The following is a 144,179-nucleotide window of genomic DNA, read 5'->3' as shown; positions in this document are numbered from 1 at the left end:
CCAAGAATATTCCAGTAGCCTGTCTGTTGGTAAATTAAAGATAGAATGGCATTTAGTTTAATTTTAGCAGAAGAAATAAAAAAGGTTTGCAATTTATAAAAGGGTCAAGCTTAATAATAGCTTGTAATATTAGAATATAGCCCTAGACTTATAAGCAAAGCCGATTTATGGTGAAGTGTATATAGTACACCAGTAATACAAACACAAATTGAAAAAATAATTTAAAGGAACTCCACTAAGGTTCAAAAGCCAAAAAATGTAAAATTTGAATTTTAAACTTAAATCAGCTGGGGCACTTAAAATAAAACAGAAATAGGAAAATAACATTCAAGCTGGGTTACCGTGCCTATATTGGGCCTACATGTCACAAAGAAATCAGAAAATTAGTTTTTTTTTATATTATTCTGTTAAATCACATTTATTAGTACCTTTTTGGCACAGAGAACTTTTTAATTTTTAAATGTGAACAATAATTAGGTAAAATACGGTATATGGTAATGATGATATAAGATTACATAACATTAAAGTTTGCATTATTACAGCATTTTATTCTATTTGTATAGCTGGAACATTACAGTTTTTGAGGATTAAGGGTTATTAAGATTTGTGTTTGTTTACAGATTAAAAAAAAAGATATATCAAGGTGTTATATTTGGGTGTTGTTTTTCTTTTTCAAATAAAATTAACCCGGTTTTCAATATCCGCACAATTTATTTTCATGATGACAATGGGTACATTGATTAGATAGGTAAAACAATAATGTTATTGCACCTTGTTGTTCTCAAGTCGGCTTATTTGTCCAAGATGCAATGTCATGATCTCAAATAATATTTTATTAAAGGCCCATTTATAGTGCCTCAGAAATGCTTTTATTTTCATTTCTCAAAAGCTTCTTAATTTATTAACTATATTCCTATCAAAGGTAATATATAATGGAACAAATTTTATGTTTGCTGCAGGTCTGCAACCGTTTGTCTTAAAAATAAAACATTAACACAACTTTTTTTTAACTTTTCTGTTGCATAAGGATTTATAAAGGCAATTTAGAAGGTCTTTCAAAATGCCATTATACTTCTACTTTATTATATTAAGAGGATATTTTTTCGTTTGCGTGAAATATGGAATATATTTTCACGAAACATGATAAAATGCTACATATTTTCACGAGCCGGTACGGCGAGTGAAAATATGTGGCATGTTATCATGTTGAGTGAAAATATATACCATATTTCACAAAAAAAACGAAAAAATAACCTTTTTATTTAATTTTATTATCAAAGAAAATGGTAACGAATCCCCTTGCTTGCTACCAACTGCAATTGTACAGCGCGCAGTAATTTATGCGTAAGCACGCGCTGTTTGGCGCTACATTGTGACGTCATGTAAACAACTCTTTAAACGTCTGTACAGCGTTAATTACTGAATTAAAGATATTGGTGTTCGGATTAATTTTCTTAGTTAGACCATTTTCTATCATGCTAGATAGTTTTCAAAACAATATTCAAGAAAAGTTGTTTTGTATTTATCAGATTTTTCAAACAAAACGGCGAAAGAAGTCCCTTAAAATAAATATGAGTTTTGACTCCGCCCACTTTCATATTTATATTTCATATTTATTTTTAAAAAATATGAAATATATTTGACTGATATAGCACCATATTTCATGGGTAAAATTAAATAAAATCTGATATTGTTTTAATTGTAATGTGTGGAACTTATCTTGAATGAGTTGTTGCTTAATCCCAAGAGCCCGACTTGAAGACATGCCCCAAATATAGGACAGGGGAACATTTGAGGGCATGTTATGCAAATAAAGCTGCATAGTGAAGGGATGGCCAAAGATAAAGACCGGATGGCCAAATTCAAAGGAGTGAAATAAAAAACAAGTTGACATCAAAAATTGTAAAATCGGGGAAATTATTTTTTATCAACTTTACAATGAATACCAACTTAAATTTATTATTTTGGATAAGAATCAACTGACCTTAGTAATAACTTTGCGTGAACAATTTTAATAATGCGTCCGAAATAATTACATACATTAAAAATGTGAAGTTTAAGTATCAATTAAAATTCGTAAGATTTCCGAGATTTTCAATTCATTGTCTTTAAGGCTTTTGTCCGGACTGAAATATTAGCCGTGTGACAGACTGACCGGCATCGTTTGTTTTAATCATAAGTAGAGATACAATTTATATTCCGCCATAAAGTGTCGATGTTGAATCAAATCAGATAATCTCCCGTTCAATAGAGTCTCCAATTTGAAGATTTTTAAGGTTTAAAATTGAGAGATTTTGAATAAAACTGAACCGAAATATGTTTACGTAAACTTTGCCCGATTTTTAGGTACAGGAACGCAATGAATTTTAATGAAGACGTATAAAAAACACTGTCTTACCCTAGTTTTTTTTTTATTTCGAGACATAGAAATATTTTCTTCATTGTGGATTTTTAGAGCGCAAAAATTTGTATGATATCCCAAAAAGCTTGTTTAAATATCTCAAATTTGAATTAAATTAGAATTTCACATTAACTTGACAAATGGCGAGAAAAATGTTTTGAAAACACCAATTTCTGATATTTACTTTGAACTATTATATCAATGAATATTTAATTTCGGAACTGTTTGAATATTATATTAAGAGTCATTATTTGAAAATTTTCTTTTAAACGTCGGAAAGTCAACACGCCAGAAAAGCGTTCCAGCTGACCAACTGATTTTCCCCGTTTTTAAAAGTGGACTATACTGATTAAATATCAACGTGGTGTAAAAGTGGCGTATAACGGACGGTCGCATTTTCTACAGGTAAGAAAAGTAAGATTACACTCGGCTATTGAAGTGCAGACGACCGTACATGGTCATTCATACAGTAATACTGGCGTGGGATTTTAGAGGCCTGTGTGTGTTTAAAATCAATCAGGGGAAAAAGGTAAACTTTGCGGTTTATTCGGATTTATGGCCGAGGTTGTGTTTTTTTCGAATTTTATAAACGGTACATGAGGGATTTATCATTTGTTTTTTTCATTTAAAGTAAGTTAATATTATATTTGGTAAAGTGGCATTATATACTTGTGGATTTAAACTTTTTGGTTGATTAGATTTATTATTTTAGTGTCTCATTATATATACATTTAAGAGAAAGAATAAGTAGAAAATGAGACTGAAATTGATATCCTGCCTTGAAAAAAACTGTTTTTCTGACTGAGATTTATTAATTTTATAGGTTAAACCAAAGTTTATTTTTTTAAAGGTTTATTTAAGCAAAGTATTTTTTTTTTTCAAAAATAAAGAAATTTAAGCAAAGTATTGAAAAAAAAATAAACAAAAAAGTTGGACAAATATTTAAAAACAGGTAAACTAAGTAGATTAAAATGAAAAAAAAAACTTAATTATAATAGCAAGCAAAGTTTAATAAGAAGCACAGTTTTAATAGCAGGTACAATTTAAATAGTAAGCACAGCTAGGTTAAATAGCAAACACTGTTTTAATAACAAGCATAGCTTTAATAGCAAGCTCTGTTTTAATAGTAAGCACAGGTTAAATAGCAAGTGCAGTGTTAATTACAAGCACAGTTTAAATAGCAAGCATTGTTTTAATAATAAGCACAGGTTAAATATTATGCACAGGTTAAATGGCAAATAATGTTTTAACATTAAGCACAGGTTAAATAGCAAGTACAAATTTAATAGTAAGCACAGGTTAAATAGCAAGTACAGTATTAATAGCAAGCATAGTTTAAATAGCAGGCATGGTGTTTATTACAAGCACACTTTAAATAGCAAGCACTGTTTTGATAGCAGGTACAATTTAAATAGTAAGCACAGCAAGGTTTAATAGCAAGCACTGTTTTAATATTAAGGAAGTACAGTTTTAATACCAGCACTATTTAAATAGCAAGTACAGTTTTAATAGCAGCAGTGTTAATAGCAAGCACAATTCAATAGAGAGTCAGCAAGCACAAATTTAATAGCAAGCCAAATACAGCAGCAAGTCAAATTTAATAGCAAGGTCAGTTTAAAAGCAAAGCAATCTCAGTTCAACTATTTCAACACAAGTATAGTTTAAAGCAAGAGATAACGAATAAGCTGAAGGTGTTGGGGTGTGTCACAGAAGCCTTGGTGTATGGCCCCTGAAGACAATTCAGAAGTAAATTTATTTTTTTAATCTTTTTATTTTTTAATTATTAAAAATTAGACCCAAATGTGTCTGGTATAAACTGTGGTACATGTATAAACTGTGCTACATGTATAAACTGTGGTACATGTATAAACTGTGCTACATGTATAAACTGTGCTACATGTATAAACTGTGCTACATGTATAAACTGTGCTACATGTATAAACTGTGCTACATGTATAAACTGTGCTACATGTATAAACTGTGCTACATGTATAAACTGTGCTACATGTATAAACTGTGCTACATGTATAAACTGTGCTACATGTATAAACTGTGGTACATGTATAAACTGTGGTACATGTATAAACTGTGCTACATGTATAAACTGTGCTACATGTATAAACTGTGCTACATGTATAAGCTGTGGTACATGACTGTATACACAATATTTTATGACATTTACAATTTTTGCAAGCTTTTATTGCTATGCATTTCTTATGTAAAATTAGAAAAGAACATTAGTGAGACATTTTTGGTCTTTACTAATTTTTGTTAATTACATTTCACATCAAAAAAGAAACTGATAATATTTCTTTCTTCTCTTTTTGTTTTAAAAAATTAATGTATGTTTACTAAAGATGAAAATGGTAATCACAGCCTATCTATTAAATTTATAATGGATTTGAACTTTGACTTGTCTATTGTTATTTTAATAATTGGTTTTAATTTATACATCAAAAACTAATTGTGAAATTAATGTACCTACACTTGATTTGTTCATGAATGTTCATGCAAAGTCCTTTAATTAAGTTAATATTAAAAGTTCAAGAAACATTTTTGGATATTAAAATTTTAAATTTGAGCATTTAAAATAAGAATCATGTGTATCAAATTATATGACAGACTCAGACCTGACTAAATTGTTACACTGATTGCAAACAAGCAAGATTTTCAAGTTTTAAAATTTATTCAAACATAACACCTAATAAGTGTTCAAACTTGACATAAAACTGTCTTTTCTTGTGGTTAAATAATGAGGCCTTAAAACATTAGGTATACTATAAACTAACCTAAATTAAATGTAAATATTGGTTAAAATAAACACTTAAATTACCATTTACTGTCACGGCATTTAAAGATGACATTTTAATGATATTTAAAACTAGCACAAACATGACAATTATCTATCTATCATGTTTGTTTGGTAATATAGCACAAACATGACAATTATCTATCTATCATGTTTGTTTGGTAATATTTTTATAATGCAGAAAATTATGATAACATTTTATGCATTATTATATAATTTTATGTCATATTTCTTTTTAATATGTTCTAGTATTTTTGTATAAGTTTTAATGTAATATTTCCTTGTCTTGCGTTTTTCATTTCAACTCTAAATTAGATAACATTTTACACATATTTTGCATTTATTTTAATCAAAGTATTTCGGCTTAGCAAAACAAACATCCTTAACCATCTTTGTTGAAGAAAACATGCTAAAATATTTTTCACACATTGAAGCCAAATTGTTTGTTTGCTACTGATAGCTAGTCAGACTTCAGCTTTTAGCACCTTTGACATTTCCTCTAACTTCAAAGACTTTGTCGCTCAGAAATCAAATTAAGCCCTTTGGCTTTGCCTAGCAGATTATTAATAACACATTTTTTGTTATAACTCCTTCTCGGTATTGTTTGGACTGTTTGGCAGATTGAGTAACTCTCCTGGAAGCCTTCCATAAAAAGGACTGTACTTGCAGTCAAAGTTACATTCGCTCACTGTAACTTTGACAAAGAAGTTTATTAATAAATTGTGATTCAACAGTTTTAAGTTTGTGGATTTATTATTCCAGGTATGTTGAGTTTCTCATTGTTTATTTTCTTTATTGTTATTCAATGTATTTTTATATGTCAAGTACAAAACATATTTTTTAGTCTAAGTATGTTGTAAAGATTTCTGCTATCATTCTAATAAAATTAATTAATTATTGTTAATCTTTTTGTGACAAAAAATTGATATAATTATATATCTCTAGTAGTTGAAAATATAAATGAGATATATGTTATAATTGCTTAAAATGAGTTATATGTATGAATAGATAATGGTTTACATCTTGCATTATGTTACTGTATATAAGTGTTTGATATGAGTAAAACATGATTGTATGTTCATAAGTATGAATAGGTTCATCTACCTTTCACAGCATAAGCGAGTTCTCTACATAAATAATTCTTATCTAATATTCCCCATAATTATTAAAGTCAATTCTTGTTTAACATCAGTAAAATGCAATTTCCATTATTTTTTATCTAAGATGTTAGTTATCAGTTATCATCCCTATTTGCAATGATGTTGTATTTCATGATTGTCTATTAATTGAAATTTGTATCATTGTATTATATATATGCTGATTAGACATTCGCTCACTGTAACTTTGACAAAGAACAATATTAATAAATTGTGATTCAACAGTCTTTTAAGTTTGTGGATTTATTATTCCAGGAATAATCCTAAGCCGTCCTTATTAGACGCACTATCCCAGTGTTATATTAATTGGTGGAGAATCCGGGTAAATTAATATAACACTGGGATAGTGCGTCTAATAAGGACGGCTTAGGATTATTCCTGGAATAATAAATCCACAAACTTAAAAGACTGTTGAATCACAATTTATTAATATTGTTCTTTGTCAAAGTTACAGTGAGCGAATGTATAATCAGCATATATATAATACAATGATACAAATTTCAATTAATAGACAATCATGAAATACAACATCATTGCAAATAGGGATGATAACTGATAACTAACATCTTAGATAAAAAATAATGGAAATTGCATTTTACTGATGTTAAAGAAGAATTGATTTTAATAATTATGGGGAATATTAGATAAGAATTATTTATGTAGAGAACTCGCTTATGCTGTGAAAGGTAGATGAACCTATTCATACTTATGAACATACAATCATGTTTTACTCATATCAAACACTTATATACAGTAACATAATGCAAGATGTAAACCATTATCTATTCATACATATAACTCATTTTAAGCAATTATAACATATATCTCATTTATATTTTCAACTTCTAGAGATATATAATTATATCAAATTTTTGTCATAAAAAGATTAACAATAATTAATTTTATTAGAATGATAGCAGAAATCTTTACAACATACTTAGACTAAAAAAATATGTTTTGTACTTGACATAGAAAAATACATTGAATAACAATAGAAAAATTAACAATGAGAAACTCAACATACCTGGAATAATAAATCCACAAACTTAAAAGACTGTTGAATCACAATTTATTAATATTGTTCTTTGTCAAAGTTACAGTGAGCGAATGTAACTTTGACTGCAAGTACAGTCCTTTTTATGGAAGGCTTCCAGGAGAGTTACTCAATCTGCCAAACAGTCCAAACAATACCGAGAAGGAGTTTTAACAAAAAATGTGTTATTAATAATCTGTTAAGCAAAGCCAAAGGGCTTAATTTGATTTCTGAGCGACAAAATCTTTGAAGTTAGAGGAAATGTCAAAGGTGCTAAAAGCTGAAGTCTGACTAGCTATCAGTAGCAAACAAACAATTTGGCTTCAATGTGTGAAAAATATTTTAGCATGTTTTCTTCAACAAAGATGGTTAAGGATGTTTGTTTTGCTAAGCCGAAATACTTTGATTAAAATAAATGCAAAATATGTGTAAAGTGTAATCTAATTTAGAGTTGAAATGAAAAACGCAAGACAAAGAAATATTACATTAAAACTTATACAAAAATACTAGAACATATGAAAAAGAAATATGACATAAAATTATATAATAATGCATAAAATGTTATCATAATTTTCTGCATTATAAAAATATTGTCACTTACTCACACATTAGTCTGACTGTTTATAGTCGGGGGGGGGTTAAATTTTTCTTACAGTTAATAGTATATCATACACTTATTATAAACAGGTTTTCTAGGAACTACTTTGTCACATTCTATATTGGACCTGTCCAGCTTTGAGGTTGGAACTGTCCATTATAAATTGTAGGGATATCATTATGTGTTTGGTAATATTGTACTTGATTTGCTTGCAAAATCTCTTACATTATGGATTTGCCATGATTTTAATTTTAAATTGTCCATTGTTAATTGAAGGAAATTAAAACATATATGTTTAATTAATAACATGGTACTTAACTTATTAGGTGTTATTTTAAGGTCTTAATTTTAGGTACATAATATTGGTGTTTGATAGTATTATTACATCGTTTATAAACAGAGCTTTCTAGGCACTACCATGCCATTACCATTACTGTTCTTTGAATTTTGAACTTTCCATTGTAATTTAAAGGGTTTTCAATCTGTAAATGTTTAGAAACTGCGTTTACTTTTCTGGTGATAAAAAATAATGTGTTTTTTCAGTTTATCAATCTTTTTATTAATGAGTATATTTGAATAATTAATTTCATTGATGAATTAGAATGAATATATTGTATTTAATCTAAGAATGATCCATTGTCTTTCAAATTAAACAGTACTATTGTTTAAGGTAAAAATTTAATCAATCATGTTAAATAGTATAATTTTGAGGGGAAAAAAAAGAAATTATGTAAACACCTTCTTAATTAATAATTCTATATAACTATATACATGTAAATGATGATTTTCAGTATTTTTTACCTCACTTAATTAACTTTTTATAATGGATTACACCTAGTATACTCCATTTTAAGATGTCAGCAAGTTTCTCACAATTTATTCTAGTAAAAATACCAATCTGCATTCTTCTTTATGTTCCATTTTCCTAAATGAGGGGCCTTTGTGCATCTTATCATGGGGCACATGTCCAGACTTTTGAAGGGCTTTTGTCCAGCCTTATAAGGGGTTTTTGTCCAGGTTTATAAGGGGTTTTGTTCAGCCTTGTTAGGGGCATTTGTCCAGTCTTATTTTCAGCCTTATGAGGGGCTTTAAATATGTTCAGCCTTATGAAGGGCTTTGGTCCAGCCTTTTAAGGTGCTCTTTTGGTCATTCTGTAAGTTTTACTGAGGGGCTTTTGTCCATCTGATGAGGGATTTTTTAATAGTTATGTTTCTTAAAAATCAACTGTGCACTATTTCAAACAAGAGACATCAGAAGAATCACTGCCCTTCTGTAAACTAGCTGGAAAGTTTAAAGAATCCAGAGGTCCGTGATCATGAAGCGAGAGGTGAGGGGCAAGGGTTTTTACCTCAAAATGGAAATGATGATTTTTTTTAGATGTTTAGGGACTCTTTTTTTTACCCAGTTATTTTATTTGAACCTGTCCATCCTTCATGAATTGTTCAATAAAACATGGATGACAGTGGTTTAATGGATATTAATTGATGTTAAAACACTTTGCACTATTGGTACACAAGATATTACAACCTACTTAAGTGGTCTGTAAAGTGGTTGTACACTAATGGTAATGTTAACATATTTTTTTCATTATTTTCTTTTATATTAAAGTTACACGCCTCCATATATTTTTTTTACCTTTTTTTTCTGAAATAAATCAAACTTGGAAAAAAGCTATATTAAAGGGACTCCACTGAAGTTTTTTAAATGACAGGACTAGAAAAAAATTTACGAAATTAATAAATGTATAATTAATTGATGTACTGGTAGGTATAATAGATCACAGTCAATGAATTTAAGATTTTGAATCTACTATTATATTTAACTAAATTTTCTTAAAATTTTCACTGGCCCGAACTAATTTTCGCAGGCCATGGGCAACCGGGCCAGTGCTAAATTTGATGACTGAGATCAATTTCTTGTGTGCAAAATTTCAGATCATTCCTAACACCTTTTTTCAAGTTAAATTTTTTTGATTGTGAAAAATGGCCCAAAATTGGTAAATTATGTGGATTGCAAGTGCTGTTTGCAATGTGTTAACTATTTTCTTTGTTCAGTTCACAATATTTTACTTTTAAATACATTTTTTAAAATTGAAATGAAAATTAGCATGAATATGGAGGCATGCTGCTTTAATTCTCATTTTCATGAATTTTCTTGAGAAGCAGTTGTCACTTTTAATTAGTATAAATGTCAAATTTTTTTTCTAGTTTTTAAATGAATAATTCTTTAATCCAATATAAAGATCAGATTATGTCTGTAATACACATAACAACTGGATTTATGTCTGACAGGAACAGTTAGACATAATCAACTTATGTCTGGTGCCATTTACTTCTTAAGTCCGGTGTATTTATAGGGTCTTGTCTTAAAAATACAATTTCCATTAGTTGAAATTGACCACTGAGTCACACTGGCCATATTCATTGTTACAATAATCTTAAAAAGCCCAGCTTTACGCAAAAAATGTTTTAACAAACTTTATCAAATTTTAAGATATTTTCACAAATTTTCAATATTTGTTTCATTACTTTTCATATAAATTGAGAATTATCAGAAAAAAATGACAGAAAATTCAAATTATTTTATTTCCATTTCAATAAACGAGGGTTGTCCAAAAAATTTGTGCACTGCAGTTATTGTCATGAGAGTTATTGATTGAAAAACATGAATTATATATCACTTGAAGGGGAAATCTGTCTCAAATAAAAAAAAAACAAAAGAAAAAGTCGTGTAACCAGCGTGTCGTGAAAAAGAATTGTCATTAAGTTACCTTAGTAACGTAATACCGGCGCACGACAATAAAAATGGGTAGGTTCATTACTGTGATTGTATTAATTTTTTGTCGCTTGTAAAGTGGCATTTGCTTTTTATGTCATAATTTCTTTTTACTGTCAATAGAGGAAGATTGATGCAAAGTATTATGTAGTTGTTTTTTATGCAATGTACATGTAACATCTTCCACCAGTGCACGAGTATATTGGACAACCCTCGTCACATGCGCCGGCATTACGAACGAACGTTTGCCTGACCGGTTATCATCATCTACCTCCTCTCGCCCCTCTACAGAGCATTTGTGCCATTCAAAAACCAGCCTTCGTTACACTGAACTTGTCACCTTGCCCTTGTAAATTCTTTGTAGGTATATGTCGGTGTTTTACCAATACTTGCCCATAATTTAATGATCGTCCGTATTTCCAGACGTTTAGCGGCTGAAATTTTCACGTAATAACAGTATTGTCACGACCTCACACGAATGTTTGTTTACGACCGTTATAATAGGGCAAATGACGTCATATTTTCTATTGACGTCAGGAGTACGTACACACACATTTCCCTGAATTTTGACATTTATATGCATTGTTTAAAGAATACTGGGATGCATCAAAGTCATGAACTAACCCAATTGTTTGTCGTGCGCCGGTATTACGTTACCAAGGTAACTGTAAGACGATTTGTTTTCACGACACTCCAGTTACACGGCTTTTTCTTTTGTTTTCATATTTGAGACAGATTTCCACTTCAAATGATATATAATTCATGTTTTTCTATCAATAACTCTCACGACAATAACTGCAGTGCACAAATTTTTTGGACAACCCTCGTATACATAGAAAAAGAATGAAAAAAAAATGTTGAACTTATATTTACAATTTCTACAATTTTTTCATAATGAAGAAAGTTTACAAATTGAGATTAATCAGGAAAAAGAATTGGTAGAAATGGAAATAATGACAATTGTTCAGTATAGGTCATATAGGGACTTTCCAGCTTTACTGGTGGAGAAAAGTTTGAATATACCACTGTCATTAGTAAACTAGCTTGATAGCTTCCTTACATGAGAGTCAGGATGAAATATCTTGAATAACATTTAACAGAGAAGTAATTTTCCTGACATTATTGTCACATTTGACATCATTTGTCTATAAGCTTTCCTATTTTTGTGTTGTGCATATATTAAATTGTGCAATTATTGCGTGCAACTGCTCTGTTTGTTAATAGAAGTATCACTGAAAAGCATAAGACAACATTGGAAACCATGTTGACATTATTTTTTTCTATATAATCATTGCTCTACTGAGTTATCTATGTTGTACAGAGTTGTCTTCCTTGTACATAGTTGTCTCCCTTGTAAAGAACAGAGTTATCGTCCTTGTACACAATTATCTCCCTTGTGTAGAGTTATCTCACTTGAACAAAGTTATTTGCCTTGTGCAGAGTAATCTCCCTTGTACAGAGTTGTCTCCCTTGTATAGAGTTATCTCCCTTGTACAAAGTTGTCTCCCTTGTACAGATTATCTCCTTTGTACATAGTTATCTCCCTTGTACAGAGTTGTCTCCTTTGTACAGAGTTATCTCCCTTGTACAAAGTTGTCTCCCTTGTACATATTATCTCCCTTGTATAGAGTTATCTCCTTTGTACAGAGTTGTCTCCCTTGTACAGAGTTATCTCCCTTGTACAGAGTTATCTCCCTTGTACAGAGTTATATCCCTTGTACAGAGTTGTCTCCCTTGTACAGAGTTATCTCCCTTGTACAGAGTTGTCTCCCTTGTATAGAGTTATTTCCCTTGTATAAAGTTATCTCCCTTGTACAGAGTTGTCTCCCTTGTACAGAGTTGTCTCCCTTGTATAGAGTTATCTCCCTTGTATAGAGTTGTCTCCCTTGTATAGAGTTGTCTCCCTAGTATAGAGTTGTCTCCCTTGTATAGAGTTGTCTTGCTCATAAAATAAATATATACGGACATGCTGTTGAAATTTACAATTATAATCAGTGAAAAAAAACTCTGAAGGTTTTGTCAAGAGATATATGATTTAAAATGATTTTCATTTAATTGCTTTTACAAGTTCAGACAGTGGGTGGGGAAAATTTAGTAACTATGTTTTCTTTGAGTTCAAGGATTAGGTGCCATATTGCATAAAATGATATGAAATGAATAGGTAAATATGATCCTGTGCACAAAGTTTTGGATTTCAGTTGTGAACATATGTTTTTATTTGCTAAGATATATCTGTTTTAAATTGCCAAAAAACAAGTTAGGCCTTATTGTAATGTTTTGGCACCAATAAATTTGACTAAAGTAAAACAACGCCTATTTTTTATCATTCTTTGAACTACATATTTTGGTTCAATGAAGTGCAATACCCTTATAGAAATAATATTGATATTTAGGTCAGGCAAGACTATTACACTGTATAAGAAATAGGAACCGTCGCTTTTAAAATATATAGAATATTACCCATCACAGGTCACCGTGCTTTGATAACCCTTTTGTAGAGTAATATATTTATCAGGGCGCAAATCTTATGTAAACACTTGAAATAACACATTGTACTTTGTCAGTTAAACATGGAGTTGTTTTTTTTTTCTCTTCATTTTTCTTCATATGTAAAAATATAGGGATCTTCTAAATCTAAACATTTTAAAATATTTCATATTCAGTCTGATTTTGACAAAAAAAGGTGTTAGTGAAAAAGGAACAATTTTAATTTGAAGGCCATCCAACCTGACAGAAAAAATAAAAATTTATAGTTTTATTATAAATGTGCTGGGCCTTATTCATGGATTAACTTGGTTGACCCAAGTAAGAAAAGCATATAAGCACTTTTAACTCAAATTAGGCTAAGAATTGCACTAAATATTGATTACATATCAATTTCTATGTTTGTTTTTGTTATCTTTTTCATGTCTTTTAGTTCTTTTTCCAAAGTTTTTGCTTTAGGCTTTTGGATTTCATTGTAGCCCCTCCCATGCCTCTCTAAGCACTGGCATAAGCAGAAGTCTTTAATAATTTTAAACATTATTTTGATGTGATTTTCTGTCAAGGACATTTGTTGAAAATCATTAAATTGATTTATCTTGACTTTTTAAATATATAAAGCTCTCAATATTTTCCAAAGCCCTACCCCTTTCTTTTCCAAACCCCTACACACTTTCTTTTCCAAACTTCTACCTTTTTCTTTTTCAAATTCCATTTCCTTTCTTTTCCAAAACCCTACCCCCTTTCCTTTCCAAACCCCTACTCCTTTCTTTTCCAAACCACTACCTCTTTCTTTTCCAAACCACTACCTCTTTCTTTTCCAAACCACTACATTTTTCTTTTCCAAACCACTACCTCTTTCTTTTCCAAACCACTACCTCTTTCTTTTCCAAACCCCTACTCCCTTTCTTTTCCTAACCCCTAACCCTTCTTTTCCAGACCACTTCCCCCTTTCTTTTCCAAACCACTGTCCCCTTTCTTTTCCAAACCACTACCTTTTTTCTTATCATTGCCACCTGTTTGATTTTCATTACCATTCCAGTCCTTGCTTTAAAAATCAATATATAATTTATTAACAAAGAAAAAAGTAATTTCTTTTAATGACCTGAAGGCGCCTTCAGAGCTTTGAATATGAAGAGCAGAATTGATGTAACTTATATATGTATTAAAGGAACTCCACTGAGATCTAAAAACATAAAAACATAAAATTTTGATATAATTCACATACCAGTGCCAATTTTGCGACTCAGTAAAAATGGCATTACACGGCCATGCATACATTTGATGTGATGTCATTTGCGGTTTACAAAATAGTGCAAATTGTTAGCGCTACACAATAGACGCATCAATGAAAAATTTTTCTTTTGCACTTTAAACAGTATTATATTTGTGTATGTTCAACACTAAATTTATTGAACTTGTTGAATAAAATAATATCATGCTTGCCAATAAATCAACTTGTTCAATAAATTTAGTATTGAACCTACACTTATCCTCTATTTCTTACATAGATCAGCTTGGGCACTTGAAACAGAAGATTTAGAATAATACTAGTACTCAGACATACATAGAAAATAGTATTTTCGTGCTATTCTCAATCCGATTTAGAGGGAAAGCCTTTTTCAATTTTCGGTCATTTTTGACAATTAGAATTATAATTCCTGGGGGGGAAACGAAACAGAATGAGCAAAATTAATGATCTGACATTTTGTACACAAGTTGTTGGTCTTAACCAACATCAAATGAAACAATATTCCCAAAAATTTATTAAATTATTTCCAGTCCTGTCATGAAAAAATATCAGAGGAGTCCCGTTAAGGCGTTTAAGCTTCTTAAATTGCTAAAGCAACTTGATTGGTAGAAATAAAGGTATATTGAAAATTTCATTAAGATTTTATTTTACACCTGAGAATACAGTCATTGAAATTTACTTGATTACTGAAATCATGAAAAATTCTTTGATGTTTATAATATTGCGGGTGGTATTGGGCAAAAAAAATATGACCTCCACGGACCGAAATAAACTTGCCTTACTACCGCATCATTGGAGATTTCATTATCTTGTTAGATTTTTAAATTGCGGGGATCGGACAGGATTAGCCAGATTTTAAAATCGGAGAACGGCCCATTAACCTTTATATCAATATCAGATTTCTCGTAAAAGTTTCACGAATGTCAAATAAGTAGCATTCGGCCAAAACGATACTGCGGTGTAAATTTCAGTTATTCTGCTGGACATCATGTCTTCCATTTTTTATATTGAAAAACAAATTGCAGGGTAATTTGAAAGTCATGAATGAATTTATCAGTTGAGGTATCAAAAAAGTGGTCGCAGTTTAGCCACAACCAGCGAAAATGGCATGGTTTCGGGTTTTTTATAGGCATTAATTTCAAATTAAATTTCCGATTTCAACAGCGATCTGGAAGACCGATCAAGGAGATTCTGTTGCGATAAAATAGGCGAGGAGCGCCCTCTGTATATAAAAAAATTAAAAAGTTTTAATGCATTTTCAAGATTTATTACACTATTAGCTTATTTGGTGTACAATTAAATTGAATTTTTGTAGTGTTAAATGGTTTTTTACGGGAATAATTATATTTATTTATTTTGTAATTATATAATTTGATTTTGGTTTTCAAAGATTTGAATGATATAAAGTGTCACAATTATTGAATTATAGAATAATTATTTCTGATTATCAACAGAGATTAAAAAAACTTTCAGTTCAAAGGTCATTTTCATGAAATTGTATTTAATGTATTGGAGATAAGTGATTCTATTTAAAGGCCCATTTATGCCCTAGAAATGTTTTTATTTCTTTTTCTAAAAACAATTTATTTTTGAAGTAATTTATAGTTTTCGAAAAATAACTGATTTACAAATTATAGAAGACATCATTTCCTTCGGTTGTTTTTTGGCAATTACTACAGTTATAGTGATTTATGAAAATCAAAATACTACTTTGTTTACATTTTGTTACTTTTATGACAAATAATTTCACATTTAGCACTACTTTCTTCATGTGACAAGCATCTAACTCCAATTTTTAAATATTTAAATATTTTAAAACTCAAGCTAGGTTGCCTTTTTATAAGAAGTAAATGTATTTGCTGTAAACCCACATGCCAAGTAAACAATAAATACTGGTCTGGGTGTAAATCCATTGTTACTCACCTCTTAATTTAAAAATTAACTGGGGGACCCTTACCATTATAGTCTCTGTCTAGGTTCTTTATCCAGAGGCAGTCATTTGACACAGGTATATTCAGGTCTTTTCTGTACTGAAAAAAAGTGCTATGCACTTGACTGTGTATGTACAACTTAAATATATATAAAATGACTATGCAAGATCTTTAAATATTTTCATTGATAACAATCTGACACTCAGCGAGTGTGGATAAATTTACACGCTGATAAATATCCTTTGATTTTCTTTATGATGATCTAGATTAAATTTCTGTCAAGGGAAGATTGTATCTCAATAGAAGATAATTCGTCAGTCAATTAGTTCCCCCAGTTTGTTGTAAGTAAACTGCAGCGGGTGGGGGGTTTGGGGCAGATTTTTTTTATTGCGTAACTATTCTTAAGCATGTAGTACAGTGGGTAAGGATTATTGTCAAATCTGTTTGCGAAGTGTACCTGGTAGGTGAGCTGTCCTGTTTACCAGATTACTGAAGAGACATCAACAACAGTGTTGGCATTAGCATCTGAGCATTGGTGTTGGTTTACACTAAATTTGTACAAGTTATACATTTTGTATGTGCAACTGCCTTTTATAGTCAATCAACCGCTTAAGATATTGGCTTGTATAACTAACTTGGCATCGAAAGAGGAGGTTTCTATCCAAGGTCCATAACTCTAGCATGGATTTTGACTGAATTATGGCCCTTTGTATCTCAGGTTTTATAAAACACAAATCTACAGACATGCTGCTTTAACAATGGGAATAAATTATTTAATAAGAAAAAAATATATTCTGTGATCACAAATCAAATATGATTAGATATAAAGAAAAGAAATAATTTAATTAGTTAAAACTTATTTATTTAAGCTTGAGTGCGAAACAAGTTCCTGCAATTTATATTCGTCACTTTCCAGTCAGATTCCTGGAACTTAAACCAGTACTGGTGTCATGTGCGTAAACAAAATCGTGACATCAGTAGGGCTCGAACCTATGATCCCTGGACAAGAGACAGAACCCTTCACCACTTATAAGGCCACCACTTGGTCTCCCCTTTCAATTGTCAGCATTTTGTTGTGAAATAAATAGTCTATGCCACATAGCCTGAATGTAGGTGATTCTCACGTTTGGTTAAGAAATTTCGGTCGATGTATGGCTTCACTTTAAGCCGATTTCCCAGACAGACTGTATCAAGAAAGTATTATAAGATTTTCAATTTTGTTAAATATTTGTAGATAAAGGTCACAACCCACCCTTAACAAATATGATTTCCATTTTTCTTAATATCGCATTAAATAATGTGTCGTATATAATAATGAAATTTTACGTATTTTAATATGACCAACATGATAGTGATTATGATAGGGGTATACATGTATGTACTAGTATTACATTAATATATGAGATATATTTTGCCCTTAAGTTTTAGGAGATTATGCCTATTTGATTTGACATGTCCCGTCACTTTTGGGATTAGTCTAGGCCATAGCCGAGACACGTTGACCATAAGAAAATAATGTTTACGAGGCAGGCATGTCATGCTAAAATCAGCTAGTCTTAAATATTTTAAGGGCTTATTCAAGTAGGTATTGACAGCAGTGTTTTATCTATCTATACAAGAAAAAACTTCGGGCTGGAAAAAATTAGAGATCTACATTATTTCTGACATCTTATAACAGAATGTTGTGTTATATTTAAAATTTTGGGCACAATTATCAAATATCTCACTAAACATCAAGGGAGGGAGAAAGCTAGGTTCCTGAATGTGCTGGTACTTTCAATTAGTTTATACAGAATTTATTTTAGTAAAACAATGTTTGTAGGAAGCTATTAGCTTTTAGACACACTCTTGAAGCTGTTCCTGGAAACAAACAGTACAGAGAAATGTGTGTAAAGTTTCTTGCTCAAAGGGACAATGGCTTGCCCCTGACGGGATTCGAACCCTGGACACGGCTTAAATTACTCGTCCGATGCCGGTAACTACTCATCCATGCAGTCACTCTAATTTAGTTAAAGAGGGAGCAGTGGACCAATAGCAGGAAATGCATTTTTGGGATTAAATGATTCCTTGTCTAAAACATAATGGAAGACATTAGTTATTTTCTTGTGAATGAAATTCATCATGCATTGCTTCTCTTGATTCAGGTATAAATGGGTACCTGAGAGGGAGGGGTGTGGTGGGGGGGTTGGTTTTGTCACATTATAAAGTGAAATAAATGTTCTACAGACAGATTGATGGATGGACACTATTAATCTTTATTATGAACAAGAATAAAACTGTGACCATGTCCATGGCGTGAAATCAAGGCTATGAAGCACCTTTACCATTAGCCCCAATACAACATGCAATGTCTTAAATGGACTAATCCAAGTAATTTAATAATATCTACTGACTGAATAGCTAGGAACGTAAACCATGATCAGACAGCACAGATATGTCGGCTGATCTTGGTGACGGTTGCGCTGGTCGCATGGGTAAAATATGTTGCCGTCGGCAAGGTTAAAACAGTAATCATTGGACGCAGTCCTGAAATGTCATAACTATGTAATTTTGACTACTGATCTATGTTACGGGATAGTTATAAATTGATATTTATGAATTGTTTAGTTACAAAACTATGTAATCTGGTCACTTGAGAATTTTTTATCAAGGTTTCAAATATTTTTGACAATAATCATACTTCAAACCGATGCCTTTGTTTACACTATTAGATAATTGTTGTATCGTCCTGACTTTTAATAACTGTGTCAACTCTCGGATCAAAGTTAGCGATAAGTTGTAAACCATTTATTGATATGTTTAACTTGTAGGTGAATATCTCTTTAAAACTGAATTGAGTTTTGTCGCAACGGTCTGTCATAACTCCCTGATATTTAATGGCATAAGTTACGACGATGTTGCAAAATCAAAAAAATTCAATGCAATAGAGTCGTAACTTGTCTGATGATTTTATGTTAAATTATGCCGAAACTTTGAAAAAAAATTTAGAAAAGTTCCGGTCATTTTTAGCGAGTTTTACTGTCAACCTTTCTAAACATGTTTCTTTTTTATGTTAAATGTTTAAGAGTTTTACTGCTCCACTTTAGAATGTTTGATTTAAAACATTTTCAGAATATTTGATCTGTATTTGAAACTTCATTAAAAACAGATTGATACTTGAAAGAACATTTTTTACATTTTTTCCCACCGAGGAACTTTTATGCATATTTTGTTTAACCCAAGTGTATCACCACCAATGTAAAAAGGGATTTATTTCATGGCCATGTGGTAAAAGACCTTGACTACAAAGCATTTTTACCCTCCAAATGCTGAATTCCTTGCCCTGTTTCAATTTTATCAATTTTTTTGATCTTTGGGGACTGAGCATTATTAATTTTTGGGATCTTTGGGGACTGGCCATTATCAAGTTTAGGGATATTTTCTCACTGGCCATTATCAGTTTTGGGTATGTAGGGGGACTGGCCATTATCAATTTTTGTGATCTTTGGGGACTAGTCATTATCAATTTTTGGATATTTGGGGACTGTCTTTTATCATTTTTTTGTAAAAAGTTTGTCCACAGTATGGAACCTGCAGTCAGAAACCATGAACATGCAGGCTGGCCTGGTTTTATACCGGTTGCAAAGGCTAATCTCTTGTTTCCAACACTGGTTAATAAGGATTATTAAATTGGCTACTATTTTAGGGTTTTTTGTAGGTTTATTTTGGCAAATATAGAACATTTTGCTTAAGACCAACAACTGTGACTTTTCAAGTACTTGATTTTTTAAAAATAAGAAAGAAGCAAGTCAGAGTTATACAATAAAAGGTTTTTAACTTTATCAAGAGTTGTGTACAATAAGGTCAATGGTTACAGAAATGTTTTTGTTACAATGATTCTTATACAGTAAGTGGGATCAGGTACGAATAGACATGATATTATACCTACTTCTACCTACTTCATACAGGTGCCGTGGGGGGCTTTCTACTTATTATATTATCTTTAAAGCTACAAGCCCACAATTGAGTAAGTTACATATGTAGTTTTAAAGAATGACTTTATACCACTGGGGAGGTTTTAAAATATTATTTTTAAAGTATCTTGCCTATAGTTTAAAAGGAAAATTTTAATATATATGTATAAAAAGTATCATACAATTTAAGAAAGTTTTAGTTAAAAAATGTATAAAAAAGGATGAATTTAGTGTCTTTGAAAACAGAAAGAAATAATCTTTGTCTCAAAGGTATTTAATTATTGAAAATATTTAATCAGCCGTTTCACAAAACTCTGAAATTTTAGCTTGAAATATTTTGAAAATACTAAAATTTACTCATTTCCAAGTTCAAAGGAGTACAAGTCCATCTTTTTGAAGTTAATAAGGATAGGATGAAGTTTAACTTGAATTATGATGTGATAATCCCTCCTGTTTCATTATACCAACCCAGTGTGACCACTGTGGGTTTGAATCCTAACAAAGTCTTTGGATTCTTTCATGTAAGGAAGTTATCCAGCTAGCTTACGAAACGCGGGTAGTTCTATTCAGGTACCAACCCCCTCGCCGCCATGGGTTCGAATCCTGACAGGGACTTTGGATTCTTTGATGTAAGGAAGCTATCCAACAATGGTCTGCTCAGGTGCCAGTTTGTGCCTGAAATAATGCATGGAGGGGCACCTGAGGTCTTCCTCCTCCAGTAAATCTAGAAAGTCACCATATGACCTAAACTGTGTTAATGCGATGTGTAAAACCAATATTAAAAAAAATAATTATACCAAACATGAGTTAACCTGGTCAGGGACTTTTTTCTCTGAATGCTTTAGGGTCTGATAATAATAATACCCTTTGATGTTGCCATGTCAAGGATTGAACCATGATCTATAAATCTTTAAGCTCCCCCCTACAAAACAAATTCATGATATCACAAGACCTTCGAAACAGGAAAACATTTAAAAATAATTTTTAGGACTTATTTTTATTTATTTGTGAAATAGAGAATAAAAAGATTTTACCACACAAGTCTGGTCAAGTTTCTTTAATCTAACCTTCATATTACTTTAATGATTTCAACATTTTCTTTGTGGCTTTATCAAAATGGAGACCGAGTCATTGAATATGACAAATTTTCGCTTCAATTTTGTCAACTTAAAACGCCATGTCTTGTCATTTGAATGAATTAAACAATTTTTTAAAATCAACAAGATATAATCAAAAGTTCATATGAAAAATATTGCATTCAAAATCACTTGTTGTAAAAAGAGTAATTTTGATTTTTTTGATGGACTAATAAGGCTTCCAGGTAGGTCTTCGTACTGTCTGAAAAATTATCTGTCTCTATCAACACAGCTTTGGTTGATTGAATTGAATTAAAAAAAGATAAAGCCTTTATTTGTATGCAAAATACAAATGTAATAAAAGATCTTGATGTTTTCTTAAATTTGACAGTAATGGGCTTCCATACCAAATGATAAAATCAAACTGGAGGAAAGTGTACAAGATTTGCTCATTTTCGCATTACTTTAAGCTAGAATAATTCTCAGATTGTACCTGTTATTTGCACATAATGAAGTTCACACAACCAAAGATTACCTCAAAGAGCATAAATTAGGAACCCTACTGACCAAATTAGGTAAATGAGCACATATTTACAGAAAAGGTGTGCTGGTATTTGTAAAGATGCCTAGAAACCTAGTGAGAATTAACATCAACATTTTACTGAAAATTAGCAACACTTTATAAACGTCACACATCTGTAAATCCCGCACAGTTTGAGCCCGTCAACGTTTCATTCAAAAGGGTTTTGATAACTTGTTGGTTTATTCAAGGGTACTACATGATGATTTACACTTATTGTGAATATTTTTATAACATTATTATACAGTGGAGATGATTGAGAAATAAGTACTTGTAATCAGTTAGTTCGCTTTAAGTTTTGCTTTAAGTATTATTGACATTGCAGTTGGTAGAATAACTTTCTCTATTGGTGCTTATAGCTTATAATTATACATGGGTGGAAAGGATAGATTCCTTGTAAAAAGGTCTGACATAAAAGGTAAAACTTAACAATAGTAAACTTCTTTATTTGTTTTTAATTGTCACTTATATGCAAAAAAGATCTACTTCTTCTTCTTCTTTCCTACTTCTTCTTCTTTTGTTCTTTGTTTTCTTTTCCTTTTTGTCTTCTCTTTTTTCTTCTTTTTTCTTCTTTCCTTTTTCTTCTTTATTTTCTTCTTTGTTTCTTCTTCTACTTATTCTTCTTCTTGACTTCTTCCATTTCTCCTCTTTGTTACCTGATCATCATAAACGTAATCATCATCTTCATCATCTTCATCATCATCTTCATCATCATCATCATCTTCATCATCATCAATACCACCGTCATCATTACCTTCTTTACCATGATCATTATTGAATTTCTTTCTCTGACAGAATATGATAAATGTTTTAATGTAATAAAAGGTCTTAGGTGTAATATTTTTAGAAAGTGAGCCTATTTCTGATTTTTTTTCTCATATTAAAATCAAACATAGTAATTTCATGGTTGTGAAGAAACTTTTTTAAATTGTTCAGTTAGTAAAGTCATCAATATTATCATCATCATCATCATCATCATCATTACATACATCATCATCATCATCATCATCCTCTTTACCTCCTCCACTTAATCATCATCAAAAATCTTTTAATCTTTTTCTTTTTTATCTACTACTTTAATATCGAAACATCACAAACTTTTGATTTGAATTATCGGTCAGCTTTTTGTTGTCGCAGATAATATATCTATATAGGATATACTGGTACACTGATTCATTCACTGAAATAATTGTGTTGATATAAATGTTTATTCAAATTAAGCTTGCACATATAGATGTGAAATCCTCGTGTTTGTACACCTTCGTAATCATAATGATAAGTCATAATTGTGAAAGTTTTTCGCTGAGATTATAAATTATGTAATAGGCTATAAAGCTATTTAGGGACTCTTTTGTTGGCGTAGGGATTTATAAGGATTTACTTCAATGATACACAACGCTGTCATCAAAAGGTGTCGGAATATTTAAGGGTGAAAACAAATATTTATCCACTGGATTACTTTTGGTTTCTTCTGTGTGGATGTTAAATAGTGTACGTTGACCGGAAATTTAGAAATATATACATACTAGGTATAATACATGTATTTAAGAGAAAAAATTAATAATATAATTTTTGATATTTCCATTAACTATTGAAAATTGAAAACACTGCATTGCAATAAAAATTGTTATACAATTTATTTATAAATAAATATAAATATTTTTTGATAACTGCATTTTTTGATAACTGCATTTATTCAACCATTAAATAATTACATTTGCATAAAACTTTTTAAAAATTCAGTAACAATGGACTGATAATTTAAAATTTAGTTTTTTATTTTTGTATTATTTTAAAATCATTTAAATGTTAGAAGAAATTAAAGAATTAATAAAAAATAGAGTCAGCCGGAAAACATTTTTTGCTACAGCAGCTGATGAATTAAGTTTAAGAAATTTTAAATTACCTTGATATTTTTTGGTTTGTTTTTTTGTCTTTAGTTTTTTTTTCTTTTGAATATTAATTTTAATGTTTTGCAGTGTACATGATTGTATACTTCCCAATATTTTTATATTATTTAGATATAAACATTGCAATACCATACATGTATATATGTATTTTTGGCATGATATATTGCACACCTTTACCAGAAATATTAAAAAAAAGTATTAACTGTAACAGTCTGTAAATGCATTTTTGATGTGATTTATTGAAAAAATTTACAAGAAATATTAACTGGTTATCTAATCAAGGGCATTTTCTGGTTTGATTTATTGCACACATTCATACCTGGAATATCATTTTTAATTGATTATTAGTTAAGTTCATTTGATGGTGAAAATTATTGCACAACTTTACTTAAGAACTATTAATTGATAATTAATTAAGTGCATTTTTTGTGTGATGTATTGCACACTTTATTAGAAATATTAGTTGATTATATTAATAAAATGCATTTTTTGTGTCATTTATTGCACACTTTTACTATCAATATTGATTGATTTAAGTAATTAATTAAATAAATCTTTTGTGTGATTTATTGCAAACTTAAATACCATGAATATTATTTGATTGAGCAAAGATTTAATTTGATCATCTTATAGATAAATTGGAAGTAAAATTTGTTCATTTTATTTTTCAGTTGGTAGATCAAGTTGAGACCTTCTATTCATGGCCAAAGCAAATTTTCGGATTTAAGTGTTTTTGAAAAGAAAAGTATTCAGTTACCATGGCAAAAGTGTTTATTTTCGAAAACGGATTCAATCAATCAGCCGGATTATCTCCCGCATGTCTGACATAAAATTAAGACAAAATGAGACGTACAGAAAGGCCTGCACCACCGACTCAAAGGGTATCCGCAGTGAACCGGACAATGTCAGCACCCAGGCCCGTACAACGATCCGGTATGGTCAGTCCGGTTACACGCCCCACAATTTCCTCAATGCAGAAAATCGGAGGCTCCTCAGCTAGCAGAGAATTGAAGGTAAAAGAAAGTATTATTGTTTTGTGTATTCTTTATTTGGTTTTACGGTGCACCAACAAAATTTATATCATATTGCGCAAAAACAGGAAAGATGATTTTAGCTTATAAGGTTTTGTGTTACAAACTTAAAGGCCCATTATGCCTCAGAAATGCTATCAGTTTATTTCTCAAAAACTTTAAATTTTGGTATCTTGTTACAGTTTTCAAAGTAATAACCATTTCCCATTTACATACTATCAAAAATTCTTTTGGAAAATTTTAAAAAATTTATAGTGTATTATAATTTTGCAAAAGTTTAAAAAAACTACATTTTTACTGTTTTATGAAACCCTTATCACAGTCATTTTCTACATTCTTAAGCTGAAACATCTGACATGCTCTAAATCCATTATTGAAACACTATTTAATGCATGTTTGACATTTCTTTAATGTGCCTTCAATACCACCTCACCTGCTGGAGCTTAGAGATGCATTGACTCAAGGAATTCGAACCCATTTAGTCACCTCTTACAATCACGCCCTGCAATTCTGATGCCTCAACCCTTTACGGCAACCCCTCAGCCATAAGGGGGAAGAAAGTATTATTATAGCATATAAGTTATTAAAAACATTTAGATTGAAAGATGGACAAGTCCATTTACGTGTAATAAGGGTTAATCTTCGGACAAAATTAGATTTTTTGTTCAATTTTCAGGCATCAAAATATATTTTTTGAGTCACTCATCCTGCAAGACATGTAGCTTCTAAATCCAATGTGAAGGGAACATTTTTCTTCTTGTCCTGCATTGCGTTCTTTTAAAATCTACTCGTAATTACAAATTCGGAATAAAGTAAAAATTTTTCAATCCCCTTGTTTTGGGAGAGTTAAACAAAATTCACTTTTTTTTGAAACCTCTTTGTATGGGGTTTAATTTTTAAAATTTCATCAAAATTTATTTTTTTTTAAAACTGAAAGGCCCTATCTTAGGCCTTCTTGCATTTTTTATTTTTTTATTCATATTCTTAAATCTTTATTTTAGAAATTAAAAAACTTCTATATAGAAAAAAGCAATGAGAGGATAGTTTTATTTAAAATAAAAAACATTTAACCTACCCTACAGCTGTTTTTGGCCCCTCTTTGAATAGAAAAGAAAAAAGAAATCGTGAACAAAAAAAATATTTGAGAACTATTTGCATGATTTCAAATTTTAATTCTTTACAATTAAAATTATGCTCATTGGCTCGGCTCTGATTTCTTGAAATAATTATATCCCTACAATTATCGTCTGTGACTGAACCTAGTAAGGTAAAATAATAATAGAACTCAATTGACTTGAAAAATGTGCATTCACTGCTTAAATGCATTTAGGTGCATTTTGTTTGGGTTTTTTTTGTTTTGTTTTTTTGTTCATTTTGTGCAAAGTCGGCAAATTTGTTAAGAGAAAGGCCTCAGTGCAGTATGATTTATAATGACCACCTTTGTGTGCAATAACTGTCACATAATGATAGGCCAATGCCAAAAGCATAGATCCGATTAGCCAATCCTTTCCTTATCCAGTGGTTGTTATGCTCAGGTGCCCGCTCGTGCCTGCATGAAATAATGCACAAAGGGGAACCAGAGGTGTACTTCCACCAGTAAAGCTGGAATGTTGCCATAATTATTACTTTTAAAGTGTAAGCATGACTAAAAAGTTATACAAACTTTCCCTATTTTAAGGACATGAATGGTGAAATGTCCGGAGTCCGTACTCTCAGTGCCTGAAAGAGCAGATGGGCCTTCATTTAGCCTAGAATAAGTACAATACATACATCCCTATATCATTAAGACTATGATACTGATCAACGAGTAAAGCATCGGATATCCTAACAAAAATCCTGCATTACGTTAATGGGCAATTCCAAACTCAAAGCAGGACTACATGATGTCCATTACTTAAATTCAGTGGGGGTTTTAATAGTTATAGACCTTTTTAAAATACATTTGTTCACAAGTGGTGACATTTTTTTCTGCTTGACAATGAGTAAGACAACATAAATGGTTGACATCGTCACCTTGTGATTATATCGCAATTATCTGAAGCGTGCCAAACCACCTTAACATTGTTTTATCAACCCCAAAAATTCTTAACATTGCGACAAAAACCAATAATTTTCATCTTAAATTGCAATCTCCGTCAACCGACAAACTTTTTGTTATGCCGGATAAAGATGTTTTATTTTGGTTCAATGAGTTTTTACACCTTACTAGCTGATCTTTTATTCGCTTCTTTTCATCGTTGTCCGCTAGAAGTTCAATACTCTTACACTGACATTCAAAATGTTAAATCATCTGAAATGATCATCAATATGGGTCACAAGGCTAATAACGTGGTCTTGATATTGTACATTTTTTACGCATATATTGGCTCCGAAATCCATAAAATTGTCGTACTTTATAAGTATGAAAATGCCTTTTTCTCTTGCTTATATCAACAAATTCTTTATAATCATGTTGAAAGCTTCACGAATATGCAGAAGTTAACTTTAAAAGCTTGACAAAGGCATTTGATTTGTTTTCTTTTTTGGGGTCTGGTTTAGGATAGTGGATGGGGAAGGGAGAGTACACCAACACTGTTAAGATCATAATTATGTTTCTTTATCATTAAGGTTTAAGTATTAAGCTGATGTACTTATGTACCGGGTATAATTCTAATAAAATGTGCTTCCAAATGTCCTGATAAAGGCATTGCAATGGACACCTGAGTAGAAAACCTTTTAACCTTTTTTTAAACCCTTTTATGGTTTTGTTTTAAAAATAAGCTGAGTACAAGGAAATTCCCTTTTTAAAAATCCTGTTTTCAGGTTTTTTATCCCAAGCCTTTGATAAAATTAAGTAATTCTATTTTTTTTTTATGATTTTAATTATTTAACCTGTGACTTACTTTTATTACGTGTGTCACCCCTATGACCCCTCAAAAAAAATAACAAAAACTATCAAAAAAAAGATTAAAAAAAGCAAAGCTTTGCCAAAAATTTTATCTGACATTTTTAATTTTTTATTAACCACTAAATTTGTCTTACTTCCTATGCAAAGTTTAAGGTTATTTTGATATAAATGATTGATATTAGGAAGTCCACAGTATAGATTGATATTACCTGGTTAGCCTGCTAGAGTCAAATTGTTCATTTAACAGCCTTTATTCTAAAGGTGTCTTTATCCCAGCTATAAGCATGGAAGGGAGGTAACCATGTTTTTGTTGGAAAATAAAAAAAAAATAAGTAACTCGGATATAATATTAAACCAAGCTTTAATTCCACAAACCGTAATCATACATTAGATCTTACAATCAAGCATTAACGGAAATACGACCCACAAATTATTACCGATATATCTGCAGTCCCGATATAAAGTTTTTTGTTAAAAGTTTTGATTTCAAAACAGTGATTTAAACATTTAAACGTACCTGATAATAAGTTTCGTACCTGATGACAACAATTAAGCATGATTGCAAGAATTAAATCTTTACTGTCAATAGTGGCGATTTAAATATCGTAATTTTGTTCGTTATGGTATCATATGACATATATTTGTCTACCCCATTCTATCCCACCCACCTTAATTTGAGGCGATCCTTTATGTATAATTTGATATGGTTTATTCTTTAACTTGGCTAATTGCAGTATAAAATTTTACTTTTATACGGATTTGGTTTTTATTTTGATGAAGGTTTTTTATGTAACATCGGGTTTGGTAAGGTCATTAGGTGACTTTCGCAAAAAGTATAACAGAGCAGTCTTAATTCTCACACCTTCAGTCTCAACTGAAAGTGACTCGGTAAGTCTTGACTGCCAGTTAAGAGCCAGGCCTGGTCTGCATACATGCAGTTTTAAGTTTGAGTTTTTTTGTTTTTTTATTAATTAAATTTATCTGAGGTTACGATTTTCAGTATAAGGTGAAAAACAACAACAAATGCGATTCTTTTCAGTATTTCATAGTACTATAGAATTATTATATCATATTTGAAATTAAATGTGATTTAAGTTAATGCATTACAGATTAGCTATAATATTAATTCTTTAATTCTTTGATTGTTCCTCAATTAATATTTATTGACATAAGTTTATGTAGCATTAAATAAAATGATTTAAAATGTTTAATTTACCTTCACCTATAAGCTTCTAAACAAGGATAAGTTAAATTAGTCCAGATTTTAAGATTTATATTTCATTAAGTACAATAGGGCATTTAACTAATTAACATTATTGTTATTTAGATAATGTTATTGGGTGCAAATTTGAAACCCTTTCCAAGCTTAAAGGGACCCCACTGAAGTTTATTGATTTGACTGGACTAAAAATATTTTTTGATTTGATTTAGGTCTAGACTAATAACTTGTATACAAAATATTATTGGATTATTAAATTTTGCTCACACAGTTTATTTACAGCATAGTTTTTAATTATCTTTTGCATATCTTTCTTGTGTTAAGTGTCCCAGCCGATGTATGTAAGAAATTTAAATGTTATGTTTTACGCTTTCGGGCCTCATTGGAGTTGACAATTATTTAATCTGGACTTAACCATTTATTGTTTAAAGAACATTTTCTGACGGAATATTAAACATTGCAGAAAGTGATCAGACGGCAAAGATGTGCTGACCGATCTAGCTTGCAATGGTCACACTTGTTTAGAGTTAAGGATAATAATTTAATCATATCATAAAAATTTAAAAATTTTCATGTTTTTTCCCCTCGATTAAATTGTAAAATAATGTAAAATTTCTTTGGGAATTTTTTTCATTTTTTGCATGTTTTAAAAGTTATAAAAATTTGGGCCACTTAAACCCCGACAGTGAAACAGCCACTAACCTGATAGATTTCCAAGTTATACAATTTATATATCTTGGCTTGTAAAAAATAAAAAATTCTTGCATTACAGAATAAAAATTTAGACTTGTAAATTGAAAGAAAATTTTTCAAAAAACCGTTTTAAGCAATATTACAAAAAATAAAAAATGAACAATGTGTAAATTATTTAGGGTTTGACTGGCATCAAAATTAATGGTTTTGGGCAAAACTTTTGGGGTAAAATTTTGGGCAACCTTCAACCGTCCCGCTTTGGGAACTTTAAAATTTTGGGATTTTTAAATTTGGGCCCTTAAAAACTGACAGATTTTCTAATTTTTTAGTAAAATATTGGAACAGGGGGTTCGGTTTGGGCGAATATGATATTTATATTTTGGGGATTTTTTTTAATATAAATATATTGGATCACAAGGATCTTATCAAGGGAGGATTCGGGTTTGTATTATTTCCCCTTGTATGAAGGTTTTAGGGGTGTAAAATTTTGACCTAAAAACAAACTTTTTTCGATGGAAAATGAAGAGAAATTTTTTAAATTTCCCCCTTTTATAAAAAAAACAGTAACGTAAACTTTAAAAGCTTTTCTGATTAAAGAGGCAACATAAAAGAAACATATCTTGAAAAAAGTATGCAACAAAAAAAATAAAGTTTATCAAGTGCCTGTCTTGTACGCCCTTTTTTGGTTCAATAAACAAATCAAAGAAGTTTGTCATAAATGGTATCTCGTTTTGTCATTTCATACGCGTTACAACATTTTTGCATCGAGTCCTCGATATTTAACATCAGCCATATCGGTTATATCAATTTAAACGTTTTTAAAAACTTAAAATTAAACAAAAACTGTCTTTCACAAAACAAGAATTTTCGTTTCAAAGAAAAAAGGGGTACACATTGGGAACAAAATTTTTAAAATAAAGAAAATTTTCACCAACCAACCCCCATGTTACGATTTAAACACTGAAATTTTTTTACCCGTATTCTCAGAGTACTAGTAGTTAATATTCATAGAATGTAATGTGTTTTAAGGCAGTCTTACTGTAATATGCTTTCCCGCCAAAAAAATTTCTAACATCGGCCAATATCGTAATAGATCAGTCCATTTCCGGAACGTTATTTTTCACAATCTTCAGTATTCAATAATTTTTAATCATTTATTACCGGAATTTAGTACATAGCGATAAAGGATGAGTGATTGTAAATTATCTAATGCCCAATATTTAAAAAAAAATAACATTCTTGAAATAGCCGAAATGCTACGATATTGGCAGACGTTAGAATTTTTGGGCAGGAAAGCATTACAGTAAGACTACCTTAAAAAAAACATTCACAAAAAATTTGAAAAATTTCAACTTTACATGATACTTTATTCATAATGTTTTCAATGACATGTGTAACATACAAAAAATTGTTATAACATAGATTTGAACATGTTTTAGGTATCGTTTGATGTGTATTTTTGGCTCTGAAAGCATGAATTAATAAATTATTCTAATATGTAAGGTTTTGACAGGTTGACATGTCGTTCCTTACAAGCCAATCAAGATATTTGTAACAGTTATTTAAGTTAAGACAGGTGCAATAAAAGAAAATATGGCAACCTTAAAAATTCTTTAATCTACTGTTGCTTTAAATTTTCTTTGGTTAAATTTTCTTGTCCCCATAATTTTACTGTATATTCTATTTAATTATAAACGCCCCTCCCAAACAGACTTACTGTTAATAATCATTTTCAATATTGTTTTTCAATTTAATTTTGATTAACGTTTTAAAAGTAAGATTTGCACATGTTAGTTTTTTAATCTTTTGGACAATGTTCAGGGGAGTTCCTTTAATGTTGAATTTTTAAATATTTGTTTATACTCATCCGTTGATATGTGGCTTTGTGATTTTGTTAGATTGCCAAATTTTGACACCTGTTCTTGGAAGCAATACTTATTAATTAATAAGGTAATTTTTCCTCATGTATCACAAACTGATATGTCTAGTCTGCCTGTTGTACAAGTTTTGCACTCACATGTCTATCATGAAATGATTGCCATATAATGCCACTGTGTGTAACCTTTAATTTTTTGCAAAGTACGACATCTTTTATTTCACAACCTTGACTTTTGGCAAAGTAGGATATCTGTTCCTTGCATGACAGTCATATTGACAAGGGTATACCAACTGTATGTGACCATATTGGCAGACATCCTCCTGTCATACAGTAGATTATTATATTTATGTCATAAAAATCAGACCGGTTATCTCAATTATACTTAAGTGCGTGGGTCTTCATTTCTTAGGTTCCTATCACGCACACATATTAGGTCATTCTCTAAATTTGCCTAATATGGTTTGTTTTTCAATGATGGATTAAGAGATCTATATGAAACTTTTTATTGATACTAACACAGCCAGGTAATGACTGTATTTGATACCTTTATAAAACACCAACATTTTGCAATGTCATGTTATCTATTGACCCTTGTCAAGATTGTAAGGTCATGGCTATATGATTGTGTCTTAGATTAACTATGCAAGGTCATGGATTATTTTGACCTTTCTCAACTCCCCAAGGTCATGTCCTTCTTTGGCCCTGATAGATACTATATGATCATGGCTGTATCCTGACTTCTTTATGTCAAGGCTATATGTGTACTTGACCTCTATAAGGACATCCAAAGGTCATGCCCTACTTTGACCTGATTAGACAATAGACACTGTAAGAAGTTACTAGGACTACACATCAAGGTCAAGGATTACTTTGACCTATATATAAATTATACTCTATAAGGTCATGACCCACTTTTAAGCATCATCAACACATCAGTTGAAGTTATGCCCTCTTTAACATCTATAAAATGTAACAGATTTAGACGGCTTTTTGTTACATGTAAATTTTTATGAATGAAATTTTGAATATTTCATGTCGTCGTGTCAAATTTGAAAATCGAGCTGACTCAAGTTGAAATTATTATGTTACGCATATTTTAGTAAAATTATTACATAGGATTAATTAGAAATCAATTGCTACTTTAATTTTACGATCATATTTCTTGGTTAGTCTGAATATGTTACATTAACGCAGTATTTTAAGTATTTTGTATCATTATTATCAAGGGAATTGAATATGCTGAAGAAATTAATAATGTTGATTTTACTACTTATTAAGGTTTTTAAATACGTATCGAATATCGCCAAGGCGAGTTCGCTAAAATGGGCCCGTGAAAGAGCCGTTTTGTTTTCGGAGATTTAAAAACATGGGATCAAATTATACTTCATGTTGAGTTAGAACTGAATGATTCAACTAGGCAAAATGTTAAATTAAGGTGTCAATTTTAAAGTTTTTACAGAAAGACAAATCTGTTAATTTTATTGGATTCGCTCCAGTTTATAGTTAAGCTTAAGTATCGAACGTTGCCTGTATTCTTTCAATATATTTAAAGTCAATGTTACTGACATGTTATACGGAGTTATCAATTCTATGGTCTTTTAAACAATACGTTTTTTCAATCAGCTGTTTGAAGTTTTGTCGATAAAAAAGTTGTTGAGTTTGTATACTTTGTACATTGTAAATTATGTCAATTGGTGATTGGAGTTAATAAAAATTGATCGACCTTTTTGATTGGGCAGTAGGTAGTATGAAAGTTACTTGACAGAGAAAAGTTGTTGGATTATAAATGAAATTAAAAGGGAAATATGAAAATGATATTTCTGAAAAAAAACTAAACAGGTAAAATTTAATAAGACTCCGAAAAATGAATTCAATAATGATTATAAAATTATATGTTGGATTTTCATTTAATTATAAAAAAAAATGAACAAAGTGAATAAAATAAAAATGAACAAAGTGTGAAAACAAAACAAATGAAAAAAGTGTGAATATAATAAAAAAGAGGAACAAAGTGTGAATAAATAAAATGATAAAAGTGTGAATAAATGAAAATGAACAAAGTGTGAATAAGTAAAAATGGACATAGGTTTAATTAATTAAAATGAACAAAATGTGAATAAATAAATACAAACAACTTAAAGTGCGAATAATATTTGTTTTGAAAAAAAGCGGATAAAATCAAGAATGGATGAACTGACGGTAAATATAATTTCCAAATTATTTGTAACAAAATTATTTGAATTATATATTGTTTACCTTATTCAAAGGCCAACTTTTGAATTTATAGATCAAACATTAAGCCTGACTGGGCTACTAACAGATTCCTATGAAATTGGAATCCCCTTTCCTTTTTTTAATGGTCAAAATTTAATGTAGAATAAATTGAATTAGCCCCCAACAACACCTTAGTCCAAAAAAAAGGGGGAATAAAAGTTACTCTTTAGAATTGGGAAATCACAGGGACAGCTTTATAGAAGAGTTTACATTTGCTTGCAATGAAGACTTGAAACTTATTTGATTTACTCCTTACTGCCCAGTCTTGCAGTCATATGGAGAAAAATAGTCTTGACTACAGAAGGGTTCAAACTCACTGTCCCTATGTTTGAAGGGAGACCGGCTACCTTTAATTAGATCATTGCTTTTATCTTATTTGGATATACTTGTTACTTTTTTACAAATAAAAATATTGGATAACTATGATTATTTCTGACAGCATAAACCTTAAAAGTCATTTGACTATCTTATACATAAGTGACAATTTTGACATCTTTGGCTTTTCATAGTTTTATCATTGTTCGAAGACATGACAATCATCCGGAAAGCAGCAAAATGGTCTGTTATTTTGTTAACTACTTCTTTATAAATATTATAATTTACCGAATATTTATAAAGTCTGTTTAATTTAATACATTAAAGGCTATGATGGAGTGAATACCTTAATTATTAATATGGTAGCAATCATATATGTACAGCATATAGAAAAGTAAGTCAAACACTAACTCTCTGTTTATTTATATACTACAATGTAACAGTTTATCTTGAAAGACAGATGACAAATTCTTCATTTTATTACTGTTTTATGAAAATCAGCTGTGTTTTGTGTTTGGAATGTAATATTTTACGACTGATTAAATACTTGGAATGTTTTCCTTTGTTTCGAGAAACCGTCTGTTGCCGTGGTAGCTGTGAGTTTTTGTTGCGTTCACAATTTTTTTGAGGTACGATTATGAATAAAAGGCAAGCTGTTGTAGACAACGGAAAATAGGGCTGTTTAATGGGGATTAAGGGATAAATTCATTCCTTTTTAAGGATTTTTCCGTCCTTTAATAAGCGACACAGAATTTCGGTTAATGCGATAATCATCTTTAGTTGTGTAACACAATTACCCAGTTATCAAGTCAACCCAATGATGTGCTCGTTGTTGAGAGCGAGAAATAAGAAGGACATATTTGATGTCATTGGCGTTATAGCTATGCAGTGAATGGTCCAGAGCTGTCAACAGCTTTTAGGTATTTTGACTTCTTCTGGTGAGATCTGAGTAACCAACAAAAAAAAGGCAGAAATGAAATATTTAAGCAACCAACAAACAAGGGTAATAATGATTCACAAAATGATGGAATGAGGGATGTTGTATCAAAGTAAAAATATGGCAAAAATTTCACAATAATATAAAACAAATCAAACTAAATGATCACTTTACAAGAAACATGGTATCTGAAAAGGAATGGGTGGGTGGATGAAGGGTATCTTTAACATCATTATTTCAAGGAAAAAAAAGTTATGTTATCTTAAGTTTGATTAAACATATTCATTTAAGCTGTTGTTTTGTTTGTTTGATTGGGTTTTATGTCACACAGACACAATATAGGTCATTTGGACACAATATAAGTCATTTGGCGATGTTTCAGCTTTACTGGTGGAGGAAGACCTCAGGTGCCCTTCCGTGCATTAAGCTGTTGTAATGAATGGTTTTAGCTAAATAATATTTAAATCTAACATTCTAGACTCACCTAGTACTGCTGACATTACGAGGAAAATATGGTTGTGACCCCAAAATTCAGATCCATAGTCCCTGGGTTGAGAGGCAGAAACCACTTGGCTGCATTTGTGTTAGTTAAATGATTTTTTGCTATGTATCATAACATTTTTATGGGCATCAACTTCAATACAAAATGATCTTACATTGAAACTTAATATGTGGATGCACCTTGATGAATTCTAACTGTCACATCCATCAATTTTTATTAGGTCAAAAGTCACTAAGTAGCTGAAATAGGTCATTAAATCAAAGTAAATTGACCAGGGAATTTCAAATTTTGTTAGTAAATACACCTTAATTGGTGAGTCCTACCAACCATACTCATTTTTAATAAAAAGGTCAAAGGTCAAGATAAAAAGGTCAAGGTCACTTTCACTTTTAATAGCAAAACTTAAAATTAGTCATTATATCAGAATGTTTTTATTCTATTTTACTCTTATTACTTTTTCCAGCATTGGAATAAGTTGAGTGTTTTAAAAACAGTTTTCTGGGGACAGGTCTTGTCTCCAATTATTTTGTTGTAGTTTGTTAAGTAGAAAGTAAAACCCATTCATATCTGACATTTTTTATTGTCTTGACTTTAAATCATGGTTATAACTACTAAGTATTTGAGTTTCATTACCTTTGTATTACCTTTGCTTCATTATATATACTAAAGCTAAATAAATTGGTTCATATTTTATTGAATTTATAAAACATCAATAAAAAGTATCATTTTTAAAATAATTTACGATACATTAATTACTGCCACTTGATACTTACTTAGTAACACTGTTATATTATATAACTTTGTTAAGTCATTATTTTACTAAAAGGAATGGTTGAAAAAATACAATTAACAATAAATTCATGAATATTTATAAAGCCATAATAATTTGACCTTAACATCAAAAGGTCATCCTTAAAAATTTCATGCTTTGATTGAATTACATGATTACATGGTTTTATTGAGGAGATTTTAATTAGCTTGAAATTTTATTACTTTGTGTGGGCAATTATATTTTATCACCCAAATGACTGCTGTATATTTTGGTTTAAGCGATTTAAATAGTTTAGAGATTTAATATTTTACAATATATTAACTTTAAAATGATTATTTTAAACACTGGGTGGTATGCAACAAGGTGGCAGGTTGCAACATACTTTATTTTATTAATTAAAACAGCTGTTTAATTGATTTAATTAAAAGGAAGTGTTTTGAGAAACATTGTTTTTAATACTTATTGATTGTAAAGCATATATTATGTTTTTTAATGACTGCTGTAAATGTACAAGAATAGAAAATGAAAATATGAAAAATAATAGTTTAAAGTGACATGTGCCCTGATTTTCCTGATATTTTCAAGATTTTCAGATTTTGACGAGAAAAATAATAATGAATCAAGTCAAACCTGGAACAAGGATTGAAAAATCAAAGTTTAAACTAATGCTGGGAACAAATCAATATTTGGATATGAATAATATAATGATGTCAACATACCTCTTCTAGTTATTTCATATCAATTTATTCAGGGAACTATAGTTACATACACACATAAAATATTCTCTCATTAGGTACATCAACATGCATATGCATATAAAACACACAAATATGCAACAAAAATAATTCTAAAATTAGGTAGTATGTTTTATGTTACCCTAGGATTGCCCATTTTTTGGTAAAACCTTAATATATTTCTTGTCCAAAATTGTTATATGACCTTATACAGCTGTGTTTTACTATACATAGAATTACCAATATTCAGATAGGAATATTTTACAGTGGTTTATAGTCCAAATATCAAAATATATGCATCTATTTATGTAATTTTATAATTTTTCAGGATGTACTGGAGAGAAAGATCGAAGATCTTAGTCGTCAGCTAGCGGAGGAAAGACAGGTCGCGCGCCAGAGTAAAATGGCAGTCTCTCGTCTGCAGCGGGAAATTACACGTTCCAAATCACATGACCGCCATCAAGGGGTAAGTTTTGTTATAAAAACTTCTTTGAATTCAATAGGTCCATACTCTCTGTGCCTGAAAGGGCGGATGGACCTCCATTAAACATAGACTGCCTGACCTGATAGCGTGTATGTCCATAGTGGTATGATTTGAAATTTGGTTGTTTTCTGTTTTGTTTTGCTCTTTCAGCTATTGTTTAATAAATTACCCATAATATTATGTGAGTTTATAGAGCTTTTAATGATTGAATGTTCAACTTTGGTTACAGTCCCTGTTTTCTATACCAAAGTGATGTTGAAAGTGAAAAATAAGAAAACATGTTCAATATGTGAGATGTCAGTGTTAAAGAGCTTGTATACCATTACATATAAATATACCCATGCAGATGAATATTTAATTACAACAAAAAAATATATTTTTTGTAACCCAGCTTATCTGTGTTTTGCAATAAATTTGTAGTGAAGGGATGATGCACAGCACATGTAGTTTCTTTGATTTTTTTTTATTCAATGGTCTTAAATAACATACAAAGTGCATTGTATATGGACTGAGATCATTGCTGTAACAGACTAACAGCCAAGGGAAAATACTCTTCATATACTATTTCAAGATTTGCAGTGTAAATTTGACTACATGGCTTACCTCCCTTGTCAGAATTTTTTCTTATGCTGGGATTGTAGAGAAATTTAATCTCAAGGATTAACTGCAACCGTTGTGTCACATGCATTGTTGTGCATTAACGAGTCTTACATGTGGTATGAGTCATGAGAATTTAAATAAAAATCAGATCGTTTCTTTGTTTTATGTACCATTACTGCAGAAATATTATCCACAAAAGGTTTTCTGTAATTATGGCGGCAACATATGGTATTAGATGTCAGACGTATTAAAATAACAGACGGTTGTAAAACTGATATTATTTCTTGTTGGTGAAAAGACGTGGAAATCTGTGTCACTGTAGAACAATTGATAGACAAATATATATGAAAGAGTAATAATTATTGTGACAATAATTATCAATTGGTAGGGAACATCAAAACTTTCAAATTGGTCATTAGTAAAAGGGTACATCTGTTTAGCCCTTAAATGTTCAATTAGATATTTATTACTGTACAGAGTACAAAGTCGTTAATAAATTCTTAAAAAAAGTACATTTAGATATTGATTAATTTGTACAGTACATCGAATCTTAAATTTATTAATACTGATATAGATACAAAATAAAGTTGTTTTTAAAACATACATGTGCCTGTTCGCATTTAGGATTTTTTTTAGATTTTAGAAAGATGAGGGTCACTAAACAATTTGAATAATTATATTGGTTTCATGTATTCATTCATGAACATTAAAGATAAAATGGAATAATAATAAGAATAATCTGAATGTTCGAAGATGGAGGTCACAAATTTAGAACTTGCGCTTCAAGGTTTGTTTAGAAAACAGCACTATCAACATTAAATCATGACAAACATTTCTTGACAAAGGAATGTCATTTAGTTACTTTTTTCCCAGAGTTAGATTTTAACAAAGATCTTTGAAATGTGATTTATTTTTCATTGTGTTACTCTTCAGAAGTTAAGGCTAAAAACTAATGAAGTTAACTATCATATTGATTCTGCGTTAGAAATGGACCAAAAGTTATAAATCTATAGTAATTTTCTCACAATTATAATTCATTTGTTGTTCATAGGGGTGAAAAAATCACACGCTTTTTTTTTAAACCAGATTTCCAGATTTTTTAAGTTTTCCCAATAATTGTAATTTTGTTCAATTAAGCGTGAATTTTAGTAAGAATGGAGAAATGAATGGGAGCGTACAAATGCACACTTGATGCTGGGATGACAGTCGGGACTCGCTGATGATGAAAACACGTGTCGTCATAAATGGACTGGTGTACTGTTCGAAGGACAAAGGATTTTAAGGAAATGAAAAATGAGACTGGTTCAGTTTAAAATAGAGACATGGGAGTTATTGAATTATTGGAGAATTGGGTTCGTTTATGAGTTTTAAGTGCTTTGGGTTTCTATTGGTGAACTGGATGTGAACCTTAATTAAGGGATTTTTTAAAGGAGCTTAGGGGAATTGCTGACTCGGAGTTAGTTGACAATTGTTGGAGTGTTGTCTTGAAGTGAAATCTAGTGGCGTTTTTTGTCTGGATTGTGTTTCCATAGCAATGTATACAAAGTTGTGATTGGAAAAAAAAGGTGGAAATTAAACAGTAAAAAGTGTTTTACATTAACTGCGAGACAGGAAATTTGGGGTAAATGGATTAATTGATGAAATCATTTAATATTAAAAAGTAATTAAGAGTTAGCTTTATGATAGAATGGTAAAAGTAATTGGAATTTAAAAAAAATGTGTTATGAGACTCAAGGATAATTATTTTGCTTCTTGTCTAGAATAAAAATGAACTTTCATCACAAGAATCAGCTATCAATATAATAAAGCATTAATGCATTTGCACACATCATTTTCGGTTTAAAGTGTGTGTAGTATAAAACGATAAAATTGATGTAGTGTTTTGTAACATAAAGAAATTACTGCTTATCTCTTCACTGCAATGATTATAATATATGAAAATTGTGTGTAATGAAAATTCAAATAATTTTTTATTGATAGAGCACTATAATAAAAAAAAGAATTTTGTCTGTTGGACAAATAATATTTCATCCATATATTAATGAATGATAGTTTTATAAGTTGTGAATCATTGTCTGCTCTGGTTGCTGTTAGTAAGTCAGTTATAACTTTTAAATGAAATTTTCTAGTAAAAATGATGAATGGTTTTGTCCATATTGAAAGATCTACATATCCATTTAAGATATTTAAGAATAGTATGGCAAGGGCTAAAACAAGATTCTGAAGATTTCAAATTAATGTTTGAAGAATATAAATTATGGTAAAAAACTGTAAAAATATTATTATTATATAATTATAAAGCAAGTGGATAATACCTACCGGTTTGCGCTTCCTGTATGTCAGTCGGGGAAACCAAAAGATAATCTGAGAGAATTTTAAAGTCTAATAAAACCAACAATAAATCATTGCATGATCTAAAATAAGATTTGTTACAAATTAAAGCAAAAATGTAATTTCCATGGTGAATAGTTGTTTGGCTTCTCCACGAGTTGCGTTACTGATTTATTTCATTACGGTCTAGACAAAACAGATAGGTTTTATATTCGCTTCCTTGGTTCACGCAATTTATCAATTCCTCAGAAAAAGTTCTTGTGTCTTTTAATTTACATATATTAATTGGTTAAATAATTCATTAATTCTGGAAAGCGTATTTTAATCATACCCTGCGAGCAATGACTGAATCTATCCATCATGCCGTGCAACCAGTGTAGACCAAAATTAGCCGTCAGTTTAGTACCTTCTGATCATGGTCTGCACTGTTTTGCTTTTCATTTATTACATATTTTGAATTTTCCCCTAAAAATGATGAATGGTTTGGTCAAGATTAAAAGATGGACAAGTCTATTTTAGATATTTTAGGGTGGTAAAGGTTAAAATAATGTACTCTGTGCACTGGTTACTTTCTTAATCATGGTATTAACATTATGATATTACGTGTAATTGACGGTAAATATTTTATATGATAAAATTATACATTCAAGATTACTTCATAATTCTAAGCACACTGCCAGTATGCCAAGAACTATTATTTTACTTTTTCTTAGATGATACATGACTTTCTGAGCTTTGGATTATTATCTTAATTTGAGTGAGACTTAAACCTTTTTAAGATAATATTTAAACTAATTTCTATGGAATAACAAAATTTTTATAATCTGTACATTGTATTTTTATAGTTTTGATTGTGGGTTACAAAGTGTGACACATTATGATAATATTATCATTTTGACAGTTTACATTATGTAACAAATTGAAAATTAATTTTCTAAACTTTCATTCAATCTGATCCCACTGAAGAATATAGAAAACTTATCTGAAATCTTTTTCATAGGAGCAAATTTTTTAAAAGATGTGCTAAGTATAATATTAAACTTGTCAATCGCCATATGAGGCCATTTTATACACTTAGTGACATATTAGCACTTGACGGGCACATGAAAATGAATATTCCGCAGATATTATTGGTTATTCTTAGAAAAAGGAGTGAATTTTTATCTATAGCAGAAATTTATATACATAGTTGAATATCTTGTCACATTGAGTATAGCATTTTATTTGATATTTCAGATGATTGAATACAAAAAACAAATATTATATTGTCAATGCATGTTAACTTGTGTGATAAGTAGTTATAAAATAATACACATTTAAAAAGTGATCTAAACTAGGATTTATTTGATATCGAAATTCTCTGTATTCAAGGCAAAGACTTGGAAAGTGACATCGGAATATATTATATAGGCACTTAGACAATGTGAAAAGTGACATTGTTTGAGAAAAGTGACACTGTTTTAGAAAAGTGACATTGTTTTAGGAATGTGACATAGTTTGGAGAAAGTGACATTGCTTGAGAAAAGTGACATTGTTTTACAAATTGACATTGTTTTAGACAAATTGCATTGTTTAAGGGAATACTTTTGTGACACTATCAATGTTATGTTATCCTTGACATATGTAAGAAAGTGTTCAAATGACATTACATAAAGCATTGACAATTAATGAAGTTTTTAAACAGTGACATACAATAGTGAAGTAGTCTTTTTAAACAAGATGAATTGATGTTGTTTGAAGTAAGGACATTGAAAGAAATTAAAGTGATATTAACTAGGACATGATGTGATAAAATGGACCTTAACTCAGACAAAGTGACATTATCATATTAATATGACATTTTTGGATTAAGTGACATTTACCGTACTATGGAAGTGACATTTTCTATGGAAGTGACATTGTTGAGGAATTGTGAAATGACATTTCCTAAGCATACAACATAAATGTTAGCAAAACAACATTTGTTAAGGGAAGTGACATGTTGTTTTGTTGCAGGAAATGACATTCAGTCTGAAAAAGGGAAAATTATGTAAGAAAATGAGTGAAATGCAAATAAAAAAGGAGGAGATTAATTAAACTAATTAATGAAATTAAGAAAATGTCAGTGCCCATGCCCATGGAAGTGACTTTATCTGATGAAATGGCATAGTTTAATAAAATGACATTTTCTTAAGTATCCGTATTTTGGATTTAAGAAAAAAAGGGAAGAATCATTAATGAAAAAGCTATAAGTTGTCAATCCAAGTGACATTTTGTTGAAACTGTGAAGGTCACATGTTTGAATTTAAGTGGAAGGATTGTGAAGTGATAATTTCTTATTTGATCGTTTTCTGATACAGAATCTTTATAATGGATGAAGCAGAGGACAGCAATTATTGTTTGAGATATCAAATGGTAAGATTTTTGTTTGTTAATAATTATATTTAGACAAAGAAAAAGATTGTATATCTGTTTATTTATCATGTTGAGAAATGGAGAGAAGTTTGTAAACTTGTTAAAAGAACAAAAATGGCCTTTAGATGTCAAAGCTTTTAAACAGTAACCAATATAAATAATTGGTGTCATGTACTTACATTTGTTTTAATAATTAATCATAACTCAATATTTAAGTATGACAATAATAGCGTTATATTGATCTGCTTCTGTAAAAAAGCTTTTTTTTCCCTCTTTGATTGACATTGCTAACACAGGAAAATACAGTTTAACCTGTGCATAAGGACCACTTCTGCTTTAACACAAAATAAGGATTGTGTGTCTTGGGCAATTAAGCCTTTGTTTTCTTGAGCCAATTTGAAACTATTTTGCATAGTACTTTAAGGTCGTTCCATAGGAATGGACTTTAATTATGCTTATAGATTTATACAGAACATCCATACCAAAATAAATTCTGTGCAACCTGAAACAAGCCAAAACAGTTGCTCAAAGTCAAACAATTGTTAAAGTCATGATAAAGTATAATATAAATATCAATGACTCCATAATTGATAAATGATTAATGTTTTGACAGTTAAATAACTCTAATGCTATTATATAGGAGAAACTTTTTAAATAATTAAACATCAGAAATTCTATCAGGGGTACTACAAAACACCAATCAATGGTTAGAGAGAAAAAAAATTCCATCAGAATAATAATAAAAAAAGCGGGCAATGAAATTGTGAGAATGATAGCGTAAATGGAAGTGTTGTATTGTGATGATTCATTTATCTCGGATGCCTGACAACGCATTCAAGCATTGGTATTAGATCGCCTCATGTCATCATGTGTCACATGATCTTTTAAGGGAATAACTATACACATTTACAATGTAACTTACAGCAATGGATACTTTTCGTTGCACTTGCATTACCCTAATTTAATTTGGAAACAAAAAATGGTATTATTATATTTTATTATCCCCCATAATTGGAGAGCATAATTATGTATAAATTCAATTCAAAACGATTGCAAATTAAGTTCCTTAATTAAATTGTGTGAAATATTTTATTACCAGATTTATAATATTTAAAATAATTATGATCTGCTATTGAGATATTAAATGTAGATTGCTTAAAACATATTGTAGTTTGCTACCAATTGACTGTCATTGGCTATCAAAATATTGCAGTCTGCTACCTTTTGACTGTCATTGGTTATCAAAATATTGTAGTCTGCTACCTATTGACTGTCATCAGCTATCAACATATTGTAGTCTGCTACCTTTTGACTGTCATTGGTTATCAAAATATTGTAATCTGCTACCTATTGACTGTCATTGGTTATCAAAATATTGTAGTCTGCTACCTTAATTGACTGTCTTTGGCTATCAAAATATTGTAGTCTGCTACCAATTGACTGTCATTGGTTATCAAAATATTGTAATCTGCTACCTATTGACTGTCATTGGTTATCAAAATATTGTAATCTGCTACCTTAATTGACTGTCATTGGCTATCAAAATATTGTAGTCTGCTACCAATTGACTGTCATCGGCTATCAAAATATTGTAATCTGCTACCTATTGACTGTCATTGGTTATAAAATATTGTAGTCTGCTACCTATTGACTGTCATTGGCTATCAAAAAATTGCAGTCTGCTACCTATTGACTGTCATCAGCTATCAACATATTGTAGTTTGCTACCTATTGACTGTCATTGGTTATCAAAATATTGTAGTCTGCTACCTATTGACTGTCACCGGCTATCAACATATTGTAGTTTGCTACCTTAATTGACTGTCATTGGCTATCAAAATATTGCAGTCTGCTACCTTTTGACTGTCATCGGCTATCAAAATATTGTAGTCTGCTACCTATTGACTGTCATCAGCTATCAACATATTGTAGTTTGCTACCTTAATTGACTGTCATTGGCTATCAAAATATTGTAATTTGCTACCTATTGACTGTCATAGGTTATCAAAATATTGTAGTCTGCTACCTATTGACTGTCATCGGCTATCAACATATTGTAGGCTAGTGCTACCTATTGGCTGTCATTGGCTATCAACATATTGTAGTCTTCTACCTATTGACTGTCATCGGCTATTAAAATATTGTAGTCTGCTGCAAAAGAACTGTCGTCTGCTTTCAAAGAATTGTCATTGTCACTATAGTGATATTTTACCCTTACAATACTGGTATTTAAATCAATTCTACAACTCTTCAGAATTTTAGAATTTCTATCATTAGCATTCCATGAACTTCGGTCAAAATCGAAAGACAGAAAAAATGAGCAATTATTGATTTTGACATATTTTCAACAGAAACATGGAAAAAAAATCTCATTTGAATGATTAATCAATAACAGTGTTTAGTTTTTGCATGCAATAGACGTCCCTGCGGGAAAAGGACCCATATGTTGCAGGAGCCGCTGGCATTGTATAATTATGCAAATGAGGTTATAATACTGATAGAGATCGGCGGTGTTGTAAAACTGCGTACAAGCCGTATTTAATTAATATTGTCAATATTTAACCAAGGCGACAGAAAAGGGGAATTTTTTTCTTTTTAGGTTTTTTAATAGTTTTTATTGATTTTATTATCAAATTGTTGAGCGAATCTTGTAAAAATTTGATTAAGTTGTTGATTTTGTTAATAACACTTGATGCGTTTTTTCTAGAAAACGTTTTATTTTATTGTGCGATACACGCTGATTGATAATAATTGTGTATTATATCTGTAATGTATCATTACAATAGGTTAATTTTCCCAGGTGTTTTTCAGTAAAATGTTCCGGAGGGTTTATCACCTACTGTTATACATATGTTTTCTGTCTATAATCACCTTTGTTTGTTTGATGGCAGAATTTATTCAAAAACTGCTGTTCCCTAGCTGACTCATTTCCATGACTTGAATGTTTTCAATTATTTATGAAAATCCTGCGACTCTATGTAAATCAATTTTAAAAATTATTCCAACATATAAGTGTGCTATAGTGGGAGTATGCCCAATTAATGCAAAAATTATTTTGTTCTGCTGTCTTAATGCTGCAAAATATTATAATGTATAACAGGCAATATCATGCAAAAAGTTATGTAATTATTTTTCACTCAGATCTTTACCCAGAACAGGCTTAAATATTTCCTCTTTTCATCATGCTCAAATATTTTTATCTCCTAAAAAATCCTGAAAAAAATGAGTATTAAAGGTAGGCAACTCTTGTCATATTATAGACAAAGGGAGGTAATTAGTCATTTCTTAATGCAATGAAATTAATTGTAACAGTGTTCAGGTGCGTAAAATGAAATATAAATACAGGTATGAAACTCACACAGAGCTAGGTGATTAACTTAAAGAGATTGTTAACTAAGAAAGCTAATTTGTTAAATCATCTATGTCCTGATCAAAGACCACATGGCGGAGCCTAACTACAACTTTTCTTACAGTTTTTTTGTGTGACTGTGGGAAAATGGAATGGGTCCAGAATATATTTAATATTTTTTGGGAAAATTTGTTGTAAGTCGATTAGGTTCGAATTACTCAAGAATTTACTCAACTTTTCTCCTATGTTTTGTAACAAAATATTGATTATTTTGTATTTTGTTTAGAGAAAGTTCTGATAAGCTGAAGTATTTACTATTATGAGAAATTACTGTTTTTCAGGGAAAAAAATCAATAATTAGTCATAATTTAAAATTGTCAGCTGCTTATTTAGTTACATGACTTTTTTCAACAAATTTATCAAATTTTGCAGCTGAAAAATTTCAAAATTAGTCCTCTATCAACAACTTCAAGTGTACAAAGTAAAGAGCAATAACTCTGTCATGTCTTGCCATTCCATACTATAATAAACTGCTGGAACCAAAAGTTATTCCCCTTTGTCACCAGTAAAGAGTAAGACTAACCAAAGTTTGATTATTAGTATGATTTTTAGAGTGGTTTGAGTGAAAATTGTTGCATTGTTTTTCTTTTTGCATACAAATTGTTAGCCCAGACCCACATCAAATTTTTCACAAGTCTTGAAAAAATATTTCAGTTTCCTTCATGTCTCAGCCAAGTCCCTTTAAACGTTGAATTGACTGCAGGACAAATCCATTACAAAACTGTACCAGGTTTAAATGGTAAAAGTATATTTTTTTAGGTAGACATAAAGTACATTTTATTATGAAAATAGTTTTGATAAGATTGTAACAATGTCCCTTTAAATTTTATAAGACGAGAAATCATTGAATGCAGTAATGTTAGTCTGTAGAATGATGTGCCACTTGATGTAGATAAATAACTGTGTTTGATTAAAAAAAAATTGAACATGTTCATTTCACTGTAATTTTCCTTTACTTTGTGATTGAACAAAAGCATGTTATGTTACCCAACGGTCTTAAAATCTAAGACGAAAATAATTGAAAATGCTGCGACGGAATTTGTCATATAATGGATTTTACAGACTAATTTTGCGTCTGCATTTTTTGTGAATCTCCGTGGACTTATTGTTAGCGCCTACAGCTTCTGTTTTATTTCCTCGTTTAAATGGATCTGACTTGCTTTAACAGGAGTAAATTATTTCATTTGACATTAATTCCCTGTTTGTTGTCGTGGAATATCTCCTCGGACAATAAATTAGTATGTAATGAATTATTGTGAACAATATTTTCCATATCTATTCGGAAGATTGATATATTTTCAAAAAATCAAAAGAATAGAATATAGATGCTCTCATGAGATAAACTGTACATAGGTTTTGAGGATTAATAAAAAAATTGATGAAAGTGTTTAAAAATGAGGGAAAAGTGATATTAAAGTAACCTTGAAATGAAATTAATTTCATTGTAATCTTTTCACCCTTAATGTTAACAAAATTTAATGTACTGTTCTTGCTTTGAATTTGAAACAGAATATTATCAATTTTTAGGGACTATCATAATATCACAATGGTAGATTTGCCCTTGCAGAAAAAAATATTTCAAATTTTGTGCAGCTCTAATCCTATACTGATTGTCATAGTGAGACATGTGGTTAGTCAAATCCCAAATGATGCCATTTAAAAAAAAAATGTTATTAAATTTGAGACCTCTTTTCTCAGTTTCTACTTAAGCTCATGCCGGGGGGTGGGGGTTAGATGTTTAATTCCACTTTCCAGAACCTTCCATGAACAGGCCCAATCGAACTAAAAAAATAGGAAGTTGGTCAGTCAATAGGAATAGGGTTATATTATAGATTGCATGGATATGCATGCTGGCCTGGCTCCAGACAGGTTTGCCAAGGACTGTGGCTGTGAAAAATTAATGTAAGGTTTCATGCCTCATAAAAGGTTAAGATTTTAACTAAAATGAACTTTTAATTGAAACAGTGTGCCTTTCCAGTCAAAGAAGTAAACTGTTCTGAAACAGAATTAAATACAATTCTAAGTATTTCAGATATATGACTTTGGTTTTGCCTGTACTGCGTGCTCTTAAGTTTGTAATTTTATCATTTTGCTCGGAGATTTATAGAATATTTCAGTGCCATCACATTAAATATGTAGATCAGTAAAAGTAAGAAGTGTTTATTTTATTAGCTGGATTGACAGGTTTTTTACGAGCCTACTTGATCAACCGATTATTGGTATCACCTTACGCGATCATTTGATTATTTACGTGACCAACCGCACTTTACAATGTCAATGAAACTTTATCGCAATCAGTTGGTGCGGAAACGAACATTTTTGTATGATTTTACACATGATGACATGCAAAGTTTGAACAACGTTCAACAGTTTTTACTGGCTACCTTCATGTAATCCAATTAGCCGCTGAGTTGTATTGTTTGCTGCGTTGATTTTGTGACATACGAAAATATGTTGTCCTCACCTTACAATACTCCATGGAATATTTACATCCATGAATTTCCATGGAATACCATGTGTATAGGGTAGACTAAATGTGATGAAATTTATTTTCATACTTAATTATGATCAAAGAATTTGAACCATTCTGAAGTTTGTGTTTGTGAAAAGGACATGGTATGTTTTGAATTTGTACCAGAACATTTGTATAGATCCTGGTTGGACTGCACAAACTTTCTTGCCTTGCTGCTCTCAAATGATGGCGAAGTGGGCAAGCTTTTGTAACTCTCTACTGACTGCCATAGGCTCTGGTGCCAAAGATACTGAAAATTTATCAATCTCAACTGAGGGTCATAGACTGTGGTGGCAAAGGCAAATCTTTATCAAGCTTGAAAGAGGTCCATAGACTCTTGTGGTATTATAGATCTTTCATAGATTCTCGGGTGACAAAGGCAAACCTTATCAATTTCTACAGATCATAGTCATAGGCTGTGGTGGCAAAGGCAAATCTTTTATCAATTGTAACTGATGGCTATAGGCTGTTGTGAAAAAGGCAAGTTTTTATGGATCGCTTCTGATGAACATAGACCCCTGAGGCAAAGGCAAATCTTTACTGAGGGCCATAGACTCTCAGGTGGCAAAAACAAATCTTGTTCAATCTATACAATTTTTACAATTTTACAACCATAGGTTGTGGTGACAATAATTAGGTAGGTCTCTTTAGATCTCTTCAGATGGTCATAAGGCTATGGTGAAATTATAAGGCAAGTCATAATAGATCTTTACTTAAGTCAATTATAAAGCTCTTGTGACATAGCCAAGTTTCTAGTCCTTTCTAAGTTTTGAGATTTGAAATACTTTTGGTCTTAGATTTCAGGAACAGACAGTGAGAATGAAAGTATATAAAATTCTTACGATTCAAGCAAGAGTATCCGATAGCTTTTTAATGCCTCATCAGTTAGTTATTGAACATTGGAAGAAATCTGATCTGCATGGAAATCACACGCAATATACCTAGTGCTAAAACCAGTGGTAACAAGTGTATTAATTAACTAACTACGTAATTAAATTCAATACAGGATGACAGTATCTCTTTTTCATGTTAAACAACATCCCAGATTTCAGCAAAATAAATGTTAACTCTTTTTCTTTTTAGGCAATTATATTTGTCGTCCATTTTGTTATGACATGCAGGGATACAGGAAAATCATATTTATTGGAGAGAATAAAGATAGTAATAAAATGATTTTAAAAATTAAAAACAAAATTAAATGGCTTTCTAAAATTAAAAGATAAATAAAATTGTGTCAGGATCTTAGGCTCTCATTGATAAAGAATCAGTGAGGGATGCCTGGGATCAGGGATGTTTTGGATAAGGGATTTTTTGGGTCTGGGATCAGTGATGCCTTGGATAAGGGATTTCTTTGGTCTGGGATCAGGCATAACAGGGATCAGAAATTTCTTGGGTGTGGGATCAGAAATGCCTGGGATCAGGAATGATCAGGGAATTGTCCAATCTGGGATGTGGGATGACCAGTCTGGGATCAGGGATGCCTAGGAATAGGAATATCTAGGATCAAGGATGCCTGGGATCAGGGCAAACTCCTCACACTGATTACTTCCCTTGGCAGAATTGTAATCACTGCCTTCACAGACGTCACATGATGATGAAAGTCACATGACGTAACGTCGAAATTCAAATGTAAATATCGACCGTTACATAGAAAATCTAACGTCATTTTTCTCTTTCTGTTTTTTTTTTTAACTTTTTGTACCTACGTCTGTTATATTTTCTTAAAACATTAGCAAAATCGTGTTTACTTTTTAAAATAAATGTAAAAATTGAAAAAATTAATATCGTCAAAAATCTTGACGAAAATGTTGTGATGGCAGAGATCTTATCCTGCTGTAAGGGGAGATCACTGCGTAGGAGATTGGGATCAGAGATGACAGGGATCATTGATGTCCAGTCTGGAATCAGGGATGTCCAGTCTGGAATCAGGGATGACTGAAATAAACACTTATTTTGTGAAAATTAAAGAAAAAATCTGAAATTAGAAATAAAAAAGAAACAAATGTGGAGGTTGCAAGGGCATTTAAGTTGTGTAATTTGCTACTTCAAACAGAAAATTCTAATGACCACAGAAAGGATGCATTTTGTTCAGTTTGTCTTTTTAGATTTCCTTTTCAATATTTGCTCTACATGTATTTCTCCAATTGTGAATGAATTTTTAAATTTAATTATACATGCACCTGCATTTTCACTTAATTAAAGATACTCATTTAATGATTGAAAATATTATTAATAAAACATTTTATGGAAATATCACGTTTAGAGTGGAGAATACAATTTAATAATTGTAAATGTTTTTGTTTGTTCAAGCTAGCATACTCGTTTTACTTTTATTCAACTTGTTTAACAAGACTCATGATTGATGAGGTTTTAATTGAGATATTCCCTGGACAAGTACCTTGTCAGTCAAACTGTAGTGGATGGAAATTATTCCTGATCCATAAATAATGACATGTTTGCATGATACAACATCTGGAGTACGAATATCATTTTTTTTTTAATAAAATCATTATTTCCTATAGTATAATTACAAAAAAAATGCTTTTTTTATTATTTCTATAATTGAGGCAAGTAAAACACACCTTTTATGGTTTCCCAAAGCACTGACCAATAATTTGTAATGTGAATATAATGTTGTTGGTGATTTATTTCAGTCTCAGTCAACCAGATGCTTGCTTTTATTTCAGTCTGACTGAAACGTTCCCTTCTTGAAGTTCAAGTTTTTTTTTTAATGAAAGACAACAAGATCTGAGTATGCTTTAAGCACTTTCTCCAGAATGAACCAGAATAATCAAATTCACTTTGCATTCAAGGCTTAAAAAATCTTGTTTTGGACAAAAATAAGATGTCAGCTGAGGAGTTGTCATATCGGTTCCTAGCTTTTGAAGATTGGTGGGTTGGAAACTGGAAATTTTCATATAATTTATTTAAAGTGAAATAAATCTTCAAAAAGATAAACTTGAGAAAAATATATTTATGGTTTTGGAAATGTATTATACTACATGTAGTAAATATTGAAATTTGGATTGTTAAGCAAAATATGACGTACGTGTCTTTTTATTACCAAAGTTTAACCCTGATACTAATAAAGGAAGAGTCTAATTTCTGCATAATCATAAAATGATTTTAGGTACTCAATACATTTGGATTGTACATGTAATTAGTGTTAAAACAGCTTATATTATACCCTTGACAACATTTTTATTAACTGGAACAATTTTTTTCATATAATCAACATGAATCTGGAGGCGTGCTGCTTTAAATTATCTCCCTTTAACAACAACTCAGATTTATTTATTGAAATTCTATTGGCCATTATTTTTTTGTTCTTTCTCTTTTATCAAGATGTTGTAATAAATCTGGCCTTGATTATGCTAAGAGACAAAATATCTGTCAATTATAATGATTCTGTCTAATTTAATGCGTTTTTGTTAGATCTATATCAGTACTAATTGTTTGGTTGAATGGATAAGTGATTTTTCTGAACAATAAATAAAATGCGATGACATATTTTACAGTTTTGTTTTAATGAGTTTTTAACTCATTTCCTATCTAAATATTTTGTGTTTTATGGACTTGTCAAAACTTCTGAATTGGAACTGCATGACCATAATTAATTTCAAAAATAATTAATCTAAAGATAATCTGGATGTGATTGGGAGATTTAAGCAGAAAATGGAGCTGAAAATTTAACATTTCAAGAAAAAATTCTTCTTCAAAGTTAGTTATTGTAGTATCAAAACTTTATGCTTATGTCAAAGAAAAATACCTTTTAAAATTTTCTTAAATTTAATTTTTCGACATTGTTAAAATCAGAAATAATGTAAAAACAAAAATATGTTTTAAAAGTTTCGTAATTTAAAATTTAAATTTTCAACAAAGTTAGATTTTTATATCACATGATCAGGGTAAAGGTCATATTTTTATATCACATGCTCAGGGTAAAGGTCATATTTTTATATCACATGATCAGGGTAAAGGTCATATTTTTATGTCACATGATCAGGGTAAAGGTCATATTTTTATGTCACATGATCAGGGTAAAGGTCATATTTTTATGTCACATGATCAGGGTAAAGGTCATATTTTTATGTCACATGACAAGGGTAAAGGTCATATTTTTATGTCACATGTTCAGGGTGAAGGTCATAATGATGACAGTATTAAAGTGAAGGAAGATCTTGTGTAACCTCTTTCATGCATTATTTCATGCAAAAAGAGAGCACCTGCATTGGGCACATACATTTACCTCATTCTGATGACTAATTGCATCATCCAGACTGGTTCGGTCTTACTAAAGGCCCATACTTGCATACATCTTACAGTGGCCTTATTTGAACCACTGCTGGCAGATATTTAAACACAATGACCAAAATGCTATTTTAACACAAAGAAGAAAAAAACAAACATTATAAACAAACATAAAATTGAAATAATTAAGGTGGATTCTGCTTCAGAGTCTGCTAATTGGTCAAATTGACTTTCCACTACAAGTAACGTTGAAAAAAGGCACCAAATGACCTCAAATAAGTGTCGATTTGACTTTAAATTGAACAAAAAAAAATGAAAATACCACTTGTGAACAAGCTGGCAGCTTTAAAATATCAAATTATGATTAATTGCATCTCTTCCTTAAACAATGATAGCCCCCTGAACATAAAAGACCATTTAAACTGATATCAGCTGTAATATAGTGTTTTCTAAAATGACAAAATGACTTGCTCCGAGTCAATCATTGTGTTAAAGCTAAAAGCAAATACATTTAATTTGGATCGTGCATTGCATTGCACGAGTGTATTCATTCGCCATCATTATTTTCATACTCCGATGGGAGAGTTATTATTGACTTATTGAATTGGTTTCTAGGGGATGAAATTCCCTTTTGACTGGTTCTTTCACAAAGAATATGGCTGTTGCCAGAGAGAGAAAAAAGAGAACTTTTTTTAATTTAACAATACCTGAAAATTGTTTGTTTTTGTAGGAAGGTTGTTTTTTTGTATTAAAATCAATTCAGAATTATTTTTTTTCACGTGCATCTCCATGTACTGAAAAACAGGTCACATGCTCCTCCATGCCTCAAAAATTAATCGCGTACCTAAAGTGTTAGTGCAACATAAAACCCAACAAAAACAAAACTTATTTCGGTCATAGCTTTGCATAGATTAGGTGTTACTTTGCATGATTCCTGCGATATTTTCACATTCCTCTGTTACCACACGTTCGGGGGACTTCCTGCGCCAGCAAAAATGGAATGTCACACAGTATGACCTTGACAGTGTCTGTGTAACATAAAATCGAACAAACAAACTCTTCAAAAGGAAGGAGAAATATAACAACCCTTTTGCATGTCATGTCAGTCGAACATTTAATAAAAGCCGGCAGAATTAAACAAAATCAAAACAGCATGACATTATTTCTTGTTGAAATGGAAATTATGATGTTATTTTAGATATTTCCCGTTTATTGTCAAAATGCATTATTTTAATGAATAAATTGAAAATCATGTTAAACCTAAAATTTTATCAATTGAATAAGATCGGTTAATGACAGTTCAGTGTAATTTTGCTTGTGGAATTATTTTATATTTTAGGATGATTAAAGGATAACACAAAATTGTCTTGAATTACAAATATCTTTTTGAAAGCCATTTTTGAAAGCATCATGAATACAGAGATTGGGTTATAATTGATATTGTATTATGTTTCAGTTTAGATCAAAACTGATTTTATTTTCATTTTAAAAACTGTTAAAATAGATTATAATTTTACCATGGGTACTACATGGTTGCAGGAAAAAGGTTGCCAATTTTAAACCACTGGCCCCTCACCTGACTCTCGGATTTGAATCCGACCACTGACTTTGTATACTTTCATGTGAGGAAGCTATCCGGCTAGTGTACGGAATGTTGGTAGTTGTGCTGGAAATAGTCTTCCTCGACCACCAGAAAAGCTTGAAAAAGAACACTTGGCTTTTTAAGTGTAAGTGCAGCTTAAAAATCCAACCAAAACCAAATAGATGTTAAAGAGAAAGTATTAAAAAAGCTAAACTATATAACTATGACATTCGGAGAAAAAAAACTTTGAAAAGGAAGGTAATAAAACTTTTTTGATTTTTTTGTAGACCTTAAAACCTTTCTTTTTAAAGAAATGACTTACAAGTTGGATTTACTTGCTTCTTATCAGGTTCTCCTTTAAACTCAAACAAATGATGAAAACAGGAACATTAATATGCTTGCAATTCAGTTCCGTGAGACAACGGAAAAATAAATTTGCACAAATATTACCAAGTCTACAGTAAAATATAGATTGTGAAACCCATAAAAAAGTTCTCTTTTAATTTGCATGCAGATTAAGAGTGTGTGAGTCATTTAGTGGCATGATACCTGGAATTACTAGGATCTACAAGTATCAGTTTACATGAAATATGAACACGTTGTTCAAGGGAGTTGTTGAATCATAAAGGGGTCTTTGACAGGCTGACAGCCATTTGATAATGTATTATTTTACCTCTTAAAAGGGGGCTGTGATAAATTTAAATTTTTTTTTGTTCTTAATGGGAGCAGTAGTGTTTGTGTAAAGGGTCTTTCATAAATTTTGATATTCTTAAAAGGGGCTATAATAACTTTTTTTTTTTTGTTCTTAATGGGAGCAGTGGGTTTTTTTTCAAGGGTCTTTAATAAATTATGACATTTTTCCTTCATTTTCGTTCCCCCTTTTTGTCAATTCAGGTGCTGTGGTACTTTTTATTGATACTTCAGGGCTTAAAGGGGTCTACTATAAATTCATGAATTTATTTTTCTTTATTATCTTTTCTTTTAGTTCAGATGTATTTGTTGCAGTACAGGTACCTTACATGCTTGGGAATGGATATATCATGTTACTGATTAATGCTTGTAAATACTGAAACTGAACACTGTTCCACTGTGATTCACTCATTGTTTAAACTAATACTAAGGTTTCTACCAGACTTCTTTGTTTTATTCAGGGGAATCTGAGTTTTTTTAGTCATTTAAAATCAGCTGATTTGATTTACTACATTTCAGGTACTTGAACTTGGAGTCTTTTCTTTGGGTCCATTCTTGGCATCTCTTTTTGAGGTCCATCCTTTATGTCAATCTTTTGAGTCCATCCTTGGGGTGCATCAGTCTGCTGTGCACATTTTTGGTGTAAATCGATAAGGTCTTGTCTTTTAAAATGTGTCCACCCAGCATGGCATCTAATCCTTTGGGGCAATATAACTGCATTTTATACATAGCAAGCACTATAAATTTAATATATATGAAAGTGTATATTGACATTGATATAAAATGCAAAATGACAAATAGATGAAAGAACAAATAAAATAACATTTGTTCTAGTAGTGATAGATGAAGACTATAATCCGTTACTACAATGTACCGTATTATTGATGTGCTGCAATAGACAATACGGTATACGGTATACGGTAGACAATACAGTTAGATATGATACAATCTTCTGTATCATGCCAGCAAGCTGCAGGGCAAAACCTGAGTCATAGGTTACAATAAACTCAATTAATAAACATTGTTAATTTATCATTTAATCTGTGAGTAATCCATTAGATCAATCAGTGTTTGAACTTGTAAAAGATGAGAATTATAATGATACTCTTGAAGAAGATTATGATATATATTATTAATATAGTTACAAATTAACTAGTTTATGGTTATAACTATGAGAAGCTATGAGTAGTGAGTCTTCAAAGCTTGAAGAACTTAGAGAAATGTTGTAGTGGTTAAGTTGTCTGCCTCACAATCCAGGGATTATGGGTTCGAGCCCTACTTGGGTAACAACCATGTTCCTTCATTATGGCACTGGCCAGTACTGGTTATTTCCACTATGTGCTAATACAAGACTTATTTCTCTAAGTGCTTTTGAGAGTGATTCAAACATTTCCCCTAGGCTTTCTTTACTATGGTGTAAAATGAATATGTTTGGGGTAGGGGATGTGATTTAGGGAGTTGAGATGGAGGCAGAAATGTGTTCTTTAGTCTTAATAATTTGTACAAAAGAAACAGGCTGCAAAGAAACTTTAACAATGGGCGTAAATACAATTGTACATGACACTGACAAATTAGACATTATTGCCCAAAATAAAGATGTCCACTTATTGAAACATGCATTACTTCACACGGCCATTTAGAAGGGATTGAGTTACTACATAGTGACAGTTTTGTACAAGGGTTTGGATTTGAGTGGTCAGTAATTGAGCAGGGAAGTAATTACTGGACAGTGTGTTACTTTGGTAGTAATGTCCAGATGTCACAGACAAGACAAATGATTGGACAATTGTTATTTGGTATTATTCTCTAAAGGCTCGTTTTGGAACCTTGAAGCGCAGAGGTGGGAGGGAGGAATAGAGACTGTAATCTTGGGATGGGGAGAGTTTGAGGGTAGTGTATTTCATCTGATGAGACCCCAAAAAATTAATCACATGATACAAATGATTTTTTTTGTATAGAAATTTATGGTTTAGGATATCCTGAACCTCCTGAATTTGTGAAATGAACTTGCCCATTGCTTTGAATTTGGAACAGTCCATTTAAAGTTTAAGGGATTTCAATACATGTAATGAAAATAGAAAAATTGAACTACTGCATTATAAGCAACAACAGATTAGAGCCTGGGCTGACAGTATTGACATGCCAACTGGCTTGGCTATATACTTTTCAGGTAAAGATAAATCACTGTCAGTCCCATCAGGTTAAAAGTTACTATATCTTAAATGACAATGACTCATTTTATTTTATATCATAATACGGGAAGTCAAAGGCCGTTGACCAGTTCTAGTTGGCACCATTTTCAAATTGTTACTCAATGATTCCTATAACGGAACAATCACAACTTTTCGGATTAATAATAATCATTGAGTGTTCTGAGTGAAAATGGAAGCAGTGCATGAAATACCGTATGAACACCTATAAAACAAAAAAATGAACAATATTTTTAACCGACTTCCCCCTTCATGGGCTTTGCCTAATGTCATATTAATGGTGTTTTATTGAAACATTACCATTAAGGAAATGAGCTGTAAAGATGTTAGGGAAAATATCATTTTTATTTTAAAAAAATGATCATACTTTACTATGATACAGGATCTAATGCCTTTTATGGTTGCAAGACATTAAATTACAAGTACATTTTGGTCATAATCATTTCCTACAATAACACTTTAAATTTCAAAAAATAGTTAAATTTATTTTAAATATTTCTAGTATTATTAAAATGGGGCATTCTTTAAGGTAGCACCTGTTTTTTTCTTTTAAATCACTAAAATTTTATAGCTCTTAATAGCAGTAAGTTTGAACCTGGACTAATTGGTAACCCAAATAGAGCTAATATGCCAGTTCTTTGGATTCCCAGAGCTTCTTTCTTCCTTTGCAATAATATTCTAATTGATTCCAATTATATTTCCTTTTCCCCAACTTTTTCTGAAAAAGAAGTGACATTATAATATAGATCATCAAAACCATAGTATGTTATTTTCAAATTTGGTAAATAAGTATTCACTAAGATTTCAAACCTTAAAGTTCATTGGCATATTGAAATGGGTTTTTACTAAAAGACTTATGTTAACCTTTCCACAATTTCTACTTTTCTGTCAGTTCAGAATCAATAACAAGATGTCAAAGATATTTAAGAAGATATTCATTTATCAACCTGTAAATTAGGCAACCTTGAAATGTTGGTCAATGTCTTCTTCTTGTGCTTGATTGGTCAAAAAAATTGGTTTCCTGTGCCAAGCAAAATGGACACATAATTATCCTTTCAATCCTCCAAATAGAAGAGTCATAAAAATCATTGTCACAGAAAAGTTTGACATTAATGAACAAAGCTTTTGTGGGATCATGATCAGAGACTAGCTTCAGGATGCAGAATAATTGCAGAAAAAAGTGTCCTAAAGCTGTTTTGATGCTTTTATTTGAAGAAATGGTTAATTTCTAGCCATCACTAACACCCATTGTAGTAAAATTAGCATCATCTGGAGAAAAAATAGTGAAGAAATTGCTCCGATGAAAAAAAAAACCTCATTAATGTTGGATTTACTATTTTCTCTCTGGAATAAAACTTTAAAAATATTACCATGATTTACAAAGGAAACAGTTTCTGGAATGAAATTCTTTTTTCCTAAGAGTACAGGGAAACTTTTGAATTAATAGGAAAGTAAAAGATTTTAGGCTGATTGTGCCTTAAGACCCTTGAATACAAACTTTTGGCTTATTTTTCTGTTAGCTTTTATATGAACTCGGGATGATTTACATAATAGATGTATTTTAATGTAAAGAAAATCAAATTTGATTCTTGTGATGTCCCTTCAAGGATTATTAGGCTGAAAGTAAATCAATGAAATTTGCATCGCAGGCTGGTGAAGGTCTTAATATGTTGGTATTTTTGAGAGATTTATTACAAAAATCTCAGAATTTCATGTGCCATGAACCACTTTTTATATGTTTTGGGTTAAAATTATATCTCTTTAATGACAATGATTTGTCAGATTTGACAATATATAACATATTTTGACAGCTATACAATTTAAACTATATGTACACCATTAATTAATCTTTCTGGAATACAATAGTTTTCAAAATTATCCCCCTTAAAAAATAACAGTACTAGTATTAAGTAATTTCCCTTTAAACAAAATAAGCTCTGTAGTTGCATCTCCCTTTATATGTGTATAATACAATTGAATATTTCTATAGAGTTATTAAGGCCCTTTAACTTGAACATTTAACATAGTGATGTCCCTTTCACCATTCTCTACTTAAAATGATTTTATCACCTTTCCAGGTCCAATGTTTTTGCCAATAAATTATGCTTAAAAGTTTTCTTGAACTTGAATAAAATTTTTATCGAGGTTATTTCCCTTTGTGTATGATTAATCTTAATAACTTGTCATCAAATTTTCAAAGTTTAGCCTCTAAGTGCGGTTCTTGGCCTTATTTACTTATCTTTCTCTTTCATCTCACTTTTTTTCTATTAATCAGGCCTCTCCCCTGTAATAACAATCAAAATATTTTCCCTATCAATATACCATCATTACAACCTTGGAAATGTATATCATGCCCTCCATTATACTGACAAATGATCCTAATGATGAAAGGATATCTCTGGAAAAACAGAAAACAAACAGTGTATATTGAATAAATGAATAAATAGCGACCCTTGGGTGGTAAAGTGTAGAAATATCTTTTTCCTCCGGGAGCAGTCATTGTGGTATTGGTTACTGTAGGGGAGAAGTCATTGAAGTATTGGTTACCAATTTTACTTTCGTTAGAAACAGTTTGTCTACTTTCACCTTATTTAGCATTTTAAATTATCCCTAAGGAGTTTCAGATTAAAGAAATATGTCCTTTTTACAATGAAATATTGCCATGTATGTGTTTCTGTAATTATACGATCAGGTTTCCTTTACATTGACTACATTTCATGCTCACTTTAACACTTGTAATAAATCAATTTTTTAGATCTGTTACAAATATAATCCAATATATTTTTTGAGGAAGAAAAGTTAATGGGTTATAAATATCTTTTCTATGAATGATGCGAAATTTTGGTTCATTATGATGTAATATTAACAGTGCTCTTCAATTCCTGAGAAAATGATCCTTTTGGTAATTGTCCCTGAAAATTAGAGGTCAATTATCATAAGTTGTCCCCCTTGTTTTTATTGTAGCCCTTTGCATAAACAAATAAACTGGACCCAGGTAAGTTTATATATTTAAGTATTTTAGTAAATTAAGTTCTTTGATATTTTTACAAGGGTTTGTCATATTATTAGTTGTCTCCCTTGTTTTTATTGTAGCCCTTTGCAAATACAAATTAACTGAACCCAGGTATGTTTTTGTGTTTTAGTAAAGTTCTTTCATATTTTCACAAGGCCTTGTTTTCATATTTTCACAAGGCCTTGTTATTTATGTACTCAGTGCTTTTGTGCATAATATTTATGATATTTAGAGAAAGTTTGTGAATGTTTCCAGTCATAGTCAGAATTGATTGTTCGGGAGTAACATGTAGATGTAGATGTTGTCAGTTGAATCTGCTTGAAGCTGACCATGTTGAGCGATGATTCTTCAAGGTTAAACCCTTAGCCTGCTGGCGGCAATTGGATGTACCCTTGCTACTTGTGCTGACCAGGTTAAGCCAGTATATCATCATGGCCTGCACTGTTGTCTATTCATTCATTATCAATTTTGAATTTTTTCCCCTAAAAGTGATAAATGGTCTGGTCCAGATTGAAAGATAGACAAGTTCATTTTAAGATATCTAGGGTGGTAGAATGTCATGTGAGCAGCTGATCATTAGTTATGACATCAGATTATGTATGTAACGGTGCTATAAAAACCTCAGGTACCATGAAATATGTTGTAACATTTGTGTTTATAATGGGGTTTGTGTTTATAAGCATGACAGATTCAGATAAAAATCTTATCATTGCCCCAATTTACAGGTCTCCAAGAATCTTGACTATTATAGTCCCTCCCAGTGCTAGGGATTGACTCACTTTTGATAATGTACTATAGATAGAATAGACTTTTAATATGTGTAGTTGCTTCCTGTGTTAAATGTTAGCAATTATTTTGATACAGTGAGTCCCTGATTGACAATTTAATGAGCTATACATACCTTTTATTGATGGCATTGTATTTTTTAGTAACCTCTGGGCAGCAATTGAGGTCCAAATATCAGCCTATTTGTAGACAGCTTTCCTAGAACTTTGGGTGTTTACCTTATGGAGACAGTAAGATTACAAGGCCAGAATTAAGTTAATTCATTAGAAGCCTCAGGTAATTAGGGGAGGAGACTTGTAACAGACACACAGGTGTGATATGGCTTTTCTAGAATCCCAGAATATTTTTGAAAGTGACACAAACCTCTGTAACGATATTCTAATTTATTTACTTTATTATTCTTACAGATGAATATAATATTATTCAATTTCATAACAACAGACTATAAGTCTCCAGGTTTAGTTAAGGATATCCAGCATGGTATTTGCAGTGACTGTACCTAAAAATTGGTTGCATCTAATAATCTTAATTACTAGAAATATTCACCTGTCTCTCCTGTTCATTAAAGGCCTTTAGCCACCATTAATTTCCATTTTTCATTTGGAGAGAAAAACAAAAAAATTCAAAGTCAAGTGTAGATAACTCAAAAATAAAATAAGTAACACCAAATTATTTCTTTATTAAAATGTTTCTGTTATCAAATTCTAAGATCAAGCAAAGTTTTTAATGAATTCTATTTTTGTAGTTTTCAAGCAGTTTAATATGTCTATGTGTAACCCTAACATTCCCCTTTAAAATGTTTTTATTAAATTTTTCATGATATATTGAGAATTTTGGAAGCAAGAATAGGGTTATACTTTGTAGCTTTTTATGTTTAGACAGACATCATTATTTGTTATAGAAAAGCTTGTTTTACATACCTTTACCTTTGTATTTATTTTTCCTCTGCCTGGGAGGGGAAAAAAAAGAAGAAAAAATTTATGTTAAACATCATTTTCACCTTTTGAAAATTTTTGACTCATTTCACAAAACTTTTCTTACCACCTGATGTTTTGTGTCAGAAGAAAGAATGAAAAGATACTTCAGTAACTTATTCCATGTATCAATATGAAATACCTTTGTACATTATCTACATGAAAGTGTCAGTTTTAAACCCTCCGTCTGCCAGAAATGACAGATGAATTATCATATATGAAGCCACCCAGAGACCTATAGGGAAACTTTATTTTCATTATATATTATGCCAAATTGTTTATGTGACTCATCGTTTCAAGATAGTTTTTGGCGTCCGCGCCGAAGCGCGGCGCTCTTATGGAATGAGATCAGATTTTGTGAAAGGGCGACAGCAACTTCTCGAGCCTTTTAGTCGGTCATAATAAAAGCCGAAAATTCCGATCGGTATGAGGGTGCTTGATTATTAAATAAGAATGAAATGTCGCGATATGTTACAATGAATTTTCGCAATGCAAACATTTACAAATGAAATAACCTTTTCCGTCAATAAATCGCGCTCTTCGGGGTTTTTTATTTATCATTTTGTAGTACACAGTCGGTTATCATGTCATGGTATGTTATTGTTGTACATGTATCCTAGAATGATCAGTAACTGTTGATGACCTAAATATTCCAAAAACCTATTTATAGATATATCTTTTTATCACTCCTATCGGTAAATGCCGGTCTCTCCCGGTCTATTTTGACCAGGATTTACTAGTGACCGGCGAATAGTACCACACGTTATATTGTCCGGTCTCTCCCGGTTTTGGAGTAGATGTTTGATATCGTTACAATTAGAAAAAAACAACAATAGCATGTTTCATTTTATCTATATGAGATAAAAGCAATAAATATGTACACGGATTTATATGTAATATAAATCCGTGATATGTACAATAATTGAGAAAAAGGTACATTTTTTATGGTATTAAAATGACATTATCAACTTTGAAACATTTTATTTAATTATTCAATTTGTTATCCGTGTTTAGTAAAGATGCCGAGGAATTATTCAAAGTTACAAATTAGATTTTATGAATTATTCAATTGATCGATAATTTAAAAAATGATAAAGAAAAATACAATGTACATGTACATGGTTTAAGAATAAACAATATTATATATTGAAAGATAAACCATAATTTACTGCCTTTTTTCAGTTAAGCTTTGACTTATAATCGTCGGTCAATATGACAATTGAATTCTTAAAATTTATTTTACAATTTTAATAAAAAGGAGTAGTAAAAACTCAGTATTAAAATAGCACATAAACACAAAAAAGAATAAAAGAAAACAATATTCATAAAATTTGTATTTTTTTAAATTAAAATTAATAGATATTACAATTATTGTATAATAAACAATTATGCTCAACATGATCAACATGGTAATATAACCAGTGTCATATTTTTACTAACTTAAAGTGTGAACAGATACCTTAAGGGGGTCTTCGCTAATAGCGATAACATGTACATAATCAGGGACAAATGTGTGGTACGTGTTGATCATGCGTTACACATATGGATTATAAATGATTGCATACATGTATATCCGTTGCTATTAATAACCACGATCATAAAGAAATAACAAGTAATATTCTAATCTCTAGCATGCCAATCAAAGTTCATAATGAACAATGTCTTTCGTCCGCTCATTCATAAGTGGTATACATTTCTGGTAGTTTATAAGAATATCTTGTCATCATATGTGTACTAGTTCATCTTCACTTGCTGCATTTCTTGCTTGGACGCCCTTTGATGCTTTGCATCAATGCTTTTCTTGTATCATACTATAATATTAATATCCCTAAGAAAAAACGTTGTTTTTTTTAAATAATACTGGGAATTGCCACTGGAATTCCAGTTAAATTCTTGGGATTTTAGTTGAAATTAGGAAAAACACGAGTTAAAATTAGGAAAAACACTGAAATTCCAGTGGAATACCATACCATAGGAAATTTAGTTGAAATTAGGAAAAATGCTGGAATTCCAGTGGAATACCATACCATTGGAATTATAGTTGAAATTAGGAAAACACTGGAATTCCTATTGAATATGATTAGAATATCATGGAAGTTAGGAAAGGGGATGAAATTTATTGGAATAACACTGCTATACTTAAGCAATACCAGAGATCTTCTGATTTCATGTAGTGGTGGTGTGGAAGAGTGGTTAAAGCATCAGACTAGTAATCAAAGGATTGCTGGCTGAGTGGGTGCAAACCCCATCAGGAGCAGCACATTGTTTCCATGAGCAAGAAACTTAACACTCATTGCTCAGTACTGGTTTGTTCCAGGAACAGGTTCGTGAGTGTTTCAATAAGATTATAGCTTCCAAAAACCAAAATTTGTATAAACTAAAATAAAAGATAAGTTACTCAATTAAACAGGCATTTCAGTTCATGATTCAAGGTCGTTGACCTTTTACATTATCTTATGAAAGAAAAACAATTACCCAATATTTGAAGAATTTGTTTGAACTAATCTTATTATGATGGTGTTTAAAAAAAGACAAAAGCTGTTCATTTTTTGCATTAAAATTCTCTTATTAATTACAACATACCCTGAACATTAATGTAAAAGGCCTTGAGGTTATGAGAAAAAATTGTTTTAACGGCATGCTCAGTCGTTTTCGTAATTATAACGTTATTATGTAACAATTTTTGTAATATTCTCTACACTTCCAGACCCCTCATTTATAACGCTTTAATTTTTTCTAATTAACATTTTTTGGAAGGTTATGGCATTTTACCATTTTCTAACCCCACCCACCCTATGAAATGATCATGGTGTCTTAGAGGCTTGCAGATTTTAGGATATAATATCGCCACGGTAACAGTGAGGTTTATTCTTCTGCTAATTACCGTTAATGAAAAATAGTGCCTCGTTAAGTAACCTTGTCTTTGAAGAAGGATTATAGTTAGTTACCTATTAATTAGCAAAGATATAAGTGTGTTAATATGTTATTTTCTGTTCAATAACAACTGTCAAAAGTTATCATAAGAATTTGTTCCAGAACAATGGCAGTCCTTTGTATGATAGAGTCGTAAAAAAGAAGAAAAAAAAATCAAGAAAATTTCTTAATTCCTAGAGAGGTAAATAAATATATAAGCTTGAATGAAAAAAATAAAACAAACAAGCAATGATGTCAGATGACTGGGGATAAGTTTTTCAGATAAAGGGGCAATAACTTAAAACCATTCAGTTGAATGACATTATGTGACCCGTAAACCTTTTTCAGATCACAGGAGTTGTGACCCTTGCCAGAAATTTTACTGCAGTAATTGATACTGTATTGTCGTAGAAAAATGAAGAAAATGTCTAAAAAGTGAAAAACAAACATGATACATGTATTGAAACTAAAGTATTCAATTACTAAGTAATTGATGGGGGTGTTTTTGTTGTTGTTGAAGGCCATGTTGTTTAATAATGTAAACTATACCATCTAATTTTGTTTAAATTGAATTCTTAGTTTGAAAGTAAGACATTGAAATATTGTGCACTTAGCGTCCCATTTCATTTTTCCTTCTTTAGTCCTCCTTTTGTGACATGATATTTATTAGTTTTTTTAGCTAAGTGCTTTCCGAGTCTGAGTTTTTGGGAGAAAAATGAATGAAAACGAACGAGGGTACTTAATCTAATGACAGTTCAAATGAAATTTACACAATTGAAAAATGTACTCACTACAGACAATAATATTGTTAGAGCAAGTCTGTTACTTGTCATTGGTACATTCCAGTTAACTTATTCTGACAGTTTTTTTTATCAGAAATACACATTTTTCAGAAAAGAAAAAGCAAAGCTACTGTGCGGGTGGGGTGAAGGAGGAAGGGGAAGTATTTTGTAGGCAGCTGCCTTACTTTATTCAAATAGCAATTCTCACATTTGTTTCTCTTAACTCTCATATTCGGAAAGCTACAGTATTTACTAATACCATCCCTTGAGGATGAGCAGTTGCCTTTAAAGGTTGAGGTATCAGAATTGCAGCCACTGTTTTCAGCTGCTTGATTGTAAAAGGTGACTGAATGGATGTGAGTTACTGGAATCTATGGATCTCTTAGACTTTGGATTCTTTCATGTGAGGAAGCTATCCAGCTAGCTTACGGAACATCTGTGGTTCTACTCAGGTGCCCATTCGTGCCTGAAATAATGCACAGAAGGGCACCTGAGGTCTTCCTCCACCAGTATTAAGCTGGAACGTTGCGATATGACCTATACTTTGTCGATTTGACGTAAAACCCAAAACAAACAAAAACAAAGCTCCAGCAGATGAGGTGGTTTTCACCACTGGTGTTGCTTTAAGATAGCCAAAATCATCTTTCTTGTTTCAGCACCATATGACCTAATTATTGATGGGGCGCCATAAAACTAAAAAAAACAAACAAACAAGGTACTTATATAGTATTAAATAAAAGCCAAGTACTTTAAGAACCTTTAGTCATTTTCTTTTTTAGGGAGACCAGAAAACAAACTCTATTTTGCCATAGTTTTATTGAAAATGTTTGATGTGCACTCAGATTAAATCTTATCCCTGAACTTATTTTATTTTTGTATTAAAGTGCAATAAGTGTTGTGTCTTTATTTCTTGGAATGTCAAAAATACAGTAAGAGTTGTGTCTTTATTTCTTGGAATGTCAAAAGTACAGTAAGTGTTGTGCCGTTATTTCTTGGATTGTCAAATGTGCAGTAAGTGTTATGGCCATTATTTCTTTGAAAGTCAAAAGTTCAGTAAGTGTTGTAGCCTTGTCAAAAGTGCAGTAAGTGTTGTTCTGTTATTTCTTTGAAGTCAAAAGTGCAGTAAGTGTTGTGCCATTTTGAATGTCAGAATTAAGTGCAGAAAGTGTTGTGCCATTATTTCTTGGAATGTCATGTGCTTGTTGGACACATGGTTAGAATCAGTCTCATTTCATCTTGGAATATTTATTTTATGGGCAATAATGCACATTCTCTCTTTGGCCTTCTATTATTTTATTGCCTGCATGGCTGTGAAGGGGAGAGACAGATGTCTGTGGAAGAGTTTTTAGTGTCCTGTGGAAATCATTTTTGACATTTTTCTTTCTTTTAACAGCTTTCCTTCTGATTGGTGAATTTTTTTGGTATTTTGTGTTATGCAATCATAGAATCTCAGCTTATTGAATGGAAGGGCTGTTGTTTTGTTTTAATGATGTTTTCATGAGTTAATCAATAATAACATCTTCTGGGTTCCTTTTTCTGCAAAAAAAGTTGTTATAATATTATAGTGTGCGTCCATGGCCTTCGGGACAAGGTAGTTGTTTGCTTCTAATATTGCTGTAGGTTTGAATCTTGTAGTTGACAATATGCAAGGAACATTATCCTTTTAGGTAATGGAAGTTTTATGGTTCTACTCTGAAGCCTGGATGAATTTTGTGTCAGAATTTATCCATAATTGGGACAAGATTATTAAGGGCACCTGAGGTATTTCTCCACCAGTAAAGCTGGAACGTCGCCATATGACCTATACTGTGTTGTTGTGACGTAAAACCCAATCAAACAAACAAACAAATGTTCATCATATATATTGCACAGAGGGTTATTTAAGGGGTTTCTTTACCTCAGTAAAGCTATTAAAAATTGAAGTATTGTTATTTTTAGTTAGAATTTTTATTGGATAAAAAAATTGATATAAAAATTTGGTGGTCATCAATTTTTTCGCTCATAAAACCTGTAAAATTGCAAATTTGAGCACTTTTTATTACAAAAATTTACAGACTGGGAAATAAGGTTGTCATAAGGTACAATGGTATTGATAGAGAATTAATGAGCCATGTGATTTAGTCCTACATCCCCATCACATATATAACAAAAGGCCGTTGATTGAAATATAGTCCCGGTTTTACACACGGGAAGAAAAAAATAGTTAGTAAAAAAATTGTATCATTGATAAAACTGGCAGTTTTATAGAAATAACGTGAATGATGAACTATAACTGTACTGATTTAGTAGAAACTAGATTATCCCAACGGGAAATGAAAATATCCATCAACCAACAAAGACCCTCGGTCTTCGAGGGTCCTCCGATAATACATAGAGCATTTACTGTATGTACATAAAGAATTGATTCTTTGAGTCATACCCTGCGATATATTAATAGCGTACTTGTGAACCGTTAACATTCATTATCCGTTAGGCTTTGTTGGATGCTTATTTTTGTTATCCCTGAAATTAAAAATGGACCATTTCTAATTTCAATACCCACCTATACAAAATTAGTTATATTAGACATAAATTATGTATAATTAATAAGGCATCATCATTTTAATCAGTATATTGGAAGTTTGAATTTGTATGTATAATTAGTTAACTGACAGCCATCTGCCAAAGTTGGTTTTATTATTGAAAAATGTAATGAGCTGTTTACACCTTAAGTTTAAGCAAGTAAATGTTTAAATACTTAAAACTAAGCTAGGCATGTAAATTCCAATTTTCTAAATTTCCAAATGTCAAGGGTACATTACAATGGCCATAATACCACTGAAGTACTGAAACAAAAACAAAAATACTGCATAATTATGTCAATGTGGAATATGAAGTAACTGAAATAGCCCCAAAAATGTCTTAAAACAATCCAGGCATGACAGCACATTGTATTTCTAAAAGATATAATGAAAAAAACAAACAAAAAACCTTTTAAACAAAACAGGAAAGAAAAAATGTTATTTGTTGACAGTTATTCTCTGTAATTACCATTGGATGGTTTAACATTTTCCCTAATCATAAGATTGATCTTAGACGTGAGATCGCAAACTCGTAACAAATCATCAGTCGTTGATCGGCTGAAATTCGATACCTTAAAAAATGACACAATCGCATGTAAGATAGCTTTAAGCTGTCTCTTTTCCCGTTAAAAAGTCGAGGTTTAATTAGTAGATAAGTAATGGGCATTAAATGTAAATATCTCGTTTTACGATCATTTTCCTTTTTTTGCGTGGCCACCAATATTTGTCCGTTAATGGATGAATCATTTAATGTGTTTATTTAACAGTTAACAGTGGAGTATTGCTGTTATATAAAAGGCTAAAGAAATTGATCTGACTTGTTTTATAAACATTCTTTAACCTGTGATTAAATTGATCCAGACAACTTCTGTTGTCAGGGGGGGGGGGGAAATAATTAAAAACTATATGAACAATTTATAAACAAAGTATTATTTTCTAAAGTATTAATTAAATTTCTATCTCATGACATTATTTGAACATTGTAGCAAGATCATCTTGACTTTAGTTTAAACTTTATTTATTCAATAAATAGAGGATATTGAATGAGTGTAAGTTCAATACTGAATTTATTGCACAAGTTGAATAAAATTATATTATGCAAGCCTCTGGCAAGCATAATATTATTTTATTCTTCAATGAGTGCAATAAATTTAGTAATGAACTTACACGAATTTAATATTCTATTTATCACATACCCAAAATAAAGACCGTTTAAAGTGAAATAAGAGTCATTTTTCATTGACGCGCCTATAGTATAACGCTAACATTTAGCGCGTCTTTACACTATGTTTGTATAACGCTAATGACGTCATGTCAAAATATATGCACGGCCGTGCAATTCCATATTTACGGAGTCGCAAAATTGGCACGGGTGTGTGATAAATTATACATAAAACAACATTTACGAACATTTCACAAGAAAATCAGACTGGATTGGAAAACAAGTAAAGAACACTTACTTCAGTAAAGGTAAATCTTCAAAATAAAGATACGAAAATGTTGTGGTTAGGTGTAAGAATGAAAACTAAGCAATTACATCAAGCAGGTACAATATTTTTGCATTTAATCAATGTGATACTGTTTTAATCTCCAAACATATCTTTTGGCGCATATTATAGTTCACAGTTTGTCCTTCTTCCCTTCCTTCTGTAAGTTCTTCCATTCTAATTTTATTCATCAAGTCACATTGCATTGCATATCAGAAATATGTTGATTTTATACCTTCCATTGCCTTCACCTTCAAAAAAGAGAAAATATCAAGGTCAAGGTCATCAAACCTAAAAATAAATTTTCCTGATATACTATTATCTTCATATAATGAGTTCTTTGTTTTAATCAAGTCCTAATGTGACATTTGGTACCATCTATTGATGTTTACTGTTAGTTCTATTTTATTCTGTAAAACATATCCTTTTGAATTACAGATTTGACGCTTATATATACTTTATACCTGTATTACCTGCAAGCATCGTAAACTTTTTAAAGTACATTTTATGTTATATTCATACAAAAAAATGACCCAGTTTTAATCAAATGTTGGCTTTAATGTAATTTTGGATTATCAAAAAGTCTTTTTGTTTGGTTCCTCGCTTATCATTTCCTGCGTATGATAAATGGTTGAGGATGTATTAGTGCATTACCTTTCATTATAATCCAATATCACGATGTCAGACAAATAAAAACTCCGTTAGCTAAAACTAGACTTTATTCTGCAGAAAATATTGGTTCAGTACACATTTGAATGAAAACTATTAGAGAGAGATGTACTTGGTTTATGGGACGTCCCGTTGTGTTACAAAAATGCTGCGCTAGGTGAAACCATTTAGCGAAAATGGCTTTTGCACACAAAAATGATATGAAAAATGTTTGAATTAACATAACATTGCCGTGATTCTATTTTGCAGTTAAAAAGTTGATAACATTTGCCATGTAGAAATATGCCAGTAACATAATTTAGTAATAATGTAAGCATGAGTAACGCTTCCATTACAAAATGGAATAAATTGGCTTTCTAAGTTTAAGAGGTTAATTTTCTTAGTAAAAGGTAACTTCCTTTCGACTAAGTTTCAGTGAAACAATTGAGAAAAAAAATCTTTGAAAGTGAGTTGAGCTTTTTGTTACGTTTGACCTTAAATCATTGACACACTCCCTTTCCTCCCACACCCTATTAAAATCATTATTATGTTCATTTTGTATATGAAATATTGTCGGAAGATATTATATGAATTATATTATACCAGATGTCCCCTATCCTTTAAGGTCATCGTTCAGCTAATGGGACATTTAATTTGCCGTAAGTAAAAATGTTCTGAATGACACCAATGTATCAAAATAACTGGTTTTTAATGGAGGTTTAAGGTGTTTGTGGGCACATTTGCCCATTCATAAACTCATGGCGATAGCAATATTTTGATATTTTATGAACGAAACTGATTGTCACCTCCTTTAAGGGTATTGTTACTTAAAGGCCACTCTAGGATATTAAAAAACACGCATAAATGAAAGATTCGGCAATAAAAATATCACGTAAATTATCTTTTATTGTCAACATCGTTGATGTAAAGTTGTTAACGCGTAAAATCTTCCCAGCATTCATGATGTTTTAATGATGTGATGGTAATACTTTTACGTTTGAAATGATGAAAAGGTACACACACAAAATGTTGACCGACAAATTTTCGTCGCAAGTGACAACTGAACTATTTTCTTCACCTATATATTACTGTATACTCCAATGTTAAGTGTATTATTTACTAGCTTAATGTATTATAGTATGTAATGAATTGTCGAAGGTGACCGATGTAATAAATTCTTTGATTTTCTTATTAACGGGTCAAAGAATGTAAACAAAAGATATTTGCATGTTGAAGGAGAAATCAGAAAAAATGTAAATAACGGTGTGTTATGATACTTAAAATTTGCCATTTTTTCGGATTTAAGAAAAAAATTGACTTTGGTACTATTTGCATATCAAATATGATATGTACACTTTTAAATTGTTTATATAAGTGTTCTATATGAAAAACTGAAGTGTTGATGTGGCCGGGATCGAAATATTCAAATTGGTTTTATGGCTGAAATATTCGGTTTGAGTGTCGTAAATTCTTAATAATCTTGCATATCATACTTTTGTGAATATATTGTACATGTATACATCTGTAAAAGTTTTTAAATGATGCATGTGCAACATATGGATTCTTATTGATAAATACATTGGATTACCGCTAATAGAAAGCCTTTGAAGCCATTGATACTGACATTGTATACCTGCATGTTCATAGTTTGAGATGACAGTTTTACGCAAAGTGCGTTTTAACCCGATTAAACATCACTAGTGCAAGTTTGAAGTTTTAAGGGTACGAGAACAAGAAAAAGAGAACTTATGAGTAAAGAAACATTAAGTTTCTTCTGTTACGCTGTTAACATGACATAATAATAGAATGTATAATACGGTAATAGATTATTCTTACAAAAGAAATCTTTATTTAAGGTGGAGTAAAGGGGTATCTGATATTAAGTTAAGAGGATTTTTTTTCTTACAACAAATAAATCATAATTTTTTGATATCATATAATATATACATTTTTTGGTATGTGTACCAATAAACAAGTATATTAATACCTGCAGAATTAGCTTATATACTTTGTGGTTAACTTAATATCACCACATAATATGACATAAATATATAAGGTGTGTTTATAATATTGCCACATACAGTTTTTAAATTCCCGCTCGGGCATTCCTTAATATATTTTTGTATTACTTGTAATATCTAATCGGGCTGAATTATAATTTTTATAATTTTTTCATTTACAGTTATTTCACATATTTGAAAGGTTCGACTTTTGGACATTTTTTAAATAACCAAACCATGTAATTAAGTACAGTATGTTAAAGGAGCACCAAACTTTAATTATATAGATTTCAATTTAAGGATGTGTTTATAACATGAACTTCTGACGGGGCAGACGGCCAAAATGCCATGTGTCGATCAAACGGCGTAATTGTTTATAGTTGTATTGGCTAACATACCTTAAACGTTTAATAACTGGTATCAGGTAATTTAAATTAGGAGGATTATTATATTGTAATGATATTTGGCATCGAAACAATGGATTAATTTATAATACGGAGATTGACATTATCGGAAGCAGACGGCATATAAATATTGGAAATTATCAATCATGTCACTAAGAATGTTCCGTTCAAATAAGGTAAGAGAAGAAATCTGTTCTGTTTGTTTTTAGGTATCTAACAAAACATCATTATTCTTTGATTTTATAATTTAAAATCTAGCATTTGCAAAACAGATATTTTGCGATTGCTGGGGTACCTTCATTTTCAAATTATATCAGTGGGAAGTTTGTCTGATTTTTAAGAAATTTAGTAAGATGGGCTAGGGAAAGAAAAATCCTGTTTTGTTTGGGTTTTTTTATCTAGCTTTAAGCATGATTATTCTTTTCTTTACTTTGATAATTAATCTAGTAAATTTAGTGTTAAAAAAATTACAAGTGCACAATAAAAAACTTTGTGATTGTTGTAACCTTAATTGTCAATATGCCTCTGGGAAGTTTGTCTGAAATTTAAGAACAGTGAATAGGATAATAATTCATGTATAATGCACTGAGTAATGTTCATTTTGAGAAGTTGCTATTGTATTCAACTGAATTTTGTCAATAATTGTAACTAAATTATTTACTGTTTCTATTTAGGGGCTTTAAAATTTTCCCTTGCACATAAAAGGATGTTGTTTTTTGTGTATATTAATAATAATTGGGCCAGTGGCCTTATAACTCAATAATTTTTTTGTCATTTGTCATTTGGCTTATAAGTTGTTTTTTTTTTCTACAAACTTCACTTAAGACAGCTCTCTCTCTAAGAGAGTTGAGACCGGTAAGTCATTGCGCTTGCAATCATTGAGAGATATAACAGTAACATTGAGATTTTGACCCCCACCCCCACCCCCCCACATACTCCCGTCACACCACCTGATTTATGCTGTAAATTATGTGCAAGCAAAAAACTTGCCCAAAGTTACAAGTTTTACCCTTTGTATTACCTTTGTTAATGGCTTTAACCTATTCAACAACTTGGTATGTCATTTCATATACATGTATTACATGAATTTTACAACAAAACACCGTGTTGACATAATTATATTGCATAGTATAGATGGTTTTTGTCTTATATATGACAAGATTCTTTTTGGCAGGAAAAAAAATGTGGCAAAACAATTGCTAGTGATGCTACCATTTTTTATTCAAAATTGAAACTTAGTTTGTTTTCATATCTTGCTTAGTATAATCCTTAAGTCTTTGAACTCTAAAAACAGTAAATACTTATTTGACCTGTAACAGATAAGTAAAGAAATACATTTTTCTTACAATTGATGAATGCCCCCACCTGTGCACTTTCTAATTAACAGAGTTAGAAATTTATAATTGTTCATTTGTAAAAAAAAATGTTGAATGGTTATTCATAGCATGGTTCAGCTTCTGTTAGACCTTAAACTTTGGAATGAAGCACTAACACATTACTGATATATAAAGCACATAATAGGGTCTTCTGGATCTAGATCTGGATGGTACATTGCAGGGTCTTAATAGAATTATTTGTAAATAATTTCTGTACTGGCAGTTTTGACAAATTGTTACAATTATTGGGAAATTGGTCAAGGGGCTATTAAACTGACCATGTCAATGTCTATTTACTCTATTTATCACTCTTCCCCTTAGTATTACAGATTACTCACTTCCTCTGGTCAGTCCCTTGACCACAAAAATCTTCAATCATTCTTTACTTTGTCTTCACTTCCTCTCCTTCAGCTGAGTCCCTTTATGTAAACAAGACCTGTATTGTCTTTCTTTTTGGTCTTTTACCGACTTTTGTTTCATTGAGTACAGTTGGAATGATTAATGTAATTAATGCTTTGTTTAATTGGTGACACTTTTCTTATTTTTCCCATCTCTCTCTGACCAGTTCTTGTATTTCATTAAGATATTTTGCATACTTTTTAGTCATTTACCGACTTTTGTTTCATTGGAGTGCAGTTGGAACAATTATTGTAATTAATGCTTTGTTTTATTGGTGACATTTTTCTCATTTTTCTCATCTCACTCTTTGACCAGTTTTTGTATACAAGATTTTTTGCATTCTTGTGGGTCATTTAATGGCTTTTGTTACATTTTGAGTGCAGTTGGGCCAGTTAATGTAATTAACGCATGATTTGATTGGTGACATGTTTTGTCAATGAAACAATGGGCGTACTTGTTAACACACAGGGCTTACAACTTTGTACCGCTGCTTTACATCTGTGTTTGGTCAATAATAATATAATCAAGACTTTTTTGTTTGTTTTTGCTAAGTTCGTTATTAATTAATAACCTGATCACACATGTATTTATTTCAGAATATTTTTTTACAGTGTCATTGGCAGTCATGGACAAAGAGCTTCTTGTTTTTTTTACCATAAAACATGATAAATTATTTCTATGATAAGTGTATTTTCATGTACAAAGTTTAATTACTTATTTGACCTATGGTCAAATACAAGGACGAATGCACTGAGCGAAATAAGTCACAATTTTAGTCTTAACGACTGCAACTCAATATACCCACACAAACCAGTGCAAACAAAAATCAGTCAGCACTTCTGTAAATTTTTTCCCTAAAAATGATGAATGGTTTTATTAACATTGAAAGATTGATAAGTTCTTTTAAGATATCTAGTATAGTATTATTTCTTTTCAAGTTGTGTGAATGGAAGAATGGAGTACCTTATAACTCCAATCACTTTCCCTGCTATGGGTTCAAAGCCTACCAGTGACTTTGGATTCATTCATGTGAGAACTTAAGCAGCTATTGAGTTCAGACGCCTGCTTCTACCAGAATTAATACACAGAGCTATTAACCCTGAGGTTTTTGTTTTTTTTTCGCCATGAAAAGTAAATAAAAAGTTCTTAAAATTCATAGGTTGTAAATCTAACTAATTTTGTCCCTCTGGAGGATATTTTCCTTCTGGTAATTTCATTAGCTATATTTTAGTACATTTGATTTTAAAGAAAATTTAAGGGTGCAGTGAAAACAAAACAAAAATCTTTAAGTTCATTTTCTTTTCATTTTCTATTGAAAAGTAAGCTGACTAAATCTTTTTATATTATGATAGTGAAAAGAGGAATCCCTAAAGAAAGTCCAAAACTGCAAAATTGAAAATGTTGCAGGCTCAGATTTACTGAGCCTGTTCATGGACGGTACTGTCAAGTGCAAACTTAGTAACTGTCCATGCCTCCTAGCACCAGCTTAAGCAGAATTCAACATTCCAACATGAAAATGGTGAAATTTTGAATTTAGAAGCATCCGCAGATTGTGTTCATACATTTAAATAGATAAATAAAAAATATCTACACATAATTATTACCTAATGTTAATTTTTTGTGACATTTACCGATTTGATTTTTTAGTGTTACAAAATTACTGTCACAGTACAACAGATTCAAACAGTTATGACATTTATGTGAAAGGTTGTGATACTTATTTTCATGTAAAAACTGCGCATAAAATTAACCTTTGCTTCACCACTGACTTTAATTCATGAGCAGGTTTTCCTTTGAATTAAAGAATTGCCCTTTGTTAAATTTAATTCAAGGTTTTAAGACATTTCTAGGTGACATACAAAGACGTGTTGCTTTAACACAGAATGTCAGCGAAAGTTTTAAGGTGGGTCCGATTTTGAGCAGACATTTTGACAATCCTTATGGGCATATATTCACCTGTATATGACATGATTTAATGAGCGGTAAAAGAGACACTTTAATGTGTCAATGTTGATAAACCGTACCTGGAAGATATATGGCCTAGATGTACATTAATTTTGTGCACCTCTAGTCAGGTTAAAGACGGTGTCAAGTGCAATAAGTGGTAATTATCCAAGATGTAACTCAAACAACCGCAAATATTTGTTTTATTATAATATTATGATATGTGCAGAAGAATATTAAGATAATGTCAAGTTGATTTTTTTGTTTTTGAAAAATATGTATTTGATTGAAAATAGCATCTGAAAAAATATGATGTTTATTTGATTGGAAAAAAAATTGAATTTTTTACCATCTTCTATCATAAAAGCATGTGTATTTTATTGAAAAATGTATCTGAATCTTTTTTATTAAATCCTTCAAGTCTGCTGGCAGTAGCTGAATTTACTCATGTCACCAGACTGTTAACCAATATTAGCTGTCACATCCCCATGCTATCTGATCATGGTCTGCACTGTTTGCTATTCAATTGGTACATTGAAATTTTCTCTAAAAAAGAATAAATGGTTTTGTCCAGATTGAAAGATTAAGTCATTTAATAAATTTAGCATGAGATTGGTTTAAGATAATTATTACAGAAAACAGGCATGAAGATGAGACATGATTGAGTTAAATTTATGATTTTTAATGTTTTCTATCGGTCAATTCTAAGTTCACTTCTCTAAAAATGTACTAAACACTTGCTCCTTGATTCTGCTTGAACTGAAAGTGATCAGCCTTTGCCAACAGTATGGAGGCGGGCCAGCCAGCACATCTGTGCAGTCTGACCAGGCTCTACACTGTTGACTGACCAACTCCAAATTTTCATTCTAATATACCCAGAATTGAATATGGACCATTCCAAAAACAGAAACTGGACAAGTCTGTGGAAGAAATTCAGCAAGTTAAGGATTAATAAGAAAAAAACATTAATATTGTTAGAGCTATTTCATGTTATTTATTTTCGCTCACACGCAAGTTTTACGTTCTTGTCGACATCAGCAAGAAAAGGGGGAAAAAACATAATGGCGGACCAATTAGAGCAGTAGAAAATTGAATCTCGGAACTCTTTCTCTGAAATATTTTTATGTATTTATCCTGAAGGGTCGAAGTACTCATTTAATGAAAGTAGTTCTAATGCTTCCTAATCACGGAGCGCAATTTCTTCGTTTACATATATGACAGGATTATGGTATATAAGATTTGCATGTGTAAAAGTGCTCAATACAAAGAAAGCAATTACGGACAACGTAATGATTTTAGAAAGATGGTTCCAGGCTTTAGGAGAGTTTGTTTTTGTTCAGATAAAAACCACTCTATACCTTAGGACATTTTTTTAGTAATTGCCTATTTAAGAGTTGAGACAATTTTTCTTGTATTTTTACCTTTGATAATTGGCTCTATTAATCTTGGAGTGAAATACATTGTTATCACAATTGCGGCAAGAAAACTATAAGTACAGAAAAGAAAATTTTATAATTTCGAACATTTTCAGGGTTTGACGCTGTCTAAATAAGAACTCAAAGGACCTTTCATGTCAAAATAGTTTAATGATTGTTGTCAGAGGGTCCTCACGATTAGGGGTGTTCACAAATTGTTAAAAAGTTTACTGACTTTAAGTTCTGGCCAGGAATTTTACCTTAACTGCCTGATCATATTCTGATGAATATCAATAGGAATTGATGATTCTTCTCATAAATATAAAAAAAATCTTTCAGTCAGTTGAAGAAAGCTGCCCGAGTTAAGACATCCTCATCAGTAAGGCTATGAAGATTTTGATGAAACTTTATAGTAATTGTAATACAATACAAATAAGGTTAAATTGGGTCACCTGAAAAATATAGCTACCCCCCACAGCGAAAGACCGAAACTTGTATCCTTACTTGCCGTCTGACCTACTGAGCCCTGATGGTGCAAATTTAAATGAAACATATCTAAGAAAATGATCTTTGAGTTGTCCTTGAGAGGAAAAAATAATAATTTCATGCTAAATTAAAATAGCAGTAAGCTTAAATTATATTAAACTTTTTTGACAGTCATTGAAACATGACATATTTTCTTGCCTCGATAAGTCTGAGGTGAGCGATCCAAGGACCCAGAAGCTCTTTTGTTTTATACCTTAAGACTGTATATCTCTTATGAACAGGTTTGACTGTACTGAATAAATTGAATTGTCTTTAAGGCTTAAGTTAATTAAAAACATTTGATTGAAATCAAATTAACAAAAATATTCCCCATTTAATAAGGGCACTGCTCTTTGATCTTGGCTGCAATAAAATAACGTAATAAGTTTTAATTGATAATGGCCTAATTTTAGTTAATATAAGATATTAACATCTCATGCAATATAGCCATTTATAATACAAGTGGATCTTGACTGAAGTTTGGCACAATGTTCCAAATCTTTTCATCTCATCCGAACACGATCTTAATGTATCAAAAAACGCTCTCAAAATGTGTTATAATAGTTGTATAAGGAGATTAAGTTGCAATATTTTTGCAGTTTTTGCAAACCTATCTCTGGAACAAGGCCAAAACATGCTTTAAAACATGCAGTTTAAATGTTAAACTCCTTCAATAAGATCTTAGGATTTTGTCTCTATCTTCCAAGTCCCCACCCTTTACAGTTCAAGTGTATGTTAATATAAAATTTTTGAAATAATTTTCAGTATCTATAATAGTATTACAATGTAGTGAAGTATTTGTGGTATGAATACAAAAATTTTGTCTTTTATTCAGTTCCAACCTATATTAATAGTTCAAGTAATTTTGTAAAAGGAATTCCGCTCAGAAGTCTGTCGAAACGTCTTAAATCATAAACTTTGTAATTCTTACTATAAGATCAACTGGGGCAATTAAAGTGGAAAAATATGCAAAAGATAATAAAGACATAATATGCTCATAATTGATTTGAAATTGTATTTTTGTGTGATTCTTGCACTGATTTGAGTTTTTGAGAATTTGAGATTTCAAGATAACAAAACTTTGAGAAGTTAAGGTATATCATGCTATGATATTGTCCACAATTTTTCTTGGTACATTTAATCTAAAAGTAGAAAATTTGTTCTTAGAATAGTTCTGAAGTAAACAAATGAAAGAAGTTTAAAGGGAACTGGTTCACATTGGAAGGTTACATATCAAAAATGAGATATGTTATCAGTATTTACTATCATAAGTGAAAAAATATATATATTGACTATAATTCAATATATCATATCTAAACAAAGCAAATAATAAGTTTTCCTGGAACAAGAATATTGTTATTTGTGGTATAATTGTTCATGCTACATCATTTAGAACTCTGTCAACATTTTTTTTTTCAAGAATATTTTTTTTTTTCAAAATTGAAATAGAAAAATAAAATATTCATTGATTTTATCAGAACTTGAGATATTTTAATGAAAACATGTCCATTGTAGACCAATCCACTTTAAAACTAGATCAAAGTTATAATTATTAAGAATTATAACTATTTTCACAGGGCTCCTAGTATTACAGAAATTATCATACAATCATTGTAAAAGATTCATGAGAAATAATTTACATTTAAATTTTATGTTTATATTTCAAAATCAAAAGAATATAAAATGTTATAAAATCATAATCTACCTGCCATTATATCATGAATGACTCATAAATTTTGGCACACGTTTTTGATAAACTATAGTTATTTTTGTTTTTTAAATGCTTAAAACAAATTGTGCCTTGTAGTGAAAAAGTATAAATGTTATTGAGTGATAATAGGAAAAATCCCCCAGATATTTGAAGATTGACCTAGCTTTTATTGTAGGTTGTTATTATTAAGACTAATTAAATGTATACATTTTCATTACAACTGTTACATTTCTATTATGAATGTAATGATGCTGATGAATGATGATGATAATTATGATGATGATGATAATAAAAAATATGTTGATTTTGACAATGATGATGATTGTGATAATGATGTTTTATTGATAGAGATGCTCCTGCTGCTACTGCTAATGATGATTTTAAATAATGATGTTGATGATTTAAATGATGGTGGTGATGATGATGATGATCAATGATGATTAATTAATTTTCATATACCAGGTGTACTATAATTTACTCTTAGCTTTATGACTGAGAGGAAGACCATTGAGTAAAACCTCCAGGGCTTATAATAGTTAATTACTACATGTATATTAAAAGAAACATTATGGCAGTATTGCTGCATGGAACCCTTTGAACATTGTATGACTAAGTCTTAGCTAAGACCAGGAGACACAACACCAAGGGCCATACTATTGCTATTTAAATCAGGAATTGCTTACCATAAAATTTATGGCAGAACCCATTGAACTTGAGGACAGAATAACTGCATTGTTGAACCCATGTTAAGGTAAATAACTTATTATCTACATAAGGAGATTTTGTTAAGGGTACCGTATAACAAGATTATATACATTCCAGTATAACTTATATGAATGAATTTATAATGATATCAACTATATGACCTTTTCATTTGATTACTTTTATAGGTCAAGATAGACCATTTAATGTTTCTTTCTATGTGTGAGATCTATACAGTCAAATCATGTGTTAAAAGGCCACCTGTGAGACATCATTCTGAGACCCTCTATTCTACCAAAATATCCTTCAACGCCAATGCCGATAACCTGTGCTCTTAAAGATGAATGAATTATGTCTCCCCCACCTCGGGGGGAGACATATTGTTTTTGCCCTGTCCGTCCGTCCGTCAGTCCGTCCGTCCGTCCGTCAGTCCGTCCGTCAGTCCGTCCGTCCGTCCATTCTTCGTTTCCGGACGATAACTAGAGTTCCTTTTGACCTACAGCCCTCAAACTTCATAGGATGATTGGTCTTATAGAGCTGATGATCCCTATTGTTTTTGGGGTCAGTAGGTCAAAGGTCAAGGTCACACTGACCGTTGGTCGTCCGTCCGTCCATTCTTCGTTTCCGGACGATAACTAGAGTTCCTTTTGACCTACAGCCCTCAAACTTCATAGGATGATTGGTCTTATAGAGCTGATGATCCCTATTGTTTTTGGGGTCAGTAGGTCAAAGGTCAAGGTCACACTGACCGTTGGTCAATTTCTCGTTTCCGGATGATAACTAGAGTTCCTTTAGACCTACAGACCTCAAACTTCATAGGATGATTGGTCTTATTGAGCAGATGATCCCTATTGTTTTTGGGGTCAGTAGTTCAAAGGTCAAGGTCACAGTGACCGTTGGTCAATTTCTCGTTTCCGGATGATAACTAGAGTTCCTTTTGACCTACAGCCCTCAAACTTCATAGGATGATTGGTCTTATAGAGCTGATGATCCCTATTGTTTTTGGGGTCAGTAGGTCAAAGGTCAAGGTCACACTGACCGTTGGTCAATTTCTCGTTTCCGGATGATAACTAGAGTTCCTTTAGACCTACAGACCTCAAACTTCATAGGATGATTGGTCTTATTGAGCAGATGATCCCTATTGTTTTTGGGGTCAGTAGTTCAAAGGTTAAGGTCACAGTGGCCGTTGGTCAATTTCTCGTTTCCGGATGATAACTAGAGTTCCTTTTGACCTACAGCCCTCAAACTTCATAGGATGATTGGTCTTATAGAGCAGATGATCCCTATTGTTTTTGGGGTCAGTAGGTCAAAGGTCAAGGTCACATCTTCTCATACAACCTTAACAATAGAAACCATCCATAGACAGCCTTCATTGAAGTGACTACCGGGTATTTACATTATCTTATCTCCATTTCCATTCCTGTTTCCATTCACAGTTATTCTCAGCAGTGGGGGAGACATGCGCTTTTTTACAAAAGCATCCTCTAGTTTTTATAGAAGTTTAAACTGGTAACCAGTTGAGGGCTTAGTGATGAAACAGTTTTATCTCATATAACAAAAAGAAGGAAATAACAACTGTTTTATGCAAAGCCTTTGTATTGAGGAAGGCTATCAATTGTCATATTTTCAACATGTTTAAATAAATAAAAAAACTTTTTGACATCATGCAATGATATCACATTTTAATATATGTTGTTTTTTATGACAGGTAGTCCTTGAAAATAAGTGATTGTCGTAATCACAGGTTTGACTGTATGGGTGAAAGCTCATAATTTGCACCTTAGTGCAATAACATAATAAGTGCTTCTATATTTAATAGCAGATGTTGAGTTACTGCACTAAGGTGACGATATGCTGTACAAGCCATATTATGACCTTAGTACAGTAACGGGTTAACTCATATTAAATTTTATAAAAAGTTAACCCGTTAATGCACTGAGGTGACAATATGGCTGTTTTTTTTTGTTTCCTATTTAACTGCAATTGTAGTATTATTATCCCATTTACAGCAAACATAATTATCACTATAAATAAAAAAAGCCATGACTTCATTTTTTACATGTCGACCTACATCAAAATGCGATAAAGCCGATATTTTATTGCACAATTTTACTATCTTTCATGTGTGAGAAAGTAACTGATAATTGCACAAACTTCCCTTATTGTGAATGAGATATGCGTTTTAAAAATTCATTTTATGGCTTTTTGAAGTGATGCTAAATGTTATTAACAGCATGATGAAACCTATTCAGCGAAAAACAAAATTATCATAACTTTTGAAAATATAGAAAAAGGAAAAGTCATGGTTGGGATATAGGTATAATACTATATACATTGATACAGGTTTGGTATAAGTAAAAATAATCGTTACCGTAAAGTCAGGAAATTTAGCAAACGTTTGAATTTTTAGTGTGCATGCTTAGTCTAAATGGGTTATTTTTACTCTCGCTACTGGAATAAATCTTAATAGGTCAATCATTAAAAAGAATATTATAAAGAATATGACCCTGAAGTTTTGTGTGATAGTTCATCACCATAGTAACCATGATGAAAAGGTAGAAATAATTTTATCAGTTTATTAAAGTGGATTAGTCTGCAATGATTATTTATTGTATTATTTCCATTGTAGACCAATAAACTTTAAGAAAAGCTGAGATTTACTGTGAAGCAATTATGTCATTGAATTATGTCATGATATGTGACATCAAGGCAAATTTTCTTGTTCTATCACCAAAAAATTAACTGTACAAAACCAACTGAGTCTACAGTATGTGAGTGTGACCAGAGAAAATTTTGAGATAAACTAAAAAAAAAATTGTTCTCATTTTAAACTATCTTTAACATGAACTGTATTGTATATAAACATTTAACCAGCAGTTTGTTGTGGCGTAATAAAACTGATGTACACATTTATTAATTTTTATTTTACGTGGGAACATTTTAATGGATTTATTAAAAGTTTTAATGGTGCATTCTATGAAGGTTTCTTTTCCAAAGTAAAATGGTTAAATCACTAACCTATTCAAGCATAGTCTAGGATGCAAAAGTAAATGGTGCGATTAAACACAGTTTTTTCTCCTCTTTTTAGTGAAGTTTCATTCAGATAGGGAGAATGTTTAAACGAAAGGTATGTTAGTTAATATTTCTAATTTCTTTCATTAATTTAAAGATTATTATGATTATTAATTTTTTTTCCTAGCATTAATGTGTGATGTCTCAGTTTTCAATTCAACTCTTTAACATACATAATGTTATTTCAAATATAATTATTAAATTTCTATAACCTTAATATGTTTCTTACTTATATTGGTTTAGTTTTTGGTGTATCACAGTGGCCAAGTGGTTAAGGTCATTGACATCTTACCACTTGTTCCTCACCGCAGTGGGTTCAAATCCCACCAGGGACTTTTGGATTCCTTTATGTGAGGAAGCTATACAGCTACTAAGCTGATGGACTGTCAGTGGTCCTGCTTGAAAGTGTCTACTGGTGCCTGAAATAATGCACAGTCTGGCACCTACATGATGTCTTCCTCCACCAGTAAGCTAGAAAGTTGAAATATGACTATAACTGTGAGTGAGACTTGCCCCTCACTGTTGTGATTTAGTCTTGCCTCTATCTGTTGTGAGTTAGACTTGCCCCTCAGTGTTGTGATTTAGTCTTGCCCCTCACTGTTGTGTGTTAGACTTGCCCCTCACTGTTGTGAGTTAGTCTTGCCCCTTACTGTTGAGAGTTAGACTTACCCCTCAGTGTTGTGAGTTAGACTTGCCCCTCACTGTTGTGTGTTAGACTTGCCCCTCACTGTTGTGAGTTTAGACTTTCCCCTCACTGTTGTGAGTTAGACTTGCCCCTCACTGTTGTGAGTTAGACTTGCCCCTCACTGTTGTGAGTTAGACTTGCCCCTCACTGTTGTGAGTTAGTAGTGCCCCTTACTGTTGTGAGTTACAAATGTAGACTTACCCCTCAGTGTTGTGAGTTAGACTTGCCCCTCACTGTTGTGATTTAGTCTTGCCCCTAACTGTTGTGAGTAAGACTTGCCCCTCACTGTTGTGAGTTAGGCTGGCCCCTCACTGTTGTGATTTAGACTTGCCCCTCACTATTGTGAGTTAAACTCACAACAGGGCTTTTAATTATTTCATGTGGGGATGCTTAGATGCAGGTAGTCAGTGGTTCTACCCAGGACTGCACACTCATGTCTGAAATAATGCAAAGAGGGACACCTGAGGTTGTCTTCCACCAAAAAAAAACTGGGAAGTTGCCATATACGACCTTAACAGTATTGGTGTGGCTTAAAACCCAAGCAAACAAAAAAAGGTAATCCTGGGAGTCAGACATGGCAATAAAAGGCGAAGTTTGTATAAAGTCAGTGATTGCATATGTAGCCAAGCAAGTCTTTGTGGCACCATATTATTTCATTAGAGGCTAACAAAATGAATGTGTCATTTCCTGTTTCAGGCCATGCTGTGAAATACCATCTGTTTGAAATAAAGAACAATCCTCCCCACTTATTAAAATAAACATAAACTTCCAGAAGAGGTCTATAAAGAATATTTCATTTCTTGAAAATGTAGATTAAATTCACACATATGTAAACATAAAACAGGGCTGGCTTCTGATGATAAAAATTGTTACAGACTTCATTGGCCCAATCTTCTTTTTCCAGTCTGTACCAATTGTCTTAGCTCAGTAAAATGAATGATGATGTCAAATGACATAGATGATTATTTTATAATAAAATGCAACATTTTAAGTACCTCAGTATTGGTGCACTTAAAGAATTGAATTATGCTACTAAATATTATGCATTCTGTCATAACCATCTTGTAGAGCATTGGACTAATTGAAACGGGCAATATGTGTTTAATTCCCAAACAGTGCAGGTCACTTTCATCGTGATTGATCACGAAATCCTTTCTATGGTCATTCGCTCTGGCATGAAAAGAAGTTTTCAGTTCCTTATGAAAGTGAAGGAAACTGGTAGTGGTGAACTGCTAGATGGCCTGCCCAGGAATGATGCAGTGGTTATACTGAGCACTTGTAAATTCAATGTGCCTTACTGCAGTGATCTTGGATGAATTTTGTTGTAACTACCAACACTTTTGTAACCACCACCCCAATTCTGCCACTGTGTAATGAAAATTATATGCAGGATGAGTAATGTTTTTCAGTTCCTTGAAATTTGTTTTTCATCTGAAGGTGATATAATTTTATATAAGATAAAATTTGATACTGTTAGTGAGGGGTCTGTTTATTCATGTTACATATTATAATATATTAAATTTATTATAAAAGTTCATGGGCGAAATATTCTGTTAAATAAATAACTGTTTTAAGAAAAAATAATTATGATAAAATATCAAAATTCATTGTTAAACTTGATATCCCCTTTACATAAACAAAATGTACAAAGAAAAAATGATTGATTTAAATAATAATAACAGATGGTACAGATTTGATATACAAGAGATGACCCAGATTTGATAATTTTGTGTTTAGATTTTCTTGCCTCATTAGCATTATCTTGATAAAACTATCACCCTGGTGACAATTGTACCATTTATGTCAACATTTTGCTAACAAGTTGTGCTCCTTGGCACAAATTACTCTGTAGCGCATCACCTACAGTGAAAATTAGACTGAGTCACAAATATGCAGGTAATTGTCCCCAATTTGCTGAAAATGAACCCAAAGGACAGACAATTACCCATCAGGGTTGTCAAATTTCTCCCAAACATACCCATTATGCTTGATCATTTTAAGCTGCAGGTATTTGAGTTAAAAGTAAATCAGTAAAGACCATAATATCCCACACTGAATGTTGATAAATTAAAGAAAAAAAGTTATAAAAAAAACAACTCATTAAGTTGTTGTTTAAAAAATTGTTTAATGAAAGATTAATCTATAATAAGGCTTTTCTTCATGAACTTCTTTTTTCCTACTTTTCCTTACTACCAACAGAGACATAGATAATCTACATCTCTAACAACTCACCTTGACTTTGGACTAAAAAAATGTTCATCATTTTTCTCAAAAATGTATCCCTACTCAATTAAGCCTACATCTCACATTGGCTTACTCAAGTTTTTGAGACACAGACTCTTCACACAGTGTGAATCTTTCAGCAGGAGATGATATTCACCAGTTACAATCTATTTGATGATATCTGGTGGCTAATTTATCTCTGATGAAGTTTGATAAAAATCTGTTAACATGCAGTGAAAATTAGCCTCATTTACAAGTGATGAAAAATTGGTAAGGGCTTACACATTTGAAAATTTCAAACTTAACAGGGATAAATTTTTACATAGATGAACAGTAAAATGATGTTTGTTTTTATCTAGTTTATAGGGCTTAGATTTTATTGTAAATTTTAATATTGTACTGTTTTGTGTCTATGTTAATTTAATCTTTGACTAATTTCATACTGAGATTTGACTGTTAAAAGTTTGGATTCAAGATATTTATAGACAGATACTTTTCTAACAAACGTCAAGATAGTTTAATTTGTGCTTAAAATGTTGCCCCCCCCCCCCACAACACCTGACCATTGTAATTTGAATACTTAGTTTAAATAACGTTGTTCTGGTCTTTGATTCCATAATGTTAAAATGTTGGACATGTCATGTTATTGAACTGTTCACTAATTGGAGGAGTCAGTTATGTAAGCTGCCGAACAACTCAGTCGGTAGAGCCAATAATGGTACATTATTCCGAGGCAGTCCCGAGTTCGAGTCCTGGTCAGGCTGCTCAATTGTCTCACCCTGTGACAGAAAGAATGTCTGGTAATCAACAAAACTTATTTTGACTGGTTTACATTAAATTACAGCTGCTGAAAGTACTGACATGTACATTAGTAGAATACATGTATAATGGCATAATTATAATGAGTTATTTGTTACATCTGCTTACCCTGTCATCCTTGACATTGCTTCTAATTGGGGGTCGTAAATCAAATTATCACCTTTGTGCAGTAACAGGTTAACTCCTATTAAGTTATATAAGGAGTTAACCCCTTACTGCACTAAGGTGATGAAATGTATCACTATTACAATGTGATACAAGAGTGCATTTTTTTCATAAGGAAACATTATCCACATGGCAGAAATCATTTTGGAAGGTTTATAATGTCAATTAATTGTCTTTTATCTGTTTGTAATAAATGCCACTTGAGGACTGAAAAGCTGTTGTGAATATAAATTAGCATTTTTATTAACACATTTAATATAATATAATATTTATTATGCTCTCCAGAGCTTAATAGTCTTGTAAATTGTTTTATTTATTCTTAGAATCAACCAATGGGAGATTAATGTTTCAAATCACAGGCTGATATTACCTATAGAAATCTTAAGCCAGCACTTTATCTGTTACATGGGTAATTAAAAAGAAGCCTCATTAAATATATGTATTTTTCTAATAGTTCTCTACTTGCTTTAATTACCCCTTTAAACCTTCTCCAAAATATCGCCAAGAATGTTAGAAGCCCACCCAAATGTTTCACTGGAATAAGATATGGGCAGTAAAGGGTAGTAATTTTTTCAGAGGAAAATGCTAAGAATTCCAGATTTTCCAAATGATATATGGCCATAGATGTGTCAGAAGAAGATAATCTTTCTGTGTGTATGGAATACTGTGTGTGCCACTATAAAAAAATAACTTGTTACAATGAACTGATGATATTTTCAAATGATAATTGTCAACATTGCATGATAATTAACACTTTGGTAGAGTTGTAGTTCTATTATAACTTAGCACAATTAATTATCACCTAGAAAGATAATTATTATCATCCTGTTTCTTTCCATGATAGTTATTGTCCATTTACTGTAGCAAAGTGTTAACTCCTATTAAATTAAAAGGAGTTATCCATTACTGCACTAAGGGGACAATATGATAATTATCACTTTATTGTTTGATATTTTTAATTTCCTTTTATAGTGCATGTAGATGTTACCTAGATGCATAGGATGATTAAGAAATTATCATCTGTTGGCTTGATAACTATCTATTTCTTGTAAGATACTTATCACCATTGTGTGATAATTATCACTATCTTGTATGATAATTGTTACTTTTTCTGTATTATTTTGATGCATAACAATTAACCTTTGTATTGTATAAATATATTTTTCATGTTAAATATTATCATAACAATTTAAATTGACAAATCAATTATTTAAGAAGAAAATTCAATACTGATGTAAGTTTTGATAGGATAATTTTTATATCAGCTTATTTCTGGCATTTTTAATATCATTTAAATTGCCTCATCTCATTTTGTTAAAACATTTAAACTGAAAACTAATTAAAGATGGCCCAAACAGGATTCCATACACTTCCAGAATATAACCGACTGTATACCTCTCATTCTAATGGAACAATTAACCTAATTGGTTATGCAAGGTGAATTTTTCCAAGAAAAATAATGTTGTTAAGTAATTGGATAAATATATAGTTAATTTGATGCTTCTGGAATTATAAGATTATTATATAAATATAAATAAATATATTTCTACAACATCTTTTACTTGTGAGTGATAACTTTCTATTTGTGGTGCCAAAAAAATGGACGGATTATCTTAATATACCAGGGCTTAATACCAAGGAAAGATAAAATTTGGCTTAAAGCTGGATTTATATGAGGGTACATCAAGGGGATACTGACAACATAATTAAAGGTTATTATATTGAAGTATTTTTTCTCTTCATCGTTCATATTAGATGTATATATATTTTTGTTCACAGTCTTTTCTTTTAAATCAAATTAACCATTATGATTTTCAACATGCATATTCACACTGATTTATCGCAGATCATTTACATCTTTTATAAAATTTATTATGAACTGTATGCAGTAACTATATTATTATTATATTAATTTTGTATCTAATATTACATGCATTTTGAAAAATAATAGAAATATATATTTTTTATAATTTCTGTTTAATTATTTGAAAACTTTTTTCACTCTATTTTTTCAATTTTTTTTTAATTTTTGACAGAAAAAAACTCTCTCTCAATGTTATTAGTTCAATATTATACAGTAATGCATAAATGATTGACCATACCAAATGGTAACACCTTTCAAAGGATTGCTAATCTTTGGGGCAATAAAACTTTCAAAATATTAAATATTTATATATAATAAAACTACTAAAATCACATAATACATAATACATCAAACACATTATTATTTGACTGTCAGTTTTAATGTATGTCTGCAGTAATGATTTATGAAATATGATGTCTGTGACCTTGGGGTCACCAAAGGTCATTTGACAGACTGGTTACTCATGTCAACCTAATAATCACTAACCAGTCTTAAATAATCACCCTAAGAAGACAATCTGTCACCAGATTTTATTTTTGATGACTTAATTTATTATACACTGTAAATTATTTTACTGACTGGTCATAATAATTTTTGTCAATAGTGTAATTAACCCAAAGTTTCAAATGTGATATGAATTATCTGTTTGCTCTGAGGGATAATTTTTGTTTCCCCTTGTATTTATTTGTGATAATAGTGAGATAAGTTTACCAATAGATAAAAAGGATGCCTACATTATCTTTGAATTGGAATAAGGTTTGTATATATTTACATGTATAATTCATAATTTCTTGTTAAATTGCGTTATATAGAATAAACATTTTACAAATTTTTCTTATTTCTTAACCAAAATGGAAGTGTAAGAGTGATCATTTAATTGAGTTCTTTTTCTACAAAGAAAGATGTGGAAGTAACCGCAAATTTGCGAAAAGGTGCGTAGAATTGTGGAAGTCCCTGAGGTTTTAGATTAGGTAGGTTCAGCTATAATACATCTAAATGCGACTGACATGGGGTGGTTGATTGAAAATTAACGCCTCCATAAACTGGTTATTTAAGCGTTGATAATTTAATCCCCAACAAGAAATTGCTTTTTCAGCAGCTTTTTTCTTTTCCTTGATTATTTGTAGAAAATCAGGTCAGAGATAAATTTTATTCCTAGAAAGATAGAAAGACTTCCCTGTATGTGATTTGACCATTCCTTTACAAAGATAGAATATTTGCAAAATTGCCCAAAATAGATGCTTACTAAAATTCCTATTGCCAAAAATAAATGCATTTTAATCTTGGCCAAAAGTAAAAGCTTACCAAAATCAAATTGCCAAAAATAAATGCTTACCAAATTCAAATTGCCAAAAATAAAAGCTTACCAAAATCAAATTGCCAAAAATAAATGCTTACCAAAATCAAATTGCCAAAAATAGAAGTTTACCAATCTCATATTGCCAATAATAAATGCTTAAATAATCTCAAATTGCCAAAAATAAATGCTTACCAATCTCAAATTGCTAATAATAAATGCTTAAATAATCTCAAATTGCCAAAAATAAATGCTTACCAATCTCAAATTACCAATAATAAATGCTTAGATAATCTCAAATTGCCAAAAATAAATGCTTACCAACCTCAAATTGCCAATAATGAATGCTTAAATAATCTCAAATTGCCAAAAATAAATGCTTACCATTCTCAAATTACCAATAATAAATGCTTAAATAATCTCAAAGTGCCAAAAATAAATTCTTACCAATCTCAAATAGCCAATAATAAATGCTGAAATAATCTCAAATTGACAAAAATAAATGCTTACCAATCTCAAATTACCAAAAGAGGAAGCTTACCAATTTAATCAGTCATTTAAGTTTAAGAATTCTGCAGGATATGGGTTGAAATGCAAAAAGAGAAGAAAAAAAGCACATAATAAAGTATTAATGATATTCAAATGAGAAGCAGAAAGAGTACAATATATAATAGCAAGAATAGATAAAATGATGGCATTTGTAAAGCCATTAACTTATTTATGTTCATTATTATTCAAAGTTAACTGTTTTGCAGTGTCAAAAAGCTAGTTTAATGTTCACATTATATCAGGACAGGGGATTATAGTAGTGTAACTGTGTCACAAAATTTGTAAAAATTTATAAAGCTGCAAAAATTATTGTTTAAATTTAAAAAACCAACAAAAAAAGCACCACAAAACCTTCAAAATGCTTGTATGAAAGTAATATGATAATGAATAGATTTAAAAGGGAATTGCACAGGAAATATGATTGCTAAATGGATAAAACCCTCCTTGTAGATAGGAAAATAATATTTTGTTCTGTCTATTTAAACAAAATTAAAATGTGTTAAATAAAAGAGACATGCTGTGATACAACTCCTTCAAGAATCAACTGTAAGATACAAATATGGAAACAAAATTATTTTTCTGTTGATTCATTTTATAAAAATACATTCATAAGATAAAGCTTTTTACCTTCATACAAGAAATGCTGTTTTGTTAGGGGTAGAAATGAAATCATAAAAATGCAGAAAACATAAATCTTTGATGTGACACTTTTTAACTCAAAAAGTGACAATCTCAAAGCCTTAATGTTTAATGTGACATTGTTTTGACATTTTAAGTAAATTTAATGAAACTACCTTTACTCTAATTTACTGCTTATTATTTTATGAAGGTCTCGATCTGCTAAGATTTGGGTCAAGTCTTAGATGAAAACCTCCATTGAGATTTTCGTAAGGATTTAAAACAAGCTTGTTGAAATATATCATGATAAATGTATGTAATCAGTAGTCTCAGCGTGAAACGGCAGAATTTTAACATTTCTGCAGGATGTGCCTATCTGCGTAAATGGGCCGTTACCTGATAAACGAAATCTTTATCTATGTAAGAATTATGTTAACCAATGTTTCTGATGTTTCATTCCCTTGCAACATGCAGTGCAGGCTGATTAAATGTCTCAAATATTAAACTTTTTACAGATGTGGGAAATTGAAGGCCCTTAAGAAAAAATGATTATGTGAATTTTTTTTTTGAGGGTGTCAAATATTTAGTGTTACCGTATTTATCCGAATTATTGATCCATTTTTTTACAGAGACGGAAATGAGGAAGACCAGTTCTGTTAGTTTCAATCTCTAAATCTGCCAGTTACCACAGTTATATGCTTTTCCCCTGGTGCTCTTCATATATCTAAAAATAGAACAAATATCTAAATATAGCAGAAGCATCTAAAAATAGAAAAAGCATCTGAAAATAGAACAAGCATCATTCTGAAAACTGAACAACAAGTGTATAAAAAATAAGAACAAACATTTTAAAGAAAGGAATAAATATCCCCAAAATAGTGCAAATATATAATGATAATATAAAAATAGAAAAAGGTCAGGAGTTGAATTACATGGTATAGAATTCAAGTTGTAGCAGGGAAGGATTGAACTTGAACACCCAAGATTTAAGGTCATACTGCTCTTTTGATATATTTATTCTGTTAGCAATTTCAATTATTCACATACATTTAGACGGTAACATACATTTATATTTAATTTAAGTGGGGCATTTATTTCAATAAATGCGTCTTTGCTCTCCTCTTGTTAAAAGGTGGGAGGGGTAATGTTGTCATTATTTTCTTTGGAGAAGTGATCATACATAAAGCAAGACAGCAATCTGATAAAAGATTTTTAGGGATGTGTTGTAAGAATGGTGTCAGAAAAGGATAGATAGGGGAGAGAAAAAATTTTATCACTAGATTATAATCAGTTTTTGAATATTTCCGTAACATCCAGGTGAAAATGTTATTATAAAGTGATAACCATCAAAATTGTTCCCATCATCATGTCAGAATAGCATTTTGTTGTCAAATCTGATATTTCGATCTTTAACAAATGGTTTCCTATATTCTATTATATCCTTTTGTTTCCGATTTTTTCACTTCGATTAATTTAAAATTTCATGGTTTACTAGGTGGATATTTGTTTGTTTTTGCTGAAGATGTAATTTTTATTTTCACCTTGTGAACTTCAATAAAATGTCCATATATGTTAAATGTGTTAAATAGTTACTTTTATAGAAAAAGTGACTGTGTTTTCTTTTAATATTGAGAAAAATAAAAAGCGCTATATAGCCCTATATTAAACTAATCAACCCTTGGCCTCATTTTTCCAGGAGCTTTGTCTATAGATTTATTTATGTAACTCCTTTAGATTACTGGTACCTTTTAATGTGTTCATAGGCTAGAGAGAAAAAACAACAGAAAAAAATACATCTCGCCATTGGTGGTGGAAATAATTCTTTTCTTTGGATTCAAAGTAATGCAGTATTACATGATAAATGTGATCCAACAGGGGATAAAAATAGAAAAAAATATTGATAGACTAAAATAAATTTATCTTTAGTCTAAATGTAGATCAGATAATTTTTCATTATGAATTTTTCTTGTCTTAAATGTTGTTTCTTGCTTGTTTTTATGTTCATTTTTTTGCAGTTGTAATTTCTCATATGAAATGCATTAAAGACTGTGTATCAAAATATTTTTTTTAACCTTTAACTGTAAACTTGATGTCAGAACTAAAATGGATTAGTGACCAGGCTCTATACCGGTGGCTACGTAGCTGCAGACTAACCTGTTTTTCCGAAGTTGATAATGGACAGTTCCAAAAGTCACCAGGAAGCTGGTCAAGTCCATTTTAGAAATTTAGCAAATGGCTAAAAATAGTAATATTAATAAACATATTTGATATTGCTGGTCTCCACCAAGAAATGACAACTTCCTCACCATATTTGCACTAATCTTACAAAACACACAGAGAAAAGGCACAACTCCTTTTATCTAGTAATGATTTAATTTTTTCCCCCTAAATTTTGAAATAACAAAGCTAATTTACACAATTGAAAGACAACTTCTACTCCAAAGGCTGTAGCTAATAGCCACTACTTTTAATCTTCTATATTTATGAATATGAAAAAGAAATATATTTTCATAAGATGTTGATGGTTGTGAATTGGAAATATATCAGTATGTAAACAGAAGGTTTTTTTTTCGCTGAAATTGTTTTATGTAAATACTAATTAACACTGATTTATTGCTTAGGAACTTACACCACTAATCATGTGAAGAAATCAGAACTAATTTGCATAGAACATGTTGACATTCTGACATTCTTTCTATTTAGAAGCTAGAAGCTATAGACTATGATAATATGTTAACGAAAATTGCTTAGTAAGATGGTACAAAATCTTTTGTTGTTATCTCAGTAAAGCTAGCTACTTGGAAGATAAGGGTAAGAATTTGGTCAGGAAATCCATATTGAGATAGGCCAAACAAACTTAATGTCCGTTTTTCGTATTACTTTATACACGTATGTCCAACCCTAAAATTTCAATCAATGTTCTAAAATTTCCATCAATGTTTACTTTATTGTACATTATGAAAATATTGAGAGCTGAAAGTTTTTCAACTGATATTTTCCCAAAACCTTCGAAGGGACAATTGCCAGTTAACAGGTGACCAGACACAAACTTTTTTTTGGTCATAATTTTTGGCCTTTTCTAATGCTATGCTGACCAGGGGTAATTATGTCTAATCAACCTTGAGTTAATTAGTCTTAATTACTAAGAATATAAACAATCAGTGGTAGGAGCATATTGTTCTAGAAACGTGATCCTTATTGATCTGAAGCCATGATCCATGTGTTCAACAGTGACCTTACCTTAACAGTAATCATCTGAGACAGGATAACATGTATACATAGACATACTATGTTCATATAGATTGAGAAGATAGATAAAAATATAATTGTTACCGCTTGTCAAGGAAAAACCTGGAATTGTTTGCCCGAATTCCTGTTTTATAAGGCAGTGGTTTTTTGGGGTATGATTTTTAGTTGTTGCAATATACAGTCAAACCTGCGGTTCCATGGTATACAGTTCAAAATGGACATTAAAATGGGTTTTTATTTTATCATATCAACTGAAATAATTATTTTTCATCAAATTCTTTGTAGTTTCTTCAGCTGCATAGTTTTGATATTCTCTAGCACAAACCATTTTTATAGTCTATAAATTTTGTAATTTTTTTGACTTTTGGGAAATTCTGCTAGAAAACGTATATATTTTGTAACTGGGCTTTCTTAGAAAACTAGATCCTGTCAGGTTTGATCAGCATTTTTTTTTAGATTTTATGTACATTTTATCTGTCTCATAGCATTTTTCTAGCTCATCCATCACTAAATGTATGTTAACATTCTTCAGTGTATATATATATTTGTATATATAAGTGACTCCTCAGGGAGAGAAGATGGAAAGAAGTGGCATGTTATCTTGTGTAAAAGGTTGTACTGTAGATTCCTTAGCTAGCAGGCATTCCTTCTGTTTCTTCCCCCCTATCTAAACATTTCTTCCATACCATGTTTCCTACTGATCAACATGAAGATGTACTGTGGAAAAAAAATGTTTGCCAATATTGGAACTGACTTGATTGCTTATCAAAGTGACAAAGATGCTCCGTTTTATGGCTTTCAAATTATGAAAAATGTTTGTTTTCTGAAATATCCGAAATGGCAAAAGGGTCCATGGATAAAAGCATGTGGATTAAGCTAAGCTATATGATTTGTTTACAGACTTGATCACAGAACAGACCCAGCAAATGTTTATAATATATGGAATATATTTCTGTCATTGGTAAAAAACAACGCTATGCGGATATTGTGTTAGATAGTTATATATCGGAGAGTTGATTGAAAATGTACTCTTTGTAATGGAACAGTGATTGAAGATGAAATACAGTGTATATTAAATTTAATAATTGAGTTATTTCATTAAAAGACATAAATTGAAAATGTACTATTTGTAAACACAGTGTCAACGAGGATTAAACATAGATTATATATTTTAATAATGAATATTTATTGACAGAACTGTGATTATTTTAATTATTGTGTTGTTTTTGTTGTAATAGGCAATGACATTGAACTACAGTAATTGTATTTGATTAGTGTATATTGAAGATGAAATGCAGTGAGTTTAATAGATTAGAGACTTAATTGACATGTTATACAAATAATATATCACACTATGTAGTAAATAAAAAAATCATGCTGCAGATGCTAAAATTGTAATACTATTCAATTAAGTGACTTTTTTGAAAAGTGCTAGTTGTAACATCATAGTGATTGGGAATGAAGCACAGTATATATTTTTTATGATAGCATGAGTGTTTTATAGAGAAATGTGGATATACTCAATCTGTTTTTCTCTCACTTGCTTTATTTGTAAATACAGACTCTTCTGGAATAAGCAAGACCACTTTGATTGGGATAAAATGCTTGATTTCTTTTTTTTTCTTTTGGCCATTCTGGAGTAATGCTTAATAATAATAATTATTATTATTATAGGGTCTCAGACAGTGTTTTTTTTTATATGAAAATTACAAACACATAGCTTCATGAATAGATACAGATAGTGTATTTATGAGCTGGGAATCAGATAATTTTATAATGTGAATATTACCATTGGGAAGTATTTGATATTCTAGTGGTTTGGAAAATGAAATTTGCAGTGTTATATGTGCAGCAGTGGGACTTTTGTTAAAATTACTGCACAGTTTGTTGATGAGACAAAAAAACAAACTAGGAAACAATGAAAGAGATCAAGGAATGTATTAACTGCAATAAACATAATGAATTTGATTCTAATATTGAGAAATAATGTGTTTTTGTGATGAACTTCGTCACCCATATCAGATTAGATGCAAATTGTGCAAAAATGTAAAAGTATTGTAAACCTAATGCAAAATATGACATTTAGGCTCTTATCAAATTGTTTGTTGTTTTGTAAGGTTAATAAATGTCAGTAAAGTTTAGAAAAAATGATCAATGTTGAAAATGAAAAAAATGATAATAACAAGACAGGATGGCAAAAGTTATTAGTGGTGTGAAAGCTTTTAATTGAAGATTTTAGAATTACCGAGACTTGGAGATCTCCAAATGCAAGATGATTTTGTGGAAACCGTGGAGAACAAATCATTAATTCATCACAATATTACACAAAGACATAAATCAAAAAATGCATTTTTCTGCATTAATTATCATATATAAGTGAGGTGTAAATTAAAAAGTATAAAAATGTTAACGTTTTAGCTGCAATTAGAAGCAGTTATGCTCAAAAGTCATGTGATATTTTGATGTGTTTGTATTTTTTTCTCAATGAGAAATGAAATTAAGTTTTGTGAAACTGAATAAAGCATAAAAAATGGAATATAAATTGCAATAGAGTAAAAATGGCTTTACAAAAGGAGAACATTAGGAGGTAGAATTATTTTTGTTTCTGGAAGAAAAAGGAAGCAAAATAAACTCAGGGAAAACCATGGATGTTGAAGTTTATATTCAGGTAAAATAGTTTTTTTTGTGTTTTTTTATTCAATTTATGAATCAGAGTCAGTACACATTGTAATACTATGTCTTTTAGTGTGGTATCGAAAGGTCTTTTGACAGGTGCAGGCCTTATAAGAGGGATGTAGTTTAAGTAAAGGTGTCTTTTGGATAAGGGTTAATTTTATACAGGAATGTAGTCCACTTAAAAACAGGGATGATATTTGAACAGAGATGTACTTTATTTAGGGGTCAATTTTCTAAACAGGTATGCCTTTAATGAGAAATGGACTTTGGATAAAGGTAGACTATAAGTAGGGGTTTTATTACTGATATTATTAATAGACAGAAAACTTTATAGTTGGAACATTGTGGTAAAATAATGTTATACATGTATCTTACTGAAATATGACTGTCATGCCACCTATATTTATATATTACATAATGAAATGTAAAACTTATATTTTATCCAATTTTGATCATATTTTTTGTGGATATTTTACTGTAAGCTTACAGTAACTACGAGGGCTGTCCCAAAAGTCCGTGACAAATTTTACAGCCGGTTCATTTTTAACGCCAATAGAAAATAATTCACACACATAACCGTTAAGTTTATCATGTAACATTACAACAAATCGTTTACAAAAATTTAACTCTAGTTACCTAGAAATTTTCTGTATTAACGACATTGGTTCGAGTTGCCGGCGCACGTCAAATAATTTACATTTTGTTATAAATAGGCTGAAATTAATTACATATATTTCAAATATCTGATGATGTATCTGCACAATGTCACGTTGACTTTCACTGCTGCTATGTTTAAATCATCTCTGGAAATTTTAGTTAAATTACTTAAGAAACGAAAAAGATACGAATAAATGAAAATATCTCATATAAAATAGGAAAGTTAAAATGGCGACGTTCGAAGAATTTGCGGCGCAGTGAACAGGTCACTCAGGTTTCATGACTATTTTGAGATGACACATGTTACGATTTTCAACAAATATATCAAATAGAACATTTTAGCAACATATCCTGAGCACTTGTGTACAAAAGGCATGAACGAAACCAGAGTGTTGCTCTACAAAAAGCAAAAATAAGGAAAACAAGGATAGGAAGACCGATCTTCGTCGCCTATTTCCTACAGCTAAAAACAGGTGTAACGAGACCGGAAGTTCGCGTATAGCTAAAATTAATGTATGCCATCCAAACATTCAACAGACATTAACAACCACATGATTTAAGTCAGAAATTGACGATTTATGGGTACCATTATTGCATTGAAAGCAATTGAGAGTATTTGAGAAAGGCGCCTTATATAGATTTAACACCGTCTTTGACGTTGGACGTGCGCCGCGATTCAGTTAGTTGCCATGGTGTTTATGGCATATTTTTGTTGTTTGCTGATATTTTTCTATGAAAATTTGTGAAAATGTTTAAATTATATTGGTTTATAACATATTAAACTGTCAAATTCGTACCTGTTTTATTTAGCTTTTAAACAATCTTGTCACAGAATATTGGGACAACCCACGTATAATACAAAAATAATGTGAATAGTTTTACATAGGTAATGTATCTGAAATTATTGTTATTGGTTGAGTGCATACCTACCATCATAACTACTGGTACATGTACTAAACTTCCAACAGCTGTGTCAGTGAATTCATTTTTTGGCACTGTGGCCTTGAGCATACTGTATCTTTCACTTGGAAACAGATGGTCACAAGTTTGAATCTCAATATTGCTACAGTGGGATTTTTTTCTGATATCTATTTGCATCATTCTGTAATAGGTTACTTCTTTAATAGCACCACCTGAAGCTTTCCTTAGTATGTAATGCATACACAGCTTTCTTAACAATATTAGAGAAAACTGGATCAACACAAGGACCCCCAAAAAATAATTATTTGTATTATTTGAAGCAATTTACATAATATATAATTATAGATCTTAGTTTTTTGTAGCAAATTATTTTATTTCCTTCACAGATTGAGACAGATTATGTGGTTTCATTCAAATTTTACATTTTAAAGCAGATTTTAAAAAATTCAAATTAAATTCATAAATTATTGATATTTTTTTTGCATAAATAATTTATTTTTTGTATAATAGAGATCTACAACATTTAAATTTATGCATGAGTTGGGTTTATTACATTTTCAAATTGAAATGAGTTAAATTTTTTCCCTTTAACCGATTTTTTTTCCGGCTTCATAATACAAAGTTGTACAATTTATGTAAAAAAAAAAGATTATAGATATGCATATGACATGACAAATGGACAGATCTTTGTTGCACTTGCTTACAAATTAGTTTTAAGGTTTGTTATTTTTAATAATTTTCGTGAGAAAATTATAGAAGCATCATCATAATTATGAATAGTCCATTTAAACATATCTGTATCTACATCGGAGACAAAATCTATTCAAAATATATACTGCAAAGGACAAAAATTGTGCACAATAAGCGAAAAGATTCACGAAAGATAATAATTTTGGCAACTTGATATGTTTTTATTTGTCTCTCAATTTTGCAAGGGTCATTTATCAAAGAAAATACACCATCAATAGATGCATGCATGTTCTGCATATGTGAACAATTTTCCCACGTGTTAATGTAAAGTAAGTCGTAAAATGTTTTATGCGTTAAAATTTGTTTCATCGGCAAGCTTAAGGGATACCAAATTAACCTTTAGCCTACTAGGCCACAACAGATTCTACCCATGCCAGCCAGTACAGACCTGAATCAGCCTGGCATAATTATCCCCTCTGCCATCTGATCATGGTCTGCACTGTGTTCACTATTCAGTCAATAACTTAATTTTGAAAATGTACCTAGAAATGAAGAATGGTTTTGTCCAGATTGAAAGATGGACCAGTCCATTTAAGATAATTAGGGTGGTAAGGGTTAAAATTGAATAATTGATGGTACCATTAATTGAATTGAAAAAAAAAAACATTTGTGAGGACAAATATAACAATATTTCCAGCAAAGTGCAAAGTACCTTGGTGACAATTTTACTTAACGGTAGGAAGCATTCTTATGGAATCAAGAGGTCCTTTGCAACAGCATTAAATAAATTGACATATAATATGTATAATACATATTATTGAAAGTTAATTGTAACACATTTGCATGGATATTTAGTTCTTGGGTGCTGGTGAAAAGTACTGCCTTATAAGAAGGCGATATCGCCTCAAAAAACAGCTATTACAATTCAACATTCAATGGGAAAGAAATTATTCATGGAAATGTAACATTTTGTATGCTAAACAGACATTTTGCACAGACACTATAAAAATACAAGATGAATATAAAAACTTGTAAATCTTTTTATTCCAGAGAAACTCAAGTGCTATTTCTTGTGGTTATTTTCTCAGCTGAATGACATACATAACAATAAAGATGTAAAAGATGCCTCCTTGTTGAGAGCCCCCTGTCTTTTCAAGTACCTCATTATCTACAGGTTTCCTGGCTCATTCTAGAGAACATTGTTCTTTCTATCACCTACTATTTTGAGCTATTTGTCAAACAAGTGCTTCTCTTTAAGAGCTGCTTGATTGTCTTCTTGCTTGTTTTGAAGGGGAAATATTGGCAATTAATCGATCACTTATTCCAGTAGCAGTCAAGGGAATGCAACCAATAAATTTGTGATGAATGCTTATTTAGATGTCTTTGTTCAAGATATGTGAAGAGGGGTGGGGTATGATTAGAATACAAAGTATTTGATTCAGGTTTGAAGTTTCAAGTTAAAGAAAAGGACTTAAATGTATAACAAGACAATTATGTTTGAATTCGGCAAAAGTTTCAGTAAAATATGAAGTGAATTTGACAAAAAAATTGACTGCCTTTAAAATGATATTACAACATTGCAAGAATGAGAGAAATGTCTGTTACATGGAGGAAGTGGCAATAAAATTAACAACAGTGTTTGTTGTTCAAATTGCAATAAATCTTGGAGAGAGAAAAAGAAAATCTGCCCTGTAAGGCCTATTTTATTTCTTTGGAGAAAAATTTAATGATTTTTCAGTTGTTTCTTGTAATATACACCATTGTAGAAAAATGTCTTCAAAATCACCTTCTTTCCTGCCCTGCCATAAACATCTAATTGCTGGAACCAAAAGAAATCAATCTTTGCAACCAATATAGAGCCAGGCCATCCTGCACTACCATGCAATCTTACCAGGTGTTATACTGTTGTCTGAGCAAAATTGATTATGAACAGTTTCTTTTAAGGAAGCTCGACAAATTCATTTAAGAATTTCATTTATTTAAATTAACAATACTTCTATTGCACTTCTAGTTAGATCTAGTGCATTGGAAATGGACAAAAGCCCTCTCAGACAAAAGTCCTCCTGGGCGGGACGGCTTTTGTTCCAGAGGGCTTTTGTCATACACTCCTAGTGCACACCATGTGAACAGGGTGGGAACTTTAGTTTGAACTCAACTGTACCAACTTTCTGACTGACACACCAACTAAAAGTTACTAATAAGAGATATACTAACCCTACTTTTAAAAAGATCTTGTCCCATAGCAAGAAGATATTATTTTTATTTTAAAAATGGCCTTATAATCCATGTTTTATTGCAGAGCAGACTTCAGTGAAGGATGCACAATGTAATAACATAACAAAAACCACACTTTGTCATGTTTGCAGTTGCTTCTGAATTAAATTCCTAATTATTACATGTGAAAGGAATTTCTTTCATCTTTGGTGTTGTTTTTTTATGTTAATCAAGTTTATGCTGACACATCAAATTGAAATAATTGCATATTTTTATTAAATTTTAGTAAAATTGTTATATCAGACTTTTCTTTTAAAAAGTTTTTTTATTGATAAGTTGGCTTGTTTGTAGGGTTGTTTCTTTGTGAGTACTAAATTTTTTTTTAAAGATTTCCAAAAACAATTTTTTTAACATTTAACATTTCTCTCATTGTATTAGTGCATTAGTTGGTCAGCCGGCTGACTAAGCTTTATGGCTAAGGTTAATGACCATGGCTAATTACTTTCAATTCCAGTTGTTTAAGGGTTTAACATTGATGATGAACATGTATAATTTAAATATCAATAATCAAACAAAATTAAAATTTTATATGATATTAAGTAGGCATGATAAAGATGGGTTTTTTTCTTGGCGACCTTTCTGCAAATGATCTGCAAGTGATCTTAAATATTTATACAAAATTACATATAAATATATAAAAGAATCTTAAATGCAGAAAAATAGATTTAAAAAAAAACAAAAAACAATTTAACTTGGCAAATTAACACCTTTGGTACTACATGAGTCTCAGAGTCTGGCATATTTTTTCTTAAAAACAAAGAAAAATTCTGCAAATAGTTACAGTGAGTCAAGATAATTAGCAATAATGATGGGACATCACCTTTAAGCTAATATAAATAACGAAGTTTCATTGCTGCCAAATGAAAGCAAGCTGTACCTGTTTATTATTACTGGAATTAGATGGCACCACTCATTATTAGACAAAGGGGTGGGGGAGTGAGAAATGCTCCTGTGGTAGTAACTTCTCTAATAAGCGCACCCTTAACCCATTTTCCAGCTGAATTTCGTTAGAGATAAATGACTGTTTGATTCAGTGTCCAAGATAAATTATAATGGAGAAATTCTTGTTGGCTCATCTGAGGATCAAATCAGCAACCCCTGGACCCCAGGATTACAAATCCAACGCTTTTCATATTGAGCTTTAAGTAGGTGGACTTATCTTAAAAGGTTGACTTATCTTAAGTGGGTGAACTTGTCTTAAGTAGGTGGACTTATCTTAAAAGGTGGACTTATCTTAAGTAGGTGGACTTATCTTAAAGATGGACTTATCTGAAGTAGGTAGACTTGGTTCGGAGGTGGATATTTCTTAGAAGGTGGACTTATCTTAGGAGGTGGACTTATCTTAGGAGGTGGACTTATCTTAAGTAGGTGGACTTATCTTAAGTAGGTGGACTTATCTTAAGTAGATGGACTTACCTTTAGTAGGTGAACTCATATTTTACTTACCTTAAGAGGTTGACTTATCTTTGGAGGTGGACTTCTCGCACTTTATAAAATAAATTGATACTACTGTTGTAGAGAGGTGATTGCTGTACAGAGGGTGGTCTCTCTTGGCAGAGGTTGTTCTAAATTTTGAGAGAGGATTAGAGCTGGATCAAAATGGAAGCACTTCCTGTAATGGTCACAGCTGATTGCACATCATGTTGTCATGAATTTGTTGCTCAAGTCCATGAGGAAGTATGGTATCATAGGGACAAAATGGAGACTGTTTCCTCCTATAGTACAGGGAGAAAGGGTATCATGGAAAACATGTGTACAAGTTTTACAGGCTAATTTTGTTGTGTAAACCTGTACAAGAATATTAGTCAATCTTTTGATATTTTCCACATGTTTAAGCTTAATTTAGATTTATCTTTATTGATGGGAAAATTTGTAAAAAGTGAAGTTTCAAGGCTAAATCAGCAGTATGTATTTAACTCATAACATAAGTGAGCTAATGAAGAAAAACTTCCTTTGGTTATATATATATTGTACAATGTTATTGTTTTGTACTTCATACTTGTAAATTTGTTCTAGTACTCCTAAATTTGATCTGATTAAAAAAGAATCGGGTATACTCTTTATCTTTTTCAAAGTTCAGTGGTTGGTAGTCGGGTGCAAAAGGTTGGCTGTATGGTTTATAAGGCTATAGACAACAGATGGTCACTGCAGATACCCTAATTGTTTGACAAGATCGTTCAACTGCACCCCTACCTTGTTATTAAAGAGATAATATACCATCCAATGAAGAAAAGTATTCTCATGAATTAGGGTATTATAGCTAATGATTGCTTTTGATTATCAGGGTGGCTGAGGGTACATTTTGGTAGTTGGTGGTAATTGTTTGGTGTTCTCTTTTTTACAAAGATTGCAGAAGGTATATTTTGGTGGATGGTGGTAATTAGTTGTTGGTTGTTGAGTATACTCTTTTAAACTTGACCAACCATAAAATTTGTTGATGAAATCATAGGCTATTGAGACTCTTTCTGGCTCGTTTGAGAAAATAACATCTAATTTAAACATTTATAAGAAAATTATCACTCTATAGCAATATTATTTTCAAATGCAACTTGTGAGATAAATTTCCTGGCTCTCATTTTCAAATAAATAAATTGTTTCAAACTGGCACTGTTTGTTACCAAATGTTCAGCTGCAAGAAGATTTAAGGCCAATTACTGCAGTAGATATCTACAAAAATTTCAACTCAATTTGCTTCATCATCGTTTAATCTAATTGTTTTATCATTTTATCTTTCACAGCTGATAACCTATCAGTTTTATCTAATAAAGACAATTGTGTATTAGCCAAACTTATTTGAAGCTTACTTTATCCAGGGCCGTCCATGAACTTGTTAAATCTGGTGGTGTGAAGTTATGATCATATTTTCATTTGTGCCCTGTTGGGCAAGCTCACAGGTCTGAGTTTTACTATTGTGTGTGTTTTGCAAGAGGACATTAGTGTTTTTGGTACTTTTGTATTTGTGTTGTAACAGGCCTAGTGCTTCAAAGCAATTGCTGATTCACTTAACTGCTTTATTTTGTAATTGATTCAGATATTTGTAAGTTGGGTTCTGTTTTGTGAGTAAGTTGTAATCAATATTGTTTAATTGGAAAGTCCTTAATTAGTTCTGCCCAAATATCTGCCTGATGTTCACTTGTATCATCATGTTATAAAGTGCATTGAGAACAAGCACTTGCTGAAAGGTCAGCATATGACCTTGGCAAGGTCACTGCAAAGGTCAATGTATTTTACAGTTTCAACCTTTACCTCCATTGGAACTCACACAAACTCACATACATGTAGCACAGAAAAAAATAAACAACTCCAATTTTTGGTAATGTCGTTTGGACATGATCTGTACTCATTTACATTTGACTGATAAACAAATGACAAAAAAAATTTGATAATAAGTTGAAGATGAAGAAAAATAAAACATGAGAAGGGAGAACTTATATGTTTGATGGAACTCACTGAGACCTGATGATATTAAACTTCACAAAGAAATCCAAAGCATTCAGAATGTATATGGAGCGTGCCATTTTAATGTTTTATGGACATCGCAATTTTGAAATTAAATGTTTCACCCTTATATCAGTGAAGAAGTTCTGTCTATGTAGGGCAGTAAAATGGTCTGTTTCAGTTTTGTGGTCTGTGTGATTCAGCCTACTTACCCTCTAATCCTGACAAATACTGCCGTTTAAGACAATCAAGTGTTTGAATAGCCTTGATTTGTACTGACATTAATCCTGATGTAGAGGGCGCTTCATGTCATCATCTATAAAGGTATTGTGGGTAATTATAGACACTGTCAATCTCCGTCTGCTGTAATTGGTGCCTAATTTGTCCTGGTGTCATTCTGCTTTGTCATTGGCCTGCTTGATTGAAATTTCAGCAGGTATACATTTATGCTGTGGATAGTGGTTGCACTTGATTTACATTTTTTTCTAAAAACCTGAAAAAAAGCTGTTTATTTATTTACTTGAGGTCTTTTTCTGAAGAATAAATTGTGACTTTTGGACCAATTAAATAGGAAGTCAAAGATAAATCAGTACAGATGACATTTTGTGCTCTTTAAATTGAAGGATTTTTTCTGTTAATTAAACTCTTAATTTCCCCAGCTTTGTTTCAGCTTCCCTAAAAATTCTTTTACTATATTCTTTTGAGCTCTGTATGTAATTGCATATCACCATAAAGACCTCAGTCATTACAGCTAGGGTTTTCCTCCCTGGAAAATGTTATTAATTCTTTGTCTTTAACACTGTTGTTTATGTTTATCTAAGCTTTTACTGATCACTTTGTACTTGGAACTCTGACTTTGTTAAAGATATTACTAAATAGTTGATTCCTATCACTTATTAACCACAAAAGTCAGAGGAGGAAAATTAGACTGGTACAGGCTATTAAGTACAAAGGCATTAAATATCAGCAAAACATCTTTTAAAGAAGAGAACCAGTCAGATAGTTTTTGTGTGTCTTGTGAAAGGAAAGAAATTGAAGATGAATATCATTTTTTTTTGACAAACAAATATTTAATTTACTTTCTATGATTAACGCGAGTGCAAAAATGGTCATTTCCGTTAAACTACAATTATTGATAATGTAGTATTTGCCTGTTTGCACTGGATTAACTTATTTCTGATCAATATAAAATCATTTTTTTGGAGGGAAGTTATTAGAAAGTCTACTTGTTTGATTGAATACGACTCATTTTCCCATGTCCTTGAGGAGATATCCTGCTGGAAATAAAATACTGTGTTGCTTAGGGGGCAATTGAGTAAAGGTAAACAAGCTTTCTGAGTTGTGTAAATGCAATTAATCAGAAACAACATTCTGTTATTAGTTATAAATGATTTTATTTATGATATTGATGTCCATTCTTGTTTGATTTTCCGATGGAATTTTGGATGAAAATTTTGGGCACAGGATTTATAGAAATGTAGAAATGACATTTTGGATATATGTGATACAATGGTTGTGAAAATATAAATTGAGAGAATAATATTATTACTGAAAGAAGTGAGTTTGTTTCTGCTTGATAAAGTAGCTATATGTTGTTGTTGTTGCCTTTATTTATTTTATTTTTTTTCATGATAACAAAATGTTTTCTGTCAAAATAAATGTTTCAGTCAAGATTAAAGGTAGACTATTTATAGAGCAATCCGGATAAAAGACAGATTATAGAAATGAAAGAAACGTTTGATAACAGTCTTGTTTTTTCCTCTCGGATGTTATTAGAATTATCACACCAAATCAATCAAGCCTCCTTCTCTACAGAGGAACTGATTTATTAAAAAAAAAAAAAATATAATCTCAGAAAAAAAAAACCAAAAAAAAAAAAAAAAAAATTCAGGAAAAAAAAAGAAGAAAAATTGTTCAAATGAAATAAGAGAGAATTCTTTGTCTAAAAATTGCAACATAAATTCACAGAACATGAAAAAAAGGGTTTATTGTCTAAAATGTCTAAAATTACAACTTTGATGAAACTGTAAGATTACAGACCAGATTTCTGAGAGAGAGAGAAAAAAATGTGATTTAATGTGAAGAAAATAGCTCTTTGTAGAAGTTATTATCAGACAGTTCCAGTCAGTAAAGATAGAGGCACCAGCTTTGATTATGTAAAGGGGAAAAAAAAGACAGATTAAGCAGTTTTATTGTGAAAAAAGATGTGTCTCTCTGATATATTTGGTAACCGATGGCAACATTTTTTGTATTTTATTGTGTTTTTTTTTATTAGGGAAAAAAGATAACTGTAGAGGATTAATCATGTGGAACAAATTACATTTTGATTGCTTGATAAAATACTAGAGTTGTAATGAGTTTGTATGATGGATTGGACATTTTTGGAAAGTTATTTTTTGAAAAATTTGGAGATTTTTTTGGCATTTGGGTAGTATATTGAATTATATAAACTTTGATGTTTTTTGGCCAGAACTGATTTTATGCTTTGTGTAGTAAGATAAGAGAAGGGGATAAAACAATTTTTATGACAAATTGTTTGTTTGTATATGATTTGAAAGCTCTAGTGGAGTTTTAGTTTGTCAATAAAGGGAGATAATTATTTGTTGAAAAAAAGGGAGACAATTTCAGTGTATTGTTAATGTTGCTGCACTCATTTCACTCACTGTTTATGCCGCCACCTGCCATGTGTCATTGCACTGAGATCCAAAAGACTAAAACATAAAATTTGAAAAGCTTACACAGATTATTTTTTATAAAGAAATATACTCCAAATGAAATTGAAAATCAATATTTAGTGCAAATTCTTAGCCCTATTAAAGGGTAAAGAGCAATCAAATGCTTTTAATTTTTAGGTCCATTTCTCACAATAAGAATGATAATTCTGGACATATGATTTGATGTTTTTACATACCGGTAGACCTACGAAGTCATCAAAATAATATCAAAAATCTTCAAAAAAAATATTTGAGTTCTATCATGTCAAAATACCTCAGAGGAGTCCCTGTAATTAAAATCAACTTAGTCTAGTAAGAAAAAAAAGTGCAAATCCAAACAACCAAGCTAATTAAGTATTCAGAAAGTTCAAATTTTGAATGTTTTGTGTATTTCAGAAGGAACAGTTGTCACGGGAACTGGAGAATGAGAAGATGTATCGGGTGGAGGCAGAGAGGAGACTTCAGGAGATGACCCGGGAGAGCGAAAATTGTCACTCCAGACTCGAACTTCTGCAAGGGGAATTTAAAAAGTGAGTTTTTGTCTTCCAAATGATGATTGTTTGTAGAGATTTATGAACTTTTTTGGCCAAGTGGTGAAAGTCACTGAGTCACTGACTTTACTTGTAAAACCCTTGCCCATCACTGGTTTGGCTTTGGTCCAGGCTTTGGCATTGAATATTTTATGTGAATATACCCATTATTCAGCTTACCTGCCGAATGCCCTCGGTACTACATGGGTACCTGCCTATGCTATAAATTTGCTTTCTGGTGTATCTTGGTCATCTCTTCCATCAGGTACAACTATCTGACTTTGACATCTGCGATATTATGGGAATAGTGCTGTGATGACTTAAGAAAAAGGATTGATATCTGTATCACAAACCAACAAAACATTTGGTCTTAAACCATAGGTCAAATGCAAAAAAAATTAACAGGGCTTTAATAAATTTTGACCTTTATACAGAATTTATGTGTTGGAAGCAATAAGCTTATTGAAACACTCTCTAATTCTTTCCTGGAACCAACCAGTATTAAGCAAGGGGTGTGCAGTTTCTTGCTCAAGGAAACCATGGCTTGCCCTTAATAGGGTATGAACCCACTGGACCAGCAATCCTTAGATTACTATTCTGCCATGTTACACACTCGGCATGACCTCCAATTACATGACCTTAACATTGTCAGTGCAAAATTAAAATAAAAAACTAGGCATCGAAAATATTTTCAGAGTAATTCTTCCTGCAGGACAAGTAGCTTCTAAATCCAATGTGGAAGCAACAATTTTCTACTTGTCCTGCATCGAGTTCTCTTAAATTCTACTCGTAATATTAGTATACTAGCGAACGAGTGGAATTTTCGATCTCTGAAACCCACAAAATGTTGACATCATTACATTCAGTGAGCAACTTCAACAAGAAAAGAATGAAGTTCAGAACCAATTTTTCCATCAAAGTTGTTCGTTTGTTTGTTTCAAACTCATAATGTCTGTCATAGATCTAAGAAAGAGGTATTTAGAAAAATCTAAAATACTAGGAAAACTTCCTTCTTGACAAATCAATGTTAAATAAGTAGTCTTAAACAAAAGCTAAATCAATGATTGGCCAGATAGGTTTGTTCTGTGTTTCTCTGAGAAAGTTATTCATTGACAGTATTTCACTGGAAACGGAAATGTTTAATATGTCATTGAGGCGTAAAAATTGCCAGAGACATCATTAATAAAGGAGAACTTTAATTAAAGTTTGTTATGTGACGGAAGTTGAAACAGGAAATCAAAAAATAGGTGTCAAGGTTTTGTCAATTACATTCACAGAGTCTGTGTTGATAAAATATAATCTTTAAAGTTCCAAATTGACATAATAATGTTTGTGATACGCTGACAATGGTTTTAAAGTTTCTCTACAAACCTTAAAGTAGGGAAAAACCTCAAAGTAGGGACAAACCTTAAAGTAGGGACAAACCTTAAAGTCGGGCCAAACCTCAAAGTAGTGACAAACCCTAAAGTCGGGACAAACCTCAAAGTAGGGACAAACCAAGTAGACTCACAAGACCTTAAAACTTGGAGCTTTGTATAAAAATGTACCTTTTTATATCCTCAAATACTTATAATTTGATTTATTGCAATAAACCGAGTAGACAGAAAAGAACCTGAAACTCAGGGAGCTTTGTATAAATATTTACCTTTTTATATCCAGGAATACTTATAATTTGATGTATAATAAAAAGAATATAATTGTTACATAGCAGAGCACCATAGTTATAGTAATAGTCATTTTTCATTGCTGAAAGAAAAAAAATTACTGCTATGATTTACAAATAGCCGGTATTTCCTATTTATAATCCATAATCCAATAGCCATTGTTTTTTTTTGTCATGAAAATTTGATACTTTTTGTGTCAAATCTTACCATTTCATTGACAGTTTAAAATGGTTAAGTGCCGTTCCATTTTCATTACATTGAAACATTTGTCCTCCGTATATGAACGTTTCCGCGAAAAAATAAAATACGAGACCTAGAACTGTCAGATCATCATCAAGAAGTTATTTATTTTCTCTGATATAATAACGACATAAATAACCGGGGGAATTTGACAAGCTATTGAGACCTACGGTTTTTTTTTTTATCGGAGAATTGATATTCATCAGTAAATTGTTTTGAGTACTTTCAACTTACTAGGTCTCTTTTGCCCAACCATATTAAATATAAATGGGCTATTCTTAAAAAAATGTTTGTTTGCTATTTATCATTTGGCCTTGCTATTAACCTTATACGCAATGTTTGTTTGCTATTTATCTTTTGGCCTTGCTATTAACTAATATACGCCCATTTTTTATGCTTTGGGAAATTTTAGTACACAGGGTTGCTCTTACACCAAACATTCAAACTATTTCTCTTGGTGTCTTCTTATATTGACCAGTTATCTTAGATATGGTATGTAGACATTTTGTATTGACCTACTAAGGATCTGAACATCATCAGGTGTCAAGATTTGAACATAAGCCCATGATGTCAAGGTCACTTAGAATTTGAGCATCATAATGTTGTCAAGGTCACTTAGAATTTAAACATCGTCAGTTGTAGTCAAGGTCACTGAGAATTTGAACATCAACAATTGTTGTCAAGGTTACTGAGGATTTGAACATCAACAATTGTTGTCAAGGTTACTGAGAATTTGAACATCAACAATTGTTGTCAAGGTCACTGAGAATTTGAACATCAACAATTGTTGTCAAGGTTACTGAGGATTTGAACATCAACAATTGTTGTCAAGGTTACTGAGGATTTGAACATCAACAATTGTTGTCAAGGTCACTGAGAATTTGAACATCAACAATTGTTGTCAAGGTCACTGAGAATTTGAACATCAACAATTGTTGTCAAGGTTACTGAGGATTTGAACATCAACAATTGTTGTCAAGGTTACTGAGGATTTGAACATCAACAATTGTTGTCAAGGTTACTGAGGATTTGAACATCAACAATTGTTGTCAAGGTTACTGAGGATTTGAGCATCATCAGATGTTGTCAATGTCACTTAAAATTTGAGTATTATGACATGTTATCAAAGTCACTTAAAATTTGAGCATTATGAGATGTTGTCAATCTCACTGAAAATTTTAGCATAATCCCATGTTGTCAAGGTCAATGAAGATTTGATCATCAACAAATGATGTCAAGGTGATATTCAAGGTTTGAGCATAAGCCCATGTTGTCAAGGTCTCTGAGGATTTTAGCATAATGCTAAAATACTGAAAAATTTTAAAAGAAAATAAATTGAAGAACTATTATTAAAAGTTCATCAATCTGGACCTAGACTCTTCCTCTATATTCTTCATTAAATACGGGTATTATGTAGTTGCTGATACAGTTTAATTTTGATAAAATGTTTGGGCTTTGTAACAACAAACTTATACTTTTCAGATATGGCCTGATTTTATGGTCTATTGATTCATGGCTATTATGAATAAATTGAACAGTTGTCCAGAGATTTGAGTGATTTTGCTGTTCATATGATATTTTTGGGGTTATTGGGGTGATATGGTAATATGTGTAATTAAATACCATATTTGAATAAGGTCAAAAAAACTGTCCAGGGAATTAATGGATTAAGCTTGTACTTCCCTTTTTAGTTGATTAAACATTTCTATATTATTAATAAGTAACTGGAAATTGCTTGATGATGTTTATGTATAGTACATAATACATACACTGTACAAACTTTTTATTATTTTTAATCCAATTTGAAAAACATTTAATGGAAAGGAGTTGTTTTCGTTTTCTCACCATTTGGTCCGGCATATTCTTTTCATCAGGAACGAAATGATTGTAAATAAACAAATAATTTAGGAAATATCTTTATATTGAAAAAATATTTACACTTTTAGTTTCACAATCTTCCATCTTGGGCCTCATCAAAGTGCAGACTTACATAACATGCTTCTTATTATCCACAAATTATCACCATTAAAACCATTAAAATCATTATTTTACTTCAGAATTTTAATGGCAAAGTAACAAACAAATGTTGCAATTTCAAAACCTTGGAAAATGTCAGAAATTTACACCAGTCATTAAGTTTTATAATCAACCAATGGCCTGGAAGTTTTATATTGATGGTTCATAAAAATAATGAAAATAGTCTCTATGGAAATTAGAGCAGTGCTATATAAGGTCAAGATGCAACGGTCATACTGTAATTACATTGACCATTACGGTCAGTTGTATTGACCAATGGTCATCTAATGGACACTGACATATTGATGTATCACTCCAATCTTGTATAACATCTATATTTTAAATATTCATGTCACGTAGAGATAGAGTAAAAGCACTTTCCATACTTTTCCGATATTTTCCGAATATAAAAAAGGTCAGCAGAAACTTAGATAAATATAAGGAAACTTAAATAATAATGCATCTATGTCCTCAGCAAGACTTGTTTATTTTGTTTCTGCCCATTGGTACAAAACATATCTGTGGCTAAAGGGGACCAAGGCAAGGGGGCATGGACAAGAACAGGTGGAGGTGATGTTGTGGACAGGGGTTTAGTCTTTGGCTGAGTGGTTTAGATTTCTTAAATGCCAAACTGCAACAACTTTTCAATCAATACTGCTGTAAAAGCAGCTGACAAGTTTCAGTGAATTTTAATTCTTAGCTTCTTAGTGGGTGAGACAAGGTCAATGTCTTTGCGTCTAAGCCAGGCTATTTAAACTTGGACTTTTCAGTTATACAGTTATAGAGTTGATATTAATTTGATTGTGTTACTTTTCTTAGGAAGCTTATAATAAGCTTATGGACACAGTTTCAAATCCGTTCCTGGAACCAGCCGGTACTGAGCAATGAGTGTAATGTTTCTTGCTCAAGGAAACTATGACATTCCCCTTATCAGGGTTTGAACCGATGTGGCTAGCAATCATTAGGTTACTTAAGTCTGACTTATAAACCACTCTGTCGTGCGTCCTCAGAAACTTGCACATTTGTTATATGACCTTGACTTCAGACCATATCCAAAAAAAAGCTTCTTTAATTGTTCAAACAAAGAATAAAATATGCCAAATTTTCTTACTTTACCCTCAGGTTTTATTTTAGGCAATTCCTTAACAGTTGCTCTGTGCTGCACAATTAATACATTCTTGCAATCTTTGCAAAAATCATTTGTTTCCACTGAGTATACCCAGCATTGTTGCCAGTTGGTGCAAAAATGAAGTAAATAATGTTCATACACAAGGAGATTGCTTTTATTCTAGCGCCAAATTGGGAGTTTGAATTTGTTTAGTTACTTCCTTATTTATTTATGCAGACCCTAATTCCATTAAGATGCACAAATTACAGGAATATAATTAGTTTCCATTCTTCATGATTGTCAAGTCATGTGATCCTTTCAATATAATTGAAATTCCCAGAATTCCTTAATTGACAGTAATTGGACATTATTTGTAGAGCTCCGCCCAGTCACATGACACTTGTGACATGATGGCATTTTAAAAACATGTATTACTTTTTATGGACATTGCAACGCCTTCATTTTACATAAAGGAACAGAATCTGAATAATTAAGAATATTATTAAGAATAGCTCTTATTTTGCACAATGCCCATTTCAATTTACTGAGAAAGATAACTTCAAATCACTTAATCCAAATTTCTTTGAGTTTAAATCTGCCAAGGGTTTTTTGGAAAAAATGTTTTTTAAAATTATTAAACTTTGAGTTACATGAGATTGTATAAAGGAGAGCATCTTCGTTCCTTTGATTGTTATTGATATTGCCTAGACTAAGTATAGGGTCTGTTGTTCTTTACCTGGTATAGGGTCTGTGGTTCTTTGCCTAGTATAGCATAATTATGTGGTTCTTTGCCTGGTATAGGGTCTGTGTTTTTTTGGTTTGTAAAGCGTCTGTGGACTTCTTTGCCTGGTATAGGGTATGTGGTTGTGGTTCTTTACCTAGTATAAATATGTCTGTGATTCTAAAAACTGGTAAAACTCACATCGAGCCACTTTGAACATATATCATTATTCAACTCATTTAAGCACATTATTATGCACATTATGGACATTATTTTGCAGCCACCATTATGTAATGTGCATAATTTCACTCTACCAATTGAATACGACCTACATTTGCATAGAAACAAGGATTAACGTGCATATATGCATAGTCTGAAAATGGCAATAATACCCAAATAGTACCAGAATACATTAGAATTTACCACAATCCACCTTAAAATATTTGTTGAAAATTTACTTTAAGATTGCAGTAATACTTGAGTTATCAAGGTTTTAAAGCCATTTACTTTGATACAGGGTTTTTTGCTAAACTAGAATAGCTCATTATTTAAGTCAGTGACATACAACCTTATTGCATTGGACATATCAAATCCTCATAATTATCTTTTTTCCTCTCTTACACATTTCTTACCAATGAATGATATAAAACAACACTTCAGTTTCGAGAAACTTGATAAAAAACATTATTACAATGACAGCCTAATCAAAAGAAATCGTTAAATGATTATTTTACTTCCCTATCTTTATTAACATCAAGAAGCCGGAGAACTTTTAAACATCCAAGTTTGTAGTTACATTACCCCCCCCACTCTCAATCACATATCATTTCTGATGTAATGTCTTTTTTCCTTTTATCAAAAGTTCCTGGGAGCAAAAAAAACATGGTGTTATATTGATAAACAAGTCAGTTATTAGTATCTAATGACTCGTAAATTTCATATTGAAAAAAAAAGAAAATAGCATTGACTTATTGATGAAATATAAAGATTTAGACCTTAGTAATTTACCCACAGAAGAAATGTAATTTTTCTGTTTAGAACTTTTAACCTGCTGCAACCGAAAGCAGATTAGCTTTTGCCATCAGATAAGAGCCAAACTTCTGTATATCAGACCACAGTCTGGTCATATTGGACCACAGTCTGATAAGCCTACATATCAGACCAAACTCTGGTCATATCGGACCACAGTCTGGTCATATTGGACCACAGTCTGGTCATATTGGACCACAGTCTGGTCATATTGCACCACCGTCTGATAAGTCTACATATCAGACCAAACTATGGTCATATCGGACCACAGTCTGATCATATCGGACCACAGTCTGGTCATATCTGACTACAGTATGGTCATATTGGACTACAGTCTGGTCATATCAGACCACAGTCTGGTCATATTGCACTACAGTCTGGTCATATCGAATTACAGTCTGGTCATATCATACCACAGTCTAGTCATATCATACCACAGTCTGGTCAGCATGCATATTGGACAACAGTCTGGTCATATCGGACCACAGTCTGGTCAGCCTGAATATGGGACCACAGTCTGATCATATCAGACCACAGTCTGGTCATATTGTACCACAGTCTAGTCAGCCTGAATATGGGACCACAGTTTGATCATATCAGACCACTGTCTTTCAGCGTTCATGTGGTCATATTAGACCATAGTCTGGTCAGCCTTTAATTGGGTCCACAGTCTGGTCAGAATGAGTGCTGTTGTCAGCTCAGTTTAAGAAATAAAGTTACACCATTTGTGTATAAAAAAAACTTCATGAGTCTAAATGTGATACAACTGATACAAACCAAACCTGACTTCAGAAGCCTAAATCAAACAAAAATGTTGGCTGCTTTTCACCTGAAATCTTTCTGGTATCAGTTTAATGATAGATTTGTTGATGGAAGACTAATTTTACTTACTTGCTTATCATGTGATAAGATTTTATTCTAGTCATTCAATAATCTAGTTTTCATGTTAAATCAGAACACTGTAAAGTTTATGGCAGTGAAAAACTGCAGAAAGATTCATGATAAGTGGTAAGAGATAAAAATTATTTTATCATTCATTGCGGAAAAAAAGTCCCTGCAAAACAAGATGAAATAATAAACATGTTTTTCTGCAAGCAAGAAGATAATGCAGCAAAAAAAATTTCATTTCATAACCCGATGTTTTCGATATTAGACAATAAAGGTTTATTCAGGCAATAAAATAGGCTTTTTGAAGGATTATTCTTTTTAATAAAGAATGCATAAAAGAGAAAATATTGTAGATAACGATGATTTAAGGCTGATTCTGTTGCAATTTGCATGATGCAGTTATATTTTACGAGATATTAACCACAGCTGTTAGAAACATTGTGAAAGTTTTAAAAAAGGGAGATAATAAATGATATTATTTTAAAGTTTTTCATTAAAAAAAGAAAAACAAACAAAAAATTTCTTTAAAAAAAAAAAAAAAGAAGCAAAAACACTAAATTCTTTGTTTATTGGTAATTGTCTGGTCTTTTTCTCCTAGTAAGTCTCACTCATAATGACCTTGACTTTGGTCCATATCTGGCCATGAATTAGTACTTAACAATTGAAGCCATCCATATTACATATACCAACAATAACCAACTTTCATTTCAAGTAGAGATACTCCAAAAACTCAGCAAATGTGGGTTTTTCCAACCTGATCCCTGGGTACAAATTACAATTTTGTAAATATATTGTATATGGATAACAAGTGCAATACCTAGGTCAATGTATAATGACCAGTAGTGCAACTGTTATAATAAATGGTAGTGCACCGTGAAGCTACTATGGTAAAAATTTCTTTGTATCCCGTATAATATGGGAAAAACCCAAAGTTGCGCAGTTCCAGGTCAAAATCATTCTGTTGTCAATACTTAAATTGATAAATCATTCTTTCTAATGTAACTACTGGACTGCCTCCGTGGTCGAGGGGTTAGAGTTGATGACTTCTAATCCAGTTACCTCTCTGGCATGGGTTCAATCCCCGGGAGATGCTTTGGTAGTTTAGCACGAAGGAAGGTAGTCTACTACTGGTGAAACTCTCCAGGAACGATGGTAAGGAAACTACCCGCTTATATGACTGAAATACTGTTGGAAAAAGGCGTAAAATGGAACAAACAAACATGTTACTACTGGTTACAACAACCTTCTAAAACCTTTCTTTATGACAAACATTTCTAATCTATTACTTTATCCAACAAGTGTGCTTATATCATATATAATTTCTATTTGTATCTGTGATTCTTTTTTCTGTTACCTGCTGCAGAGAATGTTTTTGTTTGTTGTTATTTTCCTTCCATATCATAGAAATAATTCTTCGAATACATTCTGTCATAAATAGCTTTTATGATTTGCATAATGAAATGCACCAGTGAAAGGTAAACATATTTCTACTAACTGTGCGCAAATTCCGGCAACATTAACATGGGTGGAACTATTTTCTTCAAATGAATCCAAACATTGTTGGGTTTTTTTTTTATCATAACACATAAGTTGTAATCTGTTCTAGATAAATATATATACATGGGGAGGTAATTTTAAACAGTAGAACCTATGTATATCCCTGGAATTACAGTTTAAGAAATATGAATTTGGTTGAATGGTGGTCTTTAAAATTTAACTAAATGCCTTATGACTTTGATCTAAAAGTTTATAAAGATATTAAGCAGAGTAATGTTGAGATGTTCTGAATTTATGTTGTGTCAGTAATTTGTAAAATAACTCTAAAACTTATTTTATATGTATGTGTTTACATTATTCATGAAAAAGTAATGTTACTCAAGAAACGTGTATTTATGCCTTTTTTTTCGGAGTTTTTTTTCAGTCTGTCAAAATCGGTAAACATTCAGTCAGTTATGTTTATTGTATATAAAGATCTCAGTATGATAAGTCAGGCTTCTATATATTTTTTTTTCTTGTTGAACTTCTGGTTACCTTCTTCCTTGTCATAATTCATAAACCCGAGACTGAAAAGATGGGTAAATTATTGGAACAGTAAAAAACATTTCTGACAGGAAAGCGGTGCAAATTTGCTCATAAACATTTCAGATTATCTGACCCATTGTTTGACCTTTGTGCACTCAGAGAGGCATTGCATAGGTAGTACATTTTTATTTAGTATTAAAATATATTCAACAAACTGGCTCTTTTTTCAATCATCAAAGCTTGCCATGCAAATTCGTCTGCAGGTTTTAACATCATTAATTGCAATTATAATTATAACAGAAAATTCACATGCCCACTTAAAAAAAAGTAAAAGTTATAGATTTAATGTCCATTGCAAAGTTCAATGATGTCATGCAACATATCACATGCCATTTTGGTAAGTTTCAATTAAATTGTATTAAAGTTTCGGAGGAAGTTTATATGCTGTTTGTAGGCTTTATTACATTGACCTTCAGCCAAGCACCAAACTCAGGTACACACAGACTTGGCTTTTACATACCATTTGAAATTTTAAGTAATTAAACAGATAAGCATTTCAAGTGTTTTGAACCTATAAAATGCCTAAATAGTATGTAATTAAGTAAATTTTCCCCAAGTGCAGAACTATCAGATGACCTTTGTATATACTTTTTTGACCTCTAGGGGGTCTCTATATATATTTCTACATCAAAGGGACAGGCCCTTTCCTTATCTTTGCTCTAAACTAAAAGATAAATGTTTCATGAGTCAATTGGCAGATATTAGCCATTAATACTTACTCTGAACTCTGTTTTAAGTAGCTGGAAAGGTTTTTGGTGGTATTCGTTTCCAACATTATGTCTTTAGCACACCATACATTTTTCATTACTGGCCATAAAGTGGGCAATAAAAGCAACAGGTAGTGGTCAGTGTAGACATAAAGATGAGCAATATATTCTGAATTGAGGATGTAGACACTGTGAAGGTGATGGCCATTAAAAAGCAGGAATGTGTTTCTTTGTTTAATCATTTAAGGAGTGGCCAAAAACAATTAAATTGTGTTAAAAGTAGAACTACTGGATTAATGGTGGATAAATACAGGAAATAATGTCAGTATCTTTGTTTAGATACATGTAGTTTTTTTGGAAATTTTCAAAAGTTGTCTATAATTCGATTACAAAATAAATTCAGATTGATAAGTATGGCACTATCCATTAGTATGGTACAGGTTTTATATGTGGTTTGATATTTTCATGATGGAAAGTATGGTACAGGTTTTATATGTGGTTTGATATTTTCATGATGTGAAGTATGGTACAGGTTTTATATGTGGTTTGATATTTTCATGATGGAAAGTATGGTACAGGTTTTTATAAAGTAATATCTAATTATAAAAGGTATGGTAATGGTTTTTATACAATATTTTGTTTTGATATTTCAGGATGGAAGGTATGGTACATGAAATGATTCAGTATAAAAGCAAGATTGACCAACTGAAGCAAGAAAAATCCAGTCTCTCCACAACATATGAGGTATATATGATAACATATAATTATAATCCTCAATTTATAATGTATTCTGGGTAAATGAATATTGAAATGAAGATTAAAGGTACCTTTAATGGTCTGGATTAAGTAATATACATGTATATAATTTTATAGTGCAATAATTTTAGCTGAATTGTTCAAAGAGAAAAGAGGATGTTGCATATTAACTAAGGCTTGGTTTAGGATTTGTTGGCAAAAGTATAACCCATTTATGGACTAATATATAAATGTATTTGCTTGAAGTTTTAAAAATATCACCAAGTTCATGATTGTCAGGCACTGCCAAAGGACAATAACTCTTACTGAGAGTTAATTATATACCCTCTTAGTGAACTTATTAAAATTTGTGGTTTAAGTTTTGCAAACAAATGATGCAATGACATTTACTTGAAACTGCACACATTTATTTAAAGGCAAAGTATTAGGTCAGTGACCAAAATTCATAGCTCTAGCATTGTTTCACACTGAATTATTCCCCTTTGTAATTTTGAAAATTCCGTCATCAAGGCAGCTCTTGTTTATCTTAAACAATAATTTCAATAATTAAAGTAATATATTCTATAATTTTATAGCATCAGTCTAGTTTGAGACATTAACAGTATATATTTGTAATACATTATTTTTGTTTTGTTTTACAGTCAAATATAGACAAGTTTAAGGGTCATATAACAGACCTGGAGAGAGAAAACATGGTGCTGCTGAATGAAGTCAAAAAACTTGAATCTCAGGTTAGTTAATTAATTAATTAACAAAATTGAAATTAATTAATTAATTATTTAACAAATGAAACTAATTAATTAATTAGTGATAAGCTGGTCAGTATGTCAGTTAGTCAAACAGTCAATTGAAAAATAGATACAGCTTTACAACTTATATACACTGAAATACAGACAAGTTTGCTATATGCTTGCAGTACAGGCAAGTTAAAAAAATACAGGAAAGTTAAAAAAAAGAACTGAAATACAAGTTAATGAAATATTGACAACAATACTGAAATACAGACAAGAAAAATAAATAAGTTAAATATACTGAAATACTTAGCCCATGTCTTAAATAATAAATGTCTGCAGTCAAAAAATAAAAAAGATATATGTGCCCTATTGAAACTTCCTTGTGAGATATGTTTAAACTCGAAAGCCGACTGTTTTTGAGGGTTTCCATATATGACAGAATTAAACAAAAAAGAATGCTTTTTCTGTTTCTCAGTATGGGTTTTAATACACAAAGTTAACTGTACCCTTGTTTTGTTACATAATACATCCATGACAGAAATTAAACAAGAAAGGCCGCTTTCTCTATTTCTCAGTATGGGTCTTAATACACAGGGTAAACTGTACCCTTGTTTTGTTCATAATGCATCCATATAATATATAAATGAAAAAGCAAAAATGGCTGCTTTAACAGGGTTTACTGTACACTTGTTTTGTTACATAATGCAGTTAAATTACGAATAGCGGAAATTAGTTTTCCTGTGTTGAAAATATGCTAACGAGAAAATAAAAATGACAAAAGGCTGCAATTCAGTTAAATGTTAATTGGCGCTGAAAATGTTAATGTATTTATAAGGAAATAATAGTTAATGAAAATTCATTCATAAAGGGAGGTTTTATTTCTGGGATTGCCAGAGTGTTTCTATTAGGAATACAAATTGTGTGAATTACTGAAGTTTGTGGATTATAATTATCGTTGATTAAGTCTTTATGTTTGTTCAAATGTTTATGCTGCAGTGTGTTGATACTGTATTAATTAAGTTGGTTTTTTTCCTCTTGCGTCACAAGCAGATTGTAGAAAAAATATTCTTTAAAGTGCTTTTGTGCAAAGTAAAAAATTTGTACAAAAAAAATAAGTACATGTACTGTATTATATTAAAGCAGCTTTTAAGTTTCCTTTCATTCTTCTTTTTCTGTTCATTTGTTTCCTGTATGTGCAAACATGAATTTTATAAATTATTCTTTATTATACAAGTTTTATGTATGTTTTCTTTGAAGTTATTTTATTCTTTCTGGATAGTACATTTTTCTATTTTGAATAAAAGATTAGAATAAAATTAAAAGAAAACTTGGAACTTATCACTCAGCCTTGTACTGGTAATTGAAGGCATTTCTTAAGTACAGGAGGCACTGAGGCTGAGTCCTGTTTGTTTCTGATTTTGATCTACTTACCTTTTAATGGCTATTGGTTGAATTTTACTTATCCCTCTAGAGCTTTAGATTGTTTCATGTCAGGATCGAAGATAATAATGCTGGCATGTTGAAGGTCAATGGTGCTACTCATTTGCTTGCTTGTGTCTAAAATAAATGACAGTGGAGTACTTAAGGTCTGCCTCCATCTGTATGGCTGAGGAGCGGTTTGCATTTGATCTTTACATAGTCATTGTAAACCAACGAAAACACGCGAGACACAAAGACACAATTGATAATGGATAATTAAAGAAAAATTGAAAAGCGTTGCAATGCTTTATGCTCAAATTGGACTAAAAACAGCACAATGATACGATTCTCAACTTATTTTTGAGTATTTTTTTTAAAATATCTTTTGCATATTTTTCTGTTTTAAGTGCCCCAGCTGATCTTAGTGAGAAATTCAATTTTTTATGTTTTAAGGCCCTTGGACCACAGTGGAGTTCCTTTAAATTTTAATCCTTTGATGTAAATGTCAGGAATTTATTATTTATGTTTAATTTGAAATTTTAAATTTTAGATGAGTCATAAAACAGATGGCAGAGATCGTTACAAACTTCTTCTCGAGAGGCTACGCATGATAGAGGGAGAGAACTCTTCTCTTGTTCTCGAGAATGAACAGCAACGTGCTCAGTACGAGAAATGTCTTGATGAAATAGCTAATCAGGTAACTGCAATTTATTTTCTTAGTTTTAGCAATTTTAGTGTAAAAATGATAAAAAGTGAGGATTTAACAGGTACATGTCAATTGGAACGATCCTGGATATATACAAATGGTATCGGTTTGGTTAACTTTGTTTTTATATCCCCCCCTTATAACACTGCATGTTTGTAACATAGCTCTTCATTCGATAATTGTATATATTATATATATATAGTTTTATATACACGGCTGCTGTCAATTTATGCAAAAATCTCATTTTTTTCTCTTGCTGCATTATAAATTTGTTATAAATATTTCTGACAGGTTATATGGCTGTATAATAGACAGTTGTTTGCAATATATTTCCAAACAACAATTTGTATATGGCCATTTAACTTGTCTAAAATCTTTATGAATAATAATATAACTTTTTGTTTGTTCGAGCAAAGTTTACTATGTATGACACACTCTTATAGTTAACAGAACTACAGAGAACCATAGAATTTATTCCGTTATTAGTGAAAATAACGGTCATGACTCTATATATATGAGAAAAAAAATAGCAAAACAAAATGGCCCTTAGTCAATTTAAGTGGAACATTTTGATGTGGAAATCTATTTGGACATTCAAAAGAGAAGAGTGCCATATTGGTTAAGGTATATGCTCCTCAAAAATATATGGGTTTTTTAAGAAATCTTGATGAAGATCAAAATTTACAACTACATAAGTTATAACAAGAAATTTATTGAACTTCTGTAGGTGGTCCAAGCTCTGCTGGCACAGAAGATGTTGCGGGAGGAATGTTTGAAGTTACAGGATCGCGTTCAGGACCTTGAGTATCAAAACAAGCACTTGAGCGTAGTCTTCCAGCAACGGATTAAACTTATGGCTGATGGTAACACGCAGGTAATGAGTTTTCTACCTAGCAACCAAGAATCTTAATATGTCTTTCATTTCCTAAATTTGAAGATGTCATTCTTATGTCTTTCAGACATAAAGACTGAAAAGTCAATCATTATTCACACATAACATGTAAATTATCACAAATCTTTATAATTTTTTTACTTTTTCTAAAATTTTAGTACATTTTTTTCTCGGGAAATATTTTGGCTCATCTCGATGCATGCAGCTTTAAAGTCAATTTTGAATTAAATGATTAATTAGCATGTACATTGTATTATAAAATAATGATTTTATTTCTATATATAGGATGGCAGTGTATATATAGAAGGCAGTATGGAGTCCCTACATAGCATGTTTAGTGAACAGGTACCCATAGTATATTAATCATATCGAGCCTTGTCATGCTAAAATGGGCATTACATCTACAAATATTAAATAAATCCTAAAAATATCTTATTGTACAAAATTTATGTTTATATTATTCAGTTCAGATATCATATAGATCTAATTCTGGATAAGAATGATGTTTTTGATCAAAAGGCTTTGAATCATACTTTTTAGACTTCAACTACATTTGGAATTTGGAAAAATGTTTGGCAAATTATCATAATTTTGGTGGTAGATTACGGAAAAATATGTTACAAATAGTTTTACTTTTGTTGGAATCGGGGAAAATGTATCACATTATTTTGTTGGAAATGGGAAACATTTATGCAAACTTAGTAAAATTTGTTGCTACATAGTTTTTGAAATTGGAAAATTGTGTCACAAATTGTCTTAATTTTGACAGAATTGGGAAAAGATCATTGCAAACAATCTTCACTTTGATATTTATAATGTAAAATGTGTTGCAGATTTTCTTAATTTTGGTGGTATTGGGAAAAAGGTGTTCCAGATTTATTCTTAATTGGAACCTTTAGAAAAGTGGAAGCTGTATTATAACAGACAGTATATTGATATAAGGAAACATGGAAATGTTTGTGTTTTGTTTGCTTTTTGCAATAGATACAGCATTTTAAAAATCTATTTCCTGTCTTTAATTTTACTAAAGAAATGGCAATATGTAAAAACTGCTCCAAATTTGAAATTTTAATTTAGCAATTTAGAATAGATTTTATGGAGAAAAAATAGGACATAGAAAATTGGTATTTCACACTGTAATGGTAATTCTGTTCTTGAACAAGCCCATGATTGTATGCTAGGTATTTTACATTCTTATTTTGTTTATTTTCAAAGAACTTTTATTTTTATATCATTTTCTGTTAAATTCTACTAGAATAGAATATGTATGCTAAGTGGTTGAAATCTTTAGGTTAAAAATGTATTCTTGCATGTATTTAAAGATAGTCCAGTTGATAATAGTTTGTGTGAATTCATTATTTTACAAAAAGTTGATTTACATAAATTAGTATTTTTTCTCTCTCCTTGTTAGTTTAATAACCAGTATACAAATTATTAACATTCTTACATAGAAGGATATAAAGAATAACTTTTAAATCATGTTGCTAAGCAACTATTTTATTATAGTAAAATATCTATTTTTAGACTGTTGACAATGTTGCGGGGATTCCTCAGATGAGTTCTCCACCATTATGGTTGAAGGAACGGTTGCCAGGTGACAGACAGAGTATTGTGTCATTTAATGGCAGCATTTCTTCCACGCCAGATATGGACTATGAAATGTCACCGGAACATGGTGAATTCCGGTGCCGTACAGAAATACAAACTGAATTTCCAGCTACGCCTTCTAGTCCAAAGTCAAAACATGTAAGTTTTGTGGAAAGAAAAAGCGAAACAAAACGAAGCTCATCAACATCATCGTTAGTTACGCCAAAATGTGGACCAAGTCGACAACGAACTAGATCTACCTCTTCTCTCAGTCGCGCAAGAGGACTGAGTTTAATTTCACCTCAGACAGTGTCAAAATCACATGATTCAGGAATTCAGAATACAGCGACCAATGAACAATCAGGTTTAAATCAGGGTGTGGCTGTTGCAGCCAATCAAAAAAGCTCAAAAAAGACTTCGACCAATCAGAAATGTATTACGAAATTTAGAGTGCCTTTAAACCAATCAAATCCCTCCACTACAAATGATTCATCTCAGGGACAAATGTCTCAGTCATCTTCAAAAATTCCAACCCTACCTGGTGGGAAAACTACTGATGACTTACAGGTGCGAAGAAATTCCCTTAAAGCTGAATATAGTATTAGAATGGGCTGTCAGTCTCCAGCCATGCGTAACAGCCCATCCCCAAATCCAAACTCGAGACTTCCACAAGGTAGAGTATCTTCTGCTCATAGTTCAAGGTCGTCCTTAGTTTCCACTGGAGGTCAAGGCCAGTCAAGGTCACCATCGGTTACCTCTGGCAGATCACAGTCAGCAGGTTCTAAAATTCCAATGGTTTCTAAAGGTAGTGGACAGACAACTTCGAAATTGCCCTTAGTTTCAACAGGAAATAAATCAAAAACAGGAAGTGATAAGCAGATGGCAAAATTAATTCCACCCAAGTCACCGAATTTAAGGTATTCTGGTATTCGCACAACATTGAAAACAGACAAAACTGTACAAAAATCTGAAACTTCTGGTGCTAATAATAAAAATAATACTTCAGTAACTGTGCCAAATACAAGTGCTAATCTGAAAACTGTGTACTCAATTAGTTCTGTTACAACTTCAAAAGTAAGCGAAGCTAAAAAGTCTGAAGGCAATAAAAAACCAGCAATACCTGAACGTGGAAACAAACCTGTTAACCATCGGTCCGAATCACATTTTCCAATAATGGGTTTAACAACATTGAGTCAAACAAGTCCAAAAAATGATGAAACTTCAAATGTTTATGCAAATGTATCCCAAGTGCCAAGTAGTTTTTCTTCGGTTGTCACGAGAACCGATATCGTTCATCAGAACAGTGACCAAATGGAAAGCAGTACGTTGACGCGCGGCAAATATTTTTATGACTATAGTGATGAAGATAGTGACTTTAAAGAGGCTGATTTAAAGCGGCCCATTTCTACAGATTTTAGCGCTGCATCAACAATATCATTAGATGAATTGTTGGACCGAACTCTGGAAAATAGGGACACACCAGTTGATAGTGACTTTAGTTCAGGATTTTTTTTATACCCTACAACCCCAACATCTCAGAAAGTGACTGAAAGTAAACTAGGTGCTAATGTTAGTTGTGTTTCGTCCAGTGTTAGTGGAAATGAACCGTATTACTCAGTGCAGAATAAGAGTTCAGAAAAATCACAAAACTCTCAATGTAATTCTAATGCATCAGAGAGAGAAATTGAGGCTAAAAATAGACTTACGGGAAAACCGGATATAGTTCAAGATACAGAAGAGTGTGAACAACGTTTGATGCAACAAAGTTTGACAATATCTGAAATACCTGGTTCATCTATGCCAGGATATCGAGCCAAACGACCCAAATCTCTGATTCTAGGGGCAAAAGAAAAGAAATTTTTGTATTGTGAATATGGCTCTTCGTCAAGTTCCGATACTTCAGACGAAGAGCGTCGATACAAAATTTCTTACGCGAAAAATGTTAAACAGCAGGAAATACAATCAATGGTAGCAAAAAGTGTGAAAGCCGGGGAGGCAAAAGTCATTGAATCCCCGAAGTCGTCAAGTACAAATAAAGATTCTAACACAGACAAGTCTACTTCATCTTCGGATACTAAAAAAGGAAAAAGTTCTCAATTACCTAAACCCGGTGCCATGAAAAAGCCATCCAGAATTCCGCCACCTGTGGCAAGTAAACCTGCACATAAAGTTTGCATGGACTCAAAAGACGCAAAAATACCGAGACCAAGATCTGTTGAAATTTGTGTTAATACTGCAGCGTTATCCACTCTTAATTCTAAAACTTTTTATCCTTATGTACATGACACAGGTTCTAAAGATTTCTCAAAATCTGAATCTGAAACATGCCTTATTAAAAACTATGACAAAATTGAACATTCGGAGATGATGTCAAACACAACTTTTGATGAGGTCAAGGTTGAAAGGTCAGGGAGTAAGGATGATGGATATTCAACAATGTCAAGTGATATACAGCCGGAGAATCTGGAAAAATACTCAGATGCATTTGAAAGTTCTACAAACAGCAATGATGCAAGAAATTCAAATTTAAGTCTCAGTTCACAAAACTCATATTCAAGTGAAGATCGACTAAGTGGTCATGGGTCATTAGGGCGTGTGAAAGCTATGAAAATTAAATTTGAAATTGAGAATCAGAAATCTCCAGAGTCATCGCCAACAAAAACTCCACCAGTATCCCCAAAAAGGTCTCTTTTAAAATCTCCGAAACCGGTTCTTGAACGAGTGTCGAATAAATACTCTGACAATCAATCGGTTGAAGGACAGAATAGCAAAATTCCGAAACCGAAAGGTCCGTTGATAAGTCAAACGAAACCAAAAAGTGCAATACCCTTACCTAAAACAACAACAAGTGCCAAAAAAGATCAAGTTATAAGTAAGATTGAAGTAAATATTCAGCCAAAGTTAAAAAAGTGTGTAAAAGAGGTTAGTGAACAAGTGACAGTACAGTCACGTGTTGTTGAAAGTTCTTCTGTCTCCGTAAAATCATCGCCAGTTGTAACAATGCCATCAAATGTGATAAATACTCAAAAGTTCATAATAAATAACAATAGCAATCAGTTGCCTGTGCAACAAAACACCATGACAACAAAACTTGTTGAAGAATTTAATCAATTGAATTACTTCCCGCCAGCATTTGACAAAATGGAAATTCTTGCCGAGGGTTATGATAGCAATAGCTCCCTATCTGACCGAGCCTCAGATTTAACGTCCCTTCATATTTCAGAGGACAACATTCTCTCAGATATTCCAGAAGAGAAAGACGGTTATGAAAGCTCTGTTGGAATTCGGAGTGAAAATACGTCCATTTCGTCTCTTCCAGCCATAAATGTGAAAAAGCCTATACAGCAGACGACACATACCTCCACTTCCCATCATGCATCAGTAAAATACCAGTTCACAACAACGCTGAAACGTCACTGGTCATCAAACCAAGGACTTGTGCGAGCTGTGCGGATTGCCGATTACGAGAAACAAAAACAAGCTAAACAGTCAGCCGATTATGACGAGCTGTATGGCGGATGTCTAAATATAGAATCATTATTGGAGAGGTCATCCTCAGAGTCAGATATGTTCACCAGGGGAGATAAGCCTGAGGTCGTTCTGTTGCCAAGGTTACAAAGGTCAAAGAGTGCTGAACATCTTGTGATAGATGAACTGGCTGTTGAGGAACGTCTGCAGATACTTCTGAAGCATAATATGATGGAACAGGTAAGATTTTCTTGTAAGTTTACCTTTCTAAATTAAAATAGACTTGTACTTATTTGCATTTGGACTTGTTCATTGTTCATTTAAGGGAATTCAAGCAATAAAGGAGGAAATAATGATGTCATTTGTAGAAATACCATTATACCAAAGTGGTAAACTATTGAATGAAAGCAGATTGTTTAACTTTTACTCTGCTAAATACATGTATCTTAAATGGACTTGTCCATTTTTCAATCAGGACAAACCCATTCATCACCTTTAGGAGAAAATTTCAAAGTATGTACTTATTGAATAGTAAATGCAGATCATGATCTGACAGATGGCATGGCTGTGTTGGCCAATCTAGGTTGGTACTTGTCGCATGATAAAATATATATTTTGTATGGAACTGAATTAGCAAGTGTATAAAGCAAATTTAAATACTTAACCAAGTGTATAAATGACAATTTAAATTTATCAAGTGTATGACTGCCAATTTAAATTACTAAGTGTATAGATGCTAATTTAAATTACCAATTGTATAAATTAAATGCCAATTTAAATTGCCAAATGTATTATAAAATGCCAATTGAAATTTTAAATTACCAAGTGAATAAATGCCAATTTAAATTACTAAGTGTATAAATTAAATGACAATTTTAATTGTCAAATGTATAAGTTCCAATTTAAATTATCAAGTGTATAAATGCTAATTTATATATCTGTTTATCTATTTGTAGATTTCAAAGACTGTTGAAAGTGCAGAAAAAGATGGGGAAACATTTTCTAGTTTTGTTGAATTGTTGGTGCAAAGAGGTCATGTGTTGGACTCACCCTCGCCTCTTAAGGAGGCCAAAGGGTTGGAGGTATTAACATATTAAATTTTTTAGGATAGAGGGTTTTATGACATTATCAATTCATGCATTTTTTACACAGTCCCTAATACTTACTGTAAATATTTTATGCCAACATAATTGATTGTTTAGAATTTTAGGACAAAGAATGTTAGGTTAAAGAAAAATGTAAGGACAAAGAAAGAATCTTAGGACAAAGAATTTTAGGATAAAGAATGTTAGGGCAAACATTGTGAGGACAAAGAATGTTAGGACAAATAATGTTAGAATAATGAATGTTAGGACAAAGTATAATTATTAGGTTAATGTTAGGACAAAGAAATTAAGGACAAAAGAATCTTAGGACAAAGAGTCTTAGAGTGAAGAATCATAGGACAAACATTCAAAGTCTATAATAATAAATACATGTACCATTATCATTTAATCATTTTATGTTATAATGTCATGGTTATTTCCTGTTATAATTTGCAAGGTTTTAGTTGTGAGCTATATCTTTGCTAAGACGGGGATGTTAAATTAGTACCTGAGAAATTCATATTACTGTTTTAAACCTGATCAACTGAATGTGTTATGAAAATTTCACTTCATCTTTATTTCTACATGTACTAGTAATTAATATTTAAATGAGTTACAATTTATTATTGTTGAGATTTTATTTCACATGATCTGATAATAAGCAGAATATTCAATATTATGATATTTCTTTATTCCAGACTCCGACAGAACTCAACAAAATGTCTGTTTCAAACATCTCCTCAAAGGGGCAGAACTTAAGCCCAAACTCTTTCGTTTCTGAGGGGAGACCTGAAGCAGAGTTACCTCCCATTTGGGAAGACCAGAAGAAATTCAACAGTCAGTTTTATAGTCTATGTAACACTGGATCAAATAGGAGCATATCAGATAAGAGTGAGATGACAAACAAAGATACTGTTGGTTTGAAACATGAGAACAAAAGTGCCATTCACACATGCCAGAAAGGTGACCAGTTTTGCAAGAAGTGTGAAGAGGAGAGAAACTTGAATGAGTTTGACAGCATTTCTCGACAGATCGAAAGTCTGTCAAAAACTGTTAATCAATTGCACAGAAGTTTATCTAGTCTGAACAGCGAGGATTCGGACAGCGGTCCGGAATCCAACGAAGGAGACATGGGTCAGTCAAGTGCAATTGGAAATAAGGACATTGACGGGTACCAGTGGGTAGAGGACGAATTTTTCCTGTCGCCATATAGCGGGGAAATCATACTTGGTAGCTCACCTTTTTCGAAAACTGGAGCCTCGTGTGACTGGATTAATAATTATTCTGAAAACGTTGACCAGTTAGAGGAAATTGGTGGTGATGAAGCTCTGTTGGAAGAACCGGATATTGATTTACCGGATTTCGAAAATACCTCGGTCAGAAATAAGCGTAACTCCATGCAAAATTCTATAATAGCAGATTCATTGGATGAAGAAGGAAATTTTGACAGTCATCATTTTATTTCGCGCCGTCTGCAGCAAGAAGAGGAAAGAAGAAGGGCCCGACTGGTGGATGGAAGCGAATCTGGTATTCATATAACAATGCCCGAATTAATGAGATTAGAATCTACAATGAGTCAGGTGCTAAAGTCAAGGCCACTGCTAAAAGAAGACTTGAGGATGACACCAGAAAAAGACTTGGATGATACAGAAAAAATTTATGACAAGGTAAATAACAATTTTTGATAAACAGAAAAATTCACATTTTACTTTGCTTATGTATGTTTTTCTGTATTTACAAGATGGTTTTCCATCTAAAAAGATAAATTTATTTAAAATTGGATGTGGCAATTTAGATTTTAGGTCTTAGGAACCTTAAAAAGCAGGCTCCAAGAGTTTTAATTTTTAAAACTCATAGTCCTAGCCTTCTCTGTGATATTTTACGGTATTTGTGTGACTTAAAACCTCTGGGAAAAATGTGACTTAAGACCAATGGAAAGCTTCCTTGGTTTGCAAAGACTATTTTGAAATTCATTTGCATACTTGGAATATACATGTAGTTTTATTAAGTATTGTTGACTATAGAAGGGATTTAGCTTTCAGTATTTTTTTTTCGATCCAAGTGAAAAGTTCTTGCTAAGATTTGATTGTATTTTGTTTTAACATGCATTAGAGCCATTCGTAATTTGATTTTAAAGTTAAAATTAATTTGAAAGCCATGCTTAGAACAATAATTAAATTTTTGAAGTTTCTGAGAATTTCTTGTTTGTTTGACAAGTAAGTTGTAAATTCACTAAATTTTGCAGGCATGAAATTTCGTGGTTTTGTCAAAATTGAAAAACGACATTTTTGTAGGTTTTTAAACTTGTGGATTGCCTGTTCTTGCATAAAAAAGTACATTGCAAGTAATGTAATGCAAAAAATAATCTTACAGCAGAAGAAATAAATGTTCATGAGATATTGAATTTGTGGAAAGACCTATCCACGAAAACTAGGAAAAGTAGTACACCACAAATAATAATGACTTTGCAGGGTAATAGAGTTTGCGGCTATAATCATTTTGTTTTTGTACTTCTGGGCTGCGTTTCATGGAGAGTCTTAAGTTAATCCTAAATCCTAGGACTTATGACCAACTTTAGGAGAAAAAGTTTTTGCACTTAATACCTTTTCAAGTAACTGTCCTATCTTTTGTCTTAAACTTAAGACTTATGACCAATTCGCTCTCCTGAAAAAAGTTACAAAATACAATGGCACGCGCATAATCCCGGATTGGATTTACTTAAGAAATAATATATCCCAAACTGTGATTTTATCGCTCAATAACATCACTGTTTGGAGTTCGGATGCGAGGAATTATATCACGAGGGCGTAGCCCGAGTGATATAATGATGCGCATCCGAACGACAAACAGTGATGTTATCCAGCGATAAAATCACCGATTTGGATATATTATTTCGATTCTAACACGACATAAACAAAAAAATGCTGCCGTACCTGCTATTAAGCAAAATTGCGCCTGATTTGTTTCCGTACTTATTGTCAGCGCGTCGGATTTTATAGTGGTTACGTCACAATGTATAATGATTACGTCACATGTCTAAATATAGAGCGTCAAACAGTGACTCTATTGCATAATAACACACACTTTCGGTTCTTCTATGTTCAATAGGGAAAAATGCGGGTCGTGTTAGAATATGTAATTGATTATAGGAAGTATAAAAAGTAATGTATTTCCCTCTTATCATGTTGAGTGAAAATATATACCATATTTCACGAAAAACGATAAAATAACCGTTTTATTTAATTTCATAGTAAAAAATATTTACGCAATTGTACATCGCGCAGTAATATTATTTATAGATGCGTCTTGTTTTGCACGCGATATTTGGCGCTAAATTGTGACGTCATGTAAGCAACTCTTTAAACGTCTTTACAGCGTTAATGACTGAATTAAAGATATTGGTGTTCGGATTTATTTTCTTAGTTAGACTATTATCTATCATTCTAGATAGTTTTCAAAACAAAATTCAACAAAAAGTTGTTTGATTTTGGAGTGGTTTTGACTTAGGACAGTCTTAAGATACCTTTACAACACTCCTAGACTTAGGACTGTTTTTGGTCATAAATATAGGAGTCCTAAGTTAGGACCTTTTTTAAGACTTTCTTTGAAACGCAAAATTGTCACAATTTTTGACTTAAGACAAACTTAGGACTTAGGACTCTCCATGAAACGCAGCCCTGTTTGATATATATAATTAGCATCTGCATTCCTAGGCAATAACGTAAAACCATAAAGCAAAGAATTCAATTGTATGGCCTGTGATCCTTCCTATAGAACGGTCTTCTCTTCACTGTTATAAGCAAGATTTGAAGTTCAGAGGCAATAATTCATTAAACAAATTTATGTCCAAGTGTGAATGATTACCTCTTTTTTTACTTTTCATATTTTTAGAAGCAGACGGACATGTTTGAGAAGATGATGTTATACGGCGGTAGTCAGGACAGTTTGGATGATAATATCGGAGTTGACAGTGTAATGTGTCATCGTCTGCTTGGTGGAAAAGGTTAATATAGAATTTTTGGTTTTTTATGTGATATTTGTGATATCAAGAGTGGACAGTGTAATTCGCATCATCTGATTGGTGGAGAAGTTAAATATAGGACTCGGTTTTTTGTACGATATTTGTGAGATATTTGAGATAATATCGGAGTGGACAGCGTAATGTACATAGTTATTTACATGCCATAATTTCCAGACTGATTTCCGGGACACTTTAAAAAATGTATCTTGTATCTTTCATTGTGCATGAGTATTACTTATTTACCATTAATTAACAGAGAGACATTGTTGTTTAATTTGCTTTTATTTCTCGATTTTTCAGGTCAAAATTTGGCTAACAAGTCACACATACCAGCCAGACCTCCCCTTGATTTTGGTAAGAATCAGTTTGTGAGATACGATGGCCCTGAAATTCAGGCAATGGCTGCCTTTGACTTTTTGAATGACATGTCTTCCTCACATACTTCTGACCAATCAAATGATCAGAAACAGTCACATGACCAGCTCTTCAGGAGAGAGGAGAAAAAATATGGTTATCAAAATCAAATGAACCAATCAACAACATCCAATGACTCTAGAATCTCTCCTGTGAAGAGGCCTAGAAGAAAACTACGCCAAAGGACCAGAAAAGACCCCAAAGTGGATAATTACAATCAAGGATATGTAAAATCTCGAAAATTTTCATCAACGTCTGCTGATGAGTCGAATGATGAAGAGTCATCTCTGTCTGATAGTAATAGTTATTCGTCAGAGGAGGGTAAAGGCAATAATGAAAACCAACAATTAAGAAAAAATACAAAAATGACTTACTTGTGAAAAAGATATTTTCAGTAAATTTGAAGGGGTTATTTTATGTTGAGAACACTAAGCAATATAGCAATCTTGGCAATAATGCTTTGATGATGAGATGAAATCAAGCTTACATACATGTCATAACGTCCCGGATGTCCGGGAAAGTCCCGGAAATAAGGTGTCTGTCCCGGAGATTATTTGTTATGAAATTACTTTATTTCGAAATTTTTGCATTATGGGTAAATTCAATAAAAATTAACTTTTATTGAACTTGCAGGAATAGTATGACAAAGGGCAGGAAATAATCTGTATATTTTTGTTAAGGATCTTTTAGTTAGTGATTTTGTTAATAACTTATTTATTTTAGTTATTTATTTTGTTGTTATGATTTTGATTGTAACATGGATATTATGTTCGAAGGAGAATGCAAACTTTGTACACTGATAGGGTATCAAAGGCCAATATTAATAATTATGTCATGAAAATTGGAAGTCCCATATTTGTTGTTGTTGTTTTTTTATAACAAAAATTTGGGAATGAGTATTACATGTATACACAGATGTGTCCTATACACAAGTATTTACCACACAGTTTTGCCTTTTGCATCTCAAACAATTATGTTTAAATTTGTAAAAAGAATTGTTTTTTGTTTTTTTTTTTTCATTTAAATGGTAATAATAAAGTGCTTATGGTTGTTTAATTTTTGTATAAATTTTTTATGGGGGTTTGGGAAGAGTTGGGGGTGGGGTCGTGCTTAATTATATAAGGCCAGAATAGATACAAATTTGTCTGGGTTTTTAAGGGGGGGCAGGGGGGGGGAGATATGTTGAGGGTTGAGAGGGGTTTATTTGAAATCAAATACAGTTGTTTAGGATTTTAATTGAAAATTCTTTGAATACAAAAGTTATGATAATTGACTATTGTAATTTATTGAATGAGCAAAGATTGGTACAATTTGTTTATATCTTACTAAAGTTCTTTTACATGCAAAGAAAGTTTAGGATTGAAGAACATTTGAGATTGTGAGTCAGGTCTAAAAAAGCAACAGGAAACAGAAATTGTTTTGTTTTTGGCCTATGTACAATACTGTAATCTATGCAAAAGAGGTGTATTTTTAAGGTTCATGACTATTTTAACCTTGTAATCAGGGATACTAATTATTTCATTTTACATTCATTTTTGTATATAGGAAAAAAAACATTTTCGTACAAAAAGCCTGTGCTTGATTCAACCCATTCACTTCCAAAACAGATGGGTATACAAGTTGCACTCCTAGTGCTATGTATTTTCTTTTTTCTTACCAGACCCTTTAGGATATATTTAATCATGATTTTGGTCTGAGTTAAAAAAAAAATCTCATCTTTGTTCCATTTCTTAGATAAAAAATTTTAAGTGTATGTTTTATATTTTATACACACTGGTTGCGAAGGAAGAATACAAAGAAACCACACATCATCACTGGATTAATATGAACAATATTTTAATGAAATATAATACCAGTTTTGAATCCATCTTGCTCTTCATCAATGCACTGTACATAAAGTAAAATAATAAGCATTCATTTCCTAATATTGAAGATTCCTGTAATTACAATGTCAAAAATAAGTTTAAAGCTCATAATGTACCCTTTGATTTTGGGTATCATTATTTTGTACATCATTATGTACCTTTTTGATGTATATAATTTTGAGCATCATAAATTATGTACATCATTTCAACAATCATGGAGAAAATATTTTTTAAGGTTGGGTTTTATAAAATATATTTTCAATATTTCTTTTTCTTCTCTTCTTTTGTTAAAAAAATCTTTTTTCCCAGTCACATGATTATTTTCTCACATGGTAAAAACATATTCGACTGTTCATTTTGTTTGCCTAATATTTAGTCTTGGACGATGTGTTACTAAAAATAACTGACCTAATTACATACATATTTGATAAAAACATATATTAGCCACACCCCCTTCAAGCCATTTATTTTGATTAGCTTCAACCACGGATTAGCTTAATAAATCCGTGGCTTCAACAGTATTTACTGATAAGCTGCTAAAAATAAATGATCTAATTACATACATTTACATCTGAAAGCTGTTTCAACTAGTAAATTGTGAGTGATCTTGAATTTTGGATTTTTTGCCTCATTTTTAGCATACAACAAACAATGAGAAAACATTTTTATTTACAATTTTATTAATGAAATATTGCTTTTTGTTTTACATCATGCATGTTTGATAAATTTTACCAATACAGGGTAATTTTTACAATTGTATTGAATTTTAACATTTATAATTAAATAATTCATTGGTAATTTTTTTTGTATGGATATGCTATTTTTTTAACAATTTTGATTTATTAATATCTTCATATTTGCGTGCCATTAAATAACATCATTTAATTCTACTGAATATTTGTAGCAAACTAAATGGAATATTCAGTGTTTCTTTTGCTAACCCACAGAATATCTTTCCTAACATTTTAAACAGGACACGTTATCGATGTTTCTTTTTTCAAGTTGTCAGAAAGTTCAATAACTCTGACCAAACATTTTGAGTAGAGAATGGGTTGTCTAACTTTGTTTGTTATTTTTTCTGTTTAAGTGTATTATATATTTGAAATTTTATAAAACTGAGTATTGTTAACTTCGCATAATAAAATTTTAAGGTAAATATTGTGTACATGTACTTTAAGTATATTGCGACAAAATTATGATTGCTATTGAGATGAAGATAATGTACAGTTTAAAGGGAGGTTACTCAGTTATGTCAAATACTAGTACAAAGAAATTAAAATAATAATTATAAAGTATAAATCCCAAAGAAATTATGAACATTTGCATACATTTTTGTACAAAGATTGAGTGTATAATAATATGTCCAAGATATATAAATGAAGGAATAGTTCACTGAAAATATTTTGCACAAAATAAAATGACTTAATGACAAAATTAGGGGCGTCCGTGGCCGAGTGGTTAAGGTCGTTTCATGTGAGGAAGCTATCCAGCTAGCTTACGGAACGTCGGTGGTTCTACTCAGGTGCCCGTTCGTGCCTGAAATAATGCACGGAAGGGCACCTGAGGTCTTCCTCCACCAGTAAAGATGGAACGTCGCGATATGACCTATACTGTGTCGATGTGACGTAAAACCCAAAACAAACAAACAAACAAATAATGACAAAATTTATCTAATGAAATTAATCATATAATACCATGGAAAAATGTCATAAATTTTAAATTTGGAATTATTTTCTTTTATTATTAAATAATGAAATGTAGCAGCCAATAGAGCATATTCAAAATTCAGTGATGAGCAAGTTGGCCATGCTCTACATTTACAGAAAACAATGACTGTCTTTTCTCTGGAAGTTAAATAAATGTACAAGGAAACATAAAGATAAATGTTTATGTTAAGAAAAAATTTAGTGAATTGTCATGAAATGCACTTTTTATGACAAAATGAAATTAATGTACTACATGTATTAAATAAATGTTAAATGATGATATTGAAGATGTAATAATGAAACATTTAGTGCATCTAATTCTGCACATTAGAACTTGTGATATAATAAATTACTGTAGATAGTAAACTATTTATAGACTCATGTTTCTCATATATGATAAATAAAATGAAATGAAAATATATCTCGAGATTGTGTTGTTCTTTGGTCACGTTTAGGGCCGCTGTTTTTTAGGTAAGGTCATGTGATGGCATTTCAGGTCATGTGATGCCTTTCCGTGTCATGTGATGGCTAATTAGACATTGTGAGAATTTATTGGAACATGTCATTTCTTCTTAGGTCATGTGATATAAATTCTGGTACTAAGATGATTTGATAACATCCTAGGTCAGACAATTATGTCTTTTCATGTCATTTAATTACCTTCCAGAGCATTCCATATGTCCCTCTGGTAAATTTGATGATTTTTCAGATCATGTGATGGCATACTAGATCATGCGATCTTTTTCCACATCATGTGATTACTTTTCAGGTCAGCCATTTATTCTTTGGTTATGTGATGCATTTTTATCTCACGTGATTGCTTAGTAAGACCATGTGATATTGGTAACTTATTTAAAAGTCAAGTCATGTGTTGACCCATAAGCCATGTGATGCCACTCTTGGTTAGTGTGATAATTTCACAGGTCTTGTGATCGTTTACTACGAAAACCATGTGATAAATTTCCAGGTCATGTGATAACATAACTTGAATATGTGATAACTTACCAGGAAATATAACTTACCATACCAGGTGATGACTGGATCATATTAAAAATACTGATGGAAGAAGACCTAGACACAGTAACATGCATTATTTCCTTGCCAAGCATGCACGCTTAAACCACTCGTACGTCGAGGTCAATCCTTGTATGGTGCTCGGACGGCGTGATTAGCCATTTATGAGGATTTTTCAAGAAGTACAGTAAAATGATAGCTCATTTAGCTTGGCCATTGACCATTGATATTTTCTAAGAAAACCTAAATATAAAAACTTTTTTTTTTCTTCAAATTTTCAAACCGTTGACGTTGTCACGGTGTTTTTATATTCTTTTTTTTTTAATGAACAATGAAAAATTCAATTTTATTTCTGAATGTTCTGCAACTGAATTTGAAATGGAACATTACATTTTGTTTTAAATAAATTGTATTACAAAACCTTATAAAACACGTCTTGTTGGAGCATTTCTTACTGTAGTTCTTCTAATAAATGCTCTTTTGATATAAAACATGGAACAGTTTGTATAGCATGTCACAGAAAAAAAAAATATAAATGGGAGTAGCATTGCATTAATTAAGGAAAGGAAAGCTTCGCTGACTCTATATGAGCCATTATTTTGGTTTTGTCATGGCGCGGCTCAATTATGTAAATGAAATACCGAGTAGGCTAACTACGTGGTATGTGGTATGTCTTTTATCCGCGGATATGACTTAAAATACCGCACTATTACATATGACTTCATTTTTCTTTTCTTGCCATGATAATTTATATTAATAAAATAATTTTTAAATTCTTTTTTTCTAATGAACAATGCAAAATTCAATTTTATTTCTGAATGTTTTGTAATAATACATGCAAAAAATCGTTCAATTTTTAAATGTAGTACATTTTACTTTGTAAGTCATACCGCTAAGTGATACATCATACAGCTTATGTTAAGGTTGTTGTTGTTTAAGCTTAATGAGGGTAAGGTTATCAGGAACGGTTACTATATACATCCCTGGGTATGTGAAGTGCAAAATCTCTGGTCAGAAACCATTGCTGCATTGAATCGCGCCAGGGTACTGCCTCTTGATGGCCCCGTGATTTATATGCAAAAAATATTTGGGGCAGGTCGACTTTCACAAGTCCCTATGTGCACCGTGTCACAGAGTGAAAATAACATTAAAGCAAGCAAAATAAATAAATAAATAAATAAATAAACTTGAAAATAAGCTCAGTGACCCACATTTTTGTCCGCTTCAAATATATTTAAAGCATGCGAAGTTGAGAATAAATTCTATTACATGTATATATAATATATGTACTTTATATTCTTCATGTCTGTTAGTTACAAAACTTTAAGCTTGCCCAAATACGGCGGTTATGTCACCTACAAATGTAATAATTTTGGTGTACAAATTTGTTAATTTTCGTGAGTGTGGGTATTATACATGTATGTTTATAAAACAATCGCTATCAAATTGTCATTTTAAAGAAAATACATTTCATTTTTGTGTAAACGCGCGAATTCATACACTTCTTTCTCTGCAGCTCTGGGTTGGGTCCTTTACCGGCGTTTGCCGGAATGAGCCGAAAAGCTACGAATGGACAAAACAATGACGGAAATGGCCGAACAATTGACCAGTGCGATGTTCAAAGGGTAAGTAACTATCACACAGTGAGATTTATGTCCCTCTTTTTGAAATGAATTTTTGTATATTGCGAGGCTAACGGAAAAAGTCAATGTGGTTCCTGTGTGCTTATCAAATTGTATTCATATTTTTGTACGTAGAACTTAGTTTTGACTCCTTGCAAGTATTTTTAAGGGAAGATTAGGTTAAACAAAGTATTATCTTCACATTTTAGCGTGTCTACTTTGAATTTTTTAAGCAGTGAGACAAAAACTCTTTTTTTACATGAAAGAATGTATATTCAAAGGATTTATTTACCTTTTTAACAATTGCGAACTAATATATGTACAAACATTGTAAATTAACGCCTCAAGATTGAAAATTCAACAATTTAAGAGCATAAAACCGTTCATATGCTTATTGGGAGACAGGAACCAAATTGATTTTTCTAACCTAGCCTTTGAGAAACAAAATTTCATTTGAAATCAAGGGAAACTAATCCAACATGAAAATCGAAATAATGACTTATTTCCCTTTGGTATAAGAACTTCGTGTAGTAGCTATTGTGATTAGAACATGTCACTTGATTAACGTTATGATTCTACAATGTTTGTGATATTATCTAGATATTTAAATATAAGTAAGATATCGGTTCGTCTTCTATATAAGGATCTACGAACTTCTAGATTACGCACATGCCAAGTGTTACTCCACACAGAAAAATGCGGGGGCAGCTCGTTATCACGTTTTGTTCATTGCCGTGTTTTGCTGTCCAAGTAGGGGTGGGTGCCGCAGTGAGTTGGTATTTAACCAGGATCTTTTCCATTGAATCGTGTATTACTTACCATGTGAGGGGACCGTTGAGGACGATTGTTTCTATACGAAAGACAGAATTGATGAATATCTACATTATGTAAATTTTATTTTTCTGAAGATTACCGAAATATTTAACATTTTCATTAGCCCTACATTGTGATCAGCATCTTTTTATCATTTTGTTTCAACATATATTTTAGCTTGATTGTGATGAAGCTTAATTGCACCAATTTTGAGTCTACTCTCCTGGAAACTATCCAGTACTGAGTCCAAACTGATTGGTCTGAAACTGCTACAGAATGGTCACTGACCAATGAAAATCCTGAGACTTGAGTCAGGACTACCTCATCAACAATTTTGCTCTTTCTAAAAACATAGTGATTTGAATTGCTTTCCTTACCATTTTCCAAAAAATAAAATAAAATATAGTATCAAGAATAAAGCGAAAATCTCGCTTTATTTTTACATTTTACATTTATCATAACGTAACTATATATTCATTAAGAACTGTACTTTCAAATAAAAATGTGTTTCAGTCATAGTATGTTTTCATGCTTATTTAATTTGTGAGAAGAAGAAAAAAAAGAAAATAATCATTGAAAATACACAATGCGTTCTTTTTCATATAGTAGGTATATATATTCTGTTACATGGTGCCGCTTGTTTTTTCATGTAATATTTCTTTCAGATACTCGCTTTATAACAATTTTCTGAACTTGTAGAAAAGGTTTATATTATACGGCACCTCATATTAGATCCCATATGTCCTTGATATACACGGCCTACCCAGGATATGGCGGGAAATGAATAGCAGGCTTAACCCGAACTTTTGATTCGATCATCCACCCGGAAAACAATTAATATGAAAGGCATCTTCTAGTCGGCGCAAGTTTTATTTTCAATATATGGCCCATATGGGCATTAGTGTCCTGAACCATCCCTACCCTTATCTCCATCCTCGACCTATCTATCCCCTACTAAAGGGTTTAATATCAAAGGGAAGTAACTATAACATTAACGAATTTTCATTAAGCAAGTAAGATTACCCTCCCTCTTTTTGAAATGAATTTCGATTTGTTGCGAGGCCAGATAAAAAAGTCGACTTGTTTTCTGTGTGTTTACCAAAAGTTATTCAAATATTTGCATACAAAACTGTTTATCTGCCCTTTTCAGATCTATAATGATTAAGATTACGACAAATAATGTATTTCTTCTCAAAATTGAGAAGTATACATTCATTGCCAAATATCTAATAGCAATTTTGCAAATACTAAATTTTGGAATAGAAATAAGCATATTTAAAGTTTGAAAATAGTTACATGAGACAGTGGTAAGTATTATAATACAATCATGATTGAAAGGTATGCTTGAAACCGGTTAATTAGAAAATTTCAGAACCCAGAATTGTCTGCATGGCGATAAGAGACAGGAAGCAAATGCGTTTTTCTAATCCGGCCTATAGAAAAATAAAATTGATTTGGAATCAAGGGACTCTAATCTAACTTGAATATTGACGACATAGTTATCTCCCTTCGATAACTGTAGCTTCTATATGTACATGTACTTTTCGCTTGACCTTTGAGTTGCCTCTCACCGCTGATTCACAAGTCATCTTGGATTTGCAGTCGGTTACTTGCGGAGAAGTTGGTAATCACTCCAGTATGTTGTCAGTAAAGCCGGTTCTAGATGGATCGACCACCAGATATGACCAAAAAATGAAATCGGCGTAAAAAGAGGGAGAAAAACACACACGCACAAACACACGTACGCACGCAAAAAAAAAAAAAACACACGCACGCACAAATAAACAAACAAACAAGTAGCTGGAATAACTTTAAGTCTGTTCTTTATTTAAATAAAATGGCGGACAACAATTTGTCACTGTCTCGTAAGAGAAGGGAG

General features: G+C 31.5%; 1 protein-coding gene across 6 annotated transcripts; it reads left to right on the top strand.

Annotated features, from left to right (window-relative positions):
- The first annotated feature begins 24,622 nt into the window (after positions 1-24,622).
- LOC132729661 (serine-rich adhesin for platelets-like) lies at positions 24,623-137,349 on the top strand. Of its 6 annotated transcripts, none has more exons than XM_060715465.1 (13): positions 24,623-24,969; positions 37,528-37,665; positions 109,610-109,743; positions 120,852-120,942; positions 121,596-121,685; positions 123,658-123,804; positions 124,541-124,687; positions 124,991-125,050; positions 126,230-130,000; positions 130,717-130,842; positions 131,544-132,512; positions 134,737-134,848; positions 135,167-137,349. In XM_060715465.1, exons 1-13 carry the CDS (start codon positions 24,799-24,801, stop codon positions 135,658-135,660), a joined length of 6,450 nt encoding a protein of 2,149 aa, XP_060571448.1. In that variant the 5' UTR covers positions 24,623-24,798; the 3' UTR covers positions 135,661-137,349. The 6 variants fall into 6 exon arrangements, with proteins under 6 accessions (XP_060571448.1, XP_060571449.1, XP_060571450.1 ...); XM_060715466.1 differs by lacking the exon at positions 24,623-24,969 and adding an exon at positions 33,739-33,864; XM_060715467.1 differs by lacking the exons at positions 24,623-24,969; positions 37,528-37,665 and adding an exon at positions 42,541-43,008.
- Positions 137,350-144,179: the final 6,830 nt, after the last annotated feature.

This window comes from Ruditapes philippinarum, unplaced genomic scaffold (genome assembly GCF_026571515.1).
Source record: "Ruditapes philippinarum isolate M1 unplaced genomic scaffold, ASM2657151v2 ctg712_1_1_1_1, whole genome shotgun sequence".
Classification (NCBI taxonomy): domain Eukaryota; kingdom Metazoa; phylum Mollusca; class Bivalvia; order Venerida; family Veneridae; genus Ruditapes; species Ruditapes philippinarum.
This window is presented reverse-complemented; position numbering and strand designations above follow the sequence as displayed.

What these genes read in the sequence shown, in the direction of transcription:
- LOC132729661 (XM_060715465.1), top strand. Translation starts at nt 24,799, where the DNA reads ATGAGACGTACAGAAAGGCCTGCACCACCGACTCAAAGGGTATCCGCA. An exon ending in CACATGACCGCCATCAAGGG is followed by an intron (nt 37,666 to 109,609) that starts GTAAGTTTTGTT and finishes TGTGTATTTCAG; the next exon opens with AAGGAACAGTTGTCACGGGA. An exon ending in TTGATGAAATAGCTAATCAG is followed by an intron (nt 123,805 to 124,540) that starts GTAACTGCAATT and finishes GAACTTCTGTAG; the next exon opens with GTGGTCCAAGCTCTGCTGGC.